At 46.4% G+C, this 141,958-nt stretch overlaps 3 protein-coding genes and 1 non-coding gene across 12 annotated transcripts; 3 read left to right on the top strand and 1 right to left on the bottom strand.

Annotated features, from left to right (window-relative positions):
* Positions 1-39,513: 39,513 nt before the first annotated feature.
* Positions 39,514-68,500, top strand: OVOL2 (ovo like zinc finger 2). 3 transcript variants are annotated; one of them, XM_067013428.1, is made up of 5 exons: positions 40,979-41,075; positions 41,353-41,502; positions 42,170-42,390; positions 53,712-53,904; positions 67,820-68,500. In XM_067013428.1, exons 2-5 carry the CDS (start codon positions 41,403-41,405, stop codon positions 68,131-68,133), a joined length of 828 nt encoding a protein of 275 aa, XP_066869529.1. In that variant the 5' UTR covers positions 40,979-41,075; positions 41,353-41,402; the 3' UTR covers positions 68,134-68,500. The 3 variants fall into 3 exon arrangements, with proteins under 3 accessions (XP_066869530.1, XP_066869529.1, XP_058895111.1); XM_059039128.2 differs by lacking the exon at positions 40,979-41,075 and having other exon boundaries at positions 41,304-41,502; XM_067013429.1 differs by lacking the exons at positions 40,979-41,075; positions 41,353-41,502; positions 42,170-42,390 and adding an exon at positions 39,514-39,942.
* A 17,741-nt stretch (positions 68,501-86,241) lies between these two features.
* MGME1 (mitochondrial genome maintenance exonuclease 1) lies at positions 86,242-96,857 on the bottom strand. 2 transcript variants are annotated; one of them, XM_067013426.1, is made up of 5 exons: positions 96,222-96,857; positions 94,242-94,819; positions 90,642-90,861; positions 87,804-87,936; positions 86,242-87,422 (listed from the first exon to the last, which is right to left on the bottom strand). In XM_067013426.1, exons 2-5 carry the CDS (start codon positions 94,750-94,752, stop codon positions 87,273-87,275), a joined length of 1,014 nt encoding a protein of 337 aa, XP_066869527.1. In that variant the 5' UTR covers positions 94,753-94,819; positions 96,222-96,857; the 3' UTR covers positions 86,242-87,272. The 2 variants fall into 2 exon arrangements, with proteins under 2 accessions (XP_066869527.1, XP_058895110.1); XM_059039127.2 differs by having other exon boundaries at positions 95,897-96,407.
* Positions 96,067-120,233, top strand: SNX5 (sorting nexin 5). 6 transcript variants are annotated; one of them, XM_059039124.2, is made up of 14 exons: positions 96,092-96,315; positions 96,567-96,648; positions 106,613-106,717; positions 107,823-107,933; positions 108,988-109,109; positions 110,154-110,277; positions 110,932-111,027; positions 112,254-112,359; positions 112,442-112,517; positions 113,786-113,825; positions 113,915-114,001; positions 115,245-115,404; positions 117,916-118,001; positions 119,448-120,233. In XM_059039124.2, the coding sequence occupies exons 2-14, from the start codon at positions 96,598-96,600 to the stop codon at positions 119,496-119,498; spliced, it is 1,215 nt and encodes a 404-aa protein (XP_058895107.1). In that variant the 5' UTR covers positions 96,092-96,315; positions 96,567-96,597; the 3' UTR covers positions 119,499-120,233. The 6 variants fall into 6 exon arrangements, with proteins under 6 accessions (XP_066869525.1, XP_058895107.1, XP_066869523.1 ...); XM_067013422.1 differs by having other exon boundaries at positions 96,158-96,315; positions 96,571-96,648; XM_067013425.1 differs by lacking the exon at positions 96,567-96,648 and having other exon boundaries at positions 96,162-96,315.
* LOC131741896 (small nucleolar RNA SNORD17) lies at positions 101,424-101,660 on the top strand. Its single transcript, XR_009331251.1, has one exon. It is a non-coding gene; the product is annotated as a small nucleolar RNA SNORD17 (small nucleolar RNA).
* Positions 120,234-141,958: the final 21,725 nt, after the last annotated feature.

Here is a 141,958-nt window from a genome sequence, read left to right as displayed (position 1 = left end):
ACCCGATACAACACAGATGGATATTGATATCTTAAACACATTATGCTAAGTAAAAGAAGCTAGTCACAAAAGACCAGGTATTGTATGATCCCATTTATATAAAATGTCCAGAATAGGCAAATCCATAGAAACAGAAAGTAGATTACTGGTTGCCAAGGGCAGGGGGTGTTGGAAGGTGGGGAGTGACTGCTAATGAGTTCTTTTGGGGGAGACGAAATGTTCTAGAATTAGATCATGGTGATGGGTTCACAGCTCTGTAAATCAACTAACCACTGAATTGTACACTTTAAAAGGGTAAACTTCAAGGTATGTTAATTACTATTTCAATAAAGTTGTTAAAACAAGGTGAAAAAACATAAAGCTGTTTATATGTATCAACTTATTTCATCTTCACAGTACGTGCTATTATTATCCCCATTTTACAGATGAGGCAACTGAGGCACAGAGCAGTAGGTAACTTGCCCAGGGTCCACAGCCTGAAAGTTACAGAGCGACCTAATTGGTTTTTTGTTTTGTTTTCAAAAGACATAAAAGATTAAACTCACCCGGTTTAAAAGTTTAAAACAGAGAACATATATCTTCAGGTGATAGGGAAAATATGTATATGTAGAATCTTCCAATTCCATACTTCAGCTACTTAAAGAAAGGGAGGAATGGAAAGAAAGGGAGGCCACTAAGAATAGACACACAGGTGATCTGTAGGTCCTGAGGTCATAGCATTGGCCTCTCGGGATGTTCATCTGACTTCTGTGCCCCGTTCACGTGGGCTTCTGGGGTTCAGTTTTCAGGTCTCCCATTCCTCCCTTTGTAGGAGCCTACAGTCCTCCAGCGGGATATTGTTCTCAGAAGGTGGCATCTGTGAGCAAAGCTCTACAGCAACAAAGGGCTTCTGGCTTCAGTGGGGACAGTCCCTGACCTCTTGGGGCCTCGGTTTCCCCCTCTGTACTGTGGGGATGATGATATGCCTGCTACCTCCTGGGCTTGCTGGTTGAGAGGAGGAATTAGCAGCGTAACTGCACCAAGCCAGGTGTGGGGCGGTGATGCGGCCAGTGAGCCTTCAGTGGTCCCCCGGGAGTCGTGAGATGGGGACCCCCTCGGCCTGGGGGGAGGGGAATCCTTGTCTTTGCATCCTCAGGAGAAGTCTGTTCATTTGCAGCTCGGAGGGCATTTCGGTGACATCCCAGCTGGCGGCAGCGGGAGTGCTCTCGCCCTGCTTTTGCCCAAACTGTGCATTAGAGTTTCGTGGTTTCAAAATACTTGGTGTGGCTGAGTTCTTTTGGATTCAAAATCCAGTCACATAGTCAGAGAAAAACGTCAACATTACTGGTTGTTAATGGAAGAAAAGAGCTGTTAAATGTAACAGCTTTAAATGTAGCTTTGACTGCTGTGAATTAATGAAGCATTGTTAAAAAATAATGGCTTTAACTGACAGTATCACATGTTGGCAAAGACATAGAACAGGTGGAACGCTCTGTACTCCTGGTGGGAGTGTCTGTTGGAACCACTTCAGCTGAATGTGCTGGAGCTGAACAGATGCGAACCTGGTGACCCAGAAACTTCAGCCTCAGATGGAGGCCCTGCAGAACTGCTACGTGTGTGCACCCGAACACACGTGCAAGCATATCTGTATGAATCCTACTTGCAAAAGTCAGCACGGTGGTTACTTTGCGGGGGGGGGGGGAGGGGGCGGGGCGGGGGGGCACGACGGGAGAGTATTTACTGGGAGAATGGGGTGTGAATGGAGCTTCTGGCATACTGATGTCATTCTGTTTCCTGATCTGGGTGCTGCTACTGGGTATCCATGAAGATTAATCAAGTGGTACATGGATTCTGTGCTCATGCCTATATGCATGACCTACTGCTATGCAAAATCTTACATAAAATGATGAACTGAAAAAAAAATGGCTTCACATTTTATCACCACTTCTTGCACCAAGAAAGATTTTTCTCCATGATGACTATCAAGGATTGAAAATATCATATTAAGTGAAGTAAGACAGATAAAGACAAATATATGCTATCACTTATATGTGGAATTTTAAAAAATGATACAAATGAACTTATTTGCAAAACAGAAATAAACTCACAGACATAGAAAACAAACTTATCGTTACCAAAAGGGATGGGGTGGGGGAGATAAATTAGGAGTTTGGGATTAACATGTGTGCAGTACTATAAACTATGTACCATATATAATAGGTAAAGAAGAAGGACCTACTGTATAGCTATATATATATAACTGAATCACTTTGTTATATACTTGAAACTAATAAAACATTGTAAATTAACTATGCTTAAAAAAATTGAAGAGATTATCATTTAAAATGTCTGAATCAGGAATTGTGTGCAGACATTTTAAACATAAAACTTGATATAAAAAAGTTAGATGCAGGGAAGCATGCTCTAGTTTTTCATTTTTAAAAGAAATCACGGAATTGTTATCAATTTAAATCTACCCAATACTTTGTTTTTATTCTTTTTCCTATAATTTATAGTATCATAGATTTTTGTTTTTATTTTTATATCATGTAAAGAAAATGTAAGTAATTATTATCCACAGAGCTCCATTTAGAATTATCTAAGCTCCCTCAAGATGATTCCAGTGAGATGCACAAATATCCTTTTTTTAAATGTTCATCAGGATGGGACAAAGATTAGGAAGCATGGCTAATTTAACACAATTTGCTTTGTAGACAGAACTTCAGAATCTTGTGTATCTGCCCTTATTCTAGTATCCCGGTTGTCCAGTGATCACGTCAGCTCCTGCCCTTTTCAGCTTTGGACTGACCCAGATGTGCCCAGAGTGACCACTGCTCTCCTGGAGGGGACAGCGGTGCTCCATTCACAGCTCCTGTCCCTTTAAAGTCAGCCCTAATTAGAGCTGGAGAAGAGGCTGGTGGTGACAGGCAAACCTCAGGAGCTCAGGTGCTCTGGAAGCCTGGGAGCTGCAGGCTCCCGCAACCTTGCTGAGTTGTTTTCAAACCTTGAAGTCCCTTTGAAATTGATTGCTTGCATGATACTTCTTGCTAAGTAAAACTACTGGGAGACTTAACCAATGCCATAAGATTGAACTTATTTTCTAAGACAAAAATATGACTCTGACCTTCTTAAAACCCTCTCAGTGGCTCCCCATTCCTATAGGATAAAGCCCCAAACTCTTTAGAATAGCATACTACCCTCTGCACTCCCCTGCAGTCTCTGCAAAGTAAGAGGAAACATCAAAAAGGACAGTTGGAGACCAGCGGCTTGGAGAAGAACCACGCAATGGAGACTAAGTGGCAGGGGTACAGTCATCTCCCTGTGTTTGAACAATGTGGTCACCCAGCGCTTATTCCACCTGCACTCACACAAGGGCAGGATTTGAAAAAATGCTTTCACAACTGAGTGTGTAATTTGGCTTCTGTTGTGTGGGCTTGAATCGGGGCCAGGCCCCTGCAGCTACTGGGGGAGAGCTGGGTTTCCAAGTCACTTCTGTCTTAGGGAATATTACTCACCTACTCTAGTGGGAGGTATTAATAGGGAGGCTTGGGTTTAAAGTGGAATAGATGGTGGGCATGAATGTGCAGGTGAGGGTGGAGGCAAGAGGCAATGAATGAGTAGGTTTTGTGGGCAGGGCTGAGGAAGAAATGAGGCAGAGAGGCGATGGTTTGTTGAGGAAGAAGGTGGAGCTCATCGGCCGAATAGGCACCTGTGACCACCTTTTTGTAAAAAATAAATTTATTTATTTATTTATTTTTGGCTGCTCTGGGTCTTCGTTGCTGTGCGCAGGTTTTCTCTAGTTGTGGCGAGCGGTGGCTACTCTTCGTTGTGGTGCGCAGACTTCTCATTGTGGTGGCTCCTCTTGTTGCAGAGCATGGACTCTAGGTGTGCAGGCTTCAGTAGTTGCGGCACATGGGCTCAGGAGTTGTAGCTCACAGGCTCTAGAGCACAGGATCAGTAATTGTGGGGCACGGGCTTAGGTGCTCTGTGGCATGTGGGATCTTCCCAGACCAGGGCTCAAACCTGTGTCCCCTGCATTGGCAGGCGGATTCTTAACCACTGCACCACCAGGGAAGTCCCTTCAGTGACCATCTTTTGTGTAAATGTTCCAATCCCAGCACCAAATGGTTTCGGAAATATCACACCACAGGGGATCCCATAAAGCACGGTTAGGACTGTTTAAAAAACAAACAAGGGGCCCTGTCTCACATACGGCCCTGTAGTGGGCTCTTGGAGGCAGTTAATACAGTACCATCCCATCCTCTTTAAGCTTAGCTTCTCAAACCAGCCATCCATGGAAAGCAAAAATCACAGACAAAGCTGCCCTTGAAAGTCCCTTGGGAAGGTGGCGTGTTGGAGAAAATAGACTTTCTCTCAATAATTCAACACAGTCTTTCCTCTGGTGCTGGAATTGGTCAATGTGAATTCAACAAAGGATCTATGTAATTTATTTGGAATTCTGCACTGGAGATTTCTCGCTTCTCCCCCATTTGGTAATTTATTCAATCATTTTATCAATATGGATTGATGGATACTTATATTATACTTTGGGCTATAATGCAGAATTCCTTATTTTATGGCTTAAACTGGTCCAGCTTTGGCCACTGGGAGCTCTCTCAGTTGGCTCCTGTACCCTTTGACATGCCCCATCAAGCTGGATTTTAATTTGTTACGTACTTCCTTACTTTCTAGCACTACAAGATGCTCCAGGTTCATCTCACGTATTTCCTGTCTCAGTCTTAGAGTTGGCCATTTCTCCAAGGAGCCCTGCCTTTTATTGAAGAAGGGTATTAGAAACCAAGACCTGGTGCCTGTGTGTGTTTGTTGCCCCTGGGGTGTTGTTTCTTTTAGGCCCTCTCAGCTGACAGAACAAATACGTGTGTGTATACTAACCTGTGCATGTACACATACTAAGTTAAACGTGAGTTATTACTGATGTCTCCAACTCTAATCCTGTACTGCACACGGATCATTCTAGTCTCCTCCCTTGTTTATCTCTAAATTGTCACACCATCCACCACCCATTTACTTAATTATTCAATTTCCACGTATGTGTAGAGCAGTGTCAGGATGGTTAACCCTCACCCTCACGAGAAACCAGTTTATAAGCTAGCGTACTGTGCTTTTTTTGCAGTTCTTTTGTTTTGGTCTTACGGATTCTGTGGATTTCCAAAGTTACTAAGTCAGTACTTTTCCCCACCTCCGTCAGTGAGGTTGTTTCACGTAACCTCAATACAGTCTGATGCTCTTGTCACAGCCTTCATTCTTTCCTGAGAGTTTTTTTTTTTTTAACTCCCTTCTATAAATATCCCAGAATCAGCATAAATCCATTCTTCCCACTGCCTAATTGTGGTAGATAATATTGTTTTTAACCTTTACCTTTATAGCTTTAAATACATTTAGACCTCTGTGCTTGATTTATCAGTTTTAAATATTTTCTGACTGCCAGCTCTAAACACTGAGGAAATGTGTAATTACTCTACCTCCCACCTTCATTCTTTCTCAACTTTTGTTATCATTTCTTCACTGCCAGAGTCTATAATATTCACATTCTGTTCCGTAACCACAATTCCCACATTTATTTTCATCTTAGTCTCACATTTAAATGATTCAATAGTCATTTCCAGTACTTTCAGTGTTGTTTCTCCATTTATCCCTTATTAGCATCTTTAAGAAAGGGTTATAAAAACTACATTTTCTGAATTCTTGTGCATTCAAAAATGTTTTTGTGTTGGCTTTGTACCTAAAGCAGTGTTTCTTGGGTCATGTTGTCTTTCCACAAGGGCTATATAGAGTTTACTAATCAATCTTCTAAAATCAAACAGCTGTGGAGACCTGAGGGCTGCCTAGTTTTCCCTTTCAGTTATTAAATTATTTTGCATGTTTGTTTAAAGTATACTTTTTAAAAATCTTTTAAGCCCAAACAATGTTACTAGAATATGTTTTTGAGTCAATTTTTTCTTGGACATGATGTGCCCTTCATTTTGTACATTCATAGTTCTTTTATTTCTGGAACATTTCTTAAATTGTATCTTAAAAATATATTGTTCTATTACTTTGGTTTTCTTCTTCAGGGACACCCCAATTATGCATATATTGGATTTTCTCTGCCTGCCTTTCACATCTAGTCCTTTTAGACTCTGGACATTGCTTTCTAGTCCTTTTAGACTCTGGACATTGCATTCTAGTCCTTTTAGACTCTGGACACTGCTTTCTAGTCCTTTTAGACTCTGGACACTGCTTTCTAGTCCTTTTAGACTCTGGACATTTCGATTACATTTTGCATACTTTTCTCAACTCTATTCTCTAGATCTCTCCCTTTATTATCAGCAGTGTCTATTCTACTCTGAGAGTTGTACTACTCTGGCAGATTTCATTTGTCATCTATTTCTGGTATACTCTTGAAATTCCACTTTTTTTCTGAAGTGGTATGTCGTTGTGGTTTCAATTTAAGTTTCCATAATGACTAGTGATGTTGGACATCATTCAATGGTGCGTGAAAGTTTTAAATTTTGATGACGTCCAGTTTATCTATTTTTTCTTTTTTTGTCTGTGCTTTTGATGTCATATCCAAGAGATCATCACCAAATCCAATGTCATGAAGGTTTTCCCCTATGTTTTTTTCTAGAAATTAGTATAGTTTTACTACTTATGCTTATGTCTTTAATCCATTTTTACTTAATTTTTGTCTATGGTATAGGGCAGCCATCCCCAACCTTTTGGGCACCAGGGACCAGTTTCATGGAAGACAATTTTTCCACGGATGGGGGTGGGGGATGGGGATGGTTTGGGGATGATTCAAGTGCATTACATTTATTGTGCATTTTATTTCTACTATTATTACATTGTAATATATAATGAAATAATTATACAACTCACCATAATGCAGAATCAGTGGGAGCCTTGAGCTTGTTTTCACTTGCCACTCACTGATAGGGTTTTGATATGAGTCTGCAAGCCATTGATTTATTATGGTCTCTGTGCAGTCAAGCCTCTCTGCTAATGATAATCTGTGTTTGCATCCACTCCCCAGCACTAGCATCACCACCTCAGCTCCACCTCAGATGATCAGGCATTAGATTCTCATAAGGAGCACAGAACTTAGATCCCTTGCATGCGCAATTCACAGTAAGGTTCATGCTCCTATGAGAATCTAATGCCACCACTGATCTGACAGGAGGAGGAACTCAGGCGGTAATGTGAGTCATGGGAGCAGCTGTAAATACAGATGAAGCTTCCCTGGCTCGCCTGCCACTCACCTCCTGCTGTGTGGCCCGGTTCATAACACACCGATACCAGTCCATGGCCTGGGGGTTAGGGACTCCTGGTATAGAGTAATACTACAACTTCATTCTTTTGTATTCATTATATCCAATTTTCTAAGCATCATTTTCTCAAAAGACAGTCCTTTCCCAAAAATTTCCCACCATCATTTTTTTTTTTGAACCTGACACCCTTGCTGAAAATCATTGATCATGTATGTGAAGGGTTACTTCTGAGCTCTGTATCTTATTCTATTGATCTATATGCTTGTCCTTGTGTCAGACAGAACCATACTGTTTTGATTACTGTAGGTTTACAATAAGTTTTTAAGTCAGTAGGTGTCCTACCACTTTTTTCTTCTTTTTCAAGACTGTTTCATCTATTCGGGGTCCCTTGAGATTGCATATGAATGTTAGGATTGTTTTTTTCATTATTTCTGTAAATAATGCCATTGGGTTTTGATAGCAATTATATAGAATCTGTGGATCACTTGAGTAATATTGACATCAACAATGTTGTCTTCTAATTCATGAACAGGAAATGTTTTTCCATTTACTTGTCTTTAGTTTTTTTGGCAATGCTTTGAGTTTCCGTGTACAAGTCTTCTCTTCCTTCGATAAATTTGTTCCTAAGTATTTTATTATTTTTGATGCTATTGTAAGTGTAATTGTTTTCCCAATTCTTTTCTTGGATTGTTCATTATTCATGCATAAAAATACAACTGATCTTTGTACATTGTTTTTATATCCTGTAACTTTGCTGTATTTATTAATTCTGTTTTATAGTGTGTGGAATCCTTAGAGATTTCTACATGTAAAATCACGTTATCTGTGAATAGAGATCATTTTACTTCTTTCTTTCCAATTTAGATGTCTTTTCCTTTTCTTGCCTAATTGCTCTGTCTAGGACTTCAGTACTAAATTGAGTAGAAGTGGCAAAAGTGGGCATCCTTATCTTGTTCTGGATCTCAGGGAAAAGCTTTCAGTCTTTCACCATGGAGTATGATGATAGCTATGGGTTTGTCATATATGGCCATTATTGTGTTGAGGAATTTTCCTTCTATTCCTAGTTTTGTGGTTTTTATTGAATGGAATAGGGGTTGTTACTGGGTTTTCAGAAGAAAGCTGGTATCATTTGATTTCCCATTTAAAAGCATAACTCTGGTAACTGGGTAGAGAATAGACTGTAGGAAGAAAGGGTAGAAGCAAAAGACCTGTCATAAGGCTATTTAAGTAATCCAGTCAAGAAATGATGGTGCCTTGCTCCTGGGTAGCAGCAGGGAAACAATGAGAGCTGGGAATTCTAGGTATATTTTAAAGATGGAACCAACATGATTTGTTGACAGGTTGGGTGTGGGGTATAAGAGAAGGAGACCATCAAGAATGACTCCAAGATTTTTGGCATAAGCGATTGGAAGGATAAGGTCACTAGTCACTGAGATGGGAGAGGCTGTGGATACAGTACCTTGGACCAGTGGTAAGTGTGGGGTGTGTACTAGACATCTAAGTGGAGATCTTGAGTAAGCATTTGGATACACAGGTCTAGAATTTGAGATTGAGGTCTACTTGGATATATAAATTCGGGAGTTTTTATGTACATAGAATTTGAGGTCTTGTGATTAGATGGCATCACCAAGGAAATAAGTGTGAACAGAGAGGGAGACCAAGGACAGAGTCCTAAGACACTCCAGCATGAAATGGTTCAAGAGAAAATGAAGAGGGACTTCCCTAGTGGTGCAGTGGTTAAGAATCTGCCTTCCAATGCAGGAGACACAGGTTCGATCTCTGGTCTGGGAAGATCCCACATGCCGCGAAGCAACTAAACCCATGTGCCACAACTACTGAGCCCACATGCTGCAACTACTGAAGCCCATGAGCCTAGAGGCCACGCACCACAACCAAGAGTAGCCCCCTCTTGCTGCGACTAGAGAAAGTCTGTGCGGCAATGAAGACCCAACACAGCCAAAAAGAAAAAAAAAAGAGAGAGAGAAAATGAAGGAGCAGTAAAGGTGACTGAAAAAAAAATGCCCATGAGGAAGAAAGGAAACCAAGAGGTTGGATGTCCCAAGAGCCAGTGAAGGAGAAGAGAATGATCAACTGTATCAAATGCTCGTGGGTCCAGAAAGAAGAGGGCTAAGGCAAGTTCTCCATGTGGAGGTTATCAGTGATCATGAAAAAAACTGCTTTGGTGTTTTCTCTGTGGGTGGGAAAGCCAAACTGGAATGGATGTCAGAGGGAATGGGGAAAGAAATTGGAGACTGTCATACAGACAATCCTGTAGAGGAGTTTGGCTGCAAAGTAAAGACTTAGGGTGGTAGATGTTGGGAAAATGAAATTGACAGACGCTTGTCTTGTTTTTTTTTTTTTTTTTGCGGTATGCGGGCCTCTCACTGTTGTGGCCTCTCCCGTTGCGGAGCACAGGCTCCGGAGGCGCAGGCCTAGCGGCCATGGCTCACGGGCTTAGTTGCTCCGCGGCATGTGGGATCTTCCCGGACCAGGGCACGAACCCGTGTCTCCTGCATCGTCAGGCGGATTCTCAACCACTGCGCCACCAGGGAAGCCCTGTTTTGTTTTTTAAGGAGTGAGCAACAATAGCGTCCCTGTGACCAGATGAGAGTGACCCAGGAGACAGGGACGCGTGGATGGTATGGGGAAGAAAGAGGAGAATTGCTGGAGTGATTCCCTTGAATGAGCAGGGGAGGGTGGGATTTGATGTACAGAGGAGTGGGTGGCTTAGGCAAGGGCCTGAAGAGTAACTCCAGCATCTATGGTACCAGAGCCATGAGGAGGCCCAGGCTATGTGGAGAGGCCACAAGTAGATGTTTTCCCCAGCAGCCACAGCTGAGGTCCCAGCCAGCAGCCCCCGTTAACCGCCAGACAAGTGAGTGAATAATCCTCAGGTGACTCCAGCCGCCACCTTCAAGGCTTTTGGCTGGAGCAGAGAAGAGCTGTTCTCACGGTAGAAACTCCTGTCCACAGGAACCATGACAAATCATAAATGATTATATATATATTTTTTTTTTTTTTTTTTTTTTTTTTTTTTTGCGGTACGCGGGCCTCTCACTGTCGTGGCCTCTCCCATTGCAGAGCACAGGCTCCGGACGCACAGGCTCAGCGGCCATGGCTCACGGGCCCAGCCGCTCCGCGGCACGTGGGATCCTCCCGGACCGGGGCACGAACCTGCGTCTCCTGCATTGGCAGGCGGATTCTCAACCACTGCGCCACCAGGGAAGCCCGATTATATTTGTTTTAAGCCACTAATCTTTTGGAATAATTTGTTACTCAGCAGTAGATAACTTATACACCCTTGTCTTCAGCAGCCTTACTCCTCAATTCGTGAGCTTTTCCAGCGTTCTGATGCAAAAATCAGCTTCCTTTTTTTTAATCACCTTGCTTTCCCCCACAGCCCTGCCCCGTTGCAGCATTTGCTTTCAACGTTCCCTGATCTACTAAGTTCATTCCTGCTTATTCGTCTGCTTTCCACCTTTAAAAACCGTGCTGACATCTCTTTTCTACAGGCTGTTGCTTCTCCTGTTCTCTGTGCCCTAAGAGGCGTCAAGTGGTTTTTAAATCTGTATGTGGTTATTTTAGTGACCTCTGGGATGAGCGAGATAAACACATGTGTCCAGCCCACATGTTAAATTTATGGCTTCCGCTCTCTAATTAAGTAGAGCTCAAGGTGATTTAATCTTTTTCCGAACCCTTGCAACACCCTATGATTTAATTTTGTGGCAAGAAATAGATGTGAACATCAGCTAGTTTATACACGTGTATATGAAGTATTATGAGGTTTTCAAATAACTGAAGGAAGAGTTGAATGACCAAGACATGGGGAGAAAAGAAGGTAGGAAATCTTTGCTGAGTGTTCACAGAGCTCTCTTTTGTCTAGTAGTGCTGTCCAAGGGGTAGGACATGGGCCACAGGTGTCATCTTACAGTTTCCGGAACCATATCAAAAAAAAAAAAAAAAGAACAGAAAGTAAAGAAAAAAATAAACAGGTGGGACTTCCTTGGTGTCACAGTGGTTAAGAATCCACCTGCCAATGCAGGGGACACGGGTTTGAGCCCTGGTCTGGGAAGATCCCACATGCTGCGAAGCAACTAAGCCCATGTACCACAACTACTGAGCCTGTGCTCTAGAGCCTGCGAGCCACAACTACTGAGCCTGCATGCCACAACAACTGAGCCCAGGTGCCTAGAGCCCATGCTCTCCAACAAGAGAAGCCACCGCAATGAGAAATCCGCACACCACAACTAGAGAAAGCCTGCATGCAGCAACGAAGACCCAACACAGCCAAAAATTTATAAATAAATAAATAAATAAATTTATGAAAAAAAAAAGTAAAATAAACAGGTGAAATTAATTTTTTTTTTTTGGCTGCGTTGAGTCTCGTTGCTGCAAGGGCTTTCTCTAGTTGCAGCGAGCGGGGATTACTCTTTGTTGCAGTGCACGAGCTTCTCATTGTGGTGGCTTCTCTTGTTGCAGAGCATGGGCTCTAGGATGCACAGACTTCAGTAGTTGTGGCTCTTGGGCTCTAGAGCGCAGGCTCAGGAGTTGTGGCACACAGGCTTAGTTGCTCCATGGCATGTGGGATCTTCCCGGACCAAGGCTCAAACCCATGTCCCCTGTATCGGCAGGCAGATTCTTAACCACTGTGCCACCAGGGAAGTCCAGTTTTTATATATTTTATTTGACCCAATATATCCAAAATATCTTTTCAACATGTAATCAATATAAAAATTTATTACATTTTGTTTTTGTACTAAGTCTTCAAAATCTGGCATGTAATTTACACTTACAGTACATCCCAATTCAGACCAGTCACAGTTCAAGTCTTCAGTAGCCACATGTGGCTAGCAGCTACAATACTGGACAGTCAGGTATGGAGAATCATTGTTATTGACCTTGAGGGAACTCAGCTCCAGAAATTATTTTGCCTGTGTCTCTATGTTTCAAGTATCAGGTTTTTAGAAGAGAGAATCTCATTTGTCCATCTTGGGCCTACTTTGGACCAATCAGCCATGGCCAGGGACCATGATGTAAAATTGAAGAACTGACCACTGGGGCCCATCTTGGATGAAGGTGGAGCTGCAAGTCAGGCAGATATCCTAAGAGGGAGAAAATACACCTTTATGTTAATATTTAATCTTTTTACATGCAGCATTATAGTGATCATGTCTTTTATTTTCCATATTTCCTGCTGCTTTGACATCTTGGGGCCTTGCTGAACCTAGAGGTACTGTACTTCCACTCCCAGGGTTGGCCAGTTCCTGGAGATAGTAAAGGACTTGCCTGTAAGGAAGTGTGCCTTTCATGTGCAAACCACCCATCCATGCCCCAACCACCCCTTTATCACTTTCTCACACTCAGGCCAGGGATGAGGAAACTAGGAACAGCCCCTATGCCCCAGAGCCCACTGAGGTTACCAAACTAGGCGACCTTTTTTTTCATTATTTTCCTTCTAGTTTAATTGAGATATAATTGACATACAGCACTAGAAACGTTTAAGGTGTAAGCATGATGATCTGACTTACATACATCATGAAGTGATTATCACGATGAGTTTAGTGAACATCCATCATCTCATGTAGACACAAAATTAAAGAAATAGAAAAAATCTTTTTGCACATGATGAGAACTCAGGGTTTACTCTCTTAACAACTTTCATGGGCCTTCCCTGGTGGTCCAGTGGTTAGGACTCTGCACTTCCACTGCAGGGGGCATGGGTTCAACCTCTGGTCAGGGAACTAAGATCCCTCATGGCACATGGTGTAGCCAAAAAAAATTTAAAAACCAAAAACTTGCATATATAACATACATCAGTGTTAGTTATGCTTATCATGTCATACCTTACATCACTAGTACTTATTTATCTTGTAACAGGAAGTCAAAGTAGCCAGTCTTAAGCCTGCTTCCACTTGGAAACCACAGTGAAGCCTCCTTCCCACATTTTCCCTCCCCTCCCTCTACCTCCTGACCAACCCTGGTGCTTCCCCATGTGGCCCTGTGTGTTGTGCTTCCTGTTTCTAGGGGTCTTTAAGTATAAGTTTCTTCCTTCATCATGGTCATTTTTGTGTCTTTGTGTCTTAACATACCTGATTAAAACAAATCCTGGATTTGTTTTAATCCAGAACCTTAAACTTGAAGGTTTCCAAGTACAAGATGGTCTTCTTCCCATTTGTCCATGTTTCCCACCGCCTTAGGACAACCTCTGTCTTCATTTTTCATGAATCTTTCCAGAGTTTAAGTATACAAGCAAATATAAATATTTTCCCTCCATTTTATCAAAAAGGCAGCATAATATATGCATTGAAATAGCTTTTAATCATCTCATGTCTAATGATGTCATTTTTCCTGTTCTTGATGTCTTTGTAGGAATTTTAATAAGTTCTTACATAGTCATATGTAGTTCATTTAATTCTTGTGTTATTATTTAATCTGCCACACCAGTAGATCTCTTCATTCCTGTGGTTTTGGTTTTTTTTTTTGGCTGCATTTGATCTTCATTGCTGTATGCGGGCTTTCTCTAGTTGTGGCGAGAGGGGGCCACTCTTTGTTGCTGTGTGCAGGATTCTCATTGCAGTGGCTTCTCTTGTTGCAGAGCACAGGCTCTAGGTGCACGGGCTCAGTAGTTGTGGCATGCAGGCTCAATAGTTGTGGTGCATGGGCTCTAGAGCACAGGCTCAGTAGTTGTGGTGCACAGTCTTAGTTGCTCCATGGCACGTGGGATCTTCCTGGACCAGGGCTCGAACCCGTGTCCCCTGCATTGGCAGGCAGATTCTTAACCACTGCGCCACCAGGGAAGTCCCTCCTGTTGTATTTTAAACTACTGGAGGTGAAAACTGTGTATTATTTGTCTCTGACAGCACTTTATCTATTACAGTGCTTCCTGCGTGGTCAGTAAAACTGAGCTAAAGTGAAAAAGATGATGAACAGATCTTTGTGGAATAAACAAGTTAATATTAGGAAAACATGTGCAACGCCTATCCTTTTCCAATAGTAACCTATTTCATATTCATTGTACTTTTAAAATCGTTAAAGACATGTACAGTTGTCTCAGTTTCTTTCTGTTTGGAATGGGTTTTTGTTGTTGTTTTATTTTGTTGTTGTTTTGCATTTTAAGGTTAGGCTGATAGTATTTGGGAACTTGGAAAAATATAAGTATAAAAGTCATATCAGGGCTTCCCTGGTGGCGCAGTGGTTAAGAATCCACCTGCCAATGCAGGGACACGGGTTCAACCCCTGGTCCAGGAACATCCCACATGCTGTGGAGCAACTAAGCCTGTGCGCTACAACTACTGAACCTGTGCTCTAGAGCCCGCAAGACACAACTACTGAGCTCACGTGCCACAACTACTGAAGCCCATGCACCTAGAGCCCTGCTCCACAACAAAGAGAACCACCACAATGAGAAGCCCGCACACTGCAACGAAGAGTAGCCCTCGCTCTCCACAACTAGAGAAAGCCTGTGTGCAGCAACGAAGACCCAACGCAGCCAAAAATAAAATAAATTAAATAAATACAATTTTTAAATTATAAATAAATAAATAAAATAAAAATACCATACACTTAAATAAAATAAATTTATTTAAAAAATCATATCAGAACATCATTCAAACCTAACGTATATAAATAGCCTCCTCAAAAACATGAGTCAAGGCTTAGTATTTTTCTTACAAGGAATGGGCTTACATTCTTATTTGGGAACTTTTTGTGAGGAACACGAAGGCATTAGGCAAAGAAAGCATAAATCAAACCAACGTGGGAACAAAAGAAAGAATGAGGGCTTCCCTGGTGGCGCAGTGGTTGAGAGTCCGCCTGCCGATGCGGGGTACACGGGTTCGTGCCCTGGTCTGGGAAGATCCCACATGCCGCGGAACGGCTGGGCCCATGGGCCATGGCCGCTGAGCCTGCGCGTCCAGAGCCTGTGCTCCGCAACGGGAGAGGCCACAGCAGTGAGAGGCCCGCGTACCGCAAAAAAAAAAAAAAAAAAAAAGAAAGAAAGAATGAGACGTCCCCAGGAGGTCTGTTAGAAGCTAAACGGCACGCAGAGCTCCTGCTTCACGATGGCTCCGGTATGAATTTTGATCTGTGCTCTTTACAGTCCATGGCAAGGTTTTCCTTTAGGAGTGGTCTGCAGTAAGGAAGGTCTAATCCCCTCCCAATGCCACGAGGGGGTTATAGGTCCTTTTAAAAACCTTTTTCGGGCTTCCCTGGTGGCGCAGTGGTTGAGAATCCGCCTGACGATGCAGGGGACGCGGGTTCGTGCGCCGGTCTGGGAAGATCCCACATGCCGCGGAGCGGCTGGGCCCGTGAGCCATGGCCGCTGAGCCTGTGCGTCCGGAGCCTGTGCTCCGCAACGGGAGAGGCCGTACCACAAAAAAAAAAAAAACCTTTTTCCTCTTGGGGAAAACAGTCACTTGTTCTTCTCATGCAGCTGCATTTTCACCAAGCAGGACAAAACACAATCCTGAATTTGGTGGATTCCAAACATCATCACCCCTTTTGTTATCAACAGCAAATATTTATCTAGGGCAGGGACCTCATCTTTGCTCTCCTGTCCCTGAGCCTAGCACCGTGCCCTGTCTGTGTTTGTTGAGCCAAGATAAGAAGCCTGCTTCCAAGGAACCAACAGTTGACGGTGAACCTTAGCTCCTTGTACACCATTATACAAATCAGATTAAAATAATTTTAAACTCTTAAGCATTTTAAAACATGGGGATATTATACAAGTAAAAGTGAAAATCTTAAGTTAGCAGCTTAATGAACTTTTACAAATGAATGCATTTGCAAAGCCACCACCCAGATCAGAACAGAGCACATTTCTAACAACCCAGAGGCCTTCTTTATGTCGCCCCAAGAGGATATGACTTGTATCCTCTTAGATTAATCTTGCCTGTTTTTTGAACACTATAGAAATGGAATTTTACAATGTATGCTCTTTGGGGTCCTGCCTCTTTCACTTACCACTCTGTGAGCTTCATCCTTGCCATTGCATGTACCAGTACTTAGTTCTTTTTCAGTGCTGAGTAGTTTTCCATAGTATGAACATACTGCAATTTACACACCCATTCTCCTGAGTGGACACTTGGGAAGCTCCCAGTTTAGGCTGTCGTAAATAAGGAATGTTATGAACATTCTCATACATATCTTTTTAAAAAATTCTGTTTATTTATTTGATGACTTTTTTGTTTGTACCATTTTATGAATCTTAACATGTGTGTAGATTTATACAACCACAATACAGTCCCATCACCCCAAAGAACTCTGTGCTACCCCTCACCTCTCAACCCTGACAGCCACTGATTTAGTCTCCACCACTACAGTTGTGTCCATTTGAGAATGTCATATAGATGGAATTACATAGTATGGAACCACTGGAGACCAGCTTCTTTCACTCAGGTAATTACTTTGATATCCATCAACAGTACATCCCTTTTTATTTGCTGACATGTTACATGCCTTTTGATGGATACCAACACTCACTTCTACTGGGTATATTTGCAGGAGTAGAATGGCTTGATCAGATTTTCTTCCTATGTTGAACTTTAGTAGGTACAACTAAATGTTTTTCCAAAGTGGTGGAGCCAGCAACGCAAGCGATTCCAATTGCTCCCTGTCTTCACCAGCTTGTGGGAACATTCTGCTTAGTCTGATCGTATGCTTTAGCCATTCTTGTAGGTGGGAATGTAAATTAGGTTTTACAGTTTGTCCTAAATCATAGAAAGATTTAGTCATCTTCTGTAGCAGATGCTCTTGGTGCCCTGCCCGGGTCTCCTGAGATCCCTGTTACTGTCCCACCGCTGCTGCAGGTGCTGTTGCTAAAGGTTCATAGCTGCAACTTTATCCAGGGCTTGCCCTTGGACCATGAGAGCTGCCATGCAGTTTTCATCCACCCCCACCCCGACCACCCCTCCACCCCGAACACACATACACTCTGGGGTGGTCGCAGCCAGGGGTGCAAAAGGCCGGTTGCCTTGCCTCAAGGATTCCCAGTGTTGCAGTTTATACTTCAGCGTTCCGCACAGGATCAGGCTGAGATTGACTTCACCTGAAACCACATTCATGTTCGCTTCTTCTCCTGCTCCCCTCACTCCCTTACAAGTTTGTCCTCTGAGCACCCCCAATAAAGCACATGGACAAGAACCCCCCATTTTCAGCTCTGCTTCTGCTTCTAGGGACCTTGACCCAAGACAGCTTTGCAGTGGTTATTTGTCCGTCCTCCGCCCCCGAAGGGTCTGCTTTCTGTTTTACTGTCCTCTTAGAAACACTAGACATTTGATTACAAGTGATAGAAAAACCTCAATAGCTTAAACAAACAAGAGTTTGTCTGTTTGTTTATTTTCTCAAGCATCAAGGTGACAAGTGCCAGTTAAGCTGCACGTTTCCATGCAGAACTATGAGAAAAATGAAATTACCCTTGACCATCTCTCTTGCTCTCTGGAACCCCCTGCCCGTGTGGGTCCCTCCTTCTACTTGCTTTCCCTCCACGAGTCACCATGATCTCTGAACGTTCACTCCATTTTCAAACAGTACCCCCTGAGAATTTTCAGTTTCTTGGGGTGCTTCAAAGACTTTGCACACAAGAATTACTGTCTCATGCCAAACAATTGAATTTTTTTAAATCCTGAAATCTTTATCAGTAGGTAAATTAATAACTAGCCAGTTAATTTCATTAAACTGTTCACAACATCCATCTAGCTCTTTCTCTTTGTAGGAAGTGATTAAAGAAATTCATCCATGCTCAGGTGTTAATGACATTCACTAATTCAGTTAGTGCTTTTAGAGGGCCTGATCCTCGCTCTAAACTAGGTGGGTTGGTTACAAAATGAACAATATATTGGCCTCTCTTCTAAAGACCCTGCATGCACATGTTTCATTACATTGGATGAGGGGGGACAGAGAAAGAGAGGCAAGAAGGGGCAGGGTGGGTTAAAGGTGGCCATCCATTCTTTGCAGTTTTCCCACTGAGACCCTCAAATCCCCTTTTCACATGGGGTGATCTTGTGACTTACTTGTACCAATAAAATGGGGCAGACATGATGCAATTCCAGGCCCAAGTTCTAAGAAGGTCAGGCAGCTTCTGCTTTTGCTGCCTGTGGGAAGTTAACCCCCTGTTAGAAGTCCAACTATCCTGAGACTACCATGCTGTCAGGAAGCCCAAGATAACCTCATGGAGAGGCCACGCAGAGCAGAATGGAGGGAACCCAGCCAAGAACAAGGATGGAAGCCTAGACTTTACGACCCCGGTTGAATTGTTCTAACCAGACCTCAGCTTTTTGAGCCCTTCCAGATGAAGCCCCAGATAGCACAGAACACAGACGAACTGTTCCCACTGTGCTGCCATCAAGTTCCTGACCCACAAAATTGTGTTCAAGCAAAATGGTGTCTTAAGCCAATAAGTGTGGGGATGGTTTGTTGCACAGCAAAAGATACCTGAAACGGGAAGTATTCACCAGCAAAAGGACAATTTATTGTTTCATCATTCTCAGTAGCTTTTATTAGATTTAAGATATGCCTGTGAAAGGAGAGCAATTCTTGGGCTTCCCTGGTGGCGCAGTGGTTGGGAGTCCGCCTGCCGATGCAGGGGACGCGGGTTCATGCCCCGGTCCGCGAAGATCCCATATGCCATGTAAGCTGGGTCCGTGAGCCATGGCCGCTGAGCCTGCGCATCCGGAGCCTGTGCTCTGCAGTGGGAGAGGCCGCAGCGGTGAGAGGCCTGCGTACCGAAAAAAAAAAAAAAAAGAGAGAGAGCAATTCTTAGTACAAAGTAAAAGTTGTAATAGTGGAGATGTTTTCGGGCAGAGAAAAATTTTCTGACACATTCCTCGTATCCTATGAAGGGTAAGGTGTGCCTTAGTTGGTCATGTTGGATGCCTTGATCAGGGCTAGGAGGGAAGCTGGGGTGCCCCCTGCACGTGTTGAAACTCAGTTAACTACCCCGGTCGGTCAGGGAGCTCAGGTCAACGAATGATGCGGGTCAGTGACGGCAGGTAGGGAACAGTGGAAACAGTGGACTGGGAACCACCTGCACTCAACTCCAGCCAGTCATGGTCTTGAAGGAACACGGGCCCTGCATTGCTGGAGCTCCAATTTTCCCCGAAGCAAAAGAGCCAGATTTTTATATGAAATCTTCAGATTTTATATCTGGGCTATAAAATATGTTGGGCTTTCCACTTGAGCTCCCCAGTCCAGTGAATGAGAGCACTGGATGAGGTGTCAAACTCATCATACATTGCACATGTGTCTCTCCAGGCATCCTATGACTTTTGAGAATGAAAATTGGTCTGTCTGTGTACTTCTCAGCAAAGTCCAACTGGATCAGAATCAGTGCTTGAAGTTCTAAGTGTTGGTGACACGTGGAGCAACCACATCTAATGGGTGTGTGAACTGGTACAACCACTTTGGAGAATGGTTTGGCAATAAATACTAAGACTGAGCTTGTACCTGCCCCATACCTGTGGCCCAGCAATGCCACTCCAGGGTAAACACCCAAGAGAAATGCAATATATGTTCACCAAGTGACGTGTATAGAAATGTGCATAGAAGCACTATTGGTAGTAGTCAAATACTGGAAACAAATAGTGTCCATCATTGCTAGGATGGATAAACAAAGCATCGATCAAGAGCGTATTACACAACAATGTGAAAAAAAAAAAACCCCACACACAATAGAAATGTATTGTATGTTTACTGCATGAAAAAAACATAGATAAATCTCACAAACAAAATGTTGAGTGAAAGAATTAGACATGGAAGAAACCATACAGTATGGTATACAGTATATGAGGGTTCTGGTTTCCCCACATTTCCACCAACACTTGGCATATAAAGTTCAAAAATAGGCAAAATTAATCTATGATTTAGGCTGATAGAGGTTACTCTTGACAGGACTGAGTGTAAGGGGGCTTCTGGTGCCCTGGTCATGTTTTGTTACTTGTCTATGAGCTGGATACATGGATGTATTCAATTTGTAAAAAATTCACTGAGTTATACATTTTTGATTTGTACACTTTTCTATATGTATGTTGTATTTCAATCAAATTTTTAAAAAGCAAGATTTTTTAAAATGTAGCACTTCTCTTTTGATCTGGGGCAAGCCTCTAGCTACCTGGCCTGGAAACGTAGCGTAAGAGAACCTTTGTTTTCTTAAGTATCCAGAAAATACTGCCGTGCTCTGGGACAGCTGCTAACTGTCTTCTCTGATTTCTTCTCCGTCGTCCTGGATACAGGGCAGCCTAACTGGCCTCTCATTTCCCAGTCTCTCATCCTGGGCCAGTCGGAAGTCGGCAGATGTGAAGGATGTGAGCAGCTTTCTAGTTACCTACAGCTTACAACGAGCCACATGCTGTGGCTTTCTCAGGTGCCTCAATGTGGAGATGGCAAGGATCCACCTTTGACCATACAGACAAAAAAGAAAAAAAAAAAAAAAACCCAGGGGATGGCAGAGCCACAGAATGGAAAGCAAGCAGATCTCTGATGTCCACATGATTCAGAATCACCCTGTCATCCTGCATGAGCTGGAATGTTGACTTGGGAGAAATGAGCCTCTTTTTCACTTAAGTTGCTATATTTGGGGATCACTTTGTTACAGCAGCTAATCCTCTGCCCTTTCCCAGACATTTCACAGGGTAGCTGTCCTCACATCCCCACAGGCAGCAGACACTTAGGGCTCAGGGGCTGCAGCTGTGGAACTGCTGAATACGCCGAAGTCAGTCAGAATTACCGTGTACTCCGGGTCCTTTGAAGCCATAACCATGGGAAGGCACTGAAAGAAATGTTGAGTGTGGATATGAGAGGTTAGAGCACTGATTCTCAAAGCATGGCCCCTGGAACAGCAGCCACCACGTCACTGGGAGCTTGTTAGAAATGCAAATTCTTGGGTCCCACCCAGATGGAATGAATCAGAAGCTCAGGGATGGGGCTCAGCCATGTATGCGTTGGTAAGCCTGCCAGGGGTTCTAATGCCCACTCCAGTTCGCGAACTACTGGTTTAGAGGGGTCAGGAAACTTTTTCTGGAAAGGGCCAGATGGTAAATATCTTAGGCTCTACAGGCCACACAGTCTCCGTGGCAGTGCCTTGGCTCTGCCAGGACAGGGTGGAAGCAGTCACAGACCACATGGAAATGGGCCTTAGAGAATCAGCTAAATGCAGGACAAAGTGATCTTATTTTTGAGAAAGAGAATGTCCCCCGAGTCTCCATCTCCCCTGTGGTCAGTCTTAAGTCTATACCAGGCACCCTCAGGGCTCCCAATTCTGAGTCCCTTATCCTCTGTGGCTGAGCCTCCACTCCAGGTTCCCTGCCTCACCTTCACTCACGCCTATAAAATCTGCTCTCTGTGAAATTCTATTACTATTATTAAAGTCTTATAGCTAGAGTGCCACCTCTCCCAGAGGCCTTTGCATATTGACTTGGGACAACACCTGCTGGTGGTGGCAGGGGGGAGTCTTGTGTCTAGCGTTGGCCTGGGCTCATCCATGGGCAGGTGTTTACAGAGTGCGGGAAGGCTTCCTGTCCTCATGAAGGTGACTTCAGGGGACAGACTCCACTTTCATGTAAATCCTGCTCTGTCTGTTTTGGGCTCAGATATTCCTGGAAGAAACGTGGAAATCTACTGCCTTTTAATGCTGCCTGGGTTTAGATTGCGGTGTTCAGCGGAGCTGCTGGCAGCTTGTTCTGTTCTGGGTTCAGAGAACCTGCCGGGAGGAGCCCCAGCGGGACATCCTGGCCATCCCTTCTGGGCTGGGGGTGCCTGGCCTCACAGGGATCAGGCAGGTTTTCCCTCCTGTGGAGGCAGAGAACCGTCCCCCCACCCCGACCCCCATGTCTCTCTACACAAAACCTGCTAACAGCCTAGGGCCACGGGAGGCAAACATCCCCTCTCTCTCAGGAGGCTGACCTGGGGAGACCCCTTTTCTCCCCCATCTGATATCCCTAAGGAATCTTAGTTGCAAGTCAAATTGGGTTTAAACTAAATAGGGGATTACTAGCTTATTTAAGTGAAAACATGAGGAGTAATTCTGCCTTGAAGCAGTTTGGTTCAGGGGCTCAGATGTCACCATAGGGCCTGGCTCTTCATTCAGCCTCTGGAAGCCTCTCTGTGGACTCTCTTTTCAGATGGTCTGGCAAGATGGCTCCAGCAAATCCAGGTTTCATCCTTGTATTGGTCAAGGTTCTTGGAAAATCAGAACCAGAACCAAGAGGATATCTACCCACCTATCTGTACACACATATAAACATCTATCTATCTATCTATCTATCTATCTATCTATCTATCCATCCTTTTGAAACTTTAAAAAGAGAACTTATACTTCTTTTGCTTGACTCAGTGGGGTTTTTGTTTGCTTGTTTTTTAAAAAAATTAATTTATTTTTGGCTGCATTGGGTCTTCTTTGCTGTGCTTGGGCTTTCTCCAGTTGCGGCAAGCAGGGGTTACTCTTTGTTGCTGTGCACGGGCTTCTCATTGTGGTATCTTCTCTTGTTGAGGAGCACAGGCTCTAGGCACGCAGGCTTCAGTAGTTGTGGCACACAGGCTCAGTAGTTGCGGCTCGCAGGCTCTAGAGCACAGGCTCAGTAGTTGTGGTGCATGGGCTCAGTTGCTCCGTGGCATGTGGGATCTTCCCAGACCACGGGTTGAACCTGTGTCCTCTGTATTGGCAGGCGGATTATGAACCACTGTGCCACCAGGGAAGCCCCTGTTTACTTGATTTTTAAAAATATTTTACTATGATCTGTTTACTTTGTGGTGTCTGGATCTTCTGATTTTTTTGGTGCAGGGGCTTCAGAAAAGAATGTTTTTCCTTCTTTGCTTTTCTTTCTTTTTTCATAGAGTAACTTGTATAACATGGGAATTAGCTGATCTTTATAACTTAGACACTTGAAGGATTTCACTGGTAAATTATTTAGTCCTAAGTGATTTTTTCAAAGTATTTAAACTTTTTAAAAAGTTTTCAAAGTAGTGTTAAAGTATTTAAACTTTTTAAAAATTTTATTATAAATGTGTCTTTTTGTAAGGAGTTTGTAATTGAGTTAGAAATAGAGTACTTGTCTTTAAAGGGGAGGGGCTTACATTTTCTTATTTTAAAACATAATCTTTATTCTTCAGAGCAATTTTGGATTTACAGGAAAATTACAGAGATAGTACAAAGACCTCGTGTATACCCCAAGCCCAGTTTTCCTTATCATTAGTGTCGTATATGTGTGATATATTTGTTACAATTAATTAACCAATATTGATACATTAATGTTAATTAAAGTTAATATTTTATTCAGATTTCCTTGGTTTTTATGTAATGTCTTCTTTTTTTCCTTTTCCATTATGGTTATTACAGGATATTGAATATAGTTCCCTGTGCTATACAGTAGGACCTTGTTGTTTATCTATTTTATATATAGAAGTTTGTATCTGTTAATCCCAAACTCCTAATTTATCCTTCCTTCACTCCCTTTCCCCTTTGGTAACTGTAAGTTTGTTTTCTGTTTGTGAGTCTGTTTTCTGTTTTGTAAATAAGTTCATTTGTATCATATTTTAGATTCCACATATAAGTGATATCATATAGTATTTGTCTCTGACTTACTTCAGTATGTAACAATCTCTAGGTCCATCCACATTGCTGCAAATGGCATTATTTCATTCTTTTTTATGGCTGAGTAATATTCCATTGTATGTATGTACCACGTCTTCTTATCCATTCCTCTGTCGATGGATATTTATGGTGCTTCCACGTCTTCACTTTTGGAAATAGTGCTGCTATGAACATTGGGGTGCATGTGTCTTTTCAAATTAGTGTTTTCTCTGGGTATATGCCCAGTAGTGGGATTGCTGGATCATATGGTAAGTCTCTTTTTAGTATTTTAAGGAACCTCCATACTGTTCTCCATAGTGGTTGCATCAATTTACATTCCCACCAACAGTGTAGGAGGGTTCCCTTTTCTCCACATCCTCTCTAGCATTTATTATTTGTAGACTTTTTAATGATGGCCACATAATGTCCGATTTCTGTCCCAGGATCCTACCTAGGACACCAAGTTGCATTTAGTCATTAGGTCTCCTTAAGCTCCTCTTGACTGTGACAGTTTCTCAGATTTTCCTTGTTTTTTGGTGACATTGTCAGTTTTGAGGAGTACAAGCAAGTATTTTGTAGAATGTTTCTTAATTGGAATTTATCTTAGGTTTTTCTCACGGTGAGGCTGGGGTTATAAGTTTTTAGAGAGGTAAAGTGCCATTTTCATCACGTCTTATCAAGAGTGCGTATTATGCACATGACTTATCACAGTTGATGTCGATCTTGATCACCTGGATGAGATAGTGTTTATCAGGTTTCTCCACTAAAGTTACTCTTGTTTTCCTTTCTGTACTGTCCTCTTTGAAAAAAAAAAAAAGTCGCTGTGCAACCTACACTTGAAGATGGAGAGTCAGGCTTCACTTCCCTGAGGACGGTGAAGTAGCACAATACTGCCCTCCCCACAGCTGTCCACGCCCTAGTCCCTGGAACCTGTCAATATGTCTCAGACAGCAAAGAGGAATTAAGGATGCAGAGGGGTGGTGAGAGAAAGGAGGGATCAAGAATTCTTCCTCTGGGGCTGCTGAATGAAAGCCATTTATTGACATAGGGAAGGCTGGGGCAGGGACGGGGGAGGAGAAATTTCGAGGAAACCGTCAAGACTTTTTCAGACTTACTGGGATGGTCAGGAGACACTCAGATGGAGATACCAAATAAACAGCTGATCCGGGGGAATCTGGAACTCTAAGGAAGGTGTGGGTTGCACCTATGACTTTGAAGGTCAAGAAATTTAACAGTGAGGAATGGGTGAGATCTCCTTGGGAAAGAATGCAGGTAGGGAGGTGAAAGGAGTCAGCACCAAGCTCTGAGGAAGAGTTGAGAACAAAAGCCAAGCTGGAGGGGCTTCACGGGAAGAAGAGTGAAGAGAGAGTGAAAAAGTGTAGCTACACATTGTAGAGAACATATTGTGGTTCTCAAACCCAAATGATTATCAGAATCACCTGGAGCGCTTGTAAAGCCCAGATTCCTGGGCCCAGAGGTCTTGGGTATCACCTGGTGATTTGCATTTCTAACATATTCTTGGGTCATGCTGATGCTGCTAGCCTGAGGACCACAGCTTGAGGACCACTGGCAAAATAAACACTTTTGACATGAATGGCCATCAGAAAACTGGAGGGCAGGGGGGATACAGGAAGGATTTTTAAAGATTGAAGATGAAGGGTATTTGCTTGTTGATGGGAGTGATTGATAGAGTGAGAGAGATGGACGATACAGAAAAAAAGGGATAAATGAAGGGGCAAAGTCCTTGATTCTGCAAACGGGACTGGATTTGGAGCATCATAGGGGCTTTGGCCTCTGGTAGAAGCTGGACTTTTACCCCATGGTAGCAAGTGTGCATAGGTTTGGCGGATTAGACGTGGAACATTGAGGAAGCTTGTACCAGGGAGCTTCCATAACTGCCATAAAGAATGAAGAGTGTATCTGGAAGCTTTCATATTCTGTATTCTCAGGGAAGAATGAAAGCAGAGTGGAGAAGGTGATGGAGGAGGTTTGAGGCAAGGGGACAATGTATGAACCTGTTGTCCTAGGGAACAAAAAGTCAATTTCCTAGACCAGTCTAAGAGAACTTTCTGAAATCAGAAAAATGTTCTATAATCTGTGCTGTCCAGTATGGTAGCCACTAGCCACATAAGACAATTTATATTTAACTTAATTTAAATTAAATAAAAGTAGAGATTTAGTTCCTTAGCTCACTAGGCACATCTCATGCCTCAGTGGCGCATTCTTAGAGAAACAGATTTGGGCTGTGGAACTGAGGTGAAGGTGGGCTTGGGGTTTGTGAAACCAGCCGGCCCTGGTTGGTCATTTTTCTTCAGCAATGCTCACCAGCTCAGGGACAGGCCCAGAGAAGGGGGATGATACAGAACTTTCAGCGTGCAGTTTTTTCAGATTTGTAGGACAAAGGGAGAGAGGACCAAAGCATCAAGGGTACTAGGGATGGAGTTGTTACAATGCAGGACTGTAGAGTGACTGGTGCAGGACGCTGAACAAAAAGAACATTGAAGACACGAGGATTCTCCAATGTGTCCCCACTGTTAAAATGACCCTTCCAGAATAAAGCATTTATCTTACTTTATCTGTAAACTGTATCTCAAGGATACATTTTTGACAAGGGGAAGCTTTTCTTTATGCAACATTCCAGCTAATAAAGAAGGAATCATAGAATTAGAGGACAACAATCTATAAATCCCTAATGAAATAACAGATATAGGTGGTGCTCATCAATGGTTGCTAAAACCACAAAAACGAGGGACAAGATATTTTATGCTGCTTGATGGAAGAGTTCAAATGCAGTCTTGCCAAAAAAACAGCTCTGAGTCTGACCTGGCTTCTAGATCCAACAACCCCTTCTCAGAACATGTTAGCGCCAGGGGGATAGAATCAGCACATCTAAATTGCGGGAAATTCTACTAGATACACGACTTGGCTTCTTGAACGAATTAATTGCAAGGGGGGAAAAAGAGATGGAGAAGAAATCTAAAAGAGAGTTATGAGACATGTCAATAATAACTGATTGTGGTTATGTTTTTTATGATCCTTATACTTTAAGAATACAAGCTAAAATACTCACAGGTGAAATTATATATCTGGGATATATTTCAAAATGAGCCCAATGGTGGGGGCATAAATAAAGGAAGAGGGGCCACTGGAGGATTAGTGGTAGCTGATGAGGAGTACTGGGGGCTTCATTATACTATTCTTTCTTTTTTAAAAAATTTTTTATTTGTTTATATTTTGGCTGTGTTGGGTCTTCATTGTTGCATGTGGGCTTTCTCTAGTTCTGGTGAACAGAGGCTACTTTTCATTGCGGTGCGTGGGTTTCTCATTGCGGTGGCTTCTCTTGTTGCAGAGCAAGAGCTCCAGGCACTCAGGCTTTAGCTGTTGTGGCACGCGGGCTCGGTAGTTGTGGCTTGCAGGCTCGAGAGTGCAGGATCAGTAGTTGTGGCGCACGGGCTTAGTTGCTCCCTGGCATGTGGGATCTTCCGGGATCAGGGCTCGAACCCGTGTCCCCTTCATTGGCAGGCAGATTCCTAACCACTGCACCACCAGGGAAGTCCCTATACTATTCTTTCTACTTTCTGTATATTTGAAATTTTCTACCATAAAAAGGTTAAATAAAATAATCCCTCCTACGCTGAATACTCTTACCATATACGAACTTGTCTCTCTCCTTCCTTTCACAGCCAAGCATCTTGAAGGAATTGTCTCTGCTGTTTCTTCACATCCTTAGTTTCTGCTCATGCCTTGCACCATGCAGTCTTGATCTGCCCGTGTTCCTTTCTCAGACCTGCTCAGCCGAAGATCCTCCAAAACAGAGAACACTCTTCTGCCCTCACTTCCCTGACACTATTGGTCACATCTTTCTTTTCAAGTTCTTCAAACCAGGACAACTGGAGTCAGACAACAAGAGCTCATAACGGGTTGGCCACATCTTGGCTTGATCTTACTGGAGAAGCGCTCTCATTCTCCATCTCCCCAACTCAAAAGTGATGATAATAATAGTGTCTGCCTGTCCTGGGTTACTTACTGCCATGTAACAATCCACCCCCAAACTGAGGAGCTTGAGACACTCTTTATGATCTCCTACAGTTCTGGGGGTTAGTGGTCTCAGTCGGGCAGCTGTAGTCAGATGGTGCCCAGAGCTTAGGTTGCCTTCACTTGCATGCCTGGCCCCAGATTGGAGTGGCTGGAGCAACTGGAGCTGGCTGGGCATCTCGCTTTCCCCGTGTGGCCTCTCTCCATAGGTAGCTCGGGCTTCCTCTTAGGATACTTGGACTTTTTACATGCCAGCTAGCTTCCCCCAGAGTCAGCATTCAATGAGCTAGGAAGTAGAAACTTCTCAGTCTGGAATCTGGCACAATCTCACTTCTACCACATCTATTGGTCAAAACTATTGCAGAGCCTGCTAGGATTCCAAAGGAGGGGACTTGGTGAAGTACCAAGGAGAAAGTCTCAAAGTCATTCAGCTGTGAAACAAACCTACTCTTTATTATAAATAAACTCTCTCCCCCACACCCTTTCTCTTTCTCTCTCTCTTAGCAGTGGCTTAAACAATACAGGGTATTTTTCTCTCATTATAAAGAATATGAAAATGAACAGTTGCAGGCATTCCTTCAGCTGCTCAAGGATTCCTTCAAAGGCCCATGCTCTTTCTTTCTGCTCTGCCAACATTGGCACATGGGCTTTCATCATTATGCTGCCATCCTCATGGTCACAAGATGGCTGCCACATCTCCAGACATCATATCCAAGCCGAGTTCTGCTTGGGGCTCCTTGGATGAAACTATGTCACATGGCCATAACTAGCTGAAAGGGAGGCTGGGAAAGAGAGTGGAGCTTGGTACGTTACTATGCCACATGAAATTGGAGGTCTGTCACCAAGGAAAAAATGGAGAATGGATATCTAGTAGGCCACATTGTGTCAGCCATGTTTCCCTAAGTAGCTCATTGCTTGGCACTTGGTAGGTAGTAAATATGCAACAATGATGGACTGTGGCCACTGTGGATTAGAAATCAGGACTCCAGGTCACCTCCTCTAAGGGAGAGTCCCTACCCTTCACCCTGCGATACAATTAACGACATCCTCTGCCCAGCAATACCCAGGACAGGCTTTTATCAAAGCATGTGAAAGACTTAGGACTCATTTTAAATTTACGTTTCTGTCTCCTTCCTCTTGATATGACCCTTTGAGGTCAGGAGCCCAGATTTGTTCCCCTTTGGGTCCCCATCACCTAGCAGGATGGGGAAATGAATGTGATATTGACTTCCAGGTTTGGGGAGTTTTGATAATAGAAGGTCTACTTAGGAAAAGTGAAGGAAATCAGAAGATGAGAAAACAAAACAGAAGAAAGCTTCAGAGCCAGTCACAAAATTCTCTTGAAAATAGGCTTATAAGGTGCATTAATTAGCAAGTAAAATTACTCATGCTGATTCAGTAAAAAGGAGAGTAAAACCAAAAAAAAAGAAAAACCACCAACAACAAATAAACCCAAAAACAACAACAGCAAAAAATCCAGAAGGTGGTTAAAGAGAATAGAAATTAGGAGGAAAAAGCACAAAAGGAAGGGAGAAAAGAAAGGAGAGGAGAAAAGAAGGAAGGGAAGGTGGATGTTGGTTTCCTGGGGCTGCTATAACAAATTACTACAAACTTGGTGGCTTAAACAACAGAAATGTATTCTTTCTTTCTTTCTTTTTAAAAAATATCTATTTATTTGGCTGTGCTGGGTCTTAGTTGCTGCTCGAGGGATCTTCGTTGCTGCATGCAAACACTTAGTTGAGGCATGTGGGATTTAGTTCCCTGACCAGGGATCAAACCCAGGCCCCCTGCACTGCAAGCGTGGAGCAACTAAGCCCATGAGCCACAACTACTGAGCCTGCGCTCTAGGGCCCGCGAGCCACAATTACTGAGCCCACGTGCCACAACTACTGAAGCCTGTGCGCCTACAGCCCGTGCTCCATAACAAGAGAAGCCACGGCAGTGAGAAGCCCGCGCACCGCAACTAGAGAAAGCCCACGTGCAGCAACGAAGACCAAATGCAGCCAAAAATAAATAAATAAAATAAAATTTAAAAATAAATAAATAAAAAGGAAATTTTCATTCAGCCATAAAAAAGAATGAAATTCTGCCATTTGCAACAACGTGGATGAGGGCATCATGCTTAGTGAAATAAGTCAGACAGAGAAAGACAAACACTGTACAATCTCACTTACATGTGGAATCTAAAAAATGAAACAAATGAATGAATATAACAGAACAGAAAGAGACTCACAGATATAGAGAAGAAACTTGTGGTTACCAGTGGGGAGAGGGAAGCAGGAAGGGGCAAGAGAGGGATAGGGGATTAAGGAATACAAACTAATATGCATATAACAGGTAAGTAACAAGGGTATATTGTACAGCACAGGGAATTATAGACATCATCTTTTTTTAAATTAAATTTAATTTTTTTACATAGCAGGTTCTTATTAGTTATCTATTTTATACATTTTAGTGTATATATGTCAATCCCAATCCCCCAATTCATCCCACCACCACCCCCTCCCTGCTTTCCCCTAGCCATCATCTTGTAATAACTTTCAATGGAGTAGAAATTGTAAGAATACTGAATCAGTAAGCTGTATGCCTGAAACGAATATAATATTGTAAATCAACTATACTTCAATTTCAAAAATTAAACAAATAAAATAATCTAATAGAATATAAAAATAGATAAATAAATAGGACATTTCACATCACTACAAGAAATAGAAAGCCAGTATCACGTGCCATAAACAAGGGGAAAGCTGAAAATATAGATAACAATATAGACCAACAGAATGATTTTGCTAAAGTTTAACCAGGTACCCATTGCTTGCCTGACAGAGGATCAAAGCCTGAGGTTGGCTTGCTCCTTACACGGGAGTCTTGCCAGTATTAGAAAGGAGTTAAAGACCTATTAGCACCAAGCTGAGACTTTCTCCTGGACCTCATCAGAAAGGTCAAAGATAATTAAAAAGAGAACAACTTTCTCACCTGGGGCTTCCATGTTCGTGTTTACCTGAGACCAGTAAATACGCCTCAAACAACCACAGAGCCTTGCCTCATTGAATTCATTGTTGGGAAGCCTTGTGGTGGGAAAATTATTGAGATATTAACTTGTATTATGTTCAAGTAGTAATTTTTCCTCCATCAGTACCAATCAGGTAGAGGTTCCTTGATGCTTTCTAGTCCCTGGGGAGGTCTAGGTTGAAAAAGCAAAGGCTTTTGAGGCATCTCTCTTGCAGTCTTTAAAGAAAACCTAAACTCACAAGTTGGTGGGAGAGATGTGGATCGAGGGAGAGCAGGGAGGTTGGATCCCAGGATCCAGAAGCAGTGAGGACCCTCGTGCCCCTCACTGGGGACAGGATCTAGAAGAAAAGGTAGAGAAGGTGGCTTCATGGCAAACCCACCACATTGGGATGGGAGCTTGGAGTCAGGTAAAAGAAAATAAAATTGTGACGTTGTCCCTGTACCTGAGTGTGTGGATCTGGATTCGTACACACCTGTAAGCATCTTAGAAGATTACATCAGTAACTCACAATGATAATCAAGTCACTCCCAAGCCATTTATCTGTTTATATTTATATGGTGCCCAAATGATGGAGATTTGTTGTTTCTCATGTACGTCCTTAATTTACAGAAGCATGCCCTCTGTCTCATAGGAGTAAGCTAAGAAGTCATTGTGGTCTGGTGGCCTTTGGAGACCCAGCTTGTGGTTCATGGGGAAGGGACACACTGTCTTTTCCATGAATCACAGGACAGCAGAGAAGCGAACAAGTGTCATTTTTATTAGGTATTTAGTTGAAACTCTTGGTAGAAAGTGAGAAAGCACAACTCCCACTGGCTTGAGCAGGAATATGAAAGAGAGAATTTATTCAACATTTCCAGGGGTAGATTTGCTTCAGGCTGTCATGAGGACTCAGTCTGGCTCTCTCCATCTCTCGGCTTTGCTTTCCTCTGTGTTGGCAGCATTCTCAGGCAGCTGCTGGTGGCAAAGGTGGTTGCCTGCCCTGGGCTTGTGCCGCATGCTCTCACAATCTCAAGGGAATTGGAGTCTCGGCAACAGCTCCTGTCCAGCACTGGTTCAGTTTGGATCTCTGCCCTGTGGCCAAGCTGAAGGTTCTAATTAGCCGAGTTAAGCACCCACCTCCCGCAAGAGGCGTGGAGTCAGCCTGTCCAGAAGCGCATGTTCGGTTACTGGAAGACAGGGGAATGGATGCCCGGGGGACAGGTGGAAACACCAGGTGGCCTCCACAGGTAGACATTGCCCTTCCCCAGACACAGGTGTGCCCAGGAGCAGGGAGAGCTCATTAGTGTGGAAGAGACACCGAGATCTTGTTCTTGGAAGATTCTGAGTGTGTTTACAGATGGAGTAACCTTCAGGCAAGGGGGGTTCCCCGCATGGCACATCCCAGGTTGGCTGGGGACCCCGATGGACACACTGCTGGTTTCTGCTGAGCGTAGGATGGATGTTCTCGGCATCTGGTGCTTTTCCAGCGAGGGGCTCGAGAGAAGGGGTCCTTGACCTTTCTAAACCTTTGCTTTCTCACTTGTGAAGTGGGTATAAAAAGAGTTTTTCTCTCCCACATATGGTTGCTTAGTGAAACAACGTGGCTAGTGCCTATTACCCAGTGTCTGGATTAGAGAAGGCATTTGATTAACATTGGTCATTGGCATTTAAACACTAGGAAAATGCTTCCTACAGGCACATTCACAAATATGATCCCATTTTATACTCACAGTAACTGTGTGAAGTAGGTAAGAGACACGTTATCGTCCCATTTTAGGGATGAACACACTGAGGTTCAGAGAATTTAAATGACTTTGCCATGTCCCTGGAGTGTGTCAGTGGCAGAGCCATGGTCCAATGGCAAGTCCTGGTCTCTCAATGCGACCTCCCTGTCATCCCCCAAATCACAATGCTGAGCCAGGAGCACGTGGGGATGCTGAAGGACAGCCGTCCAGAACAGCATAGGCTCCTCATGCTGGTCATTAATAGTCTAGACCAGCACTGTCAGATGGAATTACATCTCGAACCACAGATGTCATGTTAAATTTTCTAGTAGCCACATTAAAAAGTAAAAAACAAAACAAAAAACTCTGAACTCTATTTTAATAATACATTTTATTTAATGCAATATATCCAAAATATTACCATTTCAACATATAAATTAATATACAAAACTATTAATGAAATATTTTGCAGTCTTTTTTTTTTTCCAGTAGTGTCTTCAAAGTCCAATGTGTATTTTACTCTTAGAGCACATCTCAGTTCAGACCAGCCACCTTTCAGGTGCTCAGCAGCCACATATGACAAGCTGGTGGTTCTCGTTTTGGACAGTGCGGGATAAGAGACAGATTAGGTGTCAGCTTACGGCACCAGAAAAGCAAGAGCATGCCAGGGGCTGAGAGAAGAGAGAGAGAAGTTTCACGTCCAATAGTTTAACCTTGCAAATTATTCTAGAAAGAAAAGATTTAAAATAAGGATACATATTTTGTGGTTCGTGTTGTTTTTATTTTGAGTTATAGTAGCGTGGGAATGACACCTCATAATCTTGTCATTGATTGGAAGACAACCTAATGAGGTCCTGGAGACAACGCCAGTTGCAGAATAGATGACCCAACATATGGCAACAGACTCCACTCTAGCTTGTTTAATCCGAAAAGGAATTTATGAAAGGTTGTTAGGTAGCTCGTGGAATCTCCAGGAGACCATAGAATCAGTCTCCGAAGGGAGCCGCCCGAAACGATGCTCAGACTGCAGTTCCTGGCGTCTCCAGTAGGGGCTCTGTCGCCGTGGTCCGCGTGCCCGGGCCCCATCCTCGCTGAGCACAGGACCGGCCTCCAGGACCCTGACCCCCGCTCCTTGTGCTAAACCCAGTGTGTGCGTGAACCCTGGTCGTGTATGCCGGGTCACAGGCTTGCACCCAGCAGCGAGAGAGTCTGAGAAAGCAATCTTCTGGCTCCCTTGTGAGGTGAGACTCCTAAGGGAAAATTACCGAAAAGGGAAGGTGTGCAAAGTTACTGGATTTCCTCAAGCAGGGCTCATGCACGCTACATCAGCTGGTTTGGTTTTTTTTTTTAAATATTGTCGGGGCTTCCCTGGTGGCGCAGTGGTTGAGAGTCTGCCTGCCGATGCAGGGGACACGGGTTCGTGCCCCGGTCCAGGAAGATCCCACATGCCTTGGAGCGGCTAGGCCCGTGAGCCATGGCCGCTGAGCCTGCGCGTCAGGAGCCTGTGCTCCACAACAAGAGAGGCCGCGATAGTGAGAGGCCCGCGCACCGCGATGAAGAGTGGCCCCCACTTGCCACAACTAGAGAAAGCCCTCGCACAGAAACGAAAACCCAACACAGCCAAAAATAAATAAACAAATGTGGGGTTTAAAAAATATATATATATAGTCAAACATATTACATAGACAAGAATGTGTATAATATGTATACATGGTTAAATAACAACAATTATTCTCACTTCCCAGGTTGAGAAATACGGTATTACCAATACTTTGGAATGCCCACCCCACTCCCTGTTTATCCCACCCTAATTTCAGACCCGTTCCTCTCTCCAAGTGAGCAGCATTCACCTGACTTTTGTATCAATCATTTTCTTGCTTTGCCAAGTGTTTTTTTTTTTTAACATCTTTATTTGAGTATAACTGTTTTACAATAGTGTGTTAGTTTCTCTTTTACAACAAAGTGAATCAGTTATACATATACATATGTTCCCATAACTCTTCCCTCTTTTGTCACCCTCCCTCCCACCCTCCCTATGCCAAGTGTTTTTTTATATTGAGATAGAACTGACATATAACATTCTATCAGTTTTAGGTGTACAATGCAGATTTGATATACGTGTGTATTGCAAAATGATTACCACAATAAATTTAGTTCACATCCATCATCACACATATTTAGTTTTTTTCCTTGTGATCAAAACTTTTAAGATCAACTCTCTTAGCAACTTTCAATTTTTTTTAATTAAACTTTTAATTTTGAGATAATGCAGATTCAGATGCAGTGGTGTGCCCTTCATCCAGTTTCCCCAATGGTAAATTTTACTGAACGAGAGGGTATTATCAGCAGGATATTGACACTGAGACAACCCACCGGTCTTATCCAGATCTACCCAGTTTTACCTGTACTCACTGGTGTGTGAGTGGGTGTGTGTGTGTGTCTGATTCTAAACAATTGTATCACAGGTGCAGGTTCGTGTATCAGCTACTACAGACACTGAGCAGTCCCATCACACAAGGATCCCTTGCTTGACCTTTTACAAATCCTTAACTCTTGACAACCAATCTTTTCTCCATTTTTATGATGTTGTCATTTCAGTAATGTGATGGGGGGCTTCCCTGGTGGCACAGTGGTTAAGAATCCGCCTGCCAATTCAGGGGGACACGGGTTCAAACCCTGGCCCAGGAAGATCCCGCATGCCGTGGAGCAACTAAGCCCGTGCACCACAACTACTGAGCCTGCACTCTAGAGCCCACGAGCCACAACTACTGAAGCCCATGTGCCTAGAGCCCATGCTTCTCAACAAGAGAAGCCACTGCAATGAGAAGCCCGCACACCACAACGAAGAGTAGCCCCTGCTCACCGCAACCAGAGAAAGCCTGTGAACAGCAACGAAGACCCAATGCAGCCAAAAATAAAAATTAATAAAATAAATAAATTTATATTAAAAAAAGGATAGGGCAAAAAATAAAAGATTTACAAAAAAAAAAAGAATGTTATGGAGCCCTAGCAAAATAATACAAAATATAAAAGTAATATAAATATGGAAAATTAATTTTTTTAAAAAAGAAAATAACTAATTTCAGAGGGATCAGAGACTGAAGGGAGATTGCCCTAAATCCTTATTTTCCCATGTAGGATATTAGAAGATAATGCACTAAACTCAAATATACATAGGTATCCCTATGAGCATATTTAGTTTCTAAACTAAACAAACAAGCATAACCAGAAAAGATTTTGTTGCCTCTAAGAAACTGTCAATGGTTACAACGGCCTTTTGGTAAGCCTGTTAGAACAACTGAAATTTTATCTTCCTGCATTTCTTTACTACAAATAAAAATGAAATAAAAATATTTAAAATAAAAAGTAAACAATAAGAAGAATGTTATATAAATGGAATCATACAATGGGTAACCTTTGGGATTGCTTTTTTTTTCTTTTCCCCAGCCAGGCCACACGGCATGCGGGAATCTTAGTTCCCGAACTGGGTTCAGGACCCATGGGTTCGAACCCATGTCCCCTACAGTGGAAGCACAGAGTCTTAACAACTGGACCACCAGCAAAGTCCCTGGGATTCCCTTTTTTAATTCAGCTTAGTCTCTAGAGATTCTTCCAAGTTGTTGCTTGTTGCCTAATGGTTTTAACACGTGTCTGTATTCCTAAACAAGATATTGTTTACATTGATGTTTTTTAAAATCATTTGAATCTTATAGTACAATTCTTCTGTAACTTGCTTTTTTCTTTCAACAGTATGTTTTTGAGATTACTTTTGTTAATGTGTGTGGCTGTGAGCCATTCCTTTTCACTGTACAGATTTATCACCATGTATTAATCCAATCAGTTATTGATTGTCATTTGGGTTGTATTGAGGTTTTTATTTTTTTGAGTATGACGAATGATGCTATGATGAATATTCTTATCTGTGACTCTTGGTGTAAAAGTGCAAGACTTTTTCTAGATTACGAAACCTGAAGTGGAATTTCTGGGTCATTTAATATGTGTATGTCCAATTTGACTAGGTAAAGTTAAACTCTTTTCCAAAATGTTTGAATCAATGTACATACACATTAGCAACGTTTAAACAATTTCATTGGTCCATATCCTCACCAACCCTTAGTATTGTCGAACTTTAAAATTTTACCAGCCTGGTAAACATAAAATCGTATTTCATTGTCATTTTAATTTGTATTTTCTTGTTTACTAATGAGATTGAGTATCTTTTTATATGTTGATGAGCCATTCATGTTTTCTCTTCTGGAAGATGCCTATCCAAGTCTTTTGACATTTTTCTATTGAGTTTGTCTTTGCATATTCATTCATAAGAGTTCTTTATATATTCTGGATTCTAAGCATTTGTAAGATAAATGTGTTGCAAAAAATTCTCTCAGTATGTTGTTTAGCTTATTCTCTTTATTGTGCCTGTTGATACCTTTAAAATTTTTCAGCAGTCAGACTTATCAAATTTTTTTTATGGTCTGTTTTTTGTTTCTTAAGAAATTCTTCTCTATCCTATATCATAAATATATTCTTTTACATTATCTAGCTCTCTATTGGGTTGGCCAAAAAGTTCATTTGGATTTTTCCTTTAAGATCTTATGGGAAAACCCAAACGAACTTTTTGGTCAACCCAATATATATGTATAACTATACATACATAGTTCAATGTTTAATCCACTGGAAATTGTTGTGTGTGTGTGTTAGTCAATTTCCTTTATTTTTCCCCAAATGGATAACCAATGTTCCAGTTCCACCTATTGAATGACTCATCTTTCCCCACTGTTCTGCCGTGCCTTTTCTCATAAATCAAATTTCCACATATGTGTGGGTCTGTTTCTGGGCTCTCTGTTCTGTAATGGTGGTCAGCCTGTGCACCAATGTCTATCTGTGCACCGATGCACACTATTTTAATTACTACTGATGTCTGATAGAGCAAATCTCTTGGTTTTTTTTCAGGAGTGTGTTGCTTATTCTTTCATATAAACTTTAGAATAATTTTGTCAGGTCCCACAAAAGGATCTTTTTTCTCCCAAGTATTTGCTCCGGACGCGCAGGCTCAGCGGCCATGGCTCACGGGCCCAGCCGCTCCGCGGCACGCGGGATCCTCCCGGACCAGGGCACGAACCCGTGTCCCCTGCATCGGCAGGCGGACTCTCAACCACTGCGCCACCAGGGAAGCCCTCTCCCAAGTATTTTTAAGAATTGTTTTAAATCTGCAGATGAATTTGGGGATTTTTGACCTCTTTTTGACTCAGAGTCTTCCAATCCATTAGTATGGTAAATCTTTCCATTGATTAGTATCTTCTTTAACGTCTTCCAATAAAAAGTTTTCTAATTTTATCCACAGGGAACTTGCACAATATTTTTAAAAAATTTATTTCAAGGCACTTTTATTTTGGTTGCTGTTGTAAGTCAATTTTTTTATTAGACTTTTAATTTTTCTGTTACTGCCATATGGAAATGCAATTGACACAACACATATCCACCCTCACAGGCGCGCACACACACAGATTTTATATACAACAACCTTGCTAAACTCTTATTAATTGTAATAATTTATTTGAGGATTCTTTTGAGTTTTCCACATAGACAATCATACTGACTACAAATCATGTTGGTTTGTTATTGCCTTTATAATCCTTATACATTTATTTCTTCATTTTGGCCTTATTGAACCTATAAGGAAGCTGGTCTAATGTTGAATGGAATGTTGAGAGCCGGCAGCTTTGTCTTATTCTGGGGTGCTGGTTCAAAGGTGAATTTGGTTTGTGAAAATTTATCTGGCTGTGGACTTATGATTTGTGCATTTTTTTTCTAACACTGTGTTATACTTCAATAAAATGTTTTTAAAAACTTTGAGGAATATTTTCCTGACATCCTAACCTCTCCTCGTAACTGTCTGCTCCAAGGATGCCACTGAGCAGGTTTGTACCTGTCTATTTCAACCTCACCATACATTACTGGAGAAAAGAAGTCTTAAGTGAGAACACCTATGGTGCTTGCATGCTTTAGAAGAACTATCAGGGGGAGGGGGCTCAGCGCTCCCTGAGGGCAGAATGGGGAGGGTAGATGGAAATGCAGGGAAACAGATTTCCATAAAGCAGAAGGAGAAGCTTTCTAAGATCAGTGTTGTCTAACCAGAGAATAGGCTGCTTTTTGGGAAAATGAGCTCTCCAGCACTGGAGGTATTCAAGCAGGGCTGGCGACACACCTATCAAGGACACTCTGCTGGGACCACCTCCTCCCCACAATACTGGGTGAGCTCTGGACCACAGCGTGTTTTCCGTCTCTTCCAACTCCAAACTTTTGAGATTTTTAAAAGAATTGGGTTCATTTCTTTCTTTCTTTCTTTCTTTTTTTTTTTTTTTTTACCATTTCTTATCCTACTTTTAGGCAATACTCTATCAATACCTCTCATAATACTTAGAAATCTGACCTTACACTAGAGAAAAGTCAACGAAGGCAAAACTGTTTCTTCGAAAATGTTAATACTGTTGATAAACCTATCTCAAGTCTGATCACACACACAAAAAAGAAAGATAACACATTAGATTTCCCTTCTTCCAAAGAAATATCCAGCAAATATCAGAATAGGCATGCATCCAACAATTGGTTGACTAAAAGTGTAATTATACCTGTTATTTTCACCTCCAATCCCCTGAAGGGTGCGTTGCATTTTGAGGTTTCTATTCTTAGATCCTATCATTCTATAATATTTTCAAATAATGGACAAAGTGTCTCAGGCACTCGGTGATCTGAAATCCAGTGAAAGGTGAAGAAGAAGAAGAAAAAGCTCTGTTAATGGGGTCTTTTTTGTAAAATAAGGAATTTTGAATGGAAGTGAAGTTTTAAAGCTTTTTATCAGATGGGACATACGTGATTTCACAGTTTTACTCTATTTTTACTTTCATTCAGCCAAGCTCTCTCTTTCTAGCAAGGCTCCAGTTTGTTGGCGGATAAAAATACATTCGCAGTCTCTCCCAGAAGCTGCGCCATCAGCCTCGTGGACGAGAAAGAAGCCTGGTCTCCTTGTGCCGCTATGGAAATGTCTTCCTCCTCCTCCCCTGGCGGGTTCACCCGGCTCAAAGTCTTTTTCCTTCTTTGTCGTTCTCAGAGAAAATCTGGAGTCCAGACAGGGAAGAGCCCAGAGAGGGTGACCCCTTGAGGGCAGCTCCGGAGGCGGGGCGCGTCTGCACCCTGAGCAGTCTGGGCCGAGCTGCTCCCCGTCTCCGAGCGCGGGGAGAGTATTCCAGCCGAGCCAAGAAATCCGTTACCAGGCTGCTGTGTCCCCAAGGGCCATTCCAGGGCGGAAGAGGACGGGGAAAACCGCTGTGTTGATTCTCCCGCCCTGTGGGCTGGGCGCGCAACGGGTCAGGTTACAGACAGGTGAGTCGGGCGGATGGGCGAGCTGCTGGCGCCAGGGCACCCCTGGCCGGCCGCGTCCGCGCAGCCCCCGGAGCTGGCACATGTCTGATCACCCCGGGAAGGGGGTGGCCGCCACGGCCGTGGAGGCGGTGCTATGCGTCCCTGGGCACACCGAGCAGAGGCCGTAGGACCTGCAGCGCGCCCCCCAAATCCCCCAACGCGGGTACAGCTGCTCTTAGAAACTTGGCATCTTTCTTTTACCAACTCCCCTTCCTTCTCTACCCTCTCCCCCATCCCCGGCCCTTCAGGTATAAAGGTAGATTAAAACAAACAAACAAACAAGCAAAAAACCCCAAACCCAAAATAAATACCAAGCTCTCCAGCCACCTCCCCAGTAGGGGCAGTGAGGGGATGTAGCCCATCTTCACTGGCTTCTTGGAAAGTATTTCCCAGCCTCAGAATTTTGGGAGCAAACGGTTAGGGGAGGCAATAATGGGAGTGGGCCAGGATAAGAAATCTGTTTCAAAGCTGTGTTTGCATAGCCAGCCCCCCCTGGCTTTTTTTCCATCGTGTTTATTTGGGGTAAGGGGACTCTTGGGGTGGAACAAGCGGACTTGTTTTTCTTAGATTGTATGGCACAAAATAACGTTCTAAAGATGAATGAATTTTAACATTTAATTTTACTGTTTTTATTTTGGGGGACTGTTGTCTACGAGGGGGAGCTGAAGCTCCCAAGTTCCCTCTTTACCAGATCAGAATCTTGGGGAGTCTCTCGCGGCCTCCCCCTTCCGCACACCGAGATTTCAACAAACCCCGGGAATGATCCACAAAGTCCAGAGGAACTGAGCCATTTTCTGGCTTGCTTGTCGGAGGCGAATCCACTGGGGCGGGGTGGGGGGGGGGGCGGGGGAGGGGGCGACTCGCGGGGGCTCCAGCTCTAGGGGGGACGCCCGGGGAGCGGACTTGTGCTTTCCCCAAAGAGTTCGCCCAGCGGTGCCTGTGATGGGGAATGGGGCAGGGGGCTGAGAGAAAAACGTTCTTCCCTTTTTAAGAAGGGGAGGGGGGAAGACTGAGACGTTAAATTCTTTTGCAAACATTCGTGCCGAAGGAAGGGCTGGAACAGGCAGCCCCGGCCGCCGGAACCGGTCGGACAGGTAGCGAGCTTGTTGACACCGTTATGTTGCAGGGCGCATGCTCACTCCCAAGTTTCCTGGTGCCTTTTCTATTCCACCTTATGAAACTTTTTCCTCGGCGTGGTCTCACCCGCGATTTAAGGCATAGGTGTCGCCGAGCCGGGAGGCTGGGAGTCGCCGGGCGTGCGGGGGAGAGGCCGGGCCGCGCCGCGGCGGGGGGCGGAGGGAGAGGGCCGGCCGGGCGGGAAGGTGGGCTCTGGCCGCAGGGAACCGGGGACCGAGCCGTCGCCGCCCCTAGAGGGGAGCAGCCGGGACGAGGGGGCCGCAGTCCGGGGAGGGGGCCCCACGATGCCCAAAGTCTTCCTGGTGAAGAGGAGGAGCCCGGGGGTCTCGGTCCGCAGCTGGGATGAGCTCCCGGACGAGGAGAGGGCAGACACCTACATCCCAGGTGAGCGTCGCGCCGGGGCCGGGCCTGGGCGCCGGGTTCCTGGGGTGCGGGCAAGGGTGGCCGGGTCCCCTCTGCTCAACGGCCGGGGCTGGACTCTCCCCCTCCCCCATGTCCCTCTTTCAGGGGGAGGAGGAAGTCACTGAGGCGCGGGAGGACCAAGAGTGAGAGACTGGGAACCTGGGACGCCCTGCGCCCCCTTCCCCCTAGTGGGCGCCTCTAATTGCCCGGCGGCGGGACCGTTGGCTGCAGCGCGGGCCGGGGTGGCCCGGGAGGGGGGCTAGGGGCCAGTAGGGGCAACCCTCAGCCCCACGTCCTCGTGGGGTTGCACAGGGATGGGTCAACCTCTCCGGGGCTAGGTGGGTCGAGGTCAGGCCCCCCGCCCCCATCCCAGGGAGAGGAAATTTGGCGCGCCGCGCTGGGCCCTCTCTTCTTCGTGGGCGCTGGAACTGGGACTGAGGAGCGGCTCCCAGAACCCCGAGCTCGCTCGCTCGGGAGGCCGAGGCCGGGGCTCTCTCGCCCACCCCCGCGGCGTTGCCCACTTGGAGAGGTGCCCAGGTTCGGGGCGGGGCGGGGCGGCGGCGGCGGCACCGCCCGCAGGTCAAACTGCCGCGGGCGCCCGGGCCTGACGCCGCGTGTCTGTGTGTCGGGGTGCGGCCCTCCCCCGCAGTGGGCCTGGGCCGTCTGCTCCACGACCCCCCCGAGGACTGCCGCAGCGACGGCGGCAGCAGCAGCGGCGGCGGCAGCAACAGCGCGGGGGAGCCCGGAGGCCCGGAAAGCAGCTCGTCTCCGCGCGCCCCCGAGCGCGAAACCCCCGAGCCCGGCGATGGCGAGGTCCCCGGTGGACACCTGGCGGCGAAGCAGCGCCCGGTCGCCAGGTCGAAAATCAAGGTACGATGTCGACTCTGCCCTCGCCGCCACCTGCACCACGCCCTGGCGTCGGGCTCCCGGGGCCGGCGCCTCTCCCTGTCGCGCCCGCCCGCGCGCCCCGGCACCCGTGCACCCAGCGCGCCCGCAGCGCAGCTCCTGCACCTGCCCCTGGGTCGCGGCCAGGGCGCTTCCCCGCGTCCTCCTGCCTGCCAGGTAGCCGGCCGCCCGCGCTGCTGCGCCCCGGAGACTGGCTTCCCGCGCGGGCACAGGCCGACCTCGTGGTCTCCGGAGCTGCCTAAAGGTTCAGGCACAGCTTCCTTCCCCCAGCAGCCCATTCTGTGCGCAGGGCCTGAAGAACACCCTGGCCGTCGGAGTTCCCGGGGTGGGAAAGAAGGGACCTCAGGCCCCAGGCTCTCCTCCTCTGAGGTGCAGTTCCTACAGCTTTGTGAATTCTTAGTTTCTCCCCCTTCCTCGAGTTCTGGAGGCAGTGGTGGCAGCTTGGCACACAGTGGGTTTTTCACAATCACAACTATTCCCAGGGCCAATTATGAATTGCCCGTTAGACACGAGGTCTGTGCCGGGCACTTTAAACTTGTGTTTGTCAAATCTTCTTGAATTATGTTCACGGATAAACGGATTCAACTGCAAATTGGCCCAATGCCCCGCCCCCAGTGGGTTGGAATGTTTGTTTCCCTCTATTTTCGCGCTTCAGCCCCCACCCCCACCCAGCCTCCTGGAATTGTAGGCCACAGCTTATCAGAAGCCCATCTGCGCTTTCCTGTGTGGAACTGCCATGATTGCCTGCTCAAAGGTATCCGCTACCTCTAAGATTAAGCCGTCCCATTCCACTGACTCACGGACGGCAGGAGCCTGGGAGTGGTGTTTTAGGAATCACATGACCCCAGTTGCTAGCCAGATGGGCCTTAGTGTGAGCCTTTTCGGGCTCCAGGCCCTTGGTGTAGGTGTTAATTTTGGGGCGCTCCAGGGTGGTCCCGAAGCCCCCCTGCCCAGGCAGCGGGATAGGGCGGAAGCCCTAGGGTTCGCTGTGGATTGCGAAAGCCTCCTCCGTTACTTTTCCTGGGAGAGGTCTTCCCTCCCCTGTGCATATTCCTGGCTCCAGGGTCTTGGCTCCGTGGTGGGCTGGAGTGCATTTGGTTATGAATTGAGGCTAGAGGCTTGAGCTTGGAATCCTTAAGAAAGACACCTTTAAAGGATGCTGCGGACTGGGTGTGGGCATCCTGCTTAGTGCTAAGTGCGCCGCCGAGGTTCAAAGTCAGCTGATGGGAGGCTTTTCTGGGCCAGATGGGGTTAACTGGGAGGGGCAATTTGCCTGAGGCCTGTAGCTCTGGCCTCCAGGAAATTCTACAAAGTATTCCACTTGCATATTTATCACCCGGCTGGAAGGACAATTTGCAACATTGTTTTCCGGTGGTCTATAGCTACTTTACTCCTCTGTCCCCCAACTGCCCAGATTGCCCTGGAGACAAGGTGGCACAGGAAAAATATCCAGTCCCTTAACCACCATTTTAGGAGATCTCTGCCACCCCAGGCAAACAGCTCCACTGGGGCCCTGGATTAAGGGAATGAATAAACCAATCTTATTCCCAGGATCCTTGTTTTGGTGCTGACCCCAGGGGTGGGGGGTAGGGCATAGAGTTTGCTCCTCAACCCTTAACAAGGTTTCCAGAGGAGTTTTTGTTTGTTTACTGAGGACGAAGTTCAGGTTCCCTCTCCCTCTCTGCTTCCACAAGACCACCTGGGGTTAGGATGCTCCAAGCCTACAGAATTATCAGCTGTGGTATTGGCCATTTTCAAATGACTGGTCCAATTGTCCGTAATTTAGCACGTTGTGTAACTGTAGAGTTCTAAGCAAAGTATGCTGAACTGTCTAAGAATTAGTTTCCTAACAATAAGAGGGGGAAGCCACTCAAGCATGATGCATTTTTTTCAGTGACTTGAAGATACTTACTGGACAGTTGGTTCTTAGGACCAGAGAAGGGCAGAGAGAAGCTACATCCCATCCAACAGTATATAGTGCCTGCTGTGCACAAGGCAGCCAGGAGATAAAGATGCTGCCACCCTCGTGTTCCAGAATCTTCTGACAGTAACGGTTAGGGCTGTAGGCTCTGGTTTAGGCCCTCTGGGCCTCAGTTTCCTCGCCTGTAAAATGGGGATAGTAATGAAACGAGTAATGAAACCTCATAGAGTTGTGAGGATAAATGAGTCAAGCGTGAAACATGGTAGGTGTCCAATAACTCTAACTAGAATTATTTGGGTTGGTGGAGAGACACAAATACTAAATTAATTATTAACCGTATTACAGGAAAGTGAATGCTCAACTAGAAGCACAAGCAAAGATGCAGTACATTCTGAGCAGAGGAAGGTTTCTTAGTGTGGATTTGAGGGCTGTGGGAGAAGGGGGAGAGGCACGCTTTAGGGTAGTATGGGCTGAGCCCAAAGCTTGAGTAAGGACAGGACTCAGAGCTGGAGGGAGGATGGGAAATGGGCCTGGGGTCAGGGAGAGTCAAGGTGAGGAGCTGGACATATAGCCAGGACAGGCTGCTGCGATGGTAAAGGGGCCAAGCCGAGAAGTGTGGGTGCTCCCGTGGGGGCAGAGGAGGGGCTCTGGAAGGTTTTTGAGAAGGAAAACCTCGTTTGGGTCCATCTCACCAGCTGTGGTTGGGGATACGTTATCTGTTCTGAGCCTCAGTTCTCTGATCTGTAAAATAGAGAAATAAGAGAATCGGCCTCTCCAAAGCATTGGGCAGATTACATGAGACAATGGAGGCAACACGCTGAGCAATTTTGTGTTGTGTGTAAACTGCCCAGTGGGGAGTTAGCCGACAGTGACTCGTAGCAAGTTTTGTTAATGTCCAATACTTTGTTGCCTACAGCAGGGACAAGGGATTTACCAACTGGATTGGCTGGATTTAAGTATTTTTTTAAAAACCCACCCCTTTGATATTTGGAAGGGAACATAAGCCCCATCCCTAACTCCCTTCCTGTTGACTTCAGTCTCCCAAGACAGAATTGGATGCCCCAATTCCCCCCACCAGTCTTGTAACTCACTGACCATCTCCTTGGCTGACCAGACTTTTCTTCTTAACTCTAGACCCACCAAAGGCAGGGAGCATTCCTGCTGAGCTTGTATTTTCAGCACCTGGTGCAGTAATGCCTGACTCATAGGAGGACGTAAGTCAACATAGAAGAGGAATACAGGCAGGGAAGGAGTCAGTAGCATCTGGGGGACAATAGGAAACAAGACAAAAAGGGAAAAATGCTTGGAATGGATGCTTGAAAAAGCTTAAATTAATTTAAAGGGGGAAAAAGGAGGAATAGGAGAACAATGTTAAATGTTAACTGCAACCAGCTTTTAACTGGAATATAGGTGAAGTCGGTTTTTGTGGTTGGAAGGGTCTGAATGGATTTGTTGCAGAAACAAAGTCCACTGTAGCTCACTTAAGCAGACAGTGGTTAATTATAGGGTACCAAATGGGCTAAAGAGAGACCAGGCTGAGCTCCCAGGAGTGACTCCCAGAGCCACACTACAGAACTGGGCTACCTAGGGAACTGCAGCTGCGGCCTCTATGGCTGCTGTCGTGCATCACGATGCTTCTGCTAATGCAGGGTGTGAAACAATTGTCACATACCTACCTTGGCTCAATTAACTCAGGCCCGAAGTCAGATCTCCTGATGGTGCATGTAACTGGTGGTACCTAAGTCACATCTAAAGACCACAGATGCTAGGGATTCTGGGAAATGTAGTGTCTAGCTTTGTAGCCTCTGCTGTACAGGAAGGCCCACCAGAGGAGCAGGAATAGAGGCTGAACGTGTCCACCCACAGGATCTACTTCAGGAACCCTTATGTGGTCCAATCTCCTCATTTTTGGGGAGAAAGGTAAAGCCAGAGAGGTTTTGTTGAGTTCCTCACAGGTACTAGTGGCAAAGCCCAACCCAAGGCTCCTTATTCTTTAACGTTGTTTTACTGCATGGTGGAAGGCACCTTTGATGCCTTAGCCATTAGCATTGACAGCCTGACATGAAGGAATTGAAGCAGTTTCTCACCATGACATAAGACAAAACCACAGGGCTCATCCCTGCCTCTCCCACACGTCATGCCCAGACCCATGGGCCTGTCCTGGGGAAGAGCAGGCGCACGTTTTGCAGACAACAAGCCCCATCAAAATCTCGGTGTGGGCACCTACAAGTCCTGTGGCCACAGGCGGGTTTCAGCGATTTGAATCTGTTTCTTCTGGATGATTAGGATATGTTCCCTTCAGCATCTCTGCATTTGGGAAGGTTTTGCATTCTGCCACGTAGTGGAGTTGTGAAGCTTAAGGAAGTGGTACCTAGGAGCAGGAGGGGAATTTTTATCCTAAAGAAACTGGGGAAATGCGCTTAGCATGTTTTGAGCGCTCAGGCAGAAGAAGCGTCACTGGAAATCTCGTCTGCGCGGCCACCGGAAGGTAGCCTGCACTCATGATAGCCTCCCACAGGAAATAGGACCATTAATTTAAGGAACTTGTCTGGTGGAAGCATCCACAGAAAATAAAGGATTTTTTTTTTTTTCCTTTAGAAGTTGACAAGTAAGTGACCTTAGCCAGCTTTTGAAGTTGGTCAGAGGGCCAGCCCAGGTCCCTACCTCCCTGGATGCTCCTGAAGTCTTCAGCAGCTCTGATACAATGATGGGTTTGTTTCTGCTGCACAGGCCTGTTTTTAGAAGAACTAGAGGGGAACTTTGTGTGTTTTTTAAAATGAAAGCCGAGATCCTGCAGAAAACAGGACAGCAAATAAGAAAGCGCCAAGCTTCAGGGTTGGGGAACTGCTATCTCTTTTCATCTTTCTTGCCCTGAATTAATCTCCAGTTAGTTAGTTAATCTCCAGACTGATGTCACCTCCCATCCTCGTGGTAGCTTCCTCACTTCAGTAATAAGCCTTTTGGAGAGTTAATTTTGGATTAAGGGTGAGACTATTAAGCTTTTTCTGAAGAGAACAGCGTCTGGAGCAGTATACTGTAATTGAACACATTATTACTTTCCATATCAAAACACGGATATTGACACCAAATGGGTAACTTCCACTTTTGTTGCCAAGGGAGATAGGAGCGAATGTTGGTTTTTAGAGCTATTTGGATTTCAGAGTCGCAGATGAAGGACTAGGGGCTGGTGACCCACACTGAAGGTTAGTTCCCTTTTTCTTCCATCAGTGAGAGAAAAACTCAAAAGACAAATGGAGAAGCAATGGGTTTTGACCAATTAACTTTTATTTAGGATCACAGGACTCTGGAGCTTGTCTAACTCTAGGAGTTAGCAATTACTGCAGCAACCAGTCTTTTTTTTTTTTTCTTTTTTGGCTGTACCTCACAGCATGCAAGAATCTTAGTTCCCTAACCAGGGATCGGACCCATGCCCCCTGCAGTGGAAGCGTGGAGTCCTTACCACTGGACTGCCAGGGAAGTCCCTAGCAACCAGTCTTTTTAAAGTAGCTTTTCTTATTTAATTCCTTAACAGTCCCAAGAGGCAAGTATCATTATTGTCCCCATTTTATGGGTGATGAAATTACGGCTTAGAGAGGTTGAGTAACTTGCCTACTTCCCAGACTGTAGGTGGTAGAGCAGGATTTGAACTTAGGAAAAGGGCTCATCTAATCCCATTTTATTATTCTTACATGTGGGGAAGTGTGGCCCAGGGATATTAAATGACATCACACAGCCATCCAGGTTTAGGTTTTAATTTGATCCTCAGCATTTCTTGTCTCTCCATCCCACTCATTTTGTGACCAGGTGACAAAGATGTAACTAGTTTTGGTCTACACCTTGCAGAGTAGAGTAACAAGGTAGTTGGTTAACCCTATTTTGGACTTTTAGGAAGCAGAGTGGTAGGTGTATGCCTGTGTAAACATAACAAAGATGGCCCAGTGAGCAGACAGGTGACCCGAGGAGAGACTGCCAAGTCCTCCGGCACATGGGGCATCATTTCAGGAATCAGGGGTGTCTTCTGTATCATGCTGCCCATCCTGGGAGAGAACACTGAGAAATGTGGCAGCTCTGGTGTTCTAGAGAGAATGTGGTGCGTCTATCACCGTTCCAGTGTTCTATTGCTGCTTCACAAACAACCCCCAATTTAGCAGCTTATAATACTTTATTATGATGTCTTCTAGTTCTGCGGAATGACTGGGCTCGGCTGGGTGGGTCTTGCCTGGGGTTTCTCTTGTGGATGCAGTCAGATGACAGTGGGGTTGGAGTCTCCTGGGGACTGGACTGGGCTGAACATCCAGGAGGGCTCACTCATGTGACTGGCAGTCCGTACTCTTGTCCTTTTCTAGCTACTTTATTATATAGTTATACCATCTTTTTTTTTTTTTTTTTTTTTTTTTTGGTGGTACGCGGGCCTCTCACTGTTGTGGCCTCTCCCGTTGCGGGGCACAGGCTCCGGACGCGTAGGCCCAGCGGCCACGGCTCACGGGCCCAGCCGCTCCGCGGCACGTGGGATCTTCCCGGACCGGGGCACGAACCCATGTCCCCTGCATCGGCAGGCGGACTCGCAACCACTGCGCCACCAGGGAAGCCACCATCTTTTTTTAACAAGTCCCTATTGATGGGCATATAGGTAGTTTCCAGCTTTTTGCTATCACAGACCAAATTTCAAGGCACATGTGAAGTACACTCTGTGGGATAAATTTCATGTTTAGGAATTTATCCTCCAAATATTTTTCTGAGGAATTCTTAGGAATTTCTCCTTTTTTTAAAAAAAATGATGTATATTGATTTACAGTATTGTGTTAGTTTCAGGTGTACAGCAAAGTGATTCAGTTATACATATGTCTGTATACATATTATGTATATATGTGTATATATATTTTCCAATTCTTTTCCGTGATAGGTTACTACAAGGTGTTGAATATAATTCCCTGTGCTATACAGTAAATCTTTGTTGTTTATGTTATATATAGTGGTATCTATTAATCCCATACTCCTAATTTAACCCTCCCCCCATTCTTTCCCCTTTGGTAGCTATGTTTGTTCTCTTTGTCTGTGAGTCTGTTTCTGTTTTGTAAATAAGTTCATTTGTATTATTTTTTAGATTCCACATATAAGTGATATATATAGTATTTGTCTTTCCCTATCTGACTTACTTCAGTTAGTATGATCATTTATGGGTCCATCCATGTTGCTGCAAATGGCATGATTTCATTCTTTTTTATGGCTGAATAATAAGGACTCTCACCTTTCTAACAAAGGAATTTTTCCTTCCTCTGAAAAGTGAACAAGTCTGGCAGAAGCTGGCTTCATCAGCCATGATCTTTTTGCTGTTTAATTAACCCTCCATCTTCTTTTGAAAAGGCTCTCTTCAGACATTCTGGATATAATTCATAAATGTCTGGAGTCTGGATTGGTCAGAAATACATTTATAGCTGGCAAACAACCCTACATGGGCTGGAGGGTGCACCTTATGGGAATTCTCTACATGAGCATTTTGTGTTGACTCAGTTTTCCATGTTGTGAAAAGTGGAGAAATGGGACCACTGCCTTTGCTGAGGCAATTGGAGATCTTTTATTTTTGCTCTGAGAAAACCAGAGGGAAGTTCCCCAGAGAATGGGGTGCCCTGCCTCTCCAGTCCCCTCTCCTCATTCCCTTTTTCTCCCTGGTGTTAAAAAGCTTTCTGTATCTCTCTCAGTCAGATGATCCACTGGCCCTGAACTCCCTTAAATGGTCACTGATCTCCATCCCCTCTGCCCTCAACATTTTTATTCTTTTCAAACCAAATAATGCCAGTGATTTGAGATTTCCATCCTGGACTGTAATAGGAGGTATTCATGTTACATGCAGAGCATTTTAAAAACAGGAGTTTACCAAAAGGATTAAAGTAAACAAGGGTTCAGGTTGGAACCATAGTTGGCGAGTCCTCGGGCACATGGTGCAAGGCTCTCAGAAGACAGTTCTAGCTTTCTTCACGTTTTTCATCAGAATTACCAGGTTCATGTGCCTCTGTTCTATTTTATTAGCCGCACTACCTCTCAGATGACCTTTATCCTGTGTAGACTTGGCCTTCAGAAGCTCACGGTATTTTGTTTGCCAAGACCTGGGCCATATTTAGTCTTTTCACATCCCTTCAAGGGAGGCAGTGACTAGAATGGGGACTGCGGATTAGGAGGAGACCGTGACCTGTCCTGTGACAGGAAAGCCTTGGGCACAGCTGGGTCTCCCTCAGGCCCTGCCAGGCCCCTCCCCTTTGGGGGGCAGAGGTGGGGTATGAGGCAGGAGGGTCATCAGACGCAAGCCCTGCGGTTGTCCTCCTGTATCTTCCAATGTGCCCACCCTCCCCCTGCCCTCTGACAGTCATTGGGGCCCCGGAGGTAGAGCCCTCAGGGGGACCCTGCCCTTCTCTGCGCCCTCAGCTCTGTTCATCAGCTACTCTCCAGGGCTCAGGCTGGTTAGGCTGGACCACACACAGTCCCCCTTTTCCCAGCACCCTCTCTGGGATATTCCTTGCCCTTCCCCCATCTTCTTCTTCATCCATCGTGGCGTGGCTGAGGAGCTCACCTCTCTGGGTACACTTTCCCGTGCGCCCACTGTCTGGGCTAGGCTCCCCTCCCAGCCGCCCCTTGCACCTGGGGCTTCCCAGATGGCAGTGGCCTGTTGCCCGGTCTGCTCTCTGACTAGACTGGCAGCTTCTTGGGGACAAGCCATCCTGGTGCTCTGAGCACAGGCCCTGTCTCGGATCAGGCACACATCAGTGTCGGCTGAGACTAAGATGGAGCAGTGAGAATGAATTGGTGGAGGGGGCTGACTGGAAAGCCCTGTTCTGGGGTCTTCGTCTGCTGCCACCTGTGAGCCCTTGCCCACCAACACTTTCTGACCGTGCACGGCCCTCATCTGCGCTTGGGGCATGGGGGCCAGGAGCCTGCACAAATAAATGCTTGCTGGCTTCCATGAGGCATTTAGTTGAGGAAACGTTCGTGCCTGATGGAAGCCTCTGGAATGAGTTGGAATAAAGTCCTGAACTGTGTGAGGGCCAGTCCCTCACATCTCACATGTGGTCCACGGACTGCACGGTGGCATCTCCTGGGAGCTGTCTAGAAATGCAGCATCCAGACTCCACCAGACCTCCTGAATCAGAACCTGCACTTTTTTTCTTTTGAATTTTATTTATTTATTTATTTTTGAATTTTATTTTATTTATTTTTATACAGCAGGTCCTTATTAGTCATCCATTTTATACACATCAGTGTATACATGTCAATCCCAATCATCCAATTCATCACACCCCCACCCCCACCCCTGCCACTTTCTCCCCTTGGTGTCCAGACATTTGTCCTCTACATCTGTGTCTCTATTTCTTTTTTTTTTTTCTTTTTTTTTTTTTTTTTTTTTGTGTTACGCGGGCCTCTCACTGCCGTGGCCTCTCCCATTGCGGAGCGCAGTCTCCGGACGCACAGGCTCAACGGCCATGGCTCACGGGCCCAGCCGCTCTGCGGCATGTGGGATCTTCCTGGACCGGGGCACGAAGCCGTGTCCCCTGCATCGGCAGGTGGATTCTCAACCACTGCGCCACCAGGGAAGCCCTTGTGTCTCTATTTCTGCCCTGCACACCGGTTCATCTGTACCATTTTTCTAGGTTCCACATATATGTGTTAATATACGATGTTTGTTTTTCTCTTTCTGACTTACTTCACTCTGTATGACAGTCTCTAGATCCATTCATGTCTCTACAAATGACCCAGTTTCGTTCCTTTTTATGGCTGAGTAATATTCCATTGCATATATGTACCACATCTTCTTTATCCATTTGTTTGTCGATGGGCATTTAGGTTGCTTCCATGACCTGGCTATTGTAAACAGTGCTGCAGTGAACATTGGGGGTGCATGTGTCTTTTTGAATTATGGTTTTCTCAGGGTATATGCCCAGTAGTGGGATTGCTGGGTGGTATGGTAGTTCTATTTCTAGTTTTTTAAGGAACCTGCATACTGTTCTCCATAGTGGCTATATCAATTTACATTCCCACCAACAGTGCAAGAGAGAACCCGCATTTTAACAAGACCCCAGAGGATTCGTGTGTGCACTGAGGTTTGAGAGGCACTGGTCTTAGGGGTACAGGGACCGGTTTGGGCAGGGGCTGCAGTGGCTGGAGAAGCTCATCAGGGAGGGAACAGGTGAGCTGAGGCTTGGCAGAGGGCAGTACCCCGGTGGATGAAAGAAGGGTGTTTGAGACAAGGAAGGTGTTAAGCCAGGAAAAGACCAATTCTTCTTTGCTAATAATGTTTGTCTGAAAATTAAGTTTTTTAGGTCCTTTTATGAATAGAATTTTGGCAGAACGGTTGGATCCATCTTCTAAAGGATCTGATAACTAGGAAACCTTTAATGAATATATGAGATCTGGTGTTTTTCATCACACAGTTAGAGATTCTGTTTTCTTCCTTTGAGGCAGCAAACACGGTTGAGAGAATGAACCAGGCAGTCCAGAACCTGGGATTTGGTTATAGTTTTTCTGATAACGAAGCTGTGGGATCCTGACCAAGTCACTTCCCAAGATGACCGTCTTATTTGTTCATGATTCTGGGTCAGGAACTGGGGCACGGCTGGGCTAGGCAGTTTTCCTCTGGGCCGGGTTTGTTCACTCAGCTGGTGGCAGCCCTGGCTGGGCTGGAAGGTCCAGTGAGTCTTTATTCATACCTGGCACCTCATTGCTCCTCTGCATGGCTGCTTGGGCTTCCCCACAGCATGGTGGGCTCAGGCTTCCTCATGGCTGCTGGCTTCCAAGAGGGAGGATGCAGAAAAGCTGCACCGTTTCTTAAGATCTGGAACTGACACAGGCCCTGCCCAGATCCAGGGGGAGAGGAGACAGTCTCTTGGTGGATGCTGGCTGGGAGGAAGGAATTGACTGAGGCTGTCTTTGAGGGCTCTGTGATGTTATCAGACCTAGACTCCTGTTTCCTTCCTGCTCTTCCATCCTCAGCACTGGCTTCTGCCTTGGGTCCGAGGTGGCTGTTGGAGCTCTCCCAAGCAGGAAGGACTAAATCAGGGGAGAGGGCACCATCCTTCCCCTTAGAGAGTGTATCTCACCAGCCAGGTGGTCCCACCCGCAGGACCTGCTGTGAGGCTGGGAAATGTAGGCGCGTAGCTAGGGGCGGGGTGGCCAGCTGGTAATCAGAGGTCTGTCCCGAGGACGAGGGGGAGCATGGGTGTGCGGGGAGCTGCCTTGTTCCACCTTCCCCAAAGCCAAAACCTGCTGGGAGTTTTTTTGGGGGGGGAGGGCGGGAGCCCGAGTCAGGTCCAGCCTAGATGTACCGGGCGGTGGGCGCGCCGCCCCGCGCGGCTCCTCACCCCTCTCTCTGTCCCAGTTCACCACAGGCACCTGCGGCAGTGATGCAACGATTCACACCTGCGACCTGTGCGGCAAGGCCTTCCGCCTGCAGCGCATGCTCAACCGGCACCTCAAGTGCCACAGCCAGGTGAAGAGGCACCTCTGCAGCTTCTGCGGCAAGGGCTTCAACGACACCTTCGACCTCAAGAGGCACGTGCGCACGCACACAGGTGAGGGAGGGGCGCAGCCAAGAGCCCCTGGTCTTTCCCCGCAAGGAACCCAGTCGGGAGCCTGGGGCAGAGCTATGTTTCCGGAAGAATAGCGGGGCGGGGTGTTTGGGGCTGGGCCGCCCGGCTCTGCCACCTGCCATTGGTGTCCCCCGGGGCCCACGCGCCGCTGTCAGCCTGTTCCCGCCCCGGTGAGATGGGCGGCGCATCACTGGCCGGAAGTGTCCTGGGAGCTGTAATGCCCACTCGGTGCAGCCCTCGGGCCAGGCTGAGGGCTGGAACGTGGTCCCCGTGGTCCCTCTGCTGGTATTTTGTGCTCCTTTCTCGGGAAGTGAGTCTGTCTCAAAATAGCATCACGTTGCTTCCTCCTGAGAGCTCAGAAAGAGAACACACAGCTGACTTAGCGCTGCCCGAGCCTCCTGCGGGGGCGGGTGGGCAAGTGTCACCCCCACCCTGAGCTTTGCTCAGCGCGGGTCTGGGTCCTCACCAGCTCGCTTCCACAGACAGCTGTGGGGTGCCCGTTGGCCGCCCTCCCGCCCCCTCTGGCTGTTCGTAGCCTGGGTAGTTTTGTCTAGGAGACACCTGGCCTCCAGGCTGCTCCTTGAGGGGGCCACACCTGTGCCAGAGCGATCCCTGGAGGAGAATTCTAAGATGCCATTTCCTTGCTAAAAAAACCTTCTCCAGCTCTGGGCAGGACAGAATCCAAACTCCCGGTCTTGACGGACTCCATGTAAAGCCCCTCACAGTCTGGGTCCCATGTTCAAATCCCCATCCTGTCCCAGCCCCTCTCACCCCATCCCACTCCATCTTTTCACCCCACCCATTTCATCTCATCTAAATCCATCCCATCCTAACCATTCAGTCTTGCCCTGGTGCCACGCACTCTCCCTATAACCTCATAGAATTTACTAACTATAGTCCCGCTGATCCTGTCAAGCCCTTCCAGGGTTTAGGGTTTCCCTCAGCATTTTGGGGGTGGGGTGGGAGAATGTCCACTCCTCTCTCCCAGGGGGCCTCTCAGGTCCCCAGCCGCCACACAGGGCCCTTCTCAGAGATCCTCTGTATTCAGATTTCCTTTAAACCCTTATCACACTTTCTTGTTCTAAGAGTACTGGCCATGAGCTTCCTCCCTAGCCTCAGAAGGGTGTCCTCCACCCTAGAGAGTGGACTGGCATACTAAAAGGTTTTTCTTTTTCCTTTAAAAAAAACTTTGCTAAAGTGAAATTTTCATTTAAATGTAACATACATCCAGAAAAGCACATGAATCATAAGTGCATAGTTTGAGAATGTAGGACTTTTTACAAAGCGAACACAAGCATATAACTGGCTGGAGTATTTCCAACCCCCATAAGACACTGCCCCCTCTGGTCACTGTCACCTTCCCTCCAAGAGGCACCAGTAGCCTGACTTCAGTAAAAGTTTGACCTCTGTGTGGCCAGGCTGACAGCTGGGTTGGGGCAGGGAGAATGCTTAGGGAGATTGATGGCCCTGATGCTTAGGATAATGGTGGTCCTGTGTGATTAGGGAGGGTCCTATAGAGGGTGAAGAGTCCTGTGGGTAGTAGAGGGTCCTGTGAAGGGTGGGGGTCCTGTGGATGACGGGGGGACCCCTGGTTATCAATGGACCCATCAAGTGGCCGCAAAGCTGGGCTTATAGGCAAGTGATCCAAGGAGCAGGAGGAAATTGGGGACCACTCACGCCGTCATTTGTCGTTGGTTGTCCTGGAGAGTTTCTCAGCTTTTCCTCTCTCTCTGAGGATGTCCTTGAGGGCATGGCCTATCTCTTCTGCAACTCCTCACCTGGTGGGCTCTGTGGTCACTCCCCCACAGAGTGAAGGGGGCTTGGGGAGCATTGTGGGCTGTTGGTACCTTCAGTTGGAGTAAACATGGAGCTGCCTCATCTGTGACTGAGTTAATTCTCCATTAGTAGAAATATTAGGGACTGACTGCTCTCAGGGAAGAGTTTGTAAGAGTTTGCACTGAGTTGGTCACACAGTGGTTAAGAACTCTGGATCTGAGCTAGCTGATTCTGCAACCTTGTCGAAAATAATTTTTGCCTTAGTGTGTCCATCTCTAAAATGGGCATGGTTTTATTACCTATCACCTAAGTGATGGCTGCGAGGTTTCAGGGTAATAATGGCATATAAAATGCTTCACAAATTGTAAGTACTTAGTAAGTATGAGCTAATGGTGGTAAATGTTGAAATAGTTGGCAGAGTTTTCCTGTGGCCCTGCGGTGTGACAGGCTCGAAGACTCACCTCTGTGCTTGTTGGAGAGCTCAGCCAACATAGGGAAAACGAACGCAAACCCCTATAACCCAAGGAAACCAGCAGGTGTGCCAGACAGAAGAAAAAGTGGAGAATGCTGGTGGGGAGGCCTGGAAGGTGCATTGTTGCTGGCAGGGGCACCAGGGAGGCTTCTCAGAGGAGGTGTCCTTTTGGCTGAGCCTTGAAGAGTGACCAAGATTTTCACAGTTGGACGGGGAGGGAAAGGCATTGCAGATGGGAAATGTCTTAGTTTGGGTTCCCCCAGAAATAGACCCTGACACGAAGATTTGGGTGAAGCCGTTTATTTGGGAGATGGTCCCAGGGGCACAGTGAAGGGGTGAGGAGAGAAGACAGAGGGAAGGAGACTCAGTGAGAGCTACTTACTTACTGAGTGGGTTACCACTGGGAGCAACTGGGGCTCAAGCCCCCTGGGGTTCCTCTGAATGCACACAGTGCACCCCAGAATTGCTCCAGGGGTAGGAAGTGGGGTATTTATCCATCAACTCCCATCCTTCCTTGTTTGGGGGTCCATCCTGGGACCCTCTGCTCCTAGGCAGTTCCTCCCTGAAGCCCCTTGCAAACCTCACGTTTCCGGGGAGTATCATCGGGCAGGAGCAGCAGGAAGCCACTAGCCTCCTGGGACTGTCCGAGCCGGCCTGGTGGGAGACTGAGGGGTTCGGTGGGGGGGGGGGGGGTAGCAGTGTCTGCCAGGGAGAACAAGGCTTAGCGGCCGGGGGGCGCGGGGGGGCGTTGGCAGAGATGGGAGAGCCTGCGGAAGCCCGCACAGCTTCCTCAGGTGGTAGCGAGCTCAGAATGGTGGCTTTTCTTCAGGCCAGGCCCTCGGCTTTATCCTGTTGTGTCCAACAGCCTCGAGAAGCCCCGAGCCCTTGTTACCCGCAGTTCACAGGTGAGGAGCTGGGGACGGCTGGTCTTCCTGAGTCCAGGTCCCCCGCTTTCCACAGGCCCCTTCTCCGTCCCCGCCCCTCAGTACTGTGCTCACTCAGTGTCCTTCCCGAGGCTGGGCCTTACCAGCCGCCCCGGTTCAGTTTCTAGAAGCCAGCTTGCTCTGCAAGAGGCGAGATAGAGAGGAACTCGGGCCTGGCACAAACTGCACCCTCCAGCCTGGGCTTTATAGTGGGTTGCTGAGGAGCCTGAGCATGTGTTCAGTGGTGCCAGCATGTCCTCTGTCCACGGAGTGGGCGGGGTGACCCCCCCAGAGCCCTGGGCTCCTTCATCTCCTGCTCCTCAAAGATGAGACTTCTAGTGACTCCTAAAGGAGGGGCTGAAAATCGCCAGGCTGCTGAATAATAACGCCTTCCACCTGATGCTTCCCCAAAGGGCATCATGCACTTTATCCCACGAGGGGCGAGGCTGGCACTCAGGAGGCGTTTAGTACTGGAACCCCTCAGCCTCTCTGAGCACGGGGAGCTCTGGGTCCGATTGAGATGTGTGGTTACGTGTAAACAGACACTAGATTTCAAAGGCTTAATGCAAAATAAGAACGTAATATATATCCGTTTTTAATGTTGATTTCATGTTGAAGTGGTAATATTTTGGATATATTGGGTTGAACAAAAGGTATCCTTAAAATAATTTCACCTGTTTCTTCTTATTTTAATAAGGCTACTGGACATTTTAAAATTAAAAAATGGCTAGCATTTTAATCTGTTGGATAGCTCTAAGGTCATTGAATCTACAGTTAATGATTTAAATTTTTTTTATTATAATTTTGACTCTTAAAGTGACCAACAAATAGCATTATGGAAATGTCTTGAACCTGTTTTCCCTCTGGTTCATTTTATTTATTTAATTGGCTGTGCCTCAAGGCACGCAGGATCTTAGTTCCCCGACCAGGGATCGAACCCGTGCCCCCTGCGGTGGAAGCGCGGAGCCCTAACCATTGGACAGTCAGGGAATTCCCTGTTTCGTTTTTGTTTTTTTGTGGTTTTTTTGGAGTATAGTTGCTTTACGATGTTGTGTTAGTTTCTGCTGTACAATGAGGTGAATCAGCTCTGTGTATACCTATATCCCCTCCCTCTTGGACCTCCCTTCCACACACCCCCCAATCCCACCCATCTAGGTCGACACAGAGCACCAAGCTGAGCTCCCTGTGCGTTATAGCAGGTTCCCCCTAGCTATCTATTTTATGTGTTGGTAGTGTATATAAGTCAATTCTAATCTCCCAACTGTAGAGATGTGGATGGACCTAGCTTCTGTCATACAGAGTGAAGTGAGCCAGAAAGAGAGAAGCAAATATCGTATCTTAATGCAGATATGTGGAATCTGGAAAAATGGTACAGATGAACCTATTTGCAGGGCAGGAATAGAGATGCAGATGTACAGAACGGACATGTGGACAAGGGAGGAAGGGGAGGGGGGGATGAATTCCCTGGTTTATTTTCTGATGGAGATGTGCCTCCAGGTAATAATGACCAGGAAGAGGAGTCAAGGCCTTGCTGACAAAGTAGCTGGTGGAAACTGAAAAAAGGGGCCCCAGCTCTGGGGATATGCCCCTCTGTGGGAGCTGGAGGGACAGGCGTGGCCTCCTGGTGCAAGAGGCCTGCCCTGCAAGCTCTGAGCTCTGTGCAAAAGGGATAATCAGTAAAAAGAGCAAAAACCTGGGCTCCTCAGACCTTTCTGTAGTTCATGTGTACCACCTCACTGGCTCCAAAAGATCTCACCAGAATTCTGGGAATTTGGTTTTGCCTTTGATGGAGACGTGAATGTTGGATTTTGGCTCTTGACAATTACAAGTAAATGTTGTGTTTGGACCAGAAGCAAAGATGTGGACAGTGTTCTCACAACTACAGTAGGCAGATGAGTAAAGGTTATGGTTGCTCCCAGTCCGGTTGGGCCAGACCATGACTAATTTGAAGACTTACCTGGGATCCCAGGACCCTTCTTTTGAGAACTGCAGCGACAGTGTTGATGAGGTGGGCAAAGACAGTGGGATCGGGGTTAATCCCCTCCCCCACATCTCCTCCTGAGAGAGCGGGCCTCTAAGGAAAGACTCAGAACACGAGGAAACTTCTTGGAAAAGGTCCAGGGAAACCGGAGCCTGGAAATGTCTTACCTTAATATCCAAGCAGATGAAAGAAAAGATTAAGACTTCTTTTTTGGATATGACTTCACCAAGGAAAGAGTAGATCAGAGGTGTGTGTGTGTGTGTGTGTGTGTGTGTGTGTGTGTGTGTGTGTGTGTGTGTGTGTGTGTGTGTGTGTGTGTGTGAGAGAGAGAGAGAGAGAGAGAGAGAGAGAGAGAGAGAGAGAGAGGGAGAGAGATGGGGGAGGGGGATCAGCCAAATGACATCTGAGTCCAGATTGGAAGAGAGAAACTGGAACAGAAGAAACTCGGTTAACATTTTGTGAAAATACGTCTGCAAACGAGTGGCTGTTTTCAATCCAAATTGACTTAGGTTGAGTTCCCTAGAAGCAGATTCTGAGATGGCGATTCTTATAAACCGATTTATTGAGGGAGAGCTCTTGGGAGAAACCTGTGAGGGAGGGGAGAGCAGGACAGTGTAGCAGGGATGTGGCCCCAGCTTGATCCCACCAGGGCTCTGGGGTATGACTGGCGCTACAGGCCTGTCCTGTCCCCATGCAAGTGGGGGACATTTCTGTGCCCACATGAGTCAGAGGCTGCCTTTCCCCTGGGTGGGCAGGTCGCTTGCCCAGTGCCTGTTCCTTGGAGAAGGGGACATCCAGGAACTGTTAGCTGCCAACATAGGTGACAGCTGGGGAGTGAAGTACTGGCCTAGAAAAGGGGGTCCTGATGGGGGACCAAGAGGGTCCACTGCACACATAATAGAGGGAATTGCTCTATTTAAGTGGAGTTGACGGGGTCACTGAGGCCAATGTGTGAAGCTATGGCTGTTGACCCACCTCAGGACAAAATAGAGATGGGGGGGGATGAGCTTTCAACACAGGATTGTATATTCAGTTCATAGCCCGTGAAAAATGTCATGGGCCTGGTTTTACAGAATATTCTTCTGGATTTGTGCAGGTGTTTTAGGTTGAGCCAGCTGGCCATCCAGGGAAGGAGAGAGTTTGCTGGGGGCAGGGTGTGGGTGGGGGAAATCTGTCATTTAGAGTCAAACAACCAGCAGGTGCCAAACTCAGCACTGAGTGTCTCCCCCCTCGCTGCCCAGGGACCCCAGCGCCAGTGGCTCCTGGGGGCGTGTTGAACGTTTACTGAGGTGTCAGGTGTGGTCTGGGCGTTGTTCGCCACTGTGACCAGGTGTGCCAGGCTCGTCAGACAAGTACAGCTTGCACTGAATGCATTTTATTTTTCTCGTATGTAAAGTGATTACTTATTTTGTAAAAGACTTCAGTCAATATACAGACTACAGAGGAGAAAGCCTGCGCTGCTGTAACCAGTCAAAAAGGGCACACACATGTGCGGGGTCCACCCCTCGGTTTATGAGGGCTCCAGGGGGGCATAACCCGGGTTGGTGATAACTTTACGACCCTGACTAGAGTAAAGGAGTTGGTTCGAGGTGCACCTGCCATTCCTGCGGAAGCTTCTGAGTTCCACGGAGGGAGGCTGAGGAATTCAGATCTGAGGTCCGGGCAGTGGGGAGGGGGCTCTGGCCGGAGCGCAGGGTCTGCCCTGCCCCCCTTGTTGGGGCCCTCGGGCCTTATCTTACATCTGGGCCACATTGAGAAGGAGGAGAAGGCAAACAAATCCCATCTTGATTGAAGAAGAGGAAACAATGGTGTCTGTTTGGAGCCTACGGGGAAGGGTTGATTGGACTGAGAAAAATGCAGGCTGGGAGAAGTTTGTAGCGGGGCGGGTGGGAGAAAAGAATAGAGTTACCTCCACCCGGAGGGAGCTGAATGCTGCCTTGTAGGGTGGCCTCCTTCACTCACCAAACTCTCCCCTCTTTTATTTTGACTGCCTTTTTAGCTGCAAAAAATAATATTGAAAGGGAAAAATGAAAGAAAGAAAAAAAGAAGCCTCCTCTCCACGCCAAGCCCTAGTTCCACTCCCGAAAGCAAGCCACCATTTAATTTTTTTTTCCCCAGAAGTTTTTAACACACATTGCTTTTTTTGTGCACTATCTCTCCTGGAGATTGTTTCCCATCTGCACAGGTAGACATACCTCACTCTTTTGAATAGTTGTCAGAGCGTTTCATAATATGAGATTATGATGTAATTTCAAATATGGAGGCACTGTCATTTTTTCTCTTGCCCCAAATGATGACACTTATTTACATTTTCAAGGTTGGTGTTTTCTTTCCTCCCTCCCTCCCTCCTTTCCTTCCTTCCGTCCTTCCTTCCTCTCTCTGTCTCGCTTTTAATTTTAGACAGCACTACCACAGATTTCTTTGCCTACTTGCATGAGTCTTTATGTAGATAATTTCCCTGAAGTGGGCCAAAGGGTAGACCCATTATGATGTTTATGGGGTAGTCACATTGCCTCCTGAAGAGTTTGCCCTAAATGTCCACTCCCACAAGGAGGCCTGCAGAGAGCTCTTGCTGAAGTCCCTGTTTGGATAAAGTTCAATAAAGGAAGCTTAGCTACAGCAAGCAGAGAGCGCCAATGACAAAGACTTTTCATTGGGGATGAATGATATGAAGCTTGATTTGGTAGTAGGAATAGAATATTTGAAAAGAAGAGACCCTTTGTGATAACCCAACACACAGTATTTTCTGCTCGAGGTGATACAGACCCACAGCACAATAGTCTGGAGGGTGGACGGGGAAGGAAGTCTGTCCCCTCCTCTCTCCACCAGCTGCCTAGGAACGACATTTTAAAAAATTAGCCTTTAAAAAATTATTTATTTTTTAAAATTGAAGTATAGTTGATTTACAATGTTGTGTTAGTTTCTGGCATACAGCAGAGTGATTCAGTCATACATATGTGTATATATATTCTTTTCTATACTCTTCCATTATGATTTATTACAGGAAAAAATTATCCTTATTTATTGTAAAAAAGGTAATGAACAAAAAGGTGTACATATAGATACAGTTTAAAGACAGATACTAAATATTCACATACCCACCAGCCAGTCAGCTTCTGAATAGAGCGTATCTGCGTTCTGTTGACCTGGATTGTAAGCTGTTGAAGCTGCATCCTGTTGAATATTCAGTGTGTGCTGCATCCTTTGTGAGATCTTGGTTAATCCTCAGAGCAGCTTTACAAGGGCTATCAATTATTATCCCTATTTTACAGGTGAGGAAACTGAGGTGTGGACTCAGTTAATGCGTGGCCGATGGGTGGTGCCTGGGTTTCCAGTGGCCTTGGACTCTGTTACTGTGTAGGTGTCAGTAGGTTAATGATGCCTGGTGCGGGGATGGTTCCGGGATCCCACTCCAGGCACGGACAAGATCGGCCTTTGCTCGAGAGTGCCCACGTCCAGGACAGGAGAGGCCCAATGTCAGGGAGGCCTTGGTATCTGACCCCCTCATCTGGGGCTCCTCCCTGGCCCCTTTCATCCCCTGCCCCCCCCCCCGAGTTTGGGGGAGAGGAGGACTCCAGGAGGGAGGGACTTGTTCCCCAGCCCAGAAAGAGTCACCAAGAGGCAGCTGCTGGGTGACCATGTCTGCCTGTACCAGTGAGTGAGGGATGAATGTGGTGTTTGCGGAGCGGGGTGGGGAGGGCAGGTTTGCGAAAGTCAGAATTAACTGCCATAACTAGAGGTGTGGGGACCTCCTGTCTACCCCGCTCCACCCCCGCAGTCATCCTCATCCTAGCCATCATCTGCAGGACGCAGGGCTCTGAAATCCTCTAGCCCTGGCTATCCAGGCTCTGCTGGGTGCTGTGCCCGTAGGATTCGGCTGAGCTGCGGAATGAAGAGAGGAAGGAGACGTGACCGTGCGAGTGTCCTTGGCCCTGGCCCGATGCCCTCTGCAAGGGGCAGGGCTCAGGCAAAGCCATGCAGCCCCATCTGCATCACCTTCTCAGGTCACCGTTGGGAGTGGGGACCCCCAGGAGTAGGATTGGAAGCGTCCACTTCCAGAATCCAGGTTAAAGCCTGGTGTCAGTGTGCTGGTTTCCCCACTGGTTGAGTTTGGATGTTTTAAAATAGTCGAGGGCTGTTTCCAGTCACCCTTGAAAGGAGCAGCTGGCCTCTGGGTAAATTTCTGTCTTGATGAGCTTCGAGTCTGAAGTTAGGTTCCTGCTTGATCAGCCAGAGGTGGTGGGAACCAGCTGCCATGTGGGCGCAGAGGCCTGGTTAACACAAAGCCCCTTGTGGCCCAGACATGCAACCTACGTGGTCTATTTCTTTGGAGAGGCCTCACGGCCCCTACGTTTGTAGAAAACTAACCCCAAGATGTGACCTCTCTTTTTCCTGGGCCAGTAGGATTCATTCATTCATTCAAAAATTATTTACTGAGCACCTATTAGGAATTCTCTGCTGGTCCAGTGGTTAAGGCTCCACGCTTCCACTGCTGAGTACCTAGGTTCGATCCCTGGTCAGAGAACTAAGATCCCACAAGCCACACGGTGTGGCCAAAAACAAAATAATAAAATAAAAAATAAAAATGATTTACTGAGCACCTATTATGTGCCAAGTGCTGAGATTATAAAGGAGTTTCTTTTAGCAGCTTTTCTGAAACATGTGGAATATGATACGGGCCTGCTTTCTGCTTGGGTGGGCTGGAGGAACACCTCAGCACGGCAGTGAGCTAACACAATTCTTTTCACATGAATGTTGGAGGAAAGGATGGGAGCTTCTGGATGTGGACAGGAAGAAAAGTGGAAGCAACTCGATTTGTTCAGGTGGTTGAACGAGGGTGGGGGGAGTATTTTTTTCCATTTTGACTTCCTTTGTCATCTGTGTACTTAAAAAACTTCACGAACAGACATAGCTCTCCCGGCCCCCCTCCACACGCCACCAGTGAGGAACTGGGGACGTTTAACCTTGAAGAGAGGACTTAGGGGGGCCTGGCTGCCTCCGACACCCCAAGTGCTGTCCTAAGGCTTCACGACGCGTTGCTTCAGACCTGTGACTCCAGCATAAGCAGCCTCAGCAGCACCTGGGAACCTGTGAGAGATGCAGATTCTCATCCGCACCCCAGAACAAGATCCGCCAGCAGGGGGGCCCAGAATCTGTGTTTTGACAAGCCCTCTAGGTGGTTCTGTTTCGGGCTCAAATTTGAGAACCACTGCTTTCGCTTGGATCAGGACGTCTGGGGTGGGGCCCGAGGCTCTGCACTTCCAACAAGCTCCTAGGTGATGTGATGTTAGGTGGAGTACACCTTAGTACCAGGTCGTACAAGGCAGCATCATGTGATGGGAGGGTGTGGGCTGGAGCAGGGCTTCCTCAGTCTCTACAGTTTTTAAAAGATGGGATTTGGGTGCAGCTGTACAACAAAACGCCACGGTGCTCTTAAAAAGGAATGAAACCAAGCCGTAAGCACCAATATGGGAAAATCTCCAGGAATATTTATTTATTGAAGTATATAGTTGATTTACAATGTTGTGTTAATTTCTGTTGTACAGCAAAGTGATTCAGTTATATGTGTGTATATATATATATATATATATATATATATATATACATTCTTTTTTTTGGATATTCTTTTCCATTATGGTTTATCTTAGGATATTGAATATAGTTCTCTGTGCCATACAGTAGGACCTTGTTGTTTATCCATCTTATATATAATAGCTTACATCTGCTGACCCCAACCTCCCACTCACTCCATCCCTCCCCCAATCCCCTCCCCCTTGGCAACCACAAGTCTGTTCTCTATGTCTGTGATTCTGTTTCTGTTTCATGGATAGGTTCATTTGTGTCATATTATAGATTCCACATATAAGTGATAGCATATGATATTTGTTTCTGTCTGGCTTACTTCCCTTACTATGATAATCTCTATGTCCATCCATGTTGCTGCAAATGGCATCATTTCATTCTTTTTTATGCCTGAGTGATATTCCATTATATATATGCACCACATCTTCTTTACCCATTCATCTGTTGATGGACATTTAGGCTACTTCCATGTCTTGGCTATTGTGAATAATGCTACTGTGAACATAGGGGTACATGTATCTTTTTAAATTATAGTTTTGTCTGGATATATGCCCAGGAATCGGATTGCTGGATCACATGGTAATTCTATTTTTAGTTTCCTGAGGAACCTCCATACTGTTCTCCACAGTGGCTGCACCAATTTACATTCCCACCAACAATGTAGGAGGTTTCTGTTTTCTCCACACCCTCTCTGGCATTTATTGTTTGTAGACTTTTAAATGATGGCCATTCTGATCAGTGTGATATGGTACCCCAGGAATATTGTTAAGCGAGAAAAGTAGATTTTGAAAATATCTTTTGATAATAGTTTGCTTCCGTTAAAGCCAGGATAGTAAAATCATGATAAAACCCATTATTGCATAAATAAACTATTTAAGCATTTTATTTATTTATTTATTTATTTTTGCGGTACGCGGGCCTCTCACTGCTGTGGCCTCTCCCGTTGCGGAGCGCAGGCTCAGCGGCCATGGCTCACGGGCCCAGCTGCTCCGCGGCATGTGGGATCTTCCCAGACCGGGGCGCGAACCCGTGTCCCCTGCATCGGCAGGCGGACTCTCAACCACTGCGCCACCAGGGAAGCCCTATTTAATCATTTTAGAATGTGAATTTTAATACACCTGTTTTTCAATTTTTCACTATTTTTTTCGGCAACTCGAACATTCTTGGGGAAAAAAAATAATCATTAAAAAAACAAAAACATCTACATGGGGATGCACATTTTCTCTTTCGTCTCCAGCTCCAACGTGACTCCATGCAGCCGTGGCAGATCCTGTCCTTACTTAAATTTTTGATAACTTGTTCATCATGGATTTTTTTGTACATATTTTGATTTTGAAAATATTTATCTTGATTGATGTTTTCACATACTCTTACATTTTGAGCCTAAAGCTTTGGGGATTCCTGCGGGCAATGGTCCTCCTGGCCTCTGGGCTCTGAGATGCTCTGAGAGCTGGCAGCCCACTCTGCTCCAGGGACTCCGAGCTCAACATTCACCCTCTCTGGGCTTCCATGCTCATGGGACACTGTATGCTTCCTTGAATCCCCCCCACTTTAGAGCCTGAGATACACCTACTGAGGTCTCCTTACCTAAGTTCTCATCTCACCCTGTTGGGTGCCCACGGTGGGCATGGGCATGACTGTGGTTTGATTGGCTGAGCTCCCTGCTCATATGGTACCTGTGGCCTCTCCATCTGGAAGGCAGGCCCCACTAATAGTAGCTCACTTTAAAAGCCAGCAGGAGATCTAGGTTGGAAATGGCTTCCTAGCTGTAGCTGACGCCATCAGTGTCCTCTGGCCCCTGCCATTTCTGGGCACACCCGTCCATGTCATGGCTGCCCACACCTGCAGCCCAGCCTGAGGATGTCCTTGCTGGAAGCCGCTCTACCCCAAGGCGTGCTGTACATGCTGGGGAGAGAACCTGTCCCACCCAGGGTGCTCTCCACGGTGCTGCCGGAGCAGGCGGACAAAGACTCGAGCTCCCGAGGGGCAGGGTAACTCGGAGGTGTGTGTTCTACTCTGTCCCCCACCTTGCCTGGCCATTTGGACTCTGGTTGCCCACAGTGGTGACTGGCTGGATGACCCCTCTCCCTCGTCATCATTTTCCCTCCCCTGCAGGTGGGGAGTCATCTCCCACTTTTCATGGGGTCACCCCTCCTGAGGGTACCTCCCAAATAACTCCTTTTCCCGAGAAACCCAAACTAAAATTAAAACAAGGTTTACTCTGCCCACTTTGAAACCCAAACATTAAGGCAGGCAAGTGGTGGTGTTTTGCTGTATGCATCCGTTTTTATTACGTTTGCTCTGTGGACAATTTTGTCTCCTGCCTTAATCATTTTCCTCATGTTCCTCATCCTTGGTCATGATGATTTTGTTTTTTTCCTCAGCCCCTGGCAACTATTTTTCTCTTGTTTCTGGGAGTTTGACTTTTCTGTATCTAAGTGACACCACGCACTATTCGTCTTTCTCTGTCTGGCTTATCTCACTGAACATAATGTCGTCAAGGTCCATCCATGTTGTTGCAAATGGTAGGATTTCCTCTTTCTCCTGGCTGAATAATAATCCATTGTAGATATATACCACACCTCTTTTATCCATTCATTGGTTGGTGGACACTTAAGTTGTTTCCGTGTCTTGGCTATTGTGAATAGTGCTACAGTGGGCATGGCTGTGGAGATATCTCTCTGAGATCCTGTTTTTATTTCCTTTGGATAAATACTCACAGTGGGATTGCGCGATCATATAGAAAGGTCTGTCTTTAAGTTTTCAAGGACCCTCCGTACTGTTTGCCACAGTGGCTGCACCAATTTACATTCCCACCAACAGTGCACAAGGGTCCCCTTTTCTTCACATCCTCACCAGCATTTGTTACCTTTTGTCTATTTGATAATGGCCATTCTGACAGGTGTGAAGTGATCTCTCCTCTCTACGTGGTTGTGATTTGCATTTTTCTGATGATTGGTGATGGTGAACATCTTCTCATGTGTCTGTCGGCCCTTTGTTCGTCTTTGGAAACATGCCTGTTCAGTTCCTCTGCCTGTTTTCGAATCGTGTTGTTGGTTTTTTGCCGTTGGGTGGTGCAGGATGACTTTTAATGCCTTCATAGGTGGGAGGCTCTGGCCGGGCTGGGACCAACTGGCGCTGTGTCTGCCCCTCACCCTGCAGGCATTCGCCCCTACAAATGTGACGTGTGCCACAAAGCCTTCACCCAGCGCTGTTCCTTGGAGTCCCACCTGAAGAAGATTCACGGGGTGCAGCAGCACTATGCCTACAAGCAGCGCCGCGACAAGCTGTACGTCTGTGAAGACTGTGGCTACACGGGCCCCACCCAGGAGGACCTGTACCTGCATGTGAATGGTGCCCACCCGGGCAGCGCGTTCCTCAAAAAGACATCCAAGAAACTGGCAGCCCTCTTGCAAAACAAGCTGGCATCCACGCTCCAGGGCAATGCCAACCTGAGTGAGGAGGAGGAGAAGTAGGAGAGGGCGTGGATGCCAATGCTGCCACGTGTCCACAGATTCCCGGTCTTGAGGGCCCCCTGACCCACGGGCTCTTTCTAAGTCCAAGTGTTCCGTCCATCTCTCTGTCCTCTGGGGGCCTCAATGGGGGGCTCCGTTCCAAGGCTGTCAGTGATAACAGTGGCTTCAGGCCCCCCATAACCTGTATCCTCAGGAACACTGTCACATGAATGAAAGCTTGTGGATGGCTGTGGTCACCATCTGGGGTTTGGGGTTTGTTTTTTTTTTTTTAGGATTTTCACACATGGAGGCAGGGGTGTTCTTAAGAGAGACACTCCTTGGAGAGATTGATAATGGTGCCTTGAAATAAAAGTACTTCCACTTGAAATGCTACTCCAGCAGGGAAAATGAATCCTATTATTCTGAAAGAGTTAGCAGGAATTATTTTAATAAAGGAAACGTCCTTGTGAAATTTTCCTGATCAGAATGAAACAGGAGAGCATTGACCTGTAGCTCTCTGTCCAGGGCTTATTGTGGGACCTTCGACTTCAGGCTATTTGGGGGTTGATGTTTTGTACCAGTGGGTGGGTTTGAAGAAGGGCATCTTGAGCGTTGGGTAAAGGTAAACAGACAGCTGGTGATATGAGTGCCCCACACGTGGCTGCCAGGCAGAGGCGCTGGGCTCAGGTTGGCAGGCGGCTCACAGATGCTCTTTGGGCCAGGGTGTTGCTGCAGAGATGCTCTGGCCTCCAGGACCGGGCCTGCTGGCTGAAGGCCATGCCCCCCTCCGTGAGTCCAGCACCGGGGACACCGTGAACATCGTGGGGCCGAGGCTGGAGCATGAGGAGCCCCTGGGGGCTCTCAGTGCCCCTGCAGCGGGGGGCCAGGGGGGAGAGGTGATGGCGGTGTCAGCATTTCCTTCAGGGCATGTGACTGCTGCGCGAGGTGACCTTTGGCCACCTTCACCTCCTCACGTGGGAGGTTAACAGTAAGGCCGACGGGGGACGGCGAGTGTGTGAGGTGGTCTCCAGGGTCCTTCTGTGCCTGCAGGGGCCGAAGGAAGGACCCAGAAGTCTCAGGAGCCCCTGTGGCCAGGAGGGATTGACTTGTAGGAGGTGCCAATCAGCTGTGCCTGGGTGCTGGTGGGGCGGAGTGCACAGGTTCATTTCCACTCTGAAGGTCAAGGAAATCTTTCTTTGGGAACATTTGGATGGTGAGGCCATTTTCTTATTTCCTCCCTCCCATCCATCATCCTCCCTTGCTCCTCTCCTCCCCTCCCCCCTTCCCTCCCACCTTCTCTCCCTACTTCTCCCCCCTGACCCCTCCCCTGCCACCACTGTGGGCAGGGCCTCATGCCAGGATCCGGGCAGTTTAAGTGGTACATCCCGTAACTCAACGTTTCTTTGCCGAGTCAGCACTTTTCTTCCGGAAGGAAGGGAGGGAGGGAGGAAATAAATCCTCTTTCCGAGCACCTACGATGCACCGGGCACTGAGCCAGGCACCCCTTGCTGCATGATGTCCTCTAGAGCACTCCTGGGGGGTCAGCATCCCTGTGCCAGGTGGTAGGGGGCAGGGGAGGCAACCACAGAGGCCTTCGGCCGGGCTGGCCGCTGGAGGAAGGGTCCAGGGCCCCTAAATCTGGTCAGAAATCCTTTTTCCCTCCCTCTCCCCAACCTCCCTTCAAAAAGGAAAGACAAGGCCTCAGGTCTTGGCTACACAAGAGGCAAACATAAGACTAGGGCAGGCTTTGGGGGATCATCACTTCTCTGGCTTCTCTGAAGGTAAGGCTCAGTGCTGCGGGCCAGCCTGAGGGGTCCTGCTCTGCTGCATCTGAAGGTCTGGGTGTTTGGGCTGAGGCTGCAGTGCCACGTGGTCTAAATGGCCACGTTCAAGCATCGGCAGTGGCAGGGTTGCCCTTGGGACCCACAGTGGCATGTGGGGTGTGGTGGTTGCCCAGTGCAGCCTCAAGGGATACAGCCAGTACTGAGTGCTAAGCCCTGGTCCAGTGGGCAAACTGGGTTGTGTCTCCACAGTTGATACAGGGAGAGAGGCTAGAAGGTGGCTGATTTGCTTTCCTCAGTTAATCTGGCATTCCTGTAAAGGAATATATCTCAATGACTGGCTGGGCCAGCTGGCCTGTGGCCGGTTTTGCATAGGGAATTGTGAACTAGCTGACGTGGTGTTCTCTTTAGGGTCAGATTTTTATTAAACAGAACTCTTCTGGTGGCACGTGACAGAAGCTCAGTTTAAAATGACTTTAACAGAAAAAAAGAATGTATTAGCTGCAATGTCTAGTGTTTTTCCACCTTCACGGGTGGCTGGATCTAGGTGCTTAAATCATATCATCCAGCTTCAGGGGTGGCTGGATCTAGGTGCTTAAATCATATCATCCTTTATCTTTCTGTCTTTTATCCAGTTTTCCTCCAGGTGGCTTCTTTCTCAGGCAGATTCAAGTGGGGGCTGGATGGCCATCCACTGCCCTGGATGTCTGTGCAGCAGCCCAGCAGAAGGGGGGTTTATCTGTTAGCCAAAGATCCTGGGCTGATGCTTCCTGTGTCTGACTGGCCACGTCTGGCTCTTGTCATCACCTCTCCCCTCCAACCCTAGCCAATCACTGTGCTCTGCTGGCCCAGGCCAGAGCCGTGTGCTCCTGCCTCCTCTGAAGCAGGGCTGGAGAGAGCAGGCTGGCTACACCTCTGGCTTGGGAGGGGTGGGAAAGTGGTTCCCCGGCAGAAAGCAGGGTGCTGTGCCCAGAGAGGAAATGGATGTTGGGTAGGTGTACCAGCTAAGACAAGGCACAGCTGCTTGAACAAAGATTCCCAGCATGTGGTATGGCTTAAAGAAGAGAGAAGGGTGTTTTCTTCCTCACCTTGCGGCTCTGGGTTGGTGGGTAGTTCTCCATACCATCACTCAGGGACTGGGACCTCTTTTTTTAAAAAAATAAATTTATTTTATTTATTTAATTTTGGCTGCTTTGGGTCTTTGTTGCTGCATGCGGGCTTTCTCTAGTTGCGGTGAGCGGGGGCTACTCTTCGTTGCGGTGCGCGGGCTTCTCATTGTGGTGGCTTCTCGTTGCAGAGCGTGGGCTCTAGGTGCGCGGGCTTTAGTAGTTGTGGCGCGAGGACTCAGTAGTTGTGGCTCGTGGGCTCTAGAGTGCAGGCTCAGTAGTTGTGGTGCACGGGCTTAGTTGTTCCGTGGTATGTGGGATCTTCCCAGACCAGGGCTCAAACTCATGTCTCCTATGTTGGCAGGCGGATTCTTAACCACTGTGCCACGAGGGAAGTCCTGGAACCTCTTTCGTCTGTTGCCCTGGGACCTTGTGAACGTGTGCATGGTTGGAGCTGGGGTTCTGGTTTTCACCCAGTAAGAGAATTGTCCTGGTTTGGTTTCCTCCAGAAGCTGCTGCTGAGTCAAGAGTTCAAGTTCAAGTTGCTGGCTTAGAAGGTGATCCCAGAAAGCGACAGATGTAGGGAGGTGGGGAAGTGGGACAGGAAAAGAAAGACAACGAATGAAAGGACTGTAACCAGGGAAGTTACTGATGTGGGCAGTTGGAGCTTAATCCGAGAGGGGATTGCTGGGAGACAGTTCCCCCACAGGAGGGGCATAGCAAGCCATGGTCCACTAGCTCCCCATGACTGGGGGTTTGGTTGAGGGTGCTGGCATTGGGGGCATTCATTTCTTGGCGCTTCCAACCTGCCCTGTGCACTGGCCAGGCATGATTCTTGTGCCAGGAAAAGCCCTCAGGCAGAGTTCAAGGGCTTGGCCATGAGCAATCTTATATACCAACCACATACAGCAGATGCTGAGGGGACCTGGGTGGGGCAGCCCTGGGTCTGGTACAGGTGTGGACGGGTCACATCCACCCTCTGAAGCTGCTACCCGGATGTGGCACACAGCCTTTCCACTCACATTCCAGGGTGAGGGTTTCGCCACGTTACCTGGCGGGGCAGAAAAGTGCAGCTTCTCAGTCATAGGCTTTTGTATGCCAGAGCAGGGGATTATGGGAGCAACTCGTGGTCTTTGGCGTGGCAGGCAAAGCCAGCTGACGACCACCCGAGCCTCTGACCCCCTCCTCCTCCCAACCCTGTTTGTTTGTCCTGCTCTCAGCCAGTTGTCAGGAAATCCAGCTACAGTGTCCAGGGTCATGATTTAGGGCACTGGTTCTCAGGTTGGCAGCCCTGGAACCTTAAGTCTGTAAGTGGTGAGGGTGGAGATGGATGAGCTATTGTCAACATCTTCTGTCCCTCATTGGAAACCATTTACTAGCCTGTACGAAGTCCACCCAGCAACGTCTTTGCTTTTGGTTGGTGTTAGGTCAGCACCTAGTATGGAAACTGATTCTTGTGCTCGTCAGAAGTGCCCCTGGTAGTTTGTTTCAGAGAGAGGGATCTGTCATCAACCTATGTGCTTTATTTGGTTGATGTCTTAGGTTGGGTTCCTTGAAGCAGCCTGAGACAGGGAATCTAGGGTACATGATTTACTGGGGGAGGCTCTCAGGAGAAACCAATAAGGAGGTGAGGGATGCAAGTTACAACAGAGAGAAACCAGGCAAGGCTGTGGGTTCCGCTGGAGTCTAGCCTCAGCCCGATCCCAGGGGGAGCTCTGGAGTGTGAGGTGCCATAGACAGTGTCCCACCGCAAGGCCAGGGGCCGGCCATTGGCTGTGGCTTATCCCTGGGTGGGGAGGGGGAAGGCAGGACCACTGGCTGTTCAGCAGCCAACCCTTTTGGAACCTGGGGGTGGTTCACGTGGAGGTTTCCAGGGTGAGGGAGGGAGAAATCACAGGAGTGGATTCTTAGGGGTGAAGGAGATTGAGGTCCAATAGCTGTACTTTGATAAGGGCCCTCTGGGAGCTAAAGGAGTGAATCACTTATTGCAAATTATGTGGTGTCTGGGGGGGAAATAAAAAATGTTTTTAAATGTATGCAGAGAAATGTCTTCCCTCCAGATTCGTTTCTCATCTGCCAAACCTCTACTGTCATCATCAGCCACTCTTAGCTTCTTGTGTACCTTTCTTGAGTTTCTTTACTCATATAGAAGCAAATAGGAATATATGTATCCTTGTTCTCCACTGCTGTTTTTAAAATTAATGTATAGCATTATGCATACTCTTTGGAACCTTGCGTTTTTCTTTCTGAATTTTTTTTAAATTGAAGTATAGTTCATTTACAATGTGTTGGTTTCTGGTGTACAGCAAAGTGATTCAGTTATACATATATATTCTTTTTCATATTCTTTTCCATTACAGTTCATTAAAAGATATTGAATATAGTTCCCTGTGCTATACAATAGGACCTTGTTGTTTATCTATTTTATATATAGTAGTTTGTATCTGCTAATCCCAAGCTCCTAATTTATCCCTCCCCCCTCCATTTTTCTTTTAATAATACATCTAGTAGCTCTTTCCATAGTAGTACAAAAAAGTGATCTCATTCTTCTTTATAGCTATCTATTATTGTATTGTATGGATGTACCATAACTTAGGTTATCTGTCTTCTACTGATGGACATTTATGTTGTTTCCAAAGTTTTGCTACTACGAAGAATGATACAATGAATAACTCTGTACATATGTGATTTCACATATGTGCAGACATATCTGTGGGATAAACTCCCAGAAGTTGTTAGGGCTACGGGTGGACCTGCCATAACATTGATCAATATGGCCCAATTCCTCAGCATGGAGATGTACCAATTTGATTAGCAGTCCCACCAACAAAGTATGAGATGGCCCTTCTCCCCACCACCCTGCTGACCTTATATTGCCATGGTTTGGGATTTGGACCAATCTGACAGGGGAGAAATAGTTTCTCAGTGTAATTTTTTTTTTTTTTTTTTTTTTTGCGGTACGGGCCTCTCACTGTTGTGGCCTCTCCCGTTGCGGAGCACAGGCTCCGGACGCGCAGGCTCAGCGGCCATGGCTCACGGGCCTATCCGCTCCGCAGCATGTGGGATCTTCCCAGACCAGGGCATGAACCCGTGTCCCCTGCATCGGCAGGCAGACTCTCAACCACTGCGCCACCAGGGAAGCCCTCTCAGTGTAATTTTGTTTTACGTTTTTCTTATTCTGTGTGAGAGAAAGAGGTTACATGGCTTTTTATATGATTAAGGGCTGTTTGTAGTTCCTTTTCCTGGGAGCTTCCTGAATGCCCATTTTTCTGTGGGGTGGTTGGTCTTTTTTTTCTGCCCAACCTGTAGGAATTTGTTTTGAATGTATCAGGAAGTTTTGTTCTTTGTGGTCGAAGTTGCTGGTTTTCTCCCAGATCGTTGTCATTTATTCTTCAATTTTGCTCATGCTGTTTTTGGGGTTTTTTTGGGGGGGGGGCAAGCAGAAGTTTTGTGATGTTTTTGTAGTTTGAATTGATCCATCTTTTTCTTTTATGGCTGCTGGAGACCGAGTCATACTTAGAAAGGCCTTCCCACTCCAAGGTTGTACTGGAATCCTGTCATGCTTTTTTCTAGGACTTTAACGGTTTCATTTTATCATGTATAAATCTTTGATCCATTTGGACTATTTCCTGGCGTATAGTGGGAGGTATGGATCCAACTTTATCATTTTCCAGATGGCTGACAAGAGATATTTTTTAACAGGGAGCTGGTCCAAAACACACCAGAAAACACTGTCTTCAGGAAAAGGTCTTATGCCTCAGCAGAAGGTATAGCAAATTATAGTGGGGAGCAGTTTTCTTTAATTAGCAGAGTTTCATTTGTTCAGCGAATATTAACTGAGTGCTCACTGTGTGTTCGGTACTTTTCTAAATACTGATGCTGGAAGAAATGGACCCAAGTCCTTGCTCTCTGGGAGCACCTATTCTCCTGGGAGGAGACAGATAAGAAATAAGCAAATATAGACTATGTGGTTTTTGTTTGTTTGTTTGTTTGTTTGTTTGTTTGTTTGTTTGGCTGCACTGTGCAGCTTGTGGGATCTTAGTTCCCTGACCAGGGGTTGAATCCAGGCCCAGGGCAGTGAAAGCACCGAGTCCTAACCACTGGACCGCCAGGGAATTCCCCTATGTTAACTCGTATAGAAAAAAATAAAATTTGGTGTTCCAGTTACTATGGCTATAAAAACTGTGTCAAAACTTCAGGGCTCTCTGGGGCAGGCATTGGGACCGGGAACAGCACAGGGGCAGAGGGGATGGCTCTCCTCTGCTCCAGGGTGTCTGGGCCTGTGGACTGTCTGAGGGCTCTTTCACTCGTGCCTCTGGGGGCCGATGCTGGCTGTCACCTGGGGTCTGGATTCCCCTCCCTGTGGGCCTCTCCTTATGGGGTCTCTCTGTGGGTTTCCTCCAATGTGGTAGGTTCCCAGGGGCGTGTTCTGAAGCCTTCGGAGTCCTGCAGGGTCACTTCTGCCCCATTTTATGTCAGAAGCGAGTCCCTAAGGCTGGTTCACATTGAGGGGAGGGAAATGAGTCTCCCTTTTGATGGGAGGAGTGGTTCTAGAAGAGCTTATGGGAACCATCCATGTTGCTACGGCCCTTTTTAGAAAATGGAATCTGCCACCTACAGCAAGGAGGCTGGGACCAGGATGGACAGGCGATGTTGGTGGGGAGTTTTGGTGTTTTGTTTTGGGGGGGCAGGGACGTGTGGCTTGGAAGAAGTGAGGGCAGAGCGAAGAGCAAAGGCCGAGGCCGGGAAGCAGGAGTGCGTGCGGCCTGTCTGAGAGCATGGGGTGAGGAGAGCTGGCGCAAGTGTCGACAGGTCAGGGAGGTTGGGGGCAGCAGGTGGCCACTGCAGGCCGTCGTGAAGACGTCAGCTTTACTTCTGAATGAATCAGGAAACCATCGAGAGCTTTGCGCTAAAGAGTAACAAGATCTCACTTAGGTTTGAGCGGACTGGCTGTGGCTGCTGTGGGAACAGATTTGGAGGTGGGAGGCCTGGGTGGAGGTGGGGAGGCCAGCTAGGAGGCCACTGCAGAAATAAAGGCAGGACACAAGGAACGTTTGGACCAGGGTGATGGTGGAGGCGGTGGCAGGAACGTCCAGATGCCGGCTATGTTTTTGAAAGTAGTGCTAACGGGGTTTGTTGATGATGGGTTATCGACAGGCCATACATCTTTCTTTGTCTGGGGCAGCTCCAGTGTATATATGAACGACACGATCATCACCCTGGTGATGAGAAAGAGAGAGGAGTCAAGGATGGCTCCAGAGTTTTTGTGCGAGCGGCGCAGTGCCATTTACTGAGGCGGGGACGACCAAGCGTGAGGAGCTGGATTGGGGAGGGGTGGAGTCAGGAGTTCCGCTTTTGAGCTTTTCAAGTTGCTGATGTTGCTGATGAGCCATCCGCGTTGTCTGGGAAGGTGGGAGCTCCCTCCTGAGGTCAGAGGTGGAGATGGGAACCTCAGCCTCGCTGGAGCAGAGAGTGAGAAGCCACAAGGCTGGATGCTGTCCTTCCAGCTAAGAGAAGCACCGTGGGCACGTGGGCACGCTGGCGTGGAGGTTAGGGAGTGAAGGGGGGACCCAGTGATGGGGACTAAAAAGGAGCTGTCATCGGACAGGAGGGACGCGGTGGAGGCAGTGAGGCGGGTGCACCTTCACGGGTGTTTTCCGTCACCGGTGGGCACCTGCTCATCCCTTTGGATGAAAATCTTTATCAGTTGTGTGTATTTCCTCATCTTAAATGAAGGACTGTGAACACAATCCGATCTGCTACGAGTGACCCGGTCACTTTATAAACGTCGCCTGTGGTCACACCGTTTGTTTGTAAGCCTTGGCGAGGCGCCGTGGCCCACGGGCTGCTTGTTCCCACGCCCTGCAGCCCAGGCCGTCCCACCTGCTGCTGCACAAAGCATCTGCCCTCCCCCGGCCATCACTTTCTCCTTATCCTCTCACCGCGCCTCCTGCTTTCATACAGGACTTGTCTGATGACCGGCTCGTGGGGCACCCTGGAATCACAGGTGATGCGGGGGCTGTCCTGTGACCTTTGGTCCCTGTTTAGGCTGCTTTCCTTACTTCTTCATTTTCCCTGGATAATTGCTTCCTGGAAGGTGACTTTTGGATAAGCGGAGTGAACTGTAAAAGTTATTCTGATTCACCTGGTTATACAGCAGCAACTAACACAACAGTGTAAAGCAATTATACCTCAATAAGGATGTTTAAAAAAAAAGTTATTCTGCTGCCAACTTAATTATGTTGCTCACTGTTTACTAGGCAGCCCCACCCCACGTGTCTCAAATGTCGTGTTAGACCCCGGAGTGGGGGGCTGCAGGGAGTGACCCATTAGTTCACTCATACAGGTATTAGTCGTGGGCCTACAGACAAAGCAGGCAAAAAACCATGCCTGTCTGTTTCCAGTACATTTTGATTTATAGAAGGTAGGACACAGATAAATTAGTGAAACATGGAGCACACGCTGTGTAGGGGGTGCTTAGTGCTGTGGAGTCACCCAGCAGAGAAGGTGCTTGCGAGAGTCAGGTGGTGGGGGGCTGTGGGTGAAACAGGTGGTCCTGGGCCTTGGTGAGAAGATGACGGGGAGTCTGCACCCCAAAGCTCGCAATCCAGCAGCATCGAGATCACATGACTGTTGTGGGTCACGGCATGTCCGGTGCTTCCCGTCACACCGAGGTCAACCCTCTGCTCCCCTTCCGTGGCCCGCAGGTTGCCCCCTGACCTCGTGGCCCAGCGCTCAGCTCCAGCCTCGGTGACTCTGCTTTTCTCTCTCACCCCAGGCACAGTCCTGCCTCAGGACCTTTGCACGCCCTTGACTGCCACATGTCTCTCTCCTTCATTTTATTCTGGTCTCTGCTGGAATGTTGCACAATCAGTGAGGCCTTCTGGGTGGCCGCCCCCCAGTGCTCTGTCCCCTGTGCAGCCCCCTCCCACGCTGAATCTGTGTTGGCCCCATGACACTAACCAACACTGTGTGTCAGAGGTGATGCTGTGCTACTCCAGGCCTAAGCCTGACGATGGCCTGGCAGCTTCTGCTTTTGAATTTGGGGAGCCCTGAGCTGCCATGTAAGAAGTCCAACTACCTTGCTGGAAAGGCTGTGGGAAAGGCCACATGGACAGGCTACCCAGAGAGGGAACAGCCCTGAGACTGCATGGAGAGAGGGGCCCAGTTCTCCTGACATCCCAGCAGAGCCCGGGCTTCTCACCATCCTGCCAGGACACAGATGTGTGAATGAATCACCCTGGTCGTTCTCACCCAGGGAAGCCTCAGATGACTCTAGCCCCAGCGAAACTCCATGGGGTGCGGGGGAAGGGGGTGCAGAAGAACCACCCAGCTGAGCCCAGTCAGTCCACAGAATCTTGAACGATAATAAATTGATTGTTTTCATCACTTAGTTTTGAGGTGGCTGCAAATAACTGGAACCCTGCCCCTGGCCACCCACTCAAACTGCAGCCTCTGTCTCTATTTCCTTCACAACACTTAAATTTCCTGACATTTATCCATGCATTTGTTTACTATCCATCTCTCCCACTGCCACCCTGAAATCTCCATGAGGTGGGAATTTTGTTCGTTCTGCTCACGGCTTTATCCCTGGAGCTGAGGACAGTGCTTGGTTCATAACAAGCCCTCCATACATACTTATTGAATGGATGAGTGGATAAGTATCCCCTCTTCTGAGATCAAAATGGCCTTGGTTTTAGAATGACCCTTTTTCTCTAAGAAAAAAAAATCCAATCCCCAGCTCATAAGGGTGCACACTGTTCTGTGAGTACCTCCTGTAACTGACCTTAGGCATGAGAATCTGCACATTTTTATTGAACTCCTGCTACATGGAAGACTGCTTGGAAAACTAACAGATAAACATTTAAAAATAAAACAGCAACTTTAAACGAATCCAGTTGTGTGTTTGGAGAATACCCTGTGTTCCCAAAGAGGGGACAAGAAACAGTAGGTGATGGGAAGCCAGCCAGAGGAAGGGGCGGAGGTACCAGGCACCAGGTACCAGCTAGGAGATGCATGCAGGGCTGCTCATGCCTCCCGGGGCCCGCCCCACACACCCCGCCACGGAATAATCCCCCGGAGAGGCCTCCCGGGCCCCTGAGTCCGGCCTCCTCTGCAGAGGGCCTGAGTCCTGCGGCTGCCACCACGGTCCACACAGTTGCTATTTCGGGTCTCTCCTTGGTTCCATCCGCCTGACGTTTTCTCATCGGATTCCAAGCCCAGTGCACCATTTTAGCTGACGTGGGGGAGTGTTTCGTGGGGACAGCAGATGGATGGGATGACAGCTAGCAGGCTGGTGAGGACAGCTGGGAAGTGCTTCTCCTGTGCCCGAGCTGTTGGCTGTGCACGTGCCCATTGGAGTCTGGACGTGCCTTGGGAGCAGCAGCCTGCGCTGGGGACGCCGTGTGAGCTGCTTCCATGTCCTGTGCTGCTAAGCATCCTCGTCCATTCATCCAGTCGACCAACTAACTCACGGACTGACCCGGCAGCAGATCTGAGACAGTGGCTTATTTGCCCCCAGGAAGTGTGAGGTGGTTGTGGGGAAGTGAAACACAAGAGAAGAAAGCCCGGGGTTAACCGGGAGCAGGTTACTGTTGTGGGCAACCGGTCCTCAGCCCCACTGCAGGGCTCAGGGCACCCCAAGGGGTGGGGAAGCTGGGCTCTTCATCCACCACCTCCTGTGCTCCACTGGCTGAGGGTGGACCCCCGGGCATTACCCTCGTGGAGTTAGGTCTGCCTGCAGCCCGACGAAACCTCCAGGCAGAAGTTCTCAGGTTCTTACTAAGATGCCTTAGTCAGCTCGGGCTGGTACAACAAAGTACCATAAATAGGGTAGCTTAGAAACAACAAGAGATGTATTTCTCACAGTTCTGGAGGCTGCAAGTCCAAGATCAGCGTGGTAGCATGGTTGGGTTCTAGTGAGGATCCTTTTCCGGGTTGCAGACAAATTCTCGCCAAATTCTCGTGTCCTCACATGGCAGGAGGAAAGCAAGCCAGCTCTTCCTTTAAGGCCACTAATTCCATCATGAGGGCTCCACCCTCAAGACCTAATCGCCTGCCAAAGGCCCCACTTCCAAACACCATCGCATTGGGATTGAGGCTTCAACATACGAGTTTGAGGGGACACGGCCCATTGCACCATGGTTTGGAACAGCGAGCGCAGAGGGGACGTGGACAGGGTGAGGCAGGGTTTGCTACACCGACCAGCACTGCCTGTGCGTCCGCTGCAGGTGAGGTGTGGTGCCAGACCTGGGGGCAGAAGAAACACAAACTGTCTAGTGGGGGCAGTGGCTGTATGAGCAGAAGAGGTGAACGCAAACGCAGAGGCCTGGCTCAGACGCCGCGGGAGGCAGACCACACTGAGGGCAGCGAGGAGCTTCGCAGGGCAGGGGACGTGAGCCGGCTCTTGACAGCCGCTAGAAGTTCAGGGTCATGTGCGCATGGTCAGCCACTCACAGCGTCTCTGCCTCACGTGGCGCTGCCTTCTGTGAGGCTGGACAGCTGGGATACTTGCTCCCCCAGGCATTTGACAAAGGGGGCTGGGCTCAGGCAGCTCCACATCCTAGGGTGACACCTTTGATGCTAGGTGGGGATGGACAGCAGCCCAGTGGCCCTGGTGACCAATCAGAGGGTCCTGGCATTGGAAGTGGTCGGAGAGGCCCCTGGCCCTGCCTCCTTGCCCAAGTCCTGTCTGGCTGGCTCCTTGCTTTTAAGACCACACGGGTGGGGAGTGTGCCCACGCTTTGTCACCTGTGCCAGTGATTAAGGAGCAGACCATCCCTTCCTTGCACCCACTTCTTCATGCCTGGCCTCAGGGAATATCCTTATGACCTGCTCTGTTTACACAGTAGCTTACACATTAAGAAGCAAAGTGACATAAACGCTCATGATCAGTTCTTACAGCCACTCTGTAAGGCAGGTAAGAAGTTATTAGCTTTGGGAAACCAAGGTTTCCCATATGCCAACGGATGGGCCCGAGGTGACGTAGCCAGGACGTGGCAGGTCCAGGAGGCACACCCGGGTCCTCGTCCCATGTGTCTCCCTCGTTTTAGAGCCCCCCAGAGGCCCAAGGGCCGTCACGAGGGTGGGAGGGGGCTAAACAGGCCATCCTCTCCCTCTGGTCTCTGGTCTGGCCTCAGCATTTCCCAGACGGCTTGAGACCATTTTGTGTGCTGCCCATGTGCTGCTCTAAATAACATGGCCACGCAGTGAAAAAGGTCTCCGTATTGAGAAGAAAACCGCTGTAGGCTGTAGCTTTTGGCCCTTTTGCTCGAATACCCTCTTTAACCAAGAGAAAGCAGGCCTCAGATTTGGCCTTCGGAAAGCAAGGGAACTGAGAATGAATAGCACTGTTTTGTTTTTGTTGTATTTATTTTACGGTTGCCTTCTGTTTACAGCAAGTCATAGCTGTTTTTCAAGGTGGTGGTGAGATAGTTTGCTTTTGAAATAAATTTCTTTAAATAAGAAGAGTGAACCTGTTGAAAGAAAAACATCGTGTAAATAATTGTCTAAGTGGGGACTTCCCTGGTGGCGCAGTGGTTAAGAATCCACCTGCCAATGCAGGGGACACGGGTTCGAGCCCTGGCCCGGGAAGATCCCACATAATGCAGAACAACTAAGCCCGTGCACCTCAACAAAGAGTAGCCCCCGCTTGCCTCAACTAGAGAAAGCCCACACACAGTGACAAAGACCCAACGCAGCCAAAGATAAATAAATAAAATAAATGAATTTATTTTTAAAAAATTGTGTAATGGCCCTCACATATGGTAAAAGGAGTGACTTAAGTTTAGGAAATACTCGTGCCCAATAGAGATTAAACGTCTTCATTATTCATAATAATAAAACAGCTACTTTTGAGTATCGGTTATATGCCAGGGACTTTAAATTTGTTATTTCTAATCTTTATAAAAACCCTATGAACTAGTTTTTTTAAAAAATAATCTTTTACTTTTCTTTTTAAAATTTATTTTATTTTTTGGCTGCATTGGGTCTTTGTTGCTGAGCGTGGGCTTTTTCTAGTTGCAGCAAGCAGGGGCTACTCTTTGTTGCAGTGTGCGGGCTTCTCATTTGGTGGCTTCTCTTGTTGCAGAGCATGGGCTCTAGGCAGGCGGGCTTCAGTAGTTGTGCCGTGTGGGCTCAGTAGTTGTGGAGCGTGGGCTCTAGAGTGCGTGCGGGCTTAGTAGTTGTGGCATACAGGCTTAGTTGCTCCGCAGCATGTGGGATCTTCCCAGACCAGGGATCGAACCCATGTTCCCTGCATTGGCAGGTGGATTCTTAACCACTGGGCCACGAGGGAAGTCCTAGACTTTGTTTTCTTTTTTAAACTTTCACTATTCCCATTCATTTAGTGACAGTACTGACTTAAAGACATGTTATATGACATTTCAGCAACACTGCTTTTTTGACACCCTTATCTTCTGTGGAACATTTTTGTACAGATCTGTTAACAGGTATCTCTGTCTTTGATGAACAGTATCTAACATTTTCGTGCACTCATCTTCCTCAGCTGTGATCTTAGAACTCTTCACAGCAGACAGTCCAAGGCCCCTGGCTTGGAAGAACGTTTCACTGGGGCTCAGCTCAGCCCTCGGAGGCAGTTTGCAGGCACATCCCTGATGCCCACCTGCTCCTGAGCCTCCTCCCCTGGAGGATGAGGGTCGCTCAAGGAAAGCCTGCCCGGCTGGAGCCACAGAATCCCGCCACTTTATAAACAGCCTCGTTCCTAATCTACCTCCCTGCTCCTTTCTGAGTCAGCGACCCAGTCCACTGGCTGGAAGATGCTGTCCAGAGCTGTGCAGACAGGTCTCCATACCACTGCACCAGGAAAAGTGAGGACAAAATCACAAGCTGCCTCAAAAGGGGAGACGAGAAGAACTCTCACGCAATTGCTTCAATTCAAACCAGCTGTGAGTGACTAAAATGCCCAGTTTATCCCGAGGTATACATGGGTCCACTCGCATTTGGCTCTAGGCCCCTAACTGCAGTCCACTTCTCCCACCACTAGATGGCAATCCCGTTTTTTAAAATTAATTAATTTATGTATGTATTTATTTTTGCCTGCGTTGGATCTTCGCTGCTGCGCGCACGCGGGCTTTCTTTAATCGCGTCCAGCGGGGGCTGCTCTTCGTTGCGGTGTGCGGGCTTCTCATTGCAGTGGCTTCTCCTGTTGCAGAGCACAGGCTCCAGGTGCGCAGGCTTCAGTAGTTGTGGTGCACGGGCTTAGCTGCTCTGCGGCATGTGGGATCTTCCCGGACCAGGGCTCGAACCGTGTCCCCTGCCTTGGCAGGCAGGTTCTTAACCGCCAGGGAAGCCCAGCAATCGTGTTTTAAAGCAGATTTTATTCAAGCAATAACACTGTTGAAGTTAAAAAGTAAAAATAACTGTTTTCACCCCATTATGCTGGAATAAGTTAAACTCTTTTGTGAGTGAAGATGAGGGAAGGCAGGACGTTTCAGCAGCCACTCGTGGGTGCGTGAGCTGACATTGCAGTTGGCAGGGGACTGGGCAGTGATGCTCACACCCTGCACGTCCTGGGACCCGGCAGACATGGCAGGTCTCACCCTTGATAAGGACGAGGATGGCCAACATGTACTGTGTTCCTGCTGTGTGCTAGCACAAAGCCTCATTTAATTGCCACAACTCTAAGAAGTACTATTATTTCCCCTCAATTTACAAATGAGGAAGTCAGCCACAGGTCAGGTAACTTGCCCAAGGTCACAGAGCTTGTAAGTGGCAGAGCCACAATCCATACCCTGCTTCCACTGTGCTGCACATGGCTCTTGTGTTCAAGAACAGGAAAGGTACACATGGGGGTGCTCACTGAAGCACTGTCTGCAGCAGAGAAACACTGTTGGCCCATGGGCGAGACCGTAAAGCACAAGGGGACAAGGCGGAGCGCTTGGGAGCTGTGCACTAGATTTAGTGGTGGTCAACCTGGGTGATCTCAGAGACTGATGTTGAGACACAGCAGTAAAAACCAAACACCGAAATTAGAACTGTGTTACTCATGACGACCAGCACAGGTATAAGTAGTAAGACCATAAATGGATACACTCGAAATATCGCACCCCGTTTATGATGGTGTTTGTCTCAGGGGAGAGGCAAGTGGGATTAGGGAAAACGGCTTTTATCTGTAATGTCTATTATCTTTTTTCCTCTGTCTCTCTCCCTCCTTCCCTCTTGAGCAAAAAGGAAAAACCTCAAACCCTACTCTAACTCAGAATAGCATTTTATGATTGATCTTCACAAACACATCTTTTCTTTTTTAAAATATTTATTTGGCTGCGCTGCGTCTTAGTTGCGGCATGCAGGATCTTAGTTAAGGCATGTGGGATCTAGTTCCTTGACCAGGGATTTAACCCGGGCCCCCTACACTGGGAGCGTGGAATCTTACCCACTGGACCACAGGGAAGTCCCCACGAATGCAATTCTTACACTTGACAGCTGTGACTGTCAAAGCAACAGGTGAGCCTTTGCTCAGGCAGGGTATCTCCCCAGAGATTCCACCAGGCTCCCTCCTCAGGTGTAAATAGCTCATGAGTTCAGCAGGTTAGACCTCCAGCCACAGCACATCTTTGTTAACCTGGAAAAGAGGGATGGAGGGAAAGGAGGGGAGCCCGGGAGAGTCAGTTCTGCCTTTTACTTAGTAATTGATTGGTTTGGTTTAAGACAGTGCTTCTCTTTAGGACACCAGCTCCAAACAACTGAGGTATTTCTTTAAACATAAAAGTTCCAACTGTTCCCTTGTTTCCCTTTTTGTGTGTAGGAGGAGGGTACGGTAGGTTACAATCAAATGTTTAATTGCTCAGGTGGAAAGGTCAGTGACTAAAACGAATTTCCCCCCTCCAACTTCTTCTAAAGCTGTAGGCAAATTGGTTACCTAGAAACACAATGACTTATGACTAACCCGCCCCCTGTATTGACCAGGGTCAACACATACGAAACCATAGGTCATTCGTTGACAAGTTTTCCTAGAACTCTGAGGTTTATAGAGGTTAATGTTCCCAGATTAACGGAGGTTAATGGCTCTGAGCAAGAAGCCAGGTCTGAGGGGAAAAAAATCGAAAACTGTTTTTTAGTGTCAGCATGGAGCTTTTGCCAGCTGCCAAATACATTAATAAGAATGTGTAGGGAATTCCCTGGCGGTCCAGTGGTTAGGACTCTGTGCTGTCACTGCCAGGGCCTGGGTTCAATCCCTAGTCAGGGAACTAAGATCCCACAAGCCAAACAGCCGGGGGGCGGAGCGGGGGGGGGGGAAGAAGTGTAGAATTGCAGAGGAAAGGTGGAATAGCTTGGCGTGCAGATAGACAGCTTTGACTCTAATGGATTGCCTCAAAGCTCAGGACGGTACGGCTCTGTTCTGCACTTCTGTGAGGAGGCCTCCTCAGAAGAGCAATCTATACTTCCTTTTACAAATACTTTAATTATCCTCGATTAGAGGATAATCTCGCCATGTCACAAATCCTTTTTCCCTTCCCTGGAGTTTAACATGTCACATCGCTTAGGGGAACAAGTGGTTCCAAATATTAACAACACCCATGGTAGTTTTGGAACAGCTGTGACTCCGTGAGAAACTTCCTCTTCTGCTGTAGTAGTGAGACAAGCTCTTTTCAGTTGACCTCCCCCGCTCAGGGGACTGAGCCTCCTTCACTGGTGAGCCTAAGGCATATGGCAGATGCACGGAGGAACCGGTGCAGTTCCTGGTGCAGTTCTGGGGGCCTTAACTGTTTTCACTCCCACCACGCCTTCCCGGGGACTGAGGGTCTTTCATGGAACAATTCGCGCCACCTCAGCTTGGGAGATTTGGGACAGAATGACAGGTCCGAGGTGTGTTTATCTTAAGCCAAGAGAACCTACTGGGTCTGGGCTCCCCAACTCTAGGGTGAGGCTTGGTGGAGCAGTGGCCACACCTGCTGGGACAACTCCGAATGCTCTCACTTGATTTCTGACTTTGGAAATAACAGGGTACAGGAATATACGCTGCTTGAAAAATATGCGAAGTGTGTGGAGTCAACACCAGGTCTCCGTCAATCCTCCCCCCTCCTACCCGAAGCTTACTTTCCCTGTGAGGTGACCGTGGTCAAGGGCACCTCCTTCGTGTGTGCATGTACATACAACATGCCCCAGAGCTACTGGGTCAATGGTAAAATTCTGAATTAAAAAAAAAATCTAAACAATTCCAGGTTTGTGAAATCACTCTATAAATGCACAAATTTAAATAAAAAGCAAAACCAAAAGCCTCATTCCTTAATCACATCTTATATTTTATTTCTTATAATTAATAGCTAATGAAGGAAAATAGTGTTTGTAGCACCCTACTATTTTAAGACAGCAACTGTAACTTAAATGCTAATCTACTCCATAAAACAGGGAGCCTTCCCCCAGGGCTGTAGTGGGTGTTTATTAAGTTTCCCGAACCCAGTGGCAACTAGTCAGTTTTATTACTTATCAAATACAGGAAAAAATTACATGTTATTATTGTTTCCCATAGCTGGAAAATTCCACAAACAATACATTTTCTCCATGTACACAATCCCTTGACTCAAACCAGAAGCTAGCTACCAAAATACCTACAATTACGATTCTCAGACTGGAGCCTGGCTGCTTCTGAGGGTTATTTGGTGGGATGCCAATGGGCATTGCCCACGATAAGGTGAGTATGCTCCATCTGTCCAGAGAGCAATGTCTACTTGAGGCTAAGGAATCATGTTTATTTTTCAAAAATGTCAAATGGAAGCTTTTTCCCCCAAATGAAATACAGGGAACCACATACATAAAACAAGTTTTAGGAGCTGGCACTGGCAGCAGTAGTTGGCTGATACGAATTCTCACTGCACACATACCATAGGGGTGCGCACAGCCCCCCGCCCCCACTGGCGTGCCCAGGGGAAATGTTCGGCACACCAAGCCTGACCGCCCTGAATCTCTCAGTTCAAACACTGGGCGTCCTGCCTGGGACACAGAAAGGTCTATGGGGGTCCAAGAGCCGCCAACACTGTGCCAGTGTTGCTTGCCCTTTTTTTGGGTAAATGCTAGTCAGAGGTAGCAGAGCTGGTCTTTGATGTGCTAAAGTCCAGCTCTTTAAATTTAACTTTTCTGGCTTTGCCTTTTTGGTTGCAATAAATTTCAACAAATTACTAGTTCTGCTTGTGTTACTGCAGCTCTCAGACCCTGTGGCACCTCATTCCAGATCACAGGAAACAGCGATACATGTTCCCAAACTTTGAGAAAGCCCTGAACATTCCCACACAGCTTCCTGCCCTTAATCTAGTTTCTAAATATTCTGGTTCTTTTCCTTCTTTGTATATTCTTCTAGTCGAAGAAGCCACTTTGCCCAGTACTGGGAGCAGAGCTCTGCGTCCATGAAATGTGGGTGGGCAGGGGACCCGTCTTTGTAGGCAACCACGATCAAGCCGCACTGAACCTAGGAAGGAACACAGGGCAATTCCAGCATCTCCACAGTAGCAACAGAGTTGAGGTCCATTTCCTTCTTACTCCAGGGCACACTCAGAACAAAACAATCTACAGTAACAGCTCCTAACTCAATTTCTAAGATAGGTTGATGAAAAACTGGCCCAGGATACACAAGAACACAGTTAAACACTAAAGAATGGACTGTGATCATTAAAGAACTATTAACAACAACAAAAAGCCCAGGAAGAGGGGGAAAGTGCTTTTTGAAGTGGTAGAAGGGCAGCAACAGAGTAAGCGGTGGGTTACAAACAGAATAAAACCCTAAGGAGAGAAGGAGCTATAACCCAGCATCGAGCAAAGCTTTAAGTAAGCGGAGGCTCCGTGTCCTGACCTGAAAGCTGTAGTTGATGTCATGGTTTATGGCACCAACATACGCCACGACTTGCAGCGGGTTGTCAAATGTATTTTGGATGAAAGGCTTTGGCTTCTCCGATGTCTTCCAATCAATCACACACAGCTTGCCCCTAAAGAGAAACCAAAGGATAGTTCACACTAAAACGCTATTAGGCTAAACCTCTTCTTACACATAGTTTGCTACTTGTCACCCAGTGACTGTTGCTTCTATTCCCCACGTTCCACGAAGACTGCTCTCCTGAGCTTTACTTAGCGTTAAAGAGGTGTGACGTTCTCTTTCCTTTGAGCCCCTCATTCAGGTCAGCCACGAGGTATGACGGAAGATGCTTCCTAAGTGCACCCATGGGAGCTGCAGGTGCAGGCCCAGGTGTGAGTGCTGGGAAACTTCTCCAGCACAAGCTTCTAAACTTTCTAGAAGTTTCTTTGGACCTCCATGGTTTAACAGTTGACAAGGGAATTGAAACTATTATTATCTTAGTTGATTTGGCTTCAAACGTCTATCAGAACGAACCACAACAGACCAGTAGCAAAGTCCCCATCGTAAAGGACTAAGCATCGTGGTACCTCAGAAACCAAAGCTGGAGTTCAAATCCATCAACACTTAAGAGGCACCAACTATATGCAGAAATACAAATAAGAAGACCTAGTCCCTGTCCTAGAAGTTTACATACAGGGTAGGGATGTTACTATTAGGGATACTGGGAAAACAGAAAAATTCCTGCCACTTTTTTTTAGTTAAATAACCAGTACATCCCCCACCCCCACTCCATCCCGGTGGACTTCTACACTTGCCAAGCACAGATGTCAAAAGGGCCACAGGGCGGGTGCACTGAGAACCAGTGATTCTCAAAGGGCTCTATCTGCTCACTTCAGTTTCAAAATCAGCAGTTTAGAGGGAGATTTGCACAGTTACCTTCCTGTCACCGTAACCCTAGATTACAACTTATGCAAGGTATTTATAAAATCTATAAAGTCTAGCACCATCTAAAGAAATAAAATGCGAGCTACACACATCATTTAAAATTTTCTAGTAGCTACATCCAAAAAGAAAAAAAAGAAACAGGTGAAATTTTAATATTTTATTTAACCCAACATATCCAAAATATCATTTCAATATATAATTAATATTAAAAAGTTGTTAATGAGATATTTTACATTCTTTTTTGTACGAAGTCATTGAAATCTAGTTTGTATATTTACAGCATACCTCTGTTTGGACTGGCCATAGTCATGTGCTTAATGATGATCTTTTATGGCTAAAGGCTACTCTACTGGACCGTGCAGGTACAGAGGTAACATGTCATCTTTATAACTGTTTTCTATTGCTGTAGAGCTTGACAATCTATGCAAATGAAGAGAGGGCCCCAGCATCCCCAGGGCACTACCATTCCCAGTTCTCTCCCTTGAAAAAAATCAAAATACTCCACAGTAAAGACTTCTGCCACGTACCACTGTTTCTAGCAACGTACTATAACTTGTAGAACTTAATAACATGGAAAAAAACTTAGTAGTATAAGCCCAAATTAAAATTGCAATGAGACAGTCCACAAATAGCTCTTTAACAAATAAAAAAAGCTAATTTATTTTGCTCAGCCTAACTTATTTTGAAATGCAGGCTGAAATGATGAAACAGTGTTGAAACGCACGTTCCCTGTGGCCCCGCAATTTCCCTTTTAGGTCTGTACCACAGAGCAACGGTTTGCTATCCTGGGTGCAAGTGACATGCCTGGAAAAGTTAAGAAGTATTCACTCCCAGGCCTACTTCAGATCAACGGAATTTATCCAAACCTCACATATCATTCACCAAAACAAACCAACGAACCTGTGCACCTGCTGAGAGAAACTCACAACAGAATAGGAGGAGACATGGTCATTGCTGTAGTTTGTAACTGAAAAACTAGAATAACCTGAGTGCTCCCAACAGGGAAATGGATATGGTTCATTCATACCCAACAGCAGTTAAAAAGAGAGAACAGGATCAAAATAATGTTGCTTACATTTACTGAGTAGATAGTGTGCATTTTAAGTACCATACAGGGAATGTCTCATTTAACGTCTATAACAAACCTATGAGGTAGGTACTATTATTTGTCCTATTTTACAGATAAACAAATTGAGGTACAGAGAAGCCAAAGCCAAGTAAGTAGCCCAGGGTTAAGAAGAAAAGCCAGAAACCAAACTCAGGCAGCCTGTCTCCAGAGCCCAATAACTTTTAACTGGAGTTCCAAGGGTTTCACTCACAGATTTCCCCCTTATCCTATTGTATCGTTCATATGCTTTTTTTTCTTTTCTTTTTTTTTTTTTTGGAATAGGGGTATCTGCAGGTTATATCTACCCTTGAAATCTGGAGTAAGTGGTGAGAACAGTAACAGAGCAGCAATTTAAAAGCCACGGGAAGCTTTATTAAGCTCAGAGTTCCTGTCCATGTCAAACACTGCCTGGAAGCCAGGCAAAGAGTTAATTTTCAGGGCCAACAGATCAAAGTGCTATTTTTAGGGAAACAGGAAAGAAAATGCAGGAATCAAATTGGATCTCATGGCTGGTACTTTGCTTGGGGTTTGGGGGGAAGGAGAGGGGAACATGCTGGAAAACAGGCCATCCTAGGGATACTGGAAAGTTGTATCTTTTCTCCATGGAACACTTTGACTTCGGAATGTAGATTTACAAGGATGAGATGACTCTTACCTGATGTGACTTTACAGAGGCCACACCTTGAAGCGGGAATTAAAAGGAAAAACTAGCATTGGAAGGGAACCATATGTCCCAGCCAGAATGAATTCATCTCCACACTTGATGTAAAAAATTGAATACTTACTGATAATCAGCTACACAGTCCAGCAGACCTACATACTTTAGGGTCTCATGTTTAACAGCACTTTCCAGAGCCTGCACTCCACTGACATCTCTCAGAACATGCTGGATACTTTGGATGTAGCCAGATTCGAGGAGATTTTCATCAGGCTCTTTTAGGTTCCCCTGGGGTGACAGTATGCTTTCCAAGGCTTCATGAAACCGTTTCCCTTGTAAAAACATGTCTGAAAAGAAAATCAGGGGAAAAGGAAAACAACAGCAATAACAAAAAACCCCAAAACAAAGCTAATACTAAAGAACAGATACTCTATAAAACTCTCAACAATCAAATTAAAAATTACATGAATTACCTTTAAGTGACAACCCCTAAGACACCATATTTCAGCCTCTTGTGAAATACACTAAGAATGCACTTTGAAAACAAAAGAGACTAGAAGAGCTTAGATAATAAAATAGATTAAAATGAAGTATTTCTAGTAGCATTAGGTCAAAGGTAGAATTGAAGATCTGGGGGCTACAGGACCACACCTAGTGAATTTAAGTGTGAATTAAAGTGTCCATTTAACTTAGGTAACCAGTAAGTTAACTAGCTGTGATAAATAGTTATTAGACATTTAGGGAACTGTGCTTGTTTACAGTTCTTTTTACAACCAAATCTTAATTATGAACATAGGTGGAGGCATCCTTTTACCAACAGACTTAGTGACTGGCAAAGTGTGAAAATCAAGGCACACAAATTAATGTTGTGGGATTTGGGGCAGAGGGGAGGAAAATATATGACATTCTTCTCCTGCACTTTCTTTTAGGGCAAGAACAGCCTAAGACAGTGGCTCTGTCTTGAATTTTTTTTCCTCATACACTTTTTTTTTTTTTGGCCTCCATGTAGCATGTGGGTTCTTGGTTCCCTGACCAGCAATCAAGCCCGTGCCCCTTGCAATGGAAGGGTGGAGTCTTAACCACTGGACCACCAGGGAAATCCCTTCTCATACACTTTTAAGAAAAGAGGACACAAACATATTCAACAAATGCAAGAAACACTACATATTCACTTGACCCTTGATAAGGGAAGGAGAGAAAGAAAAAGAGGGTATTGCTGTGCTAAGCAGTGGCCTTGGCGCTTTCAAACTGTTAACTTTCAAACACAACCACCTGGCAAGATAAGAATCATCACCCCCATTTTAATGAAGAAGGCCTAAGCAGTGCTGTTAATTTGCCTCAAAGCAAAATGCTGGCCTGGGGCCTGGCACCAGAGCCTAAGTTCATTCTGGTCCCTCACACAGCAGAATGAGAGATGAAAACTCAGGGACCATCAATAAGATACACATAGAAACAGAACAGGAGATATACATGCTTGGAGACAGACCCACAGAAAATGAGGAAAACCATCTCATCTAATGAGGTAATGTCAAACCATATTACCTTTGTCAAGTATTTTTTACAAAGATTTTGAAAGGTCAGTTCTACCACGGGCAAAAAATGGAACTGCTTCAGGGAAACTACTTGGAAAGTGAAGTGAAATTCAACTGAGGAAATAAGTTATTCTACTCCAAATTTACTTGGCTTAATTGGACTTATTAGCACATAAAAGGCCTACAAATTTAAGACTTATGAAATTAAAACCTAGGGAAAAGAAGAGCAGTATTTATCTACAGACTAGCTTTACTGAAGCAGAACACAAACATGAAGGAAAAAAACTCGTGTATCAACAGCCAAGCAAATAGACAACTCATTCGCCACTGCAGTCTTAACCCCAGGGAGGTCTTCATATGGAAGGGGCAACAAACATGGGATCTGGGTTATAGAATCCCTTAGGATTGTAAAGCTAAGAACATTAAACATGATTAAACTTGTGAAAATAAATCTTAAAAGATTCAAGAGTTATTGCAGATAGCATCAAGTCAGAGTATTCACTCAATAAATTAAAGGAATAAAAGTGAAATGTCGGGGCTTCCCTGGTGGCGCAGTGGTTGAGAATCCACCTGCCAATGCAGGGGACACGGGTTCGTGCCCCGGTCCGGGAAGATCCCACATGCCGCGGAGCGGCTGGGCCCGTGAGCCATGGCCGCTGAGCCTGCGCGTCCGGAGCCTGTGCTTCGCAACGGGAGAGGCCACAACAGTGAGAGGCCCGCGTACCGCAAAAAAAAAAAAAAAAAAAAAAAAAAAAAAAAAAGTGAAATGTCTTCAAGTCCCAGTAAATAAAATGTATTTAAAAAAATGAGTCTCCTATATTCTGACTGACAGCGTGGATATTTTAGAATTAAAAAAATCAGTGTAGGACTTCCTTGGTGGCACAGTGGTTAAGAATCCGCCTGCCAATGCAGGGAACACGGGTTCGAGCCGTGGCCCGGGAAGATCCCACATGCCGTGGAGCAACGAAGCCCGCGCACCACAACTACTGAGCCTTCGCTCTAGAGCCCTCAAGCCACAACTACTGAGCCCACGTGCCACAACTACTGAAGCCTGGCGCGCCTAGAGCCCATGCTTCGCAACAAGAGAAGCCACCGCAATGAAAAGCCCACACACTGCAATGAAGAGTAGCCGCCGCTCACCACAACTAGAGAAACCCTGCGCGCAGCAATGAAGACCCAACGCAGCCAAAAGTAAATAAAATAAATTTATATAAAAATAAAAGGCAATTAGCTCCTGCATATAGTCCTTGCCCCAGGGAGCCAAGGAATTTACATGGGGCTCCGGCCTTGACCATTTTTGCCATGTCCAAGTGCCACCTAAATGTTTAATATTTTTTCTTTAAAACACGTGACCACAGGTTTAATGTGTCATGCATACACACAGGTTTTTTCTAAGATGCCTCAAAATAAGTGCATTGCTCTTAAATTAAAAATTAAATTGCTTGTGTACCACGAGGGGTACATGTACTGCTCTCTGGGCAGCATGGCCTAAGGAATGCTCAGTGTAAAACTTAGCTTCAACAACTATAATCCTGATGGGGGACCAGCTAATTCTCCTGTACCATTGGTCTTTTCTTTCATCTTGCTTTTGAATGGAATCTATTTTAAGAAAGCTATTCTCCTCACTTGTCTAAGAAGTTAGTGAGTTAGGAGTTGAAGGCTGAAGTTTATCAATTCTCAGTTCCTAATGAAGAACATCTGATCACCTCAATTTACTAAGACCTAAATACAGATCACATGTTCTGGCTTATTGCCCGTCTTTAAATTTATGGGTCAGTCTCTGCTGATAAGAAGAGCAAGGGGGTACTTACTAGATTCTGAACAGAATGCCTAGCAGACAACTAGAATTCCATTATGAGGTGATCGACTCTCCCATAATCAAACAAAACAGGCAATTCTAATACTTAAGTTTGTAGCTTATAAAATAAATGAATTTCATACATCTTTAGTCAAAGTCCTTGATCTCTGTGCTTCAATTTTATCTGTGAAATGGGGATAATAGTATCTGTGCTTCATAGGGTTTTCATGAGGATTAAATGAGTTAATATATAAAAAATGCTGTTAATACTAATTATCATTTGAAAGTAGTTCCTCACTAGTTAACATTAGAAAAAGAACAACTCATCCTTTTGACACTGGTGCTCTGTATTCTGGAAAACACAATAACCATACAGAATCAGGATTAAGAAAATTACTTGAAGTATATTCTGCAAAGCCATCCTCTCCCAGTTTCAGAATCATCCGACGTTTCCACCTCTCCAAACAGGAAATCTGTTCTGAGGTCATGGTCTGCTGAAGGATTCGGGTCACACTTGGTATCATATTCCTTTGCAAAGGGATTTTCAAAGGAATTGTAGGATCACTTGTTGCATTTGGTTTTCCGCTTTTCTCTGGATTGAAGAGAGGACACCAATTTCGTGGAACTTCTGCTTCTTCTTGCTTTGGGGCCTTACACTTACTCACAGGTCCGTAGAGTAAAGCATCTTCCTCAAACAAAGACTGTGGTGCCTGAGCATGGCCTCTGAATGACAAGACAGACCTTACTAAATCAGAGTACTTTTCTTGGTCCACTTCTTCATAAGGGTTCACTTTTTTCTTCCGGCCACACAAATAAGAGGAAGTGGAGAAGACCACACAGGGGGCTGGTTCTACAGAAAACCCCTTTGAACTTTTAAGCTGCCTGCAGATGGTCTGAAATACCTTCATCTTTAGATTTTTTTCACTTCCCTCTAGTCTACTTGTAATGTCCAGGACCTTTTCAATTTCTGCTTTCCTATCAAAGAGAAAAGTGGTGTTAGATATCAAATGTGTTAAATATTTGAACCATCAAAGCGAAAGCTGCAACAGTATGATATTGCACATTAAAATTGTATTCGGTAAGCTTTTTCGACATGTTTAACAGAGGAAAACAAACCTGACTCCATACTGAATCTATTACTTTAGCTATAACCTTTGTGCTCTGTTGCAGGGGGCTTAGTCTTTCCAGCTGTGCACCTTTTGGAAAAGTACGTTGCCTATAGCCTGAAATACACAGGAGAACCCATTCTCAAGGCTCTGACCTTTAAAGGTATTAACACTTTTCCAATCATATAGAGATTAAAAAGTTGCAGAACAGAAAATAACGATCTTGTTGCAGGTATATAGGAACATTGTGACCAGACCTGCGTGGACAGCTGTAAGAACAAAGGATTCTGGCACCAAGAAGTGGGCAACAAGCAGCCACACCCCCTCCCCTTTTAGTATAAAAGAAGCCTGAACTCTAACTGGGGAAGATAGTTCTTTGGGACACAAGTCCACCATCTTCTCTGGCTGCTGGCTTTCTGAATAAAGTCTCTTTACTTTGCCCTAACAGCTCATCTGTCAATTTACTGGCTTGTCCTGCAGCCGAGCTTGGACTCGGTAATACTCGGACAAAACTATTTCTAAAGGACCGGCACCTGTTAAACGTGAAGTAGTAGACCACATGTCCCCAACTATGAAGCCATGTGCCAGCCACGAAGGGAGGCATGTGTGAGACAAAGAAACACAGGACGCTGGAGGGGCGGCGACAGTCAGAGTTAACAGTGCCTCACTCATCCCTAAACACCAGATTTTCTGCTACGTATCCTGCATGGAGAGTACTAACCTAACCCCTCACACCCTCCAAGGTGGGCACCACTGCGACGCGGCCCGCTCAAGACGCGGCACTCACGTTCCTGAAGGGTCCCCATTGACCTGAGCCGGCCAGAGGCCATCAGCAGGGCCCACCGCCTGATCCCCGCTCCGGCGGAGGCGGAGCCTCGGCAGGGACAAGACGGCGGCGGCCCCTCGGGCGGGCGTCAGGGTTAGGGAGGGCCAACAGGGGATGTACCTCGGAAGCCGGCGCTCTATGCTAGCTCCAGGGCGCGACAACCCGCGAAGCAGGAATTTTCGTCGGTCCCGCGCTTTGCTCCCGACTTAGGCCCCACCCCAGGCACGGCGGCCCCAGAATGCACTGCGGCGCTAACGCCCCACCCCTTGCCCCTCGTGCATCTCAGTGGACACCCGAGCGATCCGTGTGGAGACCCTCCCCGCACGCAAAAGCGCGGGCGCCTCCAAATCTCTCTCTCTCTCACGAGATCTCGTTTACGTCAGAGCTCGTCGCCATCTTGGACTCTGGCTGAATAATAAATTCCCTCCCACCAGGAGCGCGCAACCTTTCTTGAGAAGCGCCTCGCTGGGAGAGTGTCAGGGACACCGCGTCCCCGTGGCGGCCGGTGGTCGGCGGCTTCCGCGTCACTCGGAGCGAGGGTAGGCCGCGCGTAGCTTGTTTGCCCGGCTTCAAGATGGACGGCAGCGGGGACGGGGGAGGCCGCCCTGGGGGAGCACGTGGGGCGCCGCTTGCCTTTCCCGGGGCTGCTGGGACGGTGGAGGAGTCGCGAGGCCTCCCGCCGCCGTCGGGCAGAGAGGCTGGCGGAGGCGGGGCCGCGGCCGCCCCTGAGAAGATCCCTGGCGGCGGCGGCGGCGGCGGCGTCGGCCCAGCCTCTTCTCTCCTCGCACAGCCAGGCGGCCACGCTCGAGGCCCGCGTCGCCATGGCCGCGGTTCCCGAGTTGCTGCAGCAACAGGAGGAGGACCGCAGCAAGGTGAGGCCCTGGCCGCCCTCGGCCCCCGGGCCGGGAGGCCCCGGCGGTCACCCCCACGCTTCTTGCCCTGGTTGCTGGGAGGGGCTTGCGGGGCAGGGGCCGGAGACGCGGGAGCGCGCGCTCGGCGTGGAAAGTTGCTAAAACTTCTCGGGGGAGACCGCGCGGTGCACGCGACACCCGCTTTGCAGCAAAAGACGGAGCTCGAAACCGCGCCCCAGCTCCCTCCAAGATACTGGGGAAATTGAGTCGAGTCAGGTATCGAGAGTGTGTCCCTTGCAATTTCGTAAGCGCTCAGTGCGCCGTTCCGGGAGAGAGTGCTGTCATTTTTAGGAGGTGTTCAAAATAGTTGAACTTAATTTTCGCTCTCAAGATTTGCGTGTTGATGTAAGTTACCCCCATGCAGCTTGGATTTTGAGGTTTAAAAGGTGATTAATGCAGTCAATTTATGTCACCATAGCCAATTGAAGATTGCGGCAAGCTTCCACTTTGATTGGTCCTTTACTCATAAGTTAGTTTGAAATATACAGGGGTTGGTATGAGCCGCAAAGTTTTGTGCAGAATCGTCAACAGAAACGTTTTTCTAGCAGAAAGTGAAAAAAAACTAGGAATTCGAGGCGCTCTGACATTTAAGTAACGTGGAAGGCATCTCTTTAGAAATCAAAGGCATCTTTGATCCACAGCTCTTTGGAGAGACCTTTTCATCTAGTGGTGCCAAAGCTCGCACACGGCTGCCGGATTGTTCAGCAAGGGGATCACTGCTGTATTAGTTAAATGAAGTGAAGCGTGAGGATAGGGTCTTGGTTGGAGTATTTTTATTTCTTTAAAAGTGGAAAGAAGTAATTTTTTCTTTCCTTCCTAAAGCCGGAAGTGGGAACTTGAGAACCATTCTTTCTAGAACATTCCAAAGGTAGTTTTCTCTCTTGAAGTTTAGATGACTGAATAGAAATTTGGGTAGATGGATTCCCCCCCACCCCCCACCTTCCATCTTATTTCTTGGTCCAGAATGTATTTTAGACAGCTCTTTACAAATTCAACCGACCTTCCTATTTGTTAGTATTGTATACCTGTGGTTGGTTTTTAAAGTAATTTCCCCACCCTTCTGATCCTCGAGCGAAAGAGGATTCTGAAGACAGTTTCCTGCCTCCTGGTTTTAGTGACTACAGGAAAGGATTATATAGAATTATCTTCCTGCTTTTCTTTTAATTGCAGAAATAAGGAAATAATAAACTCAATAAAATATTACTCTAACACGTGGCTTCATTTTTCTTTCTGGTATCCGATACTAATCCTGGGATGTGGATCAAGTCTAGATGATTTTTACTGTTCACCAAAGGGGAGTTTGGGACAAGAATGAAATAACAGGAGGGCAAATCTTGGGCAAACTGTTCTCTTGCTGTAATTCAGCTTTGTTAGTTAACTGAAATATTTTACGTTTTTGCTGAAAATGTAAGTTTAAGCTTTCTGATTGCTTTGGAATTTCCATGAGGATAGGAGTTCTTGAGGTTTAGACCTGCAAATAAGACAGGGAACATAATTCTTGAGGATTTTGAGTGTTCCTGCAGAACTTTTGGCTAGTTCAGCAAAACAGGAGTACTGGCCTGTATCCGGTAGCCTGGCACTTCCATTTAGTCGTATCCTTTTGAGCTGAAGGTGTTGATTTGTCTCCTTTCCCAGAAAGCAGTTGTATGATTAATTTGTTCTTTAACTAGTCATCTACCGATGGGAAAGATGGTGTTCTGGTCTTTAAATTTAGAAGAGAGTAAGGTTTTGTTAAGTCGAGCCCCTGAGAAATTTAACTGAACCTTTAACACCATTAGGCTGCATCTTCATGATAAAGAAACTGGTGTAGTGCAGCCCCCGCCCTGCCTCCCGCGCTGGCTGCATCAACATTCTAAGGTGTCTGGAGTTTTTTATGGTTGGGGGGAGAAATGGAGATTATGCAGAACCTTGTTCCCATAAGATATTTACCCAGGCCTCCTGTTTGCCAAAAGGTCCTTTAAACAGCGGGCATCATATTTAGGCTCCCACTCACAGACTCAGTGTATGTCTATTGTGATGAGTCTTGGTCCCGTTAGTCTTGCCAACCTACGGCAAATGGAGTGCAAGTCCTGATTGTCTCCTGGGATTTTTATTATTCTTGTTAGTGGACTGAAGCAAATGATCACACAGGAGAAGCTTTGTAAGGGCCCTCCCCAGCCTAGTGCTGTTACTTTTACCTTAACTTTCACTAGTTGGTTACATGGACTTTGGGTGGACAGTGTTTCCTTCCCAGAGCCAGTCATTAACGTTTTACATTTATGCTGCTGCTCTGGTTTGCATATTGTTAACTGGTGTGGAAGTTGTCTTTAGGGATACCACTCTCCACCAGCTTAGATGAAGAGAGTTAAAATTTATGTTAGTATAGGAACAGTCCTGAATTTTCACCAGCACTTAAGCAAGTCCAGAGTGATTCTTGTGGACTGAAGTTTTCTACTATGTTTATGGCTTGACTTCTTAAATTCAGGAAGTGTGGCTTCTCAAAGCTGCCCAAGCCTTAGTTCTGGATCAGTAACTTGCAGACAGTGTCTTAAGATCCCCATTTGTGAATACTACTATAGCAGGTCATGATCTGCCCACTTTTTTTTTTTTTTTTTTTGGCTGTAGGAAGAAATGGCTTAGGGTGACTATGAGAGAATTTTCTGGATTCTGAGATCCAAATTCTCATTTGGTATGAGACCTAGTAAGTGACTAACATCTAATGTAGAGCTTCAGTTTAAACCAGGGTTTGTTAACCTGAGCACTACCGATTGACATTTTGGGCTTGATAATTTTTTGTTGTGGGGAATTGTCCTTCCTGCGCATTGTAACAGTATTCCTGGCCTTTATTGGGTGACCGTAGCTCCCTTCCCTTCATCAGTGACAGTCAAAAATAAATGCAGACACTGTCAAATGTCCCTTGGTTGAGAATCACCAATTTAAACTTTCTAAAATGGTGTGATATGGGTGGTCGGATTGTGTTAGAGGCTAATCTTTAGTGTGCCAGTTTCAAGTTTTTTTTCAGATGCTTGATAAATTCTAAGGAAATAACAGGCCGTTTAAAACATCAGCATCGTTGACTATCTTTGGTAGAATTAGCCTTCCCCCCAGTATTGAGGAGCCTTACCAGAAAATGGTAAAGGGTTCTGGGCAGTTGAGAGTTACAAACTCTGCTGTGTTTACGATGTTGGAGTTCACTGCTCCCTTTGGACGGTGGAAACCTGAGGCCCGGATGCCACAGTACTCACAAAACATTGTGGGGCAGAATTGAAGATAACTGAAAAATGTGCTACAGGGTGGAACTTCGTTTAAAAATCCTGCTTTTTTTGCTCTGTTGTCCTGATTGCTTGAGGAAATTAGGATGTATTTCTGTAGGTCAGTACCACTGGCCAGTGGTGAAAGGTACATGCAGTGAAGTTAGGTTGTATTTAGGGAAACAACCTTTTAATGAACCTAGTTATTCAGAGAAAAGTATTTTTGAGTTTTATAGGTTCTGCCTTTTATTTTTGAAATAGCGAAGGGATAGTGGGACATCTTGTCTTGCATGAATAGCAAATTTGTTTTTTACAGGTTCAAATTGAGAAGTTCCTTTACGTCTTTACATAAGAAACTAGCTCCTCCCCCTGCCCTAAAAAAAAAAAAAGATACTTCACCACCAACACCTGTATATTTTCTGATTGGCCATTGAGTTACTCTTAAGAAGAGAGATTTCCCCCTAAAAGGAGGATATGGAATTTCTCAACTGTTTCATACCCCAAAGGCAAACCGTAAATACATAGGGAGGAGTGAAGTTGCAGTTTGAGGTTCAGGAGAGACTGAACTTTAGTTTAGAGATTGGGTTCTTGGCTTGACTCCCCCCCTTTTACAAATTTGGTGTAACTTTTTCAGGCACTGCTATATGGTCTGGAGAGAAAAGTGTAGTTTTCTCAAAATAGTTGCTTATGTTAATCTGTGGTATGCGTTTTCTGCCAGAAGAGTTTATGGTTTACTTGTTTTTGAGGGGCAGATCCCTAAGCCTTTGGGTCTAGTTAGTGTAAATGGTGAGGAGCACAAATGGAAATGTTGCCAACCTTAAGGCTTTCACATGATCTTTAATGAAGAGCAGTGCAAAGCTTACATGTTGTGCTAGTGGGGACCAGGTATCTGGTGAGTGATGAAGGACTGAAATATTTATATCTGAAAGATCTGGGAAATGCGTGGTGACTCTGACTAGCGTACAAGGAATCCCACCAGGAAGCAGGCAAGCTTTTCTTCTCTCCACGCTGCCATTTGTGTCTTAAACTCATGACACAAGCTCAAGCTCAGCGTCATCCACGTTGCTGAATCATCTTTGTGGTGAAGGTAAATTTTATTCTCAAGTCTTTTTTCTATTTCGTCTTGGGTTGATCATAAAGTAAGACTGCTTTGTAGTAAGGAGCTGTGGACTTGGTAGACCAGGAACTTTTGGAAGGGAGACTAGATGAAATCTAGTAGTAGGTGAAGGGTTTTAGCTTTGAATGGAGGAAATTAGTTTTTTGTTTGTGGCAGCTGCTTCCTCTGTAGCGGTGGTATGTTGATTCCCAATAGAATTTCTGTGCTAGGAGATCATTATAGATCATATGGTTCACTTTGTGAACTCCTGAAAATAATCCAGGTATCTTGCAATTAGATGGATTGTAATTAGATGGATTTCACAATGAATTTTATTTTAGCCAATAATTCAACTTAATCTCTTTCTGGTTCTATGTTGGGATTCCACTAGCTCGTGGTCTTGCAGCCTTGTGAAATGATGATTCAGTTTATCCATTCGCTGAGTGCGCTGCACTGACCTTCTTCCAAGCCTGGATTTCTGTTCTAGGAACTCTGGGCTGCGTAGCCTCCAAATGCCCTGCAGTCTGCAGTGTTCTACTGTGGACAGCTTGTGTGTTGGTGGACTACCGGTAAGAATGGTTGGTGTCAGCAGGGATGGGTCCCTGTGGGTCTCATCTCACCAAGATGAGTGGTGGAAATCTGATCACTTGCTGCAGCTCTTTATCTAGTTGTTAAGCTTGTGGCTAATTTCCATAACTATTATCTGTGTTAGTAGACTGAGATCTAGAAGTCTTTGGTTCTGTTGTCCTTGAGGACTATGATATGATATTGGCAGGCCTGAATTATAGGACGGGGGGAGCCAGTGGTGGGGGGAAGGAGATGAACACAGCTAGCTGTAAAAGCGGCTCATGTATTTCACACAGTCAGTTCAATTGTTTTTCATGCACCAGTGCCTCAGGGATAAGTGGGATAGAACACAGAGAAGTTTGGGTTACCTTCAGGGTGGGAGAAAATAGTAAGAAGTAATTCAGTACTATTACAGTATTTGAACCATAAAGAGGGGTTTGGAGAAAGATACAGTATTAGAATTTCTTACAGAGCACTTCCTTCCTGTGAGCTGAAACAGTAACAAAGTAATAATATATGTTTCATAAGTATGTATCATGTGAGTCAGTTTTCAGAAATTACTGCAAATCCAATGTGTCTGCCACAGAGCATTTTTGGATTTATTTCCTCACTAGTGAGTATTGGACTGCGGAAGGTATCCGTACCTGTCTAGCTGAAATATGGCCTGGTTGTTGCTTGCCTATTCTGGCTCCATGCTGCTTACAGACCATTCAAAGATGATTTGTTGTATTGGCTCTCTCCCTGGTAGGGGGTCTTTAGTACCTTAGCCATTGGGTGAAGGGAAAGCAAAGCAGAATCCTTAGGAGAGAAACAGTTTGAAGGAGAGGCACACTGATGTAGCATGTGCTGGCTAAGTACATTTCTGCTTCGGGAATGGAAAGTCGTTTCAGCGTATACATGCAGGCTTTTCTTCTATCTGCAGTAGTTTCCTTGCAACATTCAAATTAAGATGGAAATATAGGGGCTGGCATATTCAATTTCTTGCATGTATACAAAACTAGTTAGACTTAAGTGGCTATTCAACTAGACCCCATTCTAGCAGATCAGAGTTACTGTGGAGATGATTTCTTCCCATTGTGTTTTGTCATTTGGCTATATGGCAGTAGTGTAAACTGGAGTCTGCAGCTGCCATAACATTTTTTATACTTTATGTATCTTCTTCTGTGGGTTCTGAATTTCTGAATCTGGCTTTTTGTGTTGTCCAACCACAGAGGTGCTCTTTGCCATCTCTGTGCCACTTAACCTTTCGAAGAGGAGGCTTTGCAATGGCGTTAAAGTCATGTACCACAGTGAGTCATAAGTGAGATCTGGACCAAACGTGGTCCTTAGCAGCTCAGAGCTTTGCAGATCTGTCCTGTGGCCAGTGTCAGGTGCCCCAGCTGGGAGGCTGATGAACAAGTGAGGGGGAATGCACAGGGATTGATTTAGTTTTTCTCCTTTTCAGCTCTCTTACTAAGCCTTCAGATTTCTTAAAACAGTTAAAATTTTGTTTTCTAAATGAAGCAATGCTTGTTTACCCCCTTTTCTTCTCACAAAGATCACTGTAATCCTTACTGTAAGGATTAGTCTGATAAGGAAGTATATTGGGGACTGAAACTCCATCTAAAACTTGGAGTATGTGATGTAGTGGTTTCTGTGGAAATCTACAAAAGAAAGTCTGTTTTAAAACTTAACATTGTGCATTGGAGAGTAAATGTGTTTTAAATTTGATTCTCACCAGTGACCTAAGGGAATGGGAAAGGGAAAGGTAACGTGCCTAAGGTTAGACTTCGTTCTGAAGCCTGCCTCTCCCGGCTGCTTTAAACAGCTGTCCCAGTCATTTTGACACCTGTGGCCCAGGTCAGACAGTGTTGACCAACAGGGCTAAGGCAGCACTCTGGGCACTTACTTAGGCTAGGGGGCAGAGATGGTGAGTGGGCGAAAGTGTATGGAGGCGTGTCACCCACTCGCTGTACCCTCCACCCTGTTGATTATTTAGCAAGTACTGTGCCATGGGGCTATGGAGTGTTGGTTCTGTTGACCAAGCAGAAAAAGGAATGCTGAGCTTTTAATCACAGTTGACACTTCCGGAGTGAGGAGACAGTGCTGACTTAGAAACTTTAAACATTTCACAACTTTTTACTACTTGGTGATTTATGGGCTTCATTATCTGGAGGGTTATCTTACTGCAATACAAGAAAGTTCCTTTGACTTGTGAATAGGGATCATTTGAGTTGGTTGTAGTCTGCATACTCAGAATTTTACCACCATCTTTTTTCAGACAGTTCTTTACGGCCCAAATGTAGACATTTTCGTGTTACCTGTTGTGGGGTTTTTTTTGTTTGTTTTTTGTTTTTGTTTTTGTTTTGCGGTACGCAGGCCTCTCACTGTTGTGGCCTCTCCCGTTGCGGAGCACAGGCTCCGGACGCGCAGGCTCAGCGGCCATGGCTCACAGGCCCAGCCGCTCCACAGAACGTGGGATCCTCTTGGACCTTGGCACAAACCCGCGTCCCCTGCATCGGCAGGTGGACCCCCAATCACTGCGCCACCAGGGAAACCCTGTTTGTTTTGTTTTTGTGGTGGGGTGGGAGTGTTTATCATGTCAGGTGGTGGGGTTGTTGAGTTCCTTCCTAGGGTGGTATATTTAGGCAAAAGTGATCACTGCTGGAGAAGCTGGGTGCTTGACATCTTGTTATAGTGCATAGTCTTTCCAAACCTCTAGTGGTTTTTGTTAGTGTCCTCATCACACTCTTACACTAAAAAACAAAATATCTTTGCTGACAAGAAGATAGTAACAGTGAATAACCTGGACTGTTACTTCTGTATGGTTAACCGAAGGTGTGGGAAAGAGGTGACATCTGATGTTCGCTGGTGAAGTCCATTGCTGCTTTGACTGGTGCCGTTTACTAGATTACATTCCCCTTGGGTCTTCCAACCCTAATTCCCAAGGCAGTCCTTGTGCTCACGGTCTCACTGGGCTTGGAATGAGCTAAAATGGAATTGACAGTATGTACAGAAATTGAGAGACTGCCGGAAACCAGGATTTGTGACCTCGTTAGGAAATGGAATCTCAGGAAACATGGCTGTTGTTGCTGAACTCAGGGAAAGGCACCTTAGACACGGTCCCTGGGTGGCCCCATCTTTCCACCAGTAACCTGACCCACTTTATTCTTGTACTGACTCTTGACACGTACAAACATGAGATCAGTGGGGTGGCCAGTATTCTCTGCAGTCAAATTTAGTGTATATTTTGAGGTCTTTTTGAATGCTGCATTTGCCCAGTGGTAAATTATCAGAAGGAAGGAAGCTTTTATCAGAAATGTGTCAGAGCTAGAGTCACAGCTGTGATAAAATGAATTATTCCTGACCTTGAAGCTTTATCTTTGTTTGCAGAGATTTCATAAATGGACATGTGAAAATTAAGCCAAACAAGCAAATATTTCATAGGAGTCATCAAGAATTCACTTGGAAGATGTATTTAGGTTGACATGTCAGGAATTGTTAAGTATATTATGATCTTAAAATACTTGATGTGAAAAATCAAGTTCTGGTGGCAAGAACGTGAGCCTTAGTTCTCAGAGGAAAGCCATTGTTCTAGGGCTTACTCTGGTTTTTGCATTTAAAATTTTTTTCTTGGTCACAGTTCTGAAGGAAAAAGGGAAGTACTGACCCTTTCTGAGATACTACAAAGGAGAGAGAAGTAATCCATGTGTTCTTAGGTATAAAATCTTTTTATAACTAATAGAACCAGTTTTTCTATTTTTAGAAGGTCATCAGTCTTTGGTCCTTTTATTTTGAAGAAAGGAATTCAAAGGGAAATTTAGAGGGAAATACTCAGGATTCCCTGTTCTCTCATCCTCTTAACTCCAGTCTTCACTTGGCATTTTCCTTGTGTTAATAGTCTAGAGGGTTCTGGCAACTTTAGCACTAGCTTACAGTTGGGGGCTGGGGGAAGGATGAGATGTGTAGTTCCTGAAATCTCTTATTTTTGTCAGGCCTTCAGATCCACTGTCAGCTTGTCTGTCTTAAGAATGAAAGAATTTATCATATTTTAGATTCAGTAGGAAAGCTTTTTTTTAAGGAAGACCATTTTAACCACTTTCCTAACAGTCCGCTTCTTCCAAGAATTCTTTTTAAACAGGCAAAACTGGAGTTGGATGTTATTTTCTTCTGAGTTTCCAACTCACAAAAATCATTTACTTTTGTTTCCAGGGCAGTGCTCACACTTCTCCCTTATATGTAATCGCAGTGGAATTCTGATAATTGAGGCCTTTGTTGGTTTGTTTTTTGTTTTTTGTTTTTTGTTTTTGCGGTACGCGGGCCTCTCACTGTTGTGGCCTCTCCCATTGCTGGACGCGCAGGCTCATGGGCCCAGCCGCTCCACAGCATGTGGGATCTTCCCGGACCGGGGCACGAACCCGTGTCCCCTGCATCGGCAGGTGGACTCTCAACCACTGCGCCACCAGGGAAGCCCCACCTTTGTTGGTTTTTACAATTCACTTCTTGTGTGTCTAGATTTGTCATCTCCTTGACAGTCCCTGAATATAAATAGGTCCACTGTTGAGTGGATTTTTATCTCTCCACCCAAGATCCCATACCACCTGACTGTTCTCTGTACTTCCATGTTTTCCCAGCCTCTAACTTTCAGATATAGGTACAGTCTGTTAATGCCTCTTGAATGTTCTTGTAATTTGGGCATTTATGTAAGAATTTCAAGATTTCATTCTATCCAGTTGAAGCCTTCTTATTCTTAGTACAGTTCTTCAAGTATTTGGTTAAATGTATTTTTCATGTATGCATAAAGTGTGTAATGTACATGATATTAGAATTATATAGTTGCTTTGTTTAGATTACAGGAATTCACTGGACCCACCCATGCATTTAAGAGCAGGTTTCCCCACAGTTTCAAATACTACCTCAACTGACTTTGTTCTAAATAGAACAATAGAAGTCTTGTATAGACTGCTTTTTAATTACTAGCTCCCCATTTTTGGAAGGATACTTTTTAGGACTAAAATGAACTTGAGACTAATAGCCAAAAAATGTATTTCAGCTGAGATCTGTATCAGTGGACCTGAATGTTGATCCCTCGCTTCAGATTGACATACCTGATGCACTCAGTGAAAGGGATAAAGTCAAATTTACAGTGCACACCAAGGTAAGTGACAGAATGACTTCAGTAATAAAAACAGTGCCAGGTTGCAGCCTTGTTGTTCACAGTGGGTGTGAGAAGAGACCTAGTGACCTGACTGCAGTGTGGCACTCCTGCTAAGTGAGGCCCCTCCCTCCACTTGCTCCTAGTAAGCATCAGATGAGTGCTCTTTTTACAGCATTTTCTACTGTGGTGGAGACCTGGGGCTCTGGGCTTTGCTGGTGTTTAGTGTGGCTTGTCCTCTGCTCCATGGGGAAGCAAACCAGGCAGAGCGATAGAGCTGGAGCCACCTGCCACAGAATTCCACCTTTGTTTTTAATTTGCATGCATGGGAAGTACTTGCTTTTCCCATATTTTCTAAGTTCTTGGCCATCACCCCACCTATTATGATTCAGAAGAGGTTTTTTTCTTCCAGATTTTTTTAAAAATTTACTTTGAAGTATAACCGATTTATAATGTTGTGTTAATTTTTTTCCAGATTTTTAATTTGACAAAAGCAATATGCCAATCTGTGAAAAATATAGAAAGTTTAATTTCTTGGGATCTTTTCAGGAATATTTTTAGCCTCCTTTCTCCTTCTATACTAGTTAAAATGTATTGAGTGCTTGTCTTATGCCAGGCACTTTTGTAAAGGGTTTACATGGGCTTAATTTTCTCTTTCTAACAATCTTTTGGTATTCTGTTATCCCCATCTTACAGGTGAGGAACTGAGGTACAGGTTTAAATGAAGTAAATGGCTGAGGCACAATTTGAGTCAGGAAGTTTGAAGCTAGAGCTCTTGGTTTATGCCATCTCCAGCATAATATTGGTAATATGTTGTCTATGAGGTCCTCAAGGTTTTCTCTGCATACCTTGGTGGCTTGATTAACATACCTGTCACTCAGGCAGCGTGAGGCCTATGTGATTATATCTGTGTGAGTTGACCTGAAAGGTGGAGTTGTGTGACTAGAATTCCGTAAAGAACGTGTTGAATCTTAACTTTGTTCTTTATTGGATCTCATTAAAAAACTGGATGTTCTATTATACAGAATTTTCCCATAGTGCACTGCATGAAACCCAAGCCACTTTATCTGAAAATAGTAGTTAACAGTTACTTCTTTTTTCTTTACAGACTACTCTGCCCACGTTTCAGAGCCCAGAGTTTTCTGTTACAAGGCAACACGAAGACTTTGTGTGGCTACATGACACTCTTATTGAAACTACAGACTACGCTGGGCTTATTGTAAGTACATTTTGGGTAATCAAATAATTGCGGAAGCCAGTTTCTTCTACCTTGCTGTTCATTTTGTTTTGAGAGACTCACCCCCTTTTTTTAATAATAGATTGTGAAAATAGTCTGATTTCATTTGTCAACTAGAGTATGTGTTAACTATTACTGGTAAAATCTAAAGTATGTGAAAATAGCGTTTTGGCTCTAAGATGAAGCATAGTCTTATAGTCTGTACAATAAAAGAGAGTAAGCAGTTTCATGGTGTAACGTCTTGTCTACCTTGCGGTTTGGCATTTCTCTGGCATTTCCTTTCAGCCATCAAGTGGAATTGATCTCTGGTGGTGGTAGTGTGTGCTGGGTTTCTCAGGTGTGTTCTGCTGAAGGCGTAAAGGGGGCAGCTGTCTTTGTGCTCGGCCCTTGAGAGTTAATGTGTGGCTCTGGGAAGAGACTTTGCTGATTTTATTTATTTTTATTTTTTGGCTGCACTGTGCAGCTCGCAGGATCTTAGTTCCCCAACCAGGGATTGAACCCGTGCCCTTGGCAGTGAAAGCGCAGAGTCCTAACCGCTGGACTGTCAGGGAAGTCCCTTAGCCGATTTTAAAGGAGAGAGAAACATGGCTTTTCCTTACAGGCCAGCTGAAGAATCTGGCCAAATAGTTAAACAAAATCAGTACTGAAGCTTATGTTTAAGAATGTCCACGCAAAATTAGAATCTTTTATCCTCTGGAATAAATTCCTTTATAAATCCAGAGATTATTATCTTCATCGTACTTCATTGGCTTCATTTTAGCATTGATTGTAATATATAAATTAAACTGACAATTGAAGCAGGATAAACTGTCATACCTACCAACTGTCCAGTGATTAACCGAACAGATGGTTGCAGTCAAAGTGAGTGTCCATTGTAGGGGACACTTCTTTTAAGTGGCTGAAAGGAGTAAGGTTAAGAGAAAAGTACAAGTTGATTTTCAGGCAGCCCCTCTGGGCTCCCTGCCTCCTGTGCACAGGCACTGAGTTGCATGTCTCTGGGGGTGAGAACCCTCAAGAGTTACTGCCTTGACTGCAGATTCCGCCCGCACCTGCAAAGCCTGACTTCGATGGCCCTCGAGAGAAGATGCAGAAACTGGGAGAGGGTGAAGGGTCTATGACCAAAGAAGAATTTGCCAAGATGAAGCAAGAGCTGGAAGCGTAAGTGCATTTTCTTGATGGGGGCTCTACCCTTTGAGAATAAAAGTGGTGATGTGTGCAGAAACCAGAATCTGACAGCTAATTTCAGTTAATTAGTTACCCGGCTATTGTCTTCTCAAACCACATTTTGCAGAGTGTGGGTGAAGGGGCCTGGTTTTTGTACTTTAGACATTGATTCCTTGGGGACTGCTGATGCTGAGTAGATGGTGGTTCTATCTGTAGACCATGCTGTCATGGAGTGTTGGTCTGGCATTAAGTGAAGAACTAAACGTTTGTCTTTATATATTAACAAGTCTTTGGGCTGTGATAACGTACAAAACTTTCTTCCCTGAAGTTTGTTTACTGAAAGTATAGTTGAAACTAGATGGCAGTGAGTGCTGCTACAAAGAAGCATTCTAAGAATAGCCGCAGCTCTGGCTCTTTTAATCTGGTTGTAGTTCTTTTAAAGAAAAATGGATTCTTTATTCTGTATCATGTTTGGAGGTTTGCATACAGTTTCTTATGATGCCATCCTTGTACTTCTTTCCCTTGGCTCCCTCCCTTCTTCGGGGTCCATCTCAGCGAGTCTCTTCAGCATGCTGGCACAGGCCCATTAGCCTGGTACCCCGTGGACAGCGCTGAGGATAAAGCGCTGAACACAACAGACTCAAGTTCCTACTATTGGGAAGTTCAGAGTCATCTCTAGTGTGTAGTTTGAGATGAAGCCACTGTGTAGTTTGTTAGACTCACTGCTGTGTACATGGCTGCAAAATTAAAAGGTTTTCATGATTTTAAAGAAGCCAGTGTTTTGTGCTTAAGTACACGTGGGTTTGGGCTTCACAGACGTACCCTATCAACTCTGGTTATATCGCTTCCCCTTTCGGTGGCTGTTCCACATATTCCAAAATGAGAACTGCCTTACTACCTAGTTGGATGCTACATTATACCAAGCTGCTTTGGGTCCAGTTGAGGTGTTCTGCATGGCTGCAGGAGCAGCGCAGTGAGGTCCCAGGGAGCAGTTTTGGGTGGTCAGCTGAGCTGAGGCCTTGTGTGCTTCTCTTCCAGTGAGTATCTCGCAGTCTTCAAGAAAACTGTGTCTTCCCATGAAGTCTTTCTTCAGCGACTCTCTTCTCACCCTATTCTCAGTAAAGATCGCAACTTTCACATTTTCCTGGAATATGATCAAGATGTAAGGCATTTTTATTCCATTTCCATGATTCAGTTAAAATGTACAAAGAATATACTTGATATATTTTCTGAAAAATTGACTTTCAAGGTTGAGTTTCTTATCAACACAACAGAAACCTTTCTTAGATGCTCCTCCCCTTGCCCACCTCCCCCAGGGCAATAGATCCAATGTGTAAGGCATTTTTATAAAATGTTGCCTGTAAATATTTTTACCTTTTCCCCCTCAGTTAACCTTGGGATTATTCGAAAGAATTTAAGTTGATCCACATTTGTTTTTTTCATTGAAAGGGAGAGACATATGCTTGCTTTTTTACAAAAATACGTTACATTACTTGCTGTTTAATATGTATGAGGCGAGCCCTGACCTAGACATTTCCTCACAAGTCTTCTAACCAGTGAATAATCAGCATAACAGAACAGTAATTCTACCAAGAATTTAAAGGCACTAAGACTTGATACTGATACCTAGTTAGTTTTTCAAAATATTTCCTAAGTCACACTTTTAGAATTACAACCTGTGCTTAGATTTAGCTGTTCATTTGATATTTTAGATCTGTTGTTAACAATGGAATTAGAGGTATCTTAAGTTATGCGAATGTGTTCAGGACTTGATGGGAAATATATGTACCGTTAACTGTTTTGGATTTCTCCTTAGCTGAGTGTTAGGCGGAAAAATACCAAAGAGATGTTTGGTGGCTTTTTCAAAAGTGTGGTGAAAAGTGCTGATGAAGTCCTTTTTTCAGGAGTTAAGGTAAGTGGCCTTTAGCTGTTTGAGAAAATTCTTCTCTTTGTGTGAATAGGTGACCTTTTGTTTCTTCAGAATAGGTATTTGTGAAACAAATGGTATTAGCTTCTCAAAAATGTAAATAACTTTTTTCAAATTTGGTTATTTTTATCTACTCATTGGATTTTCACTTATTTTCCGAAAATACTCTGTTCTTTCCCAGGAGAAGGGATAGGAATCTTTCCACACTTAAGTCTTCATTTTCTCCTTTTCTGTAAGGAGAGGTTACTCAGTTTTTTTAAAAAAAAAAAAAAAAAAAAAGCTACAAGACCAAGTATTTCATGCTGTTCTCCAGAATTGCACTGTCCCCTGGTAGCCCTGGCCTCGGGTGGCAGTTGAACACTTGACAGATGCAGTTGGCTGGTGTAATAAAGGAACTGAATTTTATGTTTTGTTTACATGCTGGATTTCAAGGACTTGATAGGAAGAAAGAACCATAAAATATGGGTTTTACCTGTTTCTTTTTATAATGTGGTTACTACAAAAGTTTTAAGTGGCACATGTAGCTCACATGTTTCTATTGGACAGTGCTATTCTAGAACATCAAATAAATGTACAAGTTTCTTGCTAGCCTTATAGGTATGGTTTATTTCTTCACTCCTCAGCCCCCCTCCCTGCTACCATAACAGTTACTGTCTGGTGTCTGACTTTGCCACTTGAGGGCTTGAGTAAGGAGCCCAGGGTGTAGGTGCTGAGAAAGACAGGGCATTGTCAGAAATGTGAAAGTTCTGGGGCTGTCTCTGGCACAGCTGAAGGTGTGCTGTCCCCACGCATTGTGGGGGCATTTGGCATCCCTGGTCAGTGCCTGCCAGATGCCAGTGTTTCCTCCCAGTCTGGAACTGAACACATTTGGCAGGTGCAGGTATCCAAAGCGAGGGAGCCACCCACTGGGCGAAACCACCACTCTAGTGGAATTGCTGGAGGTTAGGGAGGATGCTGAGTTTTACTGGGCTGTGCTAAATGGCTCTTCAAAACAAAATAGCTCTCTGTTGACATTTCCTGCCAGCATTTCACTTTTCCTAATCCCAGGTATGAAAATTCCATTTCAAAAAAAAATTATTTTTATTTCCCTGGTCTTTAGAGGTTAAATTTATGCATAAGCTTATTTCTTTAGTGTTTTTTTTCTAATATAAAATACATATTTGTATTGTTAGAAGTTTTGCTTCTTAAACCTCTTTTTTCCTTCCCTTTAGGAGGTAGATGACTTCTTTGAGCAAGAGAAGCATTTCCTCAGTAACTATTACGATAGGATCAAGGGTTCCTGTGCAAAGGCTGACAGAATGACCAGCGCTCATAAAAGTAAATACGTTCACCCATTAGCCCCTTAGTCTGCTAATGTGCCAGCTCTGCTCACATAAAAGGGCTGTCCTTGTTCCTGCAGATGTAGCGGACGATTACATCCACACTGCAGCCTGCTTGCATAGCCTGGCTTTAGAAGAGCCCACGGTCATCAAAAAGTAAGTTTTTGTTGGAAGACATTTTCTCTAATCCCCTAATTGAAAACTGTTGGGTGGTAAAATGGGTAATGACTACACAGGTTCAGTTCCGCTCTTGAGCCAAGCCCACCTGGGGTCAACCATAGTCTCCAGCACTCACTTTATACTATACACCCTCTGAGCATAAATACTTGAAAGACGTTTGTAGGGGACTTGGGGCACTTCTGTACCAAACGTGGTCGCTGTTGTCAAAGCCTTTATTTCTGTCAAACTTACATGTGTCTGTTGTTGATTATTTTGATTTGGAATTGTCTTCGAGAGAAGTTTGCTTTGTGTTTACTGGCAAATAGTGCTTGCGCTTTACTCAGTAATGCCCTGGGCTGACTTGAAGAGATTTGGTTAAGGTGGCCATAAGGGTAAAGTAATGACCCCAGTCTGATTTTGAGCATTATTTTATATTAATTTTTCACAGTTTCTTCATTCTAGTTATTTCTGGTGTGAGATGGTATAGTTGGCCCCTTCCATATCTGTGGGTTCTGCATCTACAGCTTCAAACAATTGCAGATCGAAAATACTTGTTTTTAAATTTCAGAAAGTTCCAAAAAGCAAAACTTGAATTTGCTGTGCATCAGCAACTATTTGCATAGCATTTATGTTGTACTTACAACTATTTACATAGCATTTACACTTTAGGCGTGGTAAGTAATCTAGAGATGATTTAACGTATACAGGAGGATGTATGTGCGTTATATGCAAATAAACACACCATATAGATAAGGGACTTGATCAACTGTGGATTTTAGTCTCTGTGCAGGGTGGGCACTGTATCCTGGAATCACCCCTCACTGTTACTGTCAAATGACTGTGTTCTACTTACACCTAGGCTTGGTCTAGGGGGCGTTAGTATTTCAGACTTGAAAATGGGAGTCAGGCTGATGGCAGAACCAAGACAAACTAGTAGCGTATTTATGGCTTAGAACCTGACCTTGGCTAACACAGGTTTAACAGCGGATAAGAACGTGGGGACACAGGTTCTGCACAGCAAGGTGGCTGAGGGGCAGCAAGAGAGGCCAATGCTGGTGAGTGTGGCACTGGAAATGTGCTCGATTTCGTAACTGTCTTCTCTGCTAGATTGGGCCACTTGTGATGAAAGCATTGCTTTGATAAGTTAATTCTAAAGCGCCACAGACTAGGACTCCTGAATTTACCCATTCATGTCTTAGAGCATTGATAAGATCATATTTCATACATGATTTAAGACCGTAAGCCAAAATCGTGTATATTTGCAGGTACCTATTGAAGGCGGCTGAGCTATTTGAAAAACTTAGGGTAAGGATTTTTATGTTGGTCTTCAAGGTATGTATTTTATCATCTGTACATTTCTGCTTAGATGATGGTGGCCTTTGATTTTTTAACAGAAAGTAGAGAGTCGAGTCTCCTCAGATGAAGACTTAAAGCTGACAGAGCTCCTCCGATACTACATGCTCAACATAGAGGCTGCTAAGGTGAGGGAGTTCTCCCAGAAGAGGTCTGATGACACAGATGTATTCTCTTTGTTAAAAATGAAAGAAGATGGGAATTTGTCAGGATTGTTCATGTAAGTGATGTCAGCCTAAATAAAGAAGTAAACTGAGGCAAGTTCGAGTCTCTTTAGGAATAGCAGAGGAGTTGCATGCAGTGTGAGAAACACTGTAGCAAGCCACAGGAGAGTCCATTGAGGATGTGGGGTGGGATGTATTTTGGGGCAAGGAATGCGAAGAGGAAGAGTCTTTGGCAGTAAGATGGTTGGCATGAGGGAGCTGGTCCCCAGCAGTAAAGTAAGCTCATTGGCCGGTGTTCACTGGTCGGGAGGTAAGTCTTGGTCTTCCGTATATCAGGTGTTTGTGGGAAATCAGTCTCTCAGTTCTTAAGTTGTATAGTTATATTCTGAGGGTGCGGGTGTGTATCCTCCAGTTCTGTTTTAGATTGAAATCATCTCACAGTGACGTGCCTTTTTGTGACATTGTGTCCTTAGTTTGCATTACTTAGGAACTTATGGGCAGTAGGGCTGGTGCTGAGTAGATAGATAATGGTTTGGGAGATTATATGCTGTTGGTTGCAGAGGTAACCGGACATATGCCAAAGGGCCTATTTCTGAGGCATAAAAGGCTTTGGGGTTGTGACCTTTTATTGAATTGCAGTTGTCACTGCAGCCTTTGAGTCATAAAGCATTACTTAACCAAAAGCAAGTTGAAGTGGTCAGCAGAATGACCTTTGGGAATGGAACGTGCATTCTTCACTGTCTACGCTGTCCTGAAGAAAAATGTTTAAATTATTTTTATATGAAATATACTAAACCTGGCAGCATAAAATTAGGTAGGGAAAATACCTAATGGGAAGATGTCATCAGGAAGTAGAAATTAATTCTTTCCCCCGTAGTTTAGTTGTATTTTAGGTGACTTGTCTTGTGACATGTTTTCTTAGAGAAAAAAATCCTGTAGGTCGTCACTGTTTGGTTCCTTCTCTTGATCCATATAAAGAATTCTGGAAATGCCGTCAGCAATGCATTAAGCGTTGCTATTACCAGCCTAATATTGAGATTTAAGGGCGAGGCGGTGCAGGAGATGGTTGATGTCTGATATTTTAGGCAGTGCCCCAAGGTACTTGTCTGTTTTTTAGAGTACTTCAGCTAGTCTTCCTGTTCTGTTCTAGAGATTTTTTGGTATAGGTTTAACTACCATGTATCCTCTCTGTTAATTTTCTTCTCAGGATCTCTTATACAGACGCACTAAAGCCCTCATTGACTATGAGAATTCAAACAAGGCGTTGGATAAGGCCCGGTTAAAAAGCAAAGATGTCAAGCTGGCTGAGGCACACCAGCAGGAATGCTGCCAGAAATTTGAACAGCTTTCTGAATCTGCAAAAGAAGGTTGAGTGGCGCCACTCTTTATTTACTTTTTGCTTTTTATTTGGAAATAATCTCAAGCTTACAGAGAGAAGTTGCACAAATGGTACAGAGAACACCCATACATCCTCTGCTTTGTCACTTGCACACGTACATGTGCTCCTACTTGTGTGATTTTATAAACATATCTGGGGTTTTTTTTTTTGTTTTTTTGTTTTTTTTAACCATTTGAGATTAAGTTGTGTCTTTCTTAGTCGTTTTATCCCTGAAAACTTCGCTCTGTTTCTCCTACATCCCTACAGTACAGTTACCAACTTTGGTAACCTTTGATACAATACAGAGTTGTCCCCTCCCCCACTCCTCCAGGTCAGCACTTGGTGCTGTCTGTTCTTTATTAACACAAGCCTTCCCTTCTCTCCCATTTTTTTTTTTTATCATCTTCATTAGACTCATGGATTCCTGTTTTCAAAAAGTTTTAAAATTCATCACTGTACAAAGTTATTTTGGTGTTCATACTGTCCAGACTGAGCCAGTGAGAATGCCTTTAAAGCTGACGTGTCCTTATGACACCTCCATATTTTTGAGGGTTAGATGTTTTGTGCTAATCTTAGACCTTTTCTACTCCAGCCATGAAAATCGCCATTTCTTCCAGGAGCCCAGATTGAGTGCCACGTGTGCTCATTTCTTCTGGGGTGCCTCTGCTTCTAGACCTTTCAGCCAACAGTGGGGAAGTGTCAGGATTTGTGCACACACGTATATACTCTTCAGGTATCATGAGTCTGTATTAATGACTCAGTTGTATTCCATCCCCAGAGGGTTGGTTCTTGCCTTCTACCATTCCAGAGTAAGGGGCTGTTAAAATTTTATTTAGGACTTCCCTGGTGGTCCAGTGATTAAGACCCTGTGCTTCCAGTGCAGGGGGCACAGGTTCAATCCCTAGTCAGGGAACTAAGATCCCGCATGCCACACAGCGTGGCCAAAAAAATAAAATAAAATTGGGAGATGGTGTACCATGTCCACTGAACACGAGTATAATAGTTAGTCTTTTCCTTAGTGGGGATCTCACTGCCCTGAAGTTCTTAAGGGCCATGGAACATGCTAGAGCAAAAAGTAAAGATGGTGTCTTCCAGAATGTGAATATAAATTAGAGTGGACACTTGATTCACCCTCAGAATCAACCCTCCCCCTTCAAAACTCAGGTTTCCATGTGGAATCCGTATTTCATTTTAAGACTGTTTCCTCAGAACTTTCCCCTCCTCTGTGGCGCTGCAGTCCCAGTGTATCTGGAAGAGCTCTGCTCCTTTGTCTTGGCTTCTCTCTGTTCAGGACTCCGGTGCCCTCACTGAGGGACAAGGCTTCTCTGTACAGTCTTTGCAAATGGCCTGCAGACACGCTCACTTGGCTGCCCTTTGGATTCTTTCAGAGGAACCTCCTTCTCGCTGCACTGTAGTTTAAATAAAAATTTTAGCTTTTTTTAAAAAACAGCTAATTTAAATTTATAAGGAAAAAGAATACTTCAAAACTACTGAGTTGAAATCTTAGGTTATTATATAGGCCAGAGTTTAGTGGCTTTGAGAATTTTTTTAAAGAGAAGCCACAAAGCTTTACAATGGTGCCAGATTAGGCCTGTCTCTGTTGCCCAAGGTTTGTCCCTTTGTTGTTTGATCGTACCCTTCTATTCAAAATGTAAGCCTGGGTGTACACTTTTTTAAAGTGCAGTACTCTGTAGAATAATGAGATAAATGGCTCCTAGCCTGTTTGTCTTAGGTTGAGGTTCTAAGGTTGTGGCTGAATTGATGGGAGCTCTTGCAGTAGCACAGGGCAGTGGGCAGATGTCTTGGGAGACAGATGGGTCAGTCTGGAGTTCTGGTCCTGGAGGGAAGGAGAAGAGCTTATTTTGACGTCTGACAAGACCAGCCTGATATATCCGAGTTACTGATGTTAACATCACTATACATTTTTTGAATTTTTTTATTAATGTGGCTGCTTGTATTACATTTCTGTTGGACGGTACTCGGTAGACAAGATACAGGACTCTGAGCACCAGCTTAAGCTAAGGGAGGATTTTGATCACAGTGATGGTGAGAGCTGCAGGGTAGAGCCTGAGTTCACAAGTGTGTGGAAGGAATCAGAGAGAGTCTGATAGGACAGTGATCCTGAATTTTCATGATGGATAGACACAAAGGTGGCATGTTCTGTAGAAATAGCCACAAAAAAGCAGTTTTCAAAGTTTAAAAATGATCCATAAAAAAGGTCATTGGTGCACATATGTGTGGCCCACTACCTCCCTAGCCCACCCTCCACAAGCACTGGTTCCTAGAGGGAAAGGGCAAGGCATCTCAACTCAGAAACCTCCAGGTGTTCGGGGGCCATTCTTGGTGACTGGGGGTGTGTTCCCATGGCAGAGATAACAAAAATTTGAGAAAATGTGGTGTAGGGTACCAAAGCTTTGGAGATTGTTTTATTTGTAAGAATGGTATTTGGAAGTTAAAGATGAAGATTGTTCTGTTTTTCTTGGTAAACTTTGCTTTGTAGAGCTAATCAATTTCAAACGGAAGAGAGTGGCAGCATTTAGGAAGAATCTGATTGAAATGTCTGAACTGGAAATAAAGCATGCCAGGGTAAGTGTTATCTTCAAACTAAGTCAACTTTGGGGGGTCTTCTTCAAGTTATTAACCAATTCACTATTCCAGTGTCATCAAGCAGATGGCACTTGCTTTGTGGTTTTAATCCCCTGAGGTGTGGGTGGGAGCCACTTGTCAGTATTTTTTTCACTGCAAACCAAAACTCCGTATGTCTTGATGAAATACTGCTTTTTGAGAAGAGCATTCTTGGTGGCGGTTACCCAGCTTCTCTCTTGACGTCCTTGCGGGCCACACCCTGAAGGAGTTTTTCCGGTAATTTGTGAGCATCCATCATAGCATTTATAAGCTCTTCGTTATCTGGAGTTTTCATGGAAGATTTTTTTTTAATAGTATTCTAATTTGCTAAGTGTTTTGTGATACTAATTCCCTTTTGGTTTAAAAAGGAGGAAAACTTCTTCATAATGTCTGTAGCATAATTTAGCCCAGAAAAGATGGAGAACGTGGTTCTCAGTGCTAGATCATATTAGAATCCTACTGTGGAGCTCTTAGGGGTTTTTTGGTTTTGTTTTGTTTTTTTTGTGCCCAGGCTCATTCACTAAGGGTTTCTGGGCTCTTTGGGTGGTTCCTGGGTGCAGCACATACTGAGCCTCAGGGTGCTTTCTGAGCCAGGGCAGTCAGGTCACTGTCACTGGCCATCTGCGCTGGTTAAAGGAAGACTGAATGTTTGTATTTTGAATTCCTTTATTTTGACCACAACAGAGATGCTTACTCACTTCCCTCTTTAAGTCCTGCTGTATATGACCTTTTAAATTGGAGTTTTAAAGTATCATTTATGAGTCATTTACACATAGTAGTATTCTGAGTAGTCTAGGTTTTTTGAATTCCTTTAAAGTGAGAACTTTGTACAGTATTTCCTGCCAAGTCCTATGTGAATATTTATCATTTGTAATCTCATTTATAATCTCACCCATAACTACTTTTTAGCAACTTTTTTTTTTTTTTTTTTTTTTTTTTTTTTGCGGTACGCGGGCCTCTCCTGTTGCGGAGCACAGGCTCCGGGCACGCAGGCTCAGCGGCCATGGCTCACGGGCCCAGCCGCTCCGCGGCATGTGGCATCCTCCCAGACTGGGGCACGAACCTGTGTCCCCTGCATCGGCAGGTGGACTCTCAACCACTGCGCCACCAGGGAAGCCCTAGCAACTTTTTATCCAGTCTTTCCAAGGCTTTCAAATACCACATTTTGGTTAAGTCACATGAGTGGGATTGGCATGATTGCAGTGGGAGCAAACTTGGGGTGTGGGGTGGGGTGCTGACCAGCCCTTCTGAGGGTGAGGAGCTCCCCAGCATGAAATTGGGGTGAGGGGAATTGTGGTTCAGGGGTCATTGAATGAAAAACAAGCACCCAGCCAGATGTCTTGTGACAAGCGAAGTCAGTGGGTCTGAGGTCCATGCCTCACCAGTGCCCCGACGTCTGTCTTCTAGAACAACGTCTCCCTCCTGCAGAGCTGCATCGACTTGTTCAAGAACAACTGAACAAAAGACGTGAATGTGAAGAAAGCCCGCATCACTTGCACTCAGATCATTACCACGGAAGATTTATTACCATTGGCTTTAGTTTAAAATAATGAATAAATATTTTGATTTCTAAAGATCTTAACACTTAACCATGTTGGTTTAAAAATATTTCTATTGCATGCTACTTAGACATAACTAATCTTTATGCATATAATACCTCAGAGTGGGTAGAATCTAAGTACTGGGTTCTCCTCTAATTTGTCTTTCGTAATTAAGAAAGGGTGCGGGAATCTTGCGCCTTCTGGAGCCTGTGTAAGCAGTGGCCTGGCACACACTGCCTCACTGTTCACTGTGCCCATGCCCCTACAGACCAGTTACTTTAGGGTAGGTGCCGATTATAACAGATGAGTCAGCTGCTTGTTACAGGTAAGAGACATTCCATCTCTTCATTAGGTAATTTCCCCCTTTCTTACTCTCCTGGTTCTTTAATCACCTTGAGTTGTTTGTACTATAGTAAGAGCAAGAAAAATCTCATATCTTTATATACACCCTTGGCAACTCCAGTTTTGTAGTTGGGAGATAAGTATTTGAGGGGAGAGAAGCATCTTATGGGTGTAAGAACAAGTAATAAGGCCTAATTTAGAAGGTGGCCAGATCTACATTAAGAAAGATGTGAACCCCCTCCCTAATGGGGGCGGTATGTGTGTGTTTGGACTTTTTATAAAGTGTACAATAAAATAATCCATGCTCTTTTATGGAGTGTTTTTGTGGGAAACAAGGCCAGGTGCGCCCTGAGACTGCAGTTGCAGCTAAGCCTTCGGGGTGGTGAGGGCTTTGGTATCTGCCAAGCGTTGTTCCAGCCTCTGTTCTAATCTTAACAGTTTAGAAGACTATAGACCTGTTTTAAGGGTATATCTGTCCCATCATCGGTGTGACTGAGCCTTAGGGTGGTGCCTGCCAGGTTTATGTCTATCTTTTGTAATTATTCGAAAGATACTTTGAGACTATGTAAAAAGTTTACCCACTGCTTTTAGCCTGTGTTTTAATCAACTGTAACTGGTGTGAGGGTTGTAAAACTCTGGTTTTGGACACCATAGGTGACTTTTCCTGATGTTAAACTGATGCCAAATTCTTGTTCTCCCAGCCAGTTACAGTGACTAAAATTTACTAAACAAGCCTAGACACAGTAATTCCTGCTCCCTTCACATGAAGCGTTTGGGAGGCGTGGTGCAGGAAGTGAGTGCATTTAAACAAGCTGTGCTCCAGTCTGGGTTCCTAACCACGTCTCTGTTCCCACACACCTGTCACCCCCGGTTTCCCCACAGTAACACAGGTGTCATGTGGTGTTGGGGTGTGCGACTCTGCCTAGTGTGCCTGGGTCACAGCTGGTCCTAGGAGTTCTGGCTATGGCTCGCCTTGCCATAGCCCTTGACTGGGGGCCACTTTGGACTAGGTCTGTTGCTGGATGTGGAACAGGTGGTTGGGATGCTGGGGTCCAAGTCCCAGCCCTGCTTGGTGGCTAAGGGGGGGCACCCTTCTGAACCAGACAGATCTGTAAGGTGTAGCAATGCTTTAAACTAGGTGCCTCTCAAGTTAATATTATACGAGTGATCTCGGAGTGTTTGTGTTTACCTTCTGCACTAAAGTCTTCATAGGCCTGCTGGTCATTCATGAAACTGCACGGGGTTCTTGGCAGGTGAGGGTGTTTCTAGTCCTCCCCTTCCCTGCCCACATCGGCCAGTGGAGCCATTGCTGCCTTTGCAAACGTGGGCTCTTCCTGAGGAGCCAGGTGACCTGGCTAAGAGGGAGCCAACGCCCTGATGCAAGAAGGCAAGACTCGGTGTGGGACTGGGTGCTGACAATCTACGTGCCGCCTAGGGGGGTGGCGGAGGGTGCAGACCCAAGGGAGGGACTACCTTGTGCAGCCTCAGCAGGAGGAGAGCCAAGTGGGAAACTTACAGCTGCCCAGGCACCTTCCAGGGGCACAGAGCATTCTAAAATGCTTTTCCTCAAGCCTATGGGTGAATTGGGGCCACTTCTGAGTGGTGTGTGGGAGGCTTTTGTTGGGGTCTCTTCTGAAAGCTTCAGTGAGTGTGCTGTAGGGTTGAGGATTGCTCTGAGAGACCTGGTAGCTAGTGACCCTTCTGTACCACATACAGTGCATGTCAGGTACTGCCTTCGAGGTTCATCTGAGGTGATGCCTAGACCCAGCTCTGTAAGAGGTGGTTTCCATTTGGAAGTCACCTTGCACCGTCAGCTTCCACCTGTTAGGGGCAGAGGCACCCAGAGCCCACACGTGCCCTCAGCTTATGGGACAAAGGGGCAGCCCAGTGTTTGCAGAGTTGTTTCCGATGGTCTCTTCCCAGAGCAGCAGTCCTCTGTGGGTGACCCAAGACTCTCTGTTGCTGAGGCTGCTCCTTGCGTTCTGGGACTGGTGTCAGACAGATGGGAGGTAATGGGTTCAGAGCTGGGCCGTGTGACTAAGTCTGGAAGGAAGGCAGGGAGCACCACAGCTGGGCAGGGCCCGGTTATGAACTTGAGAGGCAGCTGGGAGCTGGGCGGTCCAGGAGGAGCCTCCCCCAGCCCTGTTCCCCGTGCCCCCCTGCAAAACACGCACGGCTCCCCTTGCTGGGTGGGCAGAACACAGTGACTCCTTATTGCAGGTTTAGTTTGTTGCCATTCAAAAGGCATTTAATTTCTGTTTTTAATCTTCTGACTACTAAAAAGGAATTCAGACAATACAAATTAAACTAGGAAGTAAAAATCCTATTTTACCACATCCCATAAAAGTCAGTTAATGTGTTTCTGATTTTCCCCCTATCTATGAAGGTAGTGTATTTTACAGAGAACAGTTCAGGATGCCAGAGTAGGGCTTGGTTTCTGGAGGTTCCTAACTGTTGAGTACCTTCTCTCTCCCTTTGGAATGGTCTCCATGGTCCAGAGGCCTGAACACCTTTTGTTTCTTTGTCTTTCCACTGCCAGTCCCACCAGAAAGAGGGCAGGACCCCCTGGAGGTTAAGTGTGGAGGAGGTGAGGGTTTCTTGGCCTTCCCACCCTCGGGCCTCTCTTCAGCAATCTTTCTCCCCATCCCGCAGTCTTCACTTGTTAAACCAAAGACTTACATAGCCATTTTAGGAAGATTTTAATTTTAATTGGGTCTTACTTTCATGTTTTACAAAACCTCTTTTTAAAGCTTGTTAAATTGTGAGACCTGTAATCTTCAAAACACTCAGGAAGAAAGAGAGCCCATAATCCCAGCCCACAGCCATTTTATTTCTGATGGCTGCCTTCCAGCTTTTGTATTAATTCATCTGGTGCACCCTCAGCTGAAGGAGGATTTTTTAGCATCAGTCAGAGGGGAGAGGCTTGGGGGGTCAGGATAGGATTTTTAACTGCCACGCTGCAGACTCTTGTCATTTTTGGTGGAGTTTGGAGATGGAATGGAGATTGTGTATGTGTACTTTGCCATGTCCCCACACACTGCAGAATCACAGGAGGGGACTCTACCTGCTCTGGATGATCAACCTAAGACAGGGCAAGATTCCAGGACAGCAAATTAAAACGCCGCTGCCGGGCTTAGGCTAGTACCAATTTCCCCAGATTCAGGCCTGGTACACATGCTAATTCCTGGCCTAGTGGTCGGAGTCCCAAGGCCACAGTGGCCTGTCCTGCCTGGGGAAGGGAGGTTCCTGCAAAGCAGCTGAGCAGGTCACTTGAGGGTGAGTCAGCCTTTGGCTCCAGCAGAGGCTCTTGGGGCCTCCCTGTCCTCAGAGTTGTTGATCGTATCATGAGCCCATTTGGTCTTGTTGGGAGGCAGGCGGCATGGATTTGGGGGCAGAAAAAGTGGCCAGACGAGGAGGGGAGGAAAAAGGATCCTCAGGAGATAAGGGGAGAAGCAGCCAGTGAGCACCCACAAACAGGTGATGGATAAAGCCCATGTCGAGAGGGAAACTGGAAACGCCTGCTCAGAAGCCTGTGGGGCTTGCACAAGTGTTTTTCTAGAGTCTGATTTTTGTCTTCGGGCCTGTTCACACCACCTGCAAAGCGCTTGTCCCACTGAGGGGGGCGGGGACAGGCCAGCGTGGGGTGCTGTCACGAGGGTCCTTGTTGGGTAAGCAGAGAGGAGGTGGGCAGGGGCCGGGGTTGTCAGGGAGCCTCCGCATCACCAGCACTGGCAGCCATGTGCTGGACGAGCTCACAGTCCCCCACTTCGCTCCTATCGTTTCAGTTTAAAACCTGAGTCTGATCATGACCCTCATCCACAAAACACCCTTCCAGGATGCCCCCATCTGATGCAACATAAAGGCGCAAGTCCTTCCAACAACTGCAAGACTCCACCTGATTTGTAGACCCCATCCTGAGGTTGTATTTTCCAAAGGTGTCCACGTCCCCTGTGTGCTTCTGTAACGTGACTGCCCGGCACAGGAATTTAATTCCCCTCCCCTTGAACCTGGGCTGGCTTTAGTGACATGGTTGTAATCCATGGAATGGGACAGTGACACTGCAGGTGGGGTGGGGGTGGAACTTCCCTGTAGGGACCAGAGGAAGCCTCGCGCTCTCTCTTCCCTCCAGTCTCTGTCTCTCTCTGCCTCCAGCTGCTGTGCTGGGAGAAGCCAAACCACGTGCAGGAGAGGTCATGGGTCCCAGCTAAGCCCAGCCTTCAAGCCATCCCAGCCGAGGAAGCAGACAATAGAACTTTCCATGTGATGGGAAGGTTTTGTCTGTGCGGTGTAGCAAGGTGCCCGTCGGCCACATGGTAGCTCTGGTGTAGAGAAAACACGGAACACCCTGTCAAATTGTTTCTGAATTCAACACTATTTATTTAGTATAAGTATGTCTCATGCAATATTTGGGATATATTTATACCAAAACAATTATGTGTTTTTCAGATACCCAAATTTACTGGGCATCCTGCGTTTTTATTTGCAAAGTCTGGCACCCGGAATGCAGCTAGTACAACTGAGGAACTGACTTTTTTTTTTTTTTTTTTCTTTCCCACGGCTTGTGGGATCTTGGTTCCCCAACCAGGGATTGAACCTGGGTCACGACAGTGAAAGCACGGAGTCTTAACCACAGGACTGTTACGGAATTCACAGGAAATGACTTTTCAATTTTTAAAAATTTGAATAAATTTAAACAGCCACATGTTTCTGGTGGCTACTGTATTGGCCAGTGTCCTCTAGAGAAAGCCAGGTCCAGTCATTCACCCCAGTACAGTTGTGGCTCCCCAGCTGAGGCCCCAGATGATGTGTAACAGAGACAAGCTGTCCCCCTAGGCCCTGCGTCCTTGACCCACAGAATCCCTGAGCGCAGTAAGATGGTGCTTGTTTCATGCGCAAAATTTGTGGTCATTTGTAGCTGGAACTCCCTCAGTCCCCCAGGAACCCAACTCACTTCCACCCCAGGCCCTGAGCTGGAATGTTCTCCTCCCACACGCCCTTGGCTCCTTCCCTCACCTGCTTCCAATCTTTGCTCAGCTCTTGCCTTTCATTGAGGCCTCCCTGACCATCCTACATAATTCCTGATCTACTTTACCTACTTTATTGAAAAAATGTTCACAAACCTCTCCATCTTTATTCTTGTTATGTTCAGCTTATTTTCTGTCTCTCTTTGCTGGACTGTGAGCTCAAGGAGGCTGGGCAGGGCTCCACACCTTTTCTGTTCCCTGATGTGCCCGGACGCCTGGAACAGTGACTGCCATGCAGTGGGTCCTTGGCAGACGTCTATGGAAGGAGTGACCACTGCTTAGTGGAGAGGCGGGGCTGTCTTTCCAAACGCACTCGAGTATTCAGCCCGGTTGTTTGCTGACCCTAGATTCCCTGTAGGTGTTAAGGTTTCGTTCTGTTACCAGCATTCATTCAACAAACACTATGCCATGTACCGTCCCAGGCCCTGGGGCTGCAAAGGTGGCTGTGACAGATGAGGTCCCTGTCCTCAAGTAGCCTCTGTTCTAGGAGGGTGGGGATCTGGGAGGGCGACCCCAAATCGGCCATTTAACTTGGTGACACGAACCAAGGAGTTGTAGCTGCTTTCACAGGCCTGGTCTAGTCTTAACCTGCTGTTGGCGTGGGAGATTTTAAAATGCTGATGCCTGGGCCCACCCCCAAGGTTCTGATTTCAGTAGTGGGGTGGGGGGGTACAGCCCCAGTGCTGGCAGTTCACAGCACTCACCGTGGTTCTGATGGAGAGGCAGGATCAGAACCACTTGTTTAGGTGGATCCCTGGTCATTACCTGTGAGCCAGGTTCTCATAAGCCCCATTTCACAGATGAGGAAAATGAGGCTCGGCCGGGCACGCAGGTCAAAGGGTCCCTCCGGGAGCCCCTTGGCTCCTCCCTTACAGTGAGGGGACAGGGTCTGCCCAGAAGGTGGAAGCAGGGCCATGGGCTTCAGAGGGGCCCTCAACCCCCCAGGAGGTAGGTAAGCCCTCCGCAGGGCCTGGGCTCTCACTGCAGCTCATCAGCCTAACGAGAGGCTCTCTGAACCACCCACTTGCACTCTGTGATTAGCTCACTGCCCTTCCCTCTAATTTTGTTGTCTCCCCAGCAGTGTCCCAAGGCCTGGGGGCTCCGTTTGCAGTAGGAGGCCCCTCCTTGCCTTAGTGAAGGGGCTGCTTTCCTGCTGGCTGATCCCTCTGGGGGAGGGCGGAGGGGGACAGCAGCTGTTTGCAGAGCCCTGCAAGGGGTGGGAATATCTGTTGCGAACAGTTTAGAGTAGGAGGCAAGGCCCCTCCGTCCACCCAGTGCTGTTCTAAGTGCTTTTTCAGACACTTGTTGGAAACTTCACAAGGTTGGTAAAGAGCAGGGGCAGGACAGCTGGTGCCCAGCGTCTGGCTCTGGGTGGCACCCTCTCCTGTGTCACTGCGTTGTGTTGGGGTTTAACTTCTCTTGCTCATTTGCCTCCAGGGCTGTTTCTCTGCCTGGACTGTGTCTCCTGTGGGTAAGGACTCTGTGACGCTTCCGGGTCATCCAGGCCGAGTTATCTACCTCCCTCCCATCAGCGGTGACCGGGGTTCCGCTCCCGAAGCTCAGGCCTCTGCACCTGTGCGCAGGGACGGGGGACAGGGTGGGTCTTGCTCTGAGCACAGTAGAGGGTCCAGCTGGGGAGGTACGGGCCCCTGCGCATGCCTGAGATGCTGGAATATCAGTGTCATCTCGGGTGAGTGTCATAGCTCCGACTAGCTGGAGGGGCTGTGAGGACCGAGGGGGAGGTGGTCCATGCAAAGCCTTGAGCGGCACAGTCAGTGCTTCACAAAAGTAAAGTCGTCCTGTTATCCATCCTGCCATCTCCTGGCTGAGGCCCGTGCACACAGCTGACTCCCAATCACTGCTGTGTGTTCCACTGGTTTGGAGCCACTTTCCTGGGGGCTAATTCTAGGAGTTCCAGCTCCACCGGAGTTTATATCTCAGGCGCCCGCAGGGCAGCTAGAGGCAACAGGCTTTTCTCTGGCCAGGCGGGCAGCTCCCGAAGTGGCCTAGACCTGCTCCCCAGACTGGAGCTGCCCTCTGAGAACACTGTGTCCACACAAAGGCCCTTAGCCAGGTGGGCTCGGAAGAACCAGCGTTCTGCCTGGAGATGGAGAGTCAACCACGTGAGCCCTCCTCCTGGCCCTGCTCTCCTTTGACACAGCCACTGGGGAGCCACTCTTTGGTCTCTGTCCCGCACAGCACTGCAGGTACCCTGGGTTCGACCCTGGCCACCAAGGCCACCTGCTGCTGTTACTGCACGTACAGCTGGCCCTCTGCCCCCAGATCTGGCTGCTCCCCTGGGAGGGACCCCGCCCGGAGAGGGGCAGGAGCTGGGAGGTCCTTGGCCCTCGGTGGGATGAGTTAGAGGTGGGTCCACAGTCCCAGACCCCGCTCACCACACCCCCTTCCAGGGCTTCCCGGGCCACATCCCACGTACAACGTTGTGCCCAAGTCCTCCTCCCCGTATGCTTGGGAAGAGCCTGAACCACGGCAAACAGGACGGAGTGCCCACCCGGGAACTTCAGAGACTTGCTCTTGGTGCTTTTCCTCCCAAATTACTAGGACACCTCCGAGGTGCAGGTGGCAGCAGCCCCGAGGCTGCAGGGGACCCCCTCCTTGCCCCTCTTCCTTAGTCTCTGAAGCTCTTGGTGTTGAGGGGCCCCAGGCCAAAGTCGAAGACCCATGTGGTGTGCTTCACATTAAACAATGCTGAGGTCAGCGTCATGAGGCACTGGGGTTGTTGGAACTTCTTCTGCAGGGAGGGCAGATCAGGCCCCAGTGCAGCCTGGAGCAGGAGAAAAGGCTCCAGCGCGGTCTCCCGACCAGGGTTCCAGTAGGTCCCTGGTCTAGGAAGCAGGAGGTACCTCTGTCCAGTGGTCTGAGGGAGCTCTGGGCAAGATGTGCCTTGAAATACCCCCATCTCCTTTGGCAAGTCACTCAGCCCCCAGTTTCCCCTCTGAAAAATAGGGGTGGGAGTCCCAGTGGTGGATGGAGGGAAAGGGGACCAATAGATGGTGTGGAGTCCCTTTTACACTCTAAAGGGACCGTTCGAATGCAAAGACTAGGGCAGTGAGAATCCAGAGCAAGGCGGGCCAATGGGGGGTGGCCGGCATGAAGCTACCAAGGGTGGTCCAGAGCCAGCTTGGCAGCAATCACTGTCCTTGCCCTTGTGGAGCTTTAATCTGCTGTGAGTGTTGGGGTGAGAGAGACAGTAAGCAAACAAGCAGGCACATAAAGAAGCAAGGTGATGGCACTCTGGTGAGGTACACATCTGCGAGGGTGAGCAGGGGTGGACCTGCTGAGGTGGCCTCACCAAGCAGAGACCTGAGGACAATGAGAGAAAAAGGCATGTGGGTATCTGGGGAAGAGGGTACAGGCGGAGGAAAGAGCAAGGGCAAAGGTTGCAAGGTAGGGGCATTTGGGGTGAGTATATCTGTTAGCTAGTGCTGCATAACAGCCACCCCAGCACCTAGTAGCTTAAAATAGCAGCTGTTTTTTTTTACTGGCTGGACCCAGCAGTGCAGTTTTTCTGGTAGCTGGGCTTACTCAACTGCCTGAGGTCAGCGGCCAGGCCGGCTGGGGTGGGGGGCTTCAGATAGCCTCCACTGGGGTGAGTGTTCTTGGCTCCCGGCCCCCAGCAGGCCTTACTCAGCTTGTGCTCGTGGCCGCTGGACAAGCTTCCGGGAGAGCAAGTCTGGGCTTGGAACAGGTACGGTCACTTTGGACATGTTTTGTCAACATATAAGATTCAAGGGGAGGACAAATCGATCCAATTTTTGATAGCAGGTGCTGCAAAGATCGCGGCCACGTTTGCAATTTATTATAATCCCGCACATTGTAGGTGAGAAGCCAGGACTCAGAGAGAAAAATGCACAAGTGACTCTCCCAAGGCCACATGACCACAGAGATTCCAACCCAGCCTGTGTAATGTAGTGGTTGGTGCCTTTTCTCATGAAAACTGCCTCTTGTCCCCCAAGTTTCTTAAACTGATTTTTTAATGTCCCCCAAATTACATGTTAAGTCACTGGGTGGCAGGACGGAGAGGTGAGATGCCCACACAGCCTTCCAGCCTCTCCTTCTGCATAAGTATGGGTCCCCCACCCCAAACACACTCACTCTCTCCCTTTCTCTCAAGTACTTTTTCAGGGGGTGTTTTTATTTAAGACTTTATCTTTTAGAGCAGTTTTAGGCTCAGAGGAAAAGTGAGGGATGGTAGTGAGGTGGCTGGTGTCTTCTCCACCCTACGTGGGAATAAAGAAGAAAAGAGTGGCCACAAGCAGGTCCAATCTCTAGGAGGGTCAGAGAATCTGGAGATATTTACCTTTTCTATTATAAGTAATCAGAACAGGCTTATGGAATAATGACACGCCAGTGACACCTTGGAGGCCAGATTTAGGTGGAACTTAAACCCCAGAGTGAGGATTCAGACGGCAGGTAATAGGGAGCCATTGAGGGTTTGAGCAGGGAAGTGGCCACGTGCGAGGAAGGGCAAGTGTCCATGGCTGGGCAGGGGAGGAGTCTGCAATTCTAGGCAAAGGAAGTGGGAATGCTGGGCCGGGGATACACCCGTGTAAGGGGAGTGGAGCCTGGGGTGGCTGGGGGGGGGGAGACGGGAGCTGCCAGCAAGCCCGTTAGGGGCCGTCTGGTGAGCGAAAGGGATGGGCAGGAGACGCAACCCTCACGGAGGGTGAGACCCGGGTCAGGAGGGGGTGGGCAGGGTGGCAGGGGCTGGCTTTTGCCTCCCCAGCTGCTCCCTTCTCCGGGAGGAACCCCCCATCCCAGGAGCCTCTCCCCCACTCCCAGCCCCGCCCTCCTGCTGGGGCTGCCCCCATGCCTGGTGAGGCAGGAGCACTGAGGTCCGGCTGGGGTGAGCTTCTCCCCGACCTGGGCAGGCTGATGGGGGACGGCCCTGGAACTTGGAGCACCAGCTTCTCGTCTGTTAGAGCTTCTGGGTGGGGGCGGGCAGTGTGGCGCTGCAGAGCTGGAGGCTGTGGCTCCAGGACCCGTGTCCGTGCTGCTGTGGGGCCTCCGGGGGTCGTGGTCAGTCACACTCGCCGTGGCCATTGCCGGGAGAGAGGGCTAGGGGCTGGGGACCGAGGACAGGCAGGGACTCCTTCCTGGGCTGGAGGCAGGGGTTGAGACCCCCGTGGCCCAGAGGAGTCGTCTGGACAATCTGGGTGGGGGGAGGGAAAGGCGTTCCCAGTCGAAGAGGTGGAAGCGGCTGGCTGTTCCCAGGGGGCTGGGAGAGGTGAAGCCAGGGCTCCCCTCCCTCCCTCGCTGTCCCTCACCCCCCTTGCAGCCAAAGGAAGCCGTGCCCGCCCTTCCCGCTCTGGGCCTTGACTTACTCTTCTGCGAAATGGGTCTAACCGGCCTCATGCCTGAATTGGCATCAGAATCACCAGGGAAGGCGCTAAAAATGCAGTCCCAGGCTTCACCCCTGAGTGTATGGAGGGGTCTGGGGGCCCAGGAATGTGCATTTTTATCCAGCGCCCCAGGGGCCTCTGATGAGAGCCCTGTAGCCACACATTGAGAAGCTCCCCTGACCCTGAGAATGCTGGTAGGCCTTTTGGACCAGGGACCCATGAAGCACCCGCTGAAGCAGGACTGTTTACCCAGGACCTTCTAGACCTGGTGCTCATCCTAGACCAGGGACAGCCCCTTGGGCTACGCCTTTGCCCCTGGTGTGGCTCCCATCCTGGCCACTGACCCCAAGTCCCCGAGGAGCATCAGCTGAAAGACGTTGAGGACGTGTGTGAAGGCCCCTCTCCAGCACCCCGGGGAGAGGACCTCAGTGGCCTGGGGATACTGAGAGCTCTCTGCAGGGGACCCTTTCTAAGCCAGGCTCCCTCTGCAGCCTCAGCCTCCTGGCCTTGCGCCTCTCTTCACCTTGGTCAATATTTATTCCTCAAACAGGCTGGTATTTGCTTAAAGGGAGGCAGCAGACATGGCAGCCCTCACCTCCTGCCTCCTTGCCCTCTGCGTCCCTGTCCTTCCCTGGGGGCTCCCCCTTCTCTGCGAGCAGGCTCACTGGGCCCAGCATGGCTTTCCCAGGTCACTCGACTCCACCTCGAACCTGTCCTCTGGCTCCACACATGTCGAGTCTGGTCCACGGGCCTAGAACTGAGGTCCCGAGAATATTCTAAATGTCCCAAACTGCTCCTGGCTGCAACACGGGCTCCTGATGCCAGTTCGAACAGGCCACATAGAGGTTGTAGTGAAAGGACGTGTTGTCTGAAACAGTTTTGCACATTATTTTCCAGGAAATCAGCTCCTGGCCTTGGTGGATGCTGTGCACAGGCCAGGGAGACCCCAGCGGGGAGCCCAGAGCTGCAAATGCTGTTGGTAAATGTATGACCGGCCCTCGGACAGGCCACCAAACAGTTTTTCTGCCAAGTTTATTCAGATGGGATCCTGTCATTTTTGCCTCCTCTGAACCTGGTGGGCACGTTGCAGAGAGAAAAGGCCTTGGCTCTTACCTCCCCACTCACACGTGGCAGAATATTTTGAGGTCTGGCGCCCCAGTTTTGAGCATTGCTTAGATCAGCACAGGTGTGGTGATTGTTCCTTTTCTAAGAAGGACATTGCTGGCAAACTGGACATTTGCTGCTGTTTTTTAAACTTTTCATTTTGAACTACATTTCAAAAAGTAGGAGTAAAAAGTAGTAAGTGTAGTATTAAAGTTGCAAAAACAGTACAGAAAGTTTCCTGTCCTCCTCTCCCAACTTCCCCAAACTTACAAACCCGCAGCCCAGCGATCAAAGCCAGGAGGTTAGCTCTCATCCTAACACCCTTAATCCAACCCAAGACCCTGCATGAACCTCACCAGCTTTTCCATGAACGTCCTTCTTGGCTCCAGGAGAATGTATCCAGGATCCCGCCTGTGCATTTAGTTTTTCTGCGTCTCTGCTGCCTTCCTATCAGCAACGGTCCCTAAGTTGTTCCTTGTCTGCCCGGACCCGGACCCGGATACCCGCGAGGAGTGTTGACCAGTCACCTTGCCGACACTCCTGAGCCTGGGCTTTGTGGGGTCCTCGTGTCTGGGTGGAGGGCGTACATCCAGCAAGGGCACCGCTGTCGTGGAGCTCCGGACCTGGGGCCACGGGGTCACGATGCTGATTTGTGCAGCGATGCCTGGCTCTCTGGTCAGGTGGTCCTGAGGGGCTTTTCCTCTGTAAGGTTATATTCACCTCCCATCCCCACCCCCGGCCCCATCGACAGACATCTCAGGAGAGATTCGTTGAGGCCGTGCAGATGCCTTTTCTCCTTAAACCTTTCAAGATTCTAGCCTCCATCAGATCTTGTCTGCAGCATCACTTCTTTGGCTTCCCCTCCCTCACTCCCTCCCTCCTTCCTTCCACATGTATTGATTGGATTTCCACTCCAAGAAAGAGCTGTCTCAGGACCTACTGTATAGCATAGGGAACTCTACTCAATACTCTGTAATGGCCTATGTGGCAAAAGAATCTAAAAAAGAGTGGATATGTGTATATATATATATTACTGATTCACTTTGCTGTACACCTGAAACTAATGCAACATTGTAAATCAACTAAACCCCAATAAAAATTTAAAAATTAAAAAAGAAAGAAAGAGCTGTCCCTTCTGCTCTGACTTATTTAATCAAATACTTATTTATATCTGTGTGAACTTAGAGATATTTTATTCTGTGGGTGATAATCTGATATTATCATTTTTTATTTTATTGTTCACATTTCTCAGCCCTGGCTGCTGGGAGCTCCTTCAGGGCCCCTGTACCCTTTGGATCAGCCCCATGTTTTCTGGTTTCCCCTTGGTTTTCTAGGATTTGCTGCTGGCCTCACTCAGCTAATCGTTAGATATTCTTCTTGGGTTCTGTGGGCTATTGAGGCCACAGGTCACATCTTCTGTTTGAATCAGTTATGGGCCAGATTATACCTAAAACATATTTCTTAGTTGTTTGGTGTGTTGGCTGAGCTGGGTCTTTGCAGAAATCCCCACCATTTGGAGGTTGGAAGTTGTGATTGTTGTGCTGGGAGCCATTCAAACCAGGTAGGACCTAGTTTGGCTCCAAATTATTGTCTTTTATGGTTTCTGTTCCTTCTACCTTAGAGCCCCCTGGGGAGTCCCTAGGGTTCAAAAGCTGGAGAACACCCAAGTCATGCTGGCCAGGAGCTCCCTTTGCATAAGCAGAGAGAAAGTGCCAAGATATCATGATGATAACCTTGACCTTTGTCTATGAGCTTTGACTGATCTTACCAACAACTGAGAATGTTGTTGGAAGGGAGGTCCTTCATTTGGGTCCCTCAGAAACTGACCTTGTTATAACGATTCAAGGGCAAGGGCTTTCTGTGGGAGGTGATCTCAGGGGGCGTGGGGAAATGAGACAGGGAGAGAAGGGCAGCCATTGCTGTATTATTATTGTATAATCAAGCACATCATCACCATGAGCAACTGGACTTCAGTCCTGCTGGAGAGCCTGGGAGACAAGTGTGGAACTCACACCTGAGATCTCTGGCCCCTCAGGAGCAGGGGTGCTTATATACCGATTCCTGTTAGTTTGGGTTGATGGCTGCTCCTGGGTGTGTCCATTCTCTAGTTCTTCTAAGGATGCAGACAGAGCGGGCTATGGTGGCTGGAGAAAGTCCTCAGGCAAAGTTGTGCCCGGAAATGATGAGGGTCTATAGGTTACAGGCAGGGCACCCACAGCATCCACTCCAGGCATAGCCCCATTTTACAGGTGAAGAAACTGAGGTACAGAGAAGCTAAGTGACTTATCTGGGGTCTAGAAACAGTACTGAGAGCTGGCGCTGAAGATATGAATTTGGGTGAGGACAGTTCTAAGTCTCCACTGAACACTCTGGAGCCTTCTCCCTTTGCCCCTGTTTCTCACGGCAGGTTCCTCCTCTGCAGCCCTCTTGCTAGCCTGGAAACTGCCTCCCAGGCTGGGCAGGGTGTGTGTTTGTAATGGTTCCGCCTGGTGTCTTGGTAGTTGCAGGTTCGATGTTTGAGTTGGTTGGGGAAAAGCCCCTGCATTATTTCAGGAGGCTTGAGTTATGTCAACCCCTCCAATAAACAGTGTTAAAAGATTAGGTGAATAGACAGAAGAAACGCCTAGCTTCTTATTGACTTAGACTGTCGGGCTGATGGATAGTCTGCTGTCTCTCTGGCCCCAGGCGGCCCCTCTGACGGCTCCAGAAGAGGGAACCGAGTGACGCTTTGTATGTCCCAGCTCCGCACTGTTCCCCTGGCCCTCCTTACCTCCTGCATCTAGTTCTTGTTTCATGTTCTCACTACTTCTCTCGGCCCCTCCTGTATTCCCAGCCTGTTCTCCTGGTGAACTCTTGGGCCTGGGCTTTCGTTCTGAGTCTGGAGGGAGGGGACCTGGGCTTTGTCAATAAATATCCATAGATGTGGGGCCCGGGTGCAGCCCCCGCCTCCATTACCCACAGGAGGAAATTAAAGAGGAAATTACCCTCTCCTGGTCCCCCTCCTAGGACTGCCTAAGGCTTCAAAGCAGATGAGGTGACAAAAGGGTTGTCACAACCCAGGGCCTGGCTGACTTCCTGGCCTCCAAGAAACAGAAAGAGACAATAACCATATAAAAAGAAGCTCTGGGACGTCTCCGGTGGTCCAGTGGTTAAGAATCTTCCTGCCAATGCAGGGCACGTGGATTCGATCCCTGGTCAGGGAACTAAGATCCCACATGCCCTGGGGCAATTAAGCCCACGCACCGCTCAGCTACTGAGCCTGTGGGCCACAACTAGTTCTTTGTTGGATACATGGTTTGCAAACATTTTTTTCCCCACTCTGTACCTTGTCTTTCTACCTTTTAACGGGATCTTTCATAGAGCAAAAGTTTTTACTTTTGATGTTCAATTTACTGATTTTTCCTTTTATGAATAGTGCTTTTGGTATCAAGTATAAGCCCTAGGTCCTAGAGATTTTCTCCTATGCATATTTCTTAAAGTTTTATATTTTCACATTTTACATTTAAGTCAGCAATCCATTTGGAGTTAATTTTTGTATTAAATGTGGGGTTTAGGTTGATGTTAATTTTTTTTTGCCTGTGGATGTCTAATTGCTCCTGTAGGAAAGGCTCTCTTTCCTTCATTGAACTGCTTTGGCACCTTTGTAAAAAATCAGTTGGGCAAGTCTGTGTGCATCTATTTTTGAATATTCTACTCTGTTCCATTGGTCTATATGTCTGTTCCTCTGCCAATACCATACATCCTTGATTATTGCAGGCTTACAGTAAGTCTTGAAATCTGATAGGCTGATTCCTCTCTTTTTATTTATCTTTCTCAAGACTATTTTAGCCATGCTAGTTTCTTTGCCTTTCAGTATAAATTTTTAAATAATCTTGTCTGTAGCTAAAAAAAAAAAAACCTTTTCTGGGAATTTGATAGGGTTTGCTTTAAACCTGTATATCAATTTGTTAAGAATTGACATCTTAGCTATGTTGGGTATTCTAATCCACAGTCATACGATGTCTCTCCATGTATTTAGATCTGCTTTCATTTCTTTCACCCACATGTTGTCACTTTAGCATACAGATCTTGAACAAGTTTTGTTAGATATGTACTCTTGAGTATTTCCTTTTCTTTTTGTGCAATTATATTTTTAATTTTGGTGTCCACTGTTCATTACTAGAACATGGAAGTACAATGGATTTTTTTTTTTTTTTTTTTGCCGTACGCGGGCCTCTCACTGTTGTGGCCTCTCCCGTTGTGGAACACAGGCTCCGGACGCGCAGGCTCAGCGGCCATGGCTCATGGACCCAGCCGCTCCGCGGCATGTGGGATCTTCCCGGACTGGGGCACAAACCCGTGTCCCCTGCATCAGCAGGCAGACTCTCAACCACTGCGCCACCAGGGAAGCCTTACAATGGATTTTTATATGTTTAACTTGTGTCCTGAGATCTTGTTGAGCTCACTTATTAGCTCTAGAATTGTTTTTTCAGATTCCTTGGGATTTTCTACATAGACAGTCATGTTCTCTGCAAACAGGAACAATTTTTTTCTTCAAGTTATGTGCATTTTACTCCTTCCTACTTTTTTTGTTTCTTTTGTTTTCATATTTGCCTTATTGCACTGACTAGAACTTACAGCATGATGCTGAATACAAGTTGTGAGAGCCTTTACTTGCCCTTTTTCCTGCTCTTATGGGGAAACATTCAGTCTTTTGCCATTAAGTATAACATTAGTGGTAGATTCCTTTTTCAAGTTAATTTCCTCTCTATTTCTATTCTTCTGAGAGCTTTCTTTTTTAAAATCATAAATGCATGTTGAATTTTGTCAAATGCTTTTTTCCACATTGATTGATATGATTATGTGATTTTTCTTTTTTTAAAAAAATTAATTAATTTATTTATGGCTGTGTTGGTTCTTCGTTTCTGTGCGAGGGCTTTCTCTAGTTGTGGCACGCGGCGGCCACTGTTCATCGCGGTGCGCGGGCCTCTCACTATCGTGGCCTCTCTTGTTGCGGAGCAGAGGCTCCAGACGTGCAGGCTCAGTAATTGTGGCTCACAGGCCCAGTTGCTCCGCGGCATGTGGGATCTTCCCAGACCAGGGCTCGAACCCATGTCCACTGCGTTGGCAGGCAGATTCTCAACCACTGCGCCACCAGGGAAGCCCTGATTTTTCTTCTTAAGACTGTCAGTATGGTGGATTGCATTGATAGATTTTAAAAATATTGAACCAACCTTGCATTAAGATTTATTTGAAATAAATCTTACTTGGTCAATATGTATGATTCATTTTATATATGACTGACTTTTCTTGCTAATACTTTGTTAAGGGTTTTTGCATCTATGTTCATTAGGGATATTGGTCTCTACTTTTCTGTACTATCTTTGTCTGGTTTTGGTGTCAGGATAATACTAGCTTCATAAAATGAGTTGGGAAGTACTCCCTACTTTTCTATTTTCTGGAAGACATTGTATAAAATTGGTGTTAAGCCTTCCTTAAATATTTTATAAAATTAGCCAGTGAAAACATCTAGGCCTGGGAATTTCTTCTTTTTCTTCCTTTTTTTTTTTTTGTCCATGCCGCGTGGCGTGCAGGATCTTAGCTCCCCGACCTGGCATTGAACCCATGCCCCCTGCAGTGGAAGCACAGAGTCCTAACCACTGGACCTGTCTGCTTAATTTTTTAAGGGACTGCCATACTGTTTTCCACAGCGGCTGTGCCCTTTTACATTCCCACCAACCACCTCATTTCAGTGAGGAGGTAGAAGCTATCAGATCCAAACAGACTCACCCTCCCTGCCTCAGACTATGTTCATTCATTCACACCACCTTCTGCTTCTCCTTGTTTGCTACAACGAAGGAGGCATACCTGCTGCCAGTCAGGTATGTCTGTCCCTTCATCTGTTTCCACCCTCCCCATTCCCTGGCCCCGCACCCCACCTCCAGCCAATTTAAGGGTGTTATGACCTCCTTCACTGAGCCAATTTCCCTCCCTGTCATCATCTCTGATCTACTGCATCATTTACATCTGCATTCAAGTAGATGGGAGTATTTTCCATCTTTTAAAAACTCTCCCTTGAGAAGCTCACATCATCTATGTGGTATTCCTGCCAAAAATGTTTAACCTGAATCCAGTCATGAGGAAACAATCAGATAAATCCAGTATGGGGACAGGCAACGTGACAACTGGCCTGAACTCTTCAAGCATGTCAGTACCCTGAAAGACAAGAAAAAGGCCAGGGACTGTTTCCGATTAAAGTATGGAAACCTGACAACCAAAGGGAATGAGTGAACCTCAATTGGATCCAGGACCAGGAAATAGAAAGCAGCTATAAAGGCCGTGTCTGGACTGCTGGGGAAACGTAAATATGGTCTGTTTGCTAGATGATGTTACTGATTCAATGTTAAACTTCTTTGGGTGGGATGTGGCATTGAGGTCATGTAGGAGAATGGCCTTGTTGCTAGGAAAGGCATGCTGTGGTATTTAGGAGTATCTGCAACTTTATTTCCAGTGGTTCACCCCAAAATGAATATGTGTGTGTGTGTGTGTGTGGAAAGTAAATGAGGCTGAGTGTTAACAAATGATGAATTTAGGTGAAGGGTGAAGAGCTGTGCGTTGTACTCTTCCTTCGACTTTCTGCAGGTTTGAAGTTTTTCACAATAATATGTTGAGCAGAAGAGAATCAACCCTTTATCCATATCTGCCTGTAGCTGCACCCAGTTGATCCAACCTTCTGGATAGAGTCACTGACACTCAAGCTTCCACTCCCCACCCCCCTCCGCCCATTCATCCCTTGGTCCATCCCAGTGGGCTTCTGCCCATCTCTGCACTGGAGTTGCCTCGTCCAGGTCCTGACCGCCTCCGTGCTGCCCACCCTATGGGCCGCGTCCCACAGGGGAGGCCACTTCCTTCTCCAAATCCTCTTGTCTCTCAGCCTCGGCGACGCCTGCCTCTTCTGGTTTCCCTTCTGCCTCACTGGAGGCTTCTTGCGCTTCCTTACTTGCTCCCTTTGCTGTACCCAATCTCTAAAGTCTGGGCTCCTAGGAGCTCAGGCTCTTTCTTCTTTAAATCTCTCTTCAGGTGGTTCATTGATTCCTATGGACTTAAAAACTGAATTTGTTCTAATGATGCCCAAATATACCTCCAGCTTGGATCTTTCCCACCACTTGACAGCTCTTTTATTTTTTTAAACTCATTCTCTTGGTTTTTAAGAATTAATTAATATTTTATTGAAGTATAGTTGATTTACAGTGTTGTGTTAATTTCTGCTGTACAACAAAGTGCTTCAGTTATACATATATATATATACATTCTTTTTTAAACTATTCTTTTCCGTTATGCTTAATCCTAGGATATTGAATATAGTTCTCTGTGCTCTACAGCAGGACCTTTAACAACTCTTATTTGACATCGCTCCTTGGCTATTTCACAGACATCTCAAGTTTAACTTTTACTCATTTGTTCATCTGTTGAGCACATATTGAGCACCCACTGTGTACTAGGCAACTGCTCGAAACACCGGGGAAGCACGGGAAGAAGGGCCAGTTATGGCTACACCATTGGAGTCATTCTTATCGGGAGACAGATGACAGGCAAATAAGAAAGGATTTGAGGGTGGTAAGGGCTCTGAAGAGAATAAATGGTAAAGGTGGATGTGTTAGAGGCTGCGTGGATGGAGTTATATTTTGGGTGATCAGAGGTGTATTTTGAGGGAGGTGCATTTAAATGGAGATCAGGATGAGAAGGTTTGAGATGAGGAGTCTAGGTAGAGGACACGGTTAGTTTAGATGCCTTCGGGTGGGAATGGGTTTGGCATGTTCTGGAAGTGAGATGTGTCCCCACAACCAGAACCTTGATCCTTTTCCTCTCTGGTTTGTATTTTTAAATTTCAGGGCATTTAAGACCCTCTCATCAACTCTATCTGAAAAACCTTGAACTGACCTTGAATTCCTATATTGGGATCTTCTTTTATTTATTTATTTATTGGCTGCATCATGTCTTAGTTGCGGCATGCAGGATCTTTCATGGTGGCACGTGGACTCTGTTGCGGTGCAAGGGTTTCTCTCTGGTTGTGGCACGTGGGCTTAGCTGCTCCGCGGCATGTGGGATCTTCCCCAACCACGGCTCGAACCGGTGTCCCCTGCATTGCAAGGTGGATTCTCAACCACTGCGCCACCAGGGAAGTCCCTTTGAGATCTTCTTCAGATCAAGAATGGCTCCCTCTCTGAGCTAGAAAGTACTTTGATCCTTTTATGGGCAACAAGTCAGAATGTCAGGGCAAGATGCAGGTGTCTGTCAGAGTTTCACCCGTCCTTTTACCCACGTGCAAATCCCAAATAATCACCTGACATCTGCTTAAAGGTGGAAGGTTTCCATTGTCCACTGGGTCTTGGAGGCCCACTTCCATCCCACCTACTGTCCTCTGCAGCTGTCCTTGTGTTCCTGGTGACCAGAGGGGAACAATGAGAGATGAACCTGGGACTTACAGCTGAGATGTTGCTGAAGTGTCCCTCCTAGCAAAGTGGAAAGGGTGACCTGATTCTTAAAACCTTTCTGGGTAGAAGTTGCAGCCACTGATGATAAAATCTTTGTACTTCCCTCAGGCTGGATTCTATTAAGCCTTGCTAATGAGGCAAAAATCCATATTTTCTTAATAGGGGGTTGAAACTAATCCTAAAATAGATTGGAAACATACTTAGACCTAAATTTTTTTTGAATGGGCAATGCATTCATATCTTTCTAAAATTTTTAAATGTGTGCCAAAACTGTTTTCCTTATTACCTCTGTCCCCAACCTTCCAATTCCCACCTGCCTCCATCCCCGCCCTACAAATGCGTAACCATTATTATCCACTCAGAGCCCCAGAGTTGGTATAAACATTATTTTATACTGAAGACGTTTGAGATTCAACAGATGCAGAAAGAAGTCTTCCTAGCGCTTCCTTTATCTGACTAACAGCATAGACTTCTGAGAAATGAGGGCCCCCATAAATTTCCTTTTTGGGGCGGTTTCTACTTCCAGGAGAGAAACCAAGAATAAATCTCCCCAAAATTCCCTCTTGGGAGGGTTTCAGGGCCATGAAGAAAATGGAAAGACCTGCATGATCAAACACTATCACAAACTTTCTTGTCGCTGGTTTGTTTTCCTAAAAACCTATTTGTCTTTCCTGAAGAAACCTATTTGTTCTCCTATAGGAGTCTCTTTTCTCCTCCTCCATTTCCCCTACTAAGTTAGATGTATAAGTAGATAAGGCTCAAATTCTAAAGACTACTTTGTTACTCATCATTGGGCACTCTTGCATGTATGAATAAATAAACTCTGCCTTTTCTCTTGCTACTCTGTCTTTTGTCAGCTTAATTTGCAGGCCCCAATCACAAACCTAAGAAGGTGGAGGAAACTTTTCCTCCCCGGCACTTGTAAAGACTTTTGCAGGGTATATATAAATATAGCCACAAGTTGTTTTGTGTACATTTGTTTTTATTGCTCTCTGGGAAAGATCTGAGTGGATTTGCTGGGTCTTAGGGTAGGTGTATGTTTAATGTTAAAAGAAACTCCAGAATTTCTTCAAGTGGTTGTACAGTTTTCATTTTCTGCCAGCAGGGTATGAGAGTTCCAGATGCCTTCCATTCTGTCAACACTTGGTATTGGAAGTCTTTAATTTTAGCCATTCTAGTGGGTGTTATGTGGTATTTTGCATTTCCCGGATGACTAATGATGCTGAGCATCTTTTCATGTGGTTGTTGGCCATCTGTGTATCCTCTGTGAAGGGCCTACTCATGTCTTTTGGCCATTTTTTTTTTTCATTGAGTTGTTTGCCTTCCTACCAGTGAGGTGTACAAGTATTTTCTATATTCTAAATGCAAGTCTTTTTCCAGGTATATGTGTTGTGACTCTTTTCTCCCAGCCTGTGGTCTGTCTTTTCAGAAAAGGAAGCTTTAATCCTCTGAGCCTGACCGTGCTCCCACCCTCCCCAAGTGCTGGTCTCCCCGCCCTTCCCACTCCTCTGGACTCACTTCAATCCTTTTCTTTTCTGCTGTGCAGATCAGCTTGCTCAGCTCCTCTCTTTAATCTTGAACAAAACCCTTTTGGGGCTCAATTGAAAAAAAAAAAGGGTCAGCCTTCCTTAGAAACAAGACATGTCTCCCTGCCCGCTCCCCCCGCAGCTCTCTCTTCCAGCCTATCCCTGTCTCATGCCCAGCCCCGCCCAGACCCTCTTCTTCTTCATTCCATTTACTCCTCGATTTCCCTGCCCTTGCTTCCCCTCTATCTTGGACCAAAGATTAACCGTTGAGGGTAAAATCAGGCTTTTCCCCCAGTTGAGACTTTTATGCAAAGTGTTCTACCAGAAACCTCTTCAGGTCCAGGAGTGCCAGAAGAAACTCTCAGGGATGGGAAAGTAACTCCTGCCACACCAGGAACCCCACATTGCAGTTTTACGGGGTGAAAAGTAGCCCCAGGAACAAATTGCTGTAACATTTTCCTGTAACATTCTCACCTGTGTGGGCCTCCTGCCCAGGTGTGCCCCTCCTGCCAAGTTCGATGATGAAAGTCCATGGAAGCGCTTA

Source organism: Kogia breviceps, chromosome 14, assembly GCF_026419965.1.
Source record: "Kogia breviceps isolate mKogBre1 chromosome 14, mKogBre1 haplotype 1, whole genome shotgun sequence".
Lineage (NCBI taxonomy): Eukaryota > Metazoa > Chordata > Mammalia > Artiodactyla > Physeteridae > Kogia > Kogia breviceps.
This window is presented reverse-complemented; position numbering and strand designations above follow the sequence as displayed.

Coding starts and splice junctions, on each gene's coding strand:
- OVOL2 (XM_067013428.1), top strand. CDS start 41,403: ATGCCCAAAGTCTTCCTGGTGAAGAGGAGGAGCCCGGGGGTCTCGGTC. Junction 42,391..53,711: donor TCGCCAGGTCGAAAATCAAG/GTACGATGTCGA, acceptor TCTCTGTCCCAG/TTCACCACAGGCACCTGCGG. Junction 53,905..67,819: donor GCACGTGCGCACGCACACAG/GTGAGGGAGGGG, acceptor CTCACCCTGCAG/GCATTCGCCCCTACAAATGT.
- MGME1 (XM_067013426.1), bottom strand. CDS start 94,752: ATGAAGGTATTTCAGACCATCTGCAGGCAGCTTAAAAGTTCAAAGGGG. Junction 87,937..90,641: donor GACTGTGTAGCTGATTATCA/GTAAGTATTCAA, acceptor GTTTCTCTTTAG/GGGCAAGCTGTGTGTGATTG. Junction 87,423..87,803: donor ACATCAACTACAGCTTTCAG/GTCAGGACACGG, acceptor GTTCCTTCCTAG/GTTCAGTGCGGCTTGATCGT.
- SNX5 (XM_059039124.2), top strand. CDS start 96,598: ATGGCCGCGGTTCCCGAGTTGCTGCAGCAACAGGAGGAGGACCGCAGC. Junction 110,278..110,931: donor TCCTGGAATATGATCAAGAT/GTAAGGCATTTT, acceptor ATTTCTCCTTAG/CTGAGTGTTAGGCGGAAAAA. Junction 112,518..113,785: donor GAGCCCACGGTCATCAAAAA/GTAAGTTTTTGT, acceptor GTATATTTGCAG/GTACCTATTGAAGGCGGCTG.